Consider the following 144179-nt stretch of genomic DNA (forward strand, 5'->3'; position numbering starts at 1 on the left):
CGAAATCTCCATTATTTGCAAATATAAGGATTTTAGAAAAATCAAAATAGTGGGCGTAAATGTTGGCGTGGTCAATATTTTTTTTTTTTTTAAAACCCTAACTCGGTGTATGACGAACGTTTGTACAACAAATTATGCAAATCGGTCCAGCCGTTCTCAACTGATTCCATTACCAACGAACAACAATTGATTTTTATATATATGTAGATATAGATAAGATAGATATAGATTAACGAAGCAATTTCCCATTGCCAATTCTGTAATTTCCCATTGTATAGTGGAGCCTAAAACATATGACATAATCATGATAAAGATAATTGGATGAAAGCTGTGAATGAAGAGCTTGATTCTATTGAAGAAAATCGTCTTTGGGATTTGGTTACACGCCCTGTCAACCATAAAGTATCGAAGTCCAAATGGGTATTTCGCATCAAAGAGGATGCAAATGCTAATCCCGTCCGATACAAAGCCCGAATAGTAGCGAAAGGCCACGATGTTAGAACGAAAATTTTAACGATTTCTCGCTCCAGCTTCGGTTTAGTACTTGCTACTATATGTGGATGATGTATTTGATTGCGGTAAATGATTTGAAAGCAATAGAGAAGGTAAAATCGGATCTACGTGCATCATTCAAAATGTCAGATTGTGGACCGCTACAACATTATTGCGGGGAAGTCTAATGTATTTAATGTTAAGAATCCGAGCAGTCATTTGTTATCAAATATCGTACATGGGTAGAAAGAAAAAGAATTGTTCGCTACATTATAGGAACGGCATGGTTTACAAAGATAATTTTAGTGATGAAAAGCTTATTGGGTTCGTTGAAGCCGATTGGGGTTCAGAAAACACAGACCGCAAATCTGTAAGCGGGTTTATTTTCAAGATTTTTGGTTGCCCTGTATCATGGAGCAGTAAGAAACAGACTATAGTTGCAACCTCATCAAGCAACGGGGAATACATAGCCCTGAGTTATGCTGTTTCGGAAGCTCTTTGGATTAGAGAAATTCTTATAGATTGGAACGTATATATACATATATATTATAGAGAGTTACCAAATTCATTTCAAATGGCGGGTGTCTTTTAGTCAGAAACAGATTTGCAGGGACTTCTATTTATAAGATATGTTTCTGTTATAAGCATAGACCTTACTTTTTCAACGAAAGTGCGGTTAAATCTTTCAGCAACCCCGTTTTGCTGTGGGCTATAAGAAACTGTGTGCTGAAGCTGAATTCCTTTTCTTTTAAAATATTCCTTTGCTTTGTTTGAAAGATATTCTGCACCTTGGTCTACAGTGCATTGCCCTAGTCATTGCTTCGGATTCGACAAATTTGTCGAATGCGTCTGATTTTCTTTTGAATTGGAATATGAATGCGAAGTGGCTATAATCATCTATGAAGCTTACAAAATACTTGTTCGCGGATCAATTGGTCCACATATATCACTGTGGATTCTTTCGAGAATGCGACTGAACTTTGAACGACTATCCTTAAAAGAACAACGACACATACATTGGATATGGCTACAGGCTTAACATTTTAAACATGAACCACTTTATGTCGAACCATTTCTTCCAGACAATTGCCACAAGGGTGACGCATTCTTGAGTGTCATAATTTCCCCAATTCAGTTGCACTTGAACTTGCTTTTGCCCTATCTTAATTTCTTATTTGAAATACGTACAAACTTCCTTTCTTGGGAGCTGTCATAACGACCTTTCTTTCATCCCTTTTCAAAAAAATTAAATTAAACTCATATTCCAATCTCTGTTAGCTTTGGCACAGACAGCAACTTATCCCGAAGTCCTTTAACATGTGTATCTTTGCTATATCCTTTGATTGTACCCTTATTGTAAGTTAAAAGATTTTTAGTGACTTCCGCAAAGATAATGGTAATGAATTCATTCAAATTTTGGAGATTTTTGAAACACCAGTCATGTTTACATATATGATCCGTCGCCTCAGAATTTATTTTAAATACTAAATCTTCAGACTTATCTTTAATAAACTTACCATCAGGGAACCGCTGACATGAAACAAAGTGGCTAACGTTGTATTAGCTTTTTCATTTTACAAACGAACGCGGCAGTTCTTTTGTTTATAGACCTTTTTTTACAGCGGAAACAGCATCTCTTTCATCCACAGTGGCTAGTTCGGTATAGCTGTGAGCCCTTCATATATATATATATATATATATATATATATATATATATATATATATATATATATATATATATATATATATATATATATATATATATATATATATATATATATATATATATATATATATATATATATATATATATATATATATTATTTGTGAGTTAAAGCAGATATACACAAAACTTGAATTGTGTAACCTTGGTATGTTTACAATTTCTTGTAATCTACCAAGAATCTTTATTTTTGCTTGGTATTTATACATTTTGGATATCAATAAAACTGGCATAAAATGCACAGTAAGCTATAAAATACTTCAGCCAATAACCCATGCAATTGTGAAACCAATCGAGTTGTTTCTTTATTTGGGTTATTGACTTGCATAAAATAAACAATGAAACCAAAATTATATTAGGTCAGTTATATGCTGACATAGAAAAAAAACTATTAAATAACAAGACTAAAATATTATGTGGAAAAATTATGTTCTTTTGAACATTCTCCTCCACGTTGAACGAGGAACGTTCAAGAAACTGTCTGGTCAATGACGTATGATGATGAGACTGACTGCCGGGGGATAGGTGTTGGGTTGACGTTGTTGTTGGAAGTTGTGTGGTGACAAAACTTGACAGTGACGTATATGGCTACTCCAATTCCAATGCAAAGAGCTAGATAGCTGATGATATGATGGTGAATGGCCGTCGATTTCATTAGTTGTAGAAGGTGTCCGATTTCAATGGTTTTAAGCTGTTGGTGTAAGGTGACGAGTTCAGAAGCATGTGTTTCATAGGTGCTGTTTAATGTTGTGTTAAGCAAGACAAGCTTATTGCTTGAGATTATGGAATCCAGTGGCTTAAGTCTCAGATATGATGTGTGCACTGTTGTTTTGTTTTCGTAATGACCGTATATTGCAAATGTGTTGTCCTTGAGAATGCAGTCTGGTCCAATTTCTAAAGTTCCAGCTCCTTGCACCTCCAGGTGTGTCATTTTGGTACCACAAACAAAGGACAATTCTGTTGAATTGACTAGAGTAAACATCCATTTATTCTTTTGTTCCATTTGTCTCCAAGTTTGGTGGTGCATGGTGGATTCCAAGTCACACGCTTCTGACGATTTATTCAATATGAAATTCACCTCGCATAAATGTGACCGATCGCCTTTTCTAAACTTCGTCTGGTTGTCGCAAATGTAAACGTCATTTGTGGTAGGTATACAGCTCTTCATTTCTTCTGCTGTTAGCGATATGAACTCATCCCGATGGACGTTAGCTGCCAATAATGTTGATTTCAAAGCTATTGAAATAAATCGACCGGATCGCAGCATAGGTACGGGGACCATTTTGAATAAATCATACTGCTGGAGATCCACTAATGGAAGGCGAATCTCGAATATGATATGGTTTTTCATAACCCTTCCCTTACTCCTCATTAATTTGAAGAAATCCGGCACATTATCTTCACGAATGGGGAGAGCACGAGATGGCGGAATATGAGCCTTGATGGTTTGGAGCTCTAATAGCAATTAATGTGGAGTAAGTAGCAATGGTCTTATCCGACCATGATGAGCATCCGTTAAAACGTCGATTAGGTTATCTTCTATATGCTTCAACCTTGATGAGAGTAGCATGAGCTGCGCAGTGAGGAACATAATTGATTGTGTTGCCTTTTCAACATCTTCCTCTTTCTTCACTTTATTTGCCAAAAGGTTCATTTCTACTTGTATGTTGCCGAAGTTCCTTTGACTCGTATCTTCGTCCTTTCTGATTATGTTGATTGTTGAATCAATAATAGATGTCTGATTTTTTAGAAGATCCAATAGATGTTGCTTGTCTTCATTTGCCTTCTCAATTGTCACAGTCATTTGCTCAGCATATTCCGAGTCCAATACACCAAATAACGAGTGTGCGAAGTTCCCGACTATGTTTAGAGCTCCTCGCCTGCTGCACCTGGGGAATATGTTCAGTGAATTAGATTCCAACTGATTCTGTACTTGAAAGAGATTTTCTAATAGTATTTCACAGCTTCTGTTTTCAACTGCTATCTTATACATCTTCTGAAGGTTTTTTATCCCGGTAGAAAAGTCATCCATATCTGCCCAAAATGGGGAAAGATCATATTAAGTGATCAGTTTCCATTCTGCTGTTACTACTTTTGTGATTCCAATTCCTTCAAAATAGATTCCGGGCTTATTCTCAAACTTGTTTATGTTGAACGAATGACACAAGCATAGAGGTAAAAATAGTAAAGCCACAAGCATCATCGATACTAGCATGCTGCTTGACGCCTTCCATCGCTTTGGAGATGGTCATTCACTCCTACTCTTGGTCTCTATAGGCGGAAGCGATTCCTTTTCCTTTTTCCACAAAGGAGCTAATCTGGTTATGGGTCTTTTAATTTCTCCGTTTTGTGTCTTTACGTCAACTACACGAACGGCTCCATCGTTGCCCTTATATGTTCGGGTTATTCTGCCTACTGCCACTGCATTACGGGCATGTTATCTTCCAGCCTCATTGAATTCTTTGAGCTGATTTTTGGCTCCTACAAAGTTCGTCGCGTTGTCTGAATATAAGGTTTGACATTTCCCTCGCCGCGAGATAAATCTCTTCAATGCTCCAATGAATGCTTCCGTTGTTAGGTCTGTAACTACTTCCAAATGTACAGCCTTTGTTGCGAAGCAGACAAAGACAGCGATGTAAACCTTGTGTGGTCTCTTGCCTCGTATTTTGTAGTGGACCCATAGTGGTCCGCAATAGTCAACGCCGGAGACAATAAACGGCCTTGCAGGTGTGACCCTGCTCGGTGGGAGATTTCCCATGATTTGATTGTATAACTTTGGCTTCGCTCGAGTGCACCTTACGCAATTTTGCACAATGTTGCGAGACATAGCCTTCCCCTTGATTATCCAATATTTTTGTCTCGACGTTGCCAGCAATAGTTGGGAGCCACATTGGCTATTTTCTAAGTGGATCATGCTTAGAATGATTTTCACAATTGGATCGTTGTATGGTAACAACATCGGGTGTTTTGTGTCGTATGCTAAGGTTGCCTCTTCCAACCTGCCACCGACTCTAAGTATTCCGTTGTCATCAAGAAACGGAGTCAAACTATGTATGGAGCTTGATTTGTCCAATGCTCCATGTTTCTTTAACTGCTGAATTTCTTTCGCAAAATCTGCCACCTGTGTCGTCTTGACTATTAGTTGCATCGCCTGATTTAACTCCATAGGTGTCAGTGCATCTTCCGAACATCCATGCTTGCGTCCCTTTATCCTTTCGGCAAATTGCAGGACATAACCGACAATACGTTGCAATCGTCTAAATGAACCCTTGTGGTTGATTCCATAAATTATATCCTGTAACCCACTCTGTGACGCGATTGCTGACACTGTAGATTTTGTCTTGAATTCAAGATCAGACTGATTTCTATTATTAAGAAGGGTTCGGGCCAGAGAGATTCATTTCCATGTAGATACGTGGGTCCATAAAACCACATCAGACATCCCGACAGACGATCTGGTTTCATACCTCTGGATAATAAATCGGCAGGATTATTCTTTGACCCCACATGTCGCCATTGAGTGCTTAGCGACCTGCTTTGTATGTTTTTACCTTGTTGGCAACGAACGTCTTAAGTGCGATTGTTCCGAATTGATCCAGTACAACGTAATCTCTGAATCCGACCAATAAATAGTCCGATGATCGTCGTAACCCAATTCGGCCTTGACTTTAGCTGTAAGTTTTGCCCCCAATTCAGCGGCACTAAGCTCTAACCGTGGCAAAGTGATCTCCTTTATTGTTGCTATTTTTGATTTAGAACAAAGGAGTCTGACTATATGCCTGCCGTCGGGCAGCATAGCACGAAGATACACCACAGCACCATATGCCTTTTCAGACGCGTCCACAAAAGTATGTATCTCAATTTTTGTTGGTTTCTCTCCATCAAACATGTGTCTGGGTAACTTGAAATCATTTAACATCTTCAGGCTTTCTCTGAACGATAACCAACATGCTGTCCTTTCTGCTGGCAGTTCCATTCAAATCTTGCCAAATCAGACGTGACCTTCCTCTTGGTGACGATTGTGCATTCATTCACATCACTCTTCAAACAAAATCGGTCGGCTTGAGGAATCCATGTTAATCCATGCAGTAGTTTCAAGTGGTTAGCACACCATTTTCGTAGTCTAAATCCAGCATACTGTATTAACATATTAACCTGTTTCTGCATCTCAATTGCCGTTGTTAAACTGTCAGAAGAAATTCTTTTGAAGTACCAGCGCCCCCAATGGATATTTTTGCATGTTTGTATCTGCTAGCCTTTTTAGACATCTTGTAGCAAGATATGGAGCACACGTCGTACCATATGTTAGCGTATTTAACATGTAGTGTTCGAGTTCCTTGTCTGGAGTGTTTCTCCATAGGATTAGCTGATATTTGCGATATCTTTTGTCGACTAGCACGGTAATCGCACCACAAACCGACCATTCTCATTTACTGTTGTATTTTGGTTGAAGTGATTTTTACACTGTTCTTCTGCTATTGTCAACTTCTGGTCTTCACAAACATCGTCTTGTTCCCAGAACTTCTTTAATAAATCTTCTAAAACACGTTCATCTTCTCCGAAGACGGTGCATGTCACAATTTCTGATTCAGCCTGAACTCTTCCACTAGCAATCCACCCTAGTTTTGAGTTCTTCAATATAGGAAGCTCCTTAGACATTCGAATTTCTTGTGAGAGAATCAGGTTGAAGTAGAACTCTGCTCCAAGTAGTACGTCAATCCTGGCCGTTTGATAAAAATAGGGATCTGCCAGCTTTATGTTTTCTGGAATAGGCCATGCTGTGATATCGATGTCAGTACTTGGTTGCGGTGGCACTATATTCGGTAACACGAAAGCTTTTAGGCGCGTTCTGAATTTGCTGGTCAGTGACTGAAGCTCCACGTTGACCCTGTGGTTTGCGCTTCTCGATCTTCCGCCAACACCTTCGATACAGAGAGATGCTTGAATGGATCTGGGATCTGCCAGCTTTATGTTTTCTGGAATAGGCCATGCTGTGATATCGATGTCAGTACTTGGTTGCGGTGGCACTATATTCGGTAACACGAAAGCTTCTAGGCGCGTTCTGAATTTGCTGGTCAGTGACTGAAGCTCCACGTTGACCCTGTGGTTTGCGCTTCTTGATCTTCCGCCAACACCTTCGATACAGAGAGATGCTTGAATGGGTTTGATACCCAACCTCTGCACTAGTCGCTCTGACACCAGATTAATCTGTGAACCGGAATCGCCCAGAATCGCCTTAAACTCATAGCTTCTTCCATTATTTGCATTGATCGCAACCCGTGCGGTTGCAAGGAGTACGTATGATTGAGATCTATTCGCTGATGCTACCGTTGTTGGCTGCTGAACTGACAAATCTGCTGACTTGTTCTCTACTTGTGGCCTCGATGAAAAATGCAAAAGTGTATTGTGTTTTTGTTGACACTTCCTGCACTTCCCACTTGTACACATTTTTGCCTGATGGTCATCCTTGAAGCAATTTAGACAAATCTTGTGTCTAGCAACCCATTTTTGTCTTTCGGGTACTGTCATTGCCAAAAACTGTTTGCAGTAATATAGGGGGTGGTCACCTTTGCACATGTGACATCTACGGATCGTGGTGGAAGCAGTCGTTGCTGACGGTTTGCTTATCTGAATACCATTAACAGCTTCTAATGATTCGAAGCGACTCCTCAAACATTTCATGAAATGCTCCATCGTTTGGAGCTCTTTGGAATCCACAATCGACTGTTCATACAACACATGAATAGTCTTGTCCATCTTTGAAGACTGTCATGAAAGCCCTTCACTGATCTGCTATCGCCAGACATGTTGGGCAGGTTTAGCATTCTCTCAAGTATAGTTGACACTTGAGCTCTCTGTCTTGGAGTGTCTTCCAGGCAATGGTGGGAAAGTCAACAGTATCTCGTGTTATAATTTTTAAATCGAAATCTCCATTATTTGCAAATATAAGGATTTTAGAAAAATCAAAATAGTGGGCGTAAATGTTGGCGTGGTCAATATTTTTTTTTAAAAAACCTAACTCGGTGTATGACGAACGTTTGTACAACAAATTATGCAAATCGGTCCAGCCGTTCTCAACTGATTCCATTACCAACGAACAACAATTGATTTTTATATATATGTAGATATAGATAAGATAGATATAGATTAACGAAGCAATTTCCCATTGCCAATTCTGTAATTTCCCATTGTATAGTGGAGCCTAAAACATATGACATAATCATGATAAAGATAATTGGATGAAAGCTGTGAATGAAGAGCTTGATTCTATTGAAGAAAATCGTCTTTGGGATTTGGTTACACGCCCTGTCAACCATAAAGTATCGAAGTCCAAATGGGTATTTCGCATCAAAGAGGATGCAAATGCTAATCCCGTCCGATACAAAGCCCGAATAGTAGCGAAAGGCCACGATGTTAGAACGAAAATTTTAACGATTTCTCGCTCCAGCTTCGGTTTAGTACTTGCTACTATATGTGGATGATGTATTTGATTGCGGTAAATGATTTGAAAGCTATAGAGAAGGTAAAATCGGATCTACGTGCATCATTCAAAATGTCAGATTGTGGACCGCTACAACATTATTGCGGGGAAGTCTAATGTATTTAATGTTAAGAATCCGAGCAGTCATTTGTTATCAAATATCGTACATGGGTAGAAAGAAAAAGAATTGTTCGCTACATTATAGGAACGGCATGGTTTACAAAGATAATTTTAGTGATGAAAAGCTTATTGGGTTCGTTGAAGCCGATTGGGGTTCAGAAAACACAGACCGCAAATCTGTAAGCGGGTTTATTTTCAAGATTTTTGGTTGCCCTGTATCATGGAGCAGTAAGAAACAGACTATAGTTGCAACCTCATCAAGCAACGGGGAATACATAGCCCTGAGTTATGCTGTTTCGGAAGCTCTTTGGATTAGAGAAATTCTTATAGATTGGAACGTATATATACATATATATTATAGAGAGTTACCAAATTCATTTCAAATGGCGGGTGTCTTTTAGTCAGAAACAGATTTGCAGGGACTTCTATTTATAAGATATGTTTCTGTTATAAGCATAGACCTTTCTTTTTCAGCGAAAGTGCGGTTAAATCTTTCAGCAACCCCGTTTTGCTGTGGGCTATAAGATACTGTGTGCTGAAGCTGAATTCCCTTTCTTTTAAAATATTCCTTTGCTTTGTTTGAAAGATATTCTGCACCTTGGTCTACAGTGCATTGCCCTAGTCATTGCTTCGAATTCGACAAATTTGTCGAATGCGTCTGATTTTCTTTTGAATTGGAATATGAATGCGAAGTGGCTATAATCATCTATGAAGCTTACAAAATACTTGTGACCATCCTATGTTCGCGGATCAATTGGTCCACATATATCACTGTGGATTCTTTCGAGAATGCGACTGAACTTTGAACGACTATCCTTAAAAGAACAACGACACATACATTGGATATGGCTAGAGGCTTAACATTTTAAACATGAACCACTTTATGTCGAACCATTTCTTCCAGACAATTGCCACAAGGGTGACGCATTCTTGAGTGTCATAATTTCCCCAATTCAGTTGCACTTGGACTTGCTTTTGCCCTATCTTAATTTCTTATTTGAAATACGTACAAGCTTCCTTTCTTGGGAGCTGCCATAACGACCTTTCTTTCATCCCTTTTCAAAAAAATTAAATTAAACTCATATTCCAATCTCTGTTAGCTTTGGCACAGACAGCAAGTTATCCCGAAGTCCTTTAACATGTGTATCGTTGCTATATCCTTTGATCCTTAGACATTCGAATTTCTTGTGAGAGAATCAGGTTGAAGTAGAACTCTGCTCCAAGTAGTACGTCAATCCTGGCCGTTTGATAAAAATAGGGATCTGCCAGCTTTATGTTTTCTGGAATAGGCCATGCTGTGATATCGATGTCAGTACTTGGTTGCGGTGGCACTATATTCGGTAACACGAAAGCTTCTAGGCGCGTTCTGAATTTGCTGGTCAGTGACTGAAGCTCCACGTTGACCCTGTGGTTTGCGCTTCTTGATCTTCCGCCAACACCTTCGATACAGAGAGATGCTTGAATGGGTTTGATACCCAACCTCTGCACTAGTCGCTCTGACACCAGATTAATCTGTGAACCGGAATCGCCCAGAATCGCCTTAAACTCATAGCTTCTTCCATTATTTCCATTGATCGCAACCCGTGCGGTTGCAAGGAGTACGTATGATTGAGATCTATTCGCTGATGCTACCGTTGTTGGCTGCTGAACTGACAAATCTGCTAACTTGTTCTCTACTTGTGGCCTCGATGAAAAATGCAAAAGTGTATTGTGTTTTTGTTGACACTTCCTGCACTTCCCACTTGTACACATTTTTGCCTGATGGTCATCCTTGAAGCAATTTAGACAAATCTTGTGTCTAGCAACCCATTTTTTGTCTTTCGGGTACTGTCATTGCCAAAAACTGTTTGCAGTAATATAGGGGGTGGTGCCCTTTGCACATGTGACATCTACGGATCGTGGTGGAAGCAGTCGTTGCTGACGGTTTGCTTATCTGAATACCATTAACAGCTTCTAATGATTCGAAGCGACTCCTCAAACATTTCATGAAATGCTCCATCGTTTGGAGCTCTTTGGAATCCACAATCGACTGTTCATACAACACATGAATAGTCTTGTCCATCTTTGAAGACTGTCATGAAAGCCCTTCACTGATCTGCTATCGCCAGACATGTTGGGCAGGTTTAGCATTCTCTCAAGTATAGTTGACACTTGAGCTCTCTGTCTTGGAGTGTCTTCCAGGCAATGGGGGGAAAGTCAACAGTATCTCGTGTTATAATTTTTAAATCGAAATCTCCATTATTTGCAAATATAAGGATTTTAGAAAAATCAAAATAGTGGGCGTAAATGTTGGCGTGGTCAATATTTTTTTTTTTTTAAAAACCCTAACTCGGTGTATGACGAACGTTTGTACAACAAATTATTCAAATCGGTCCAGCCGTTCTCAACTGATTCCATTACCAACGAACAACAATTGATTTTTATATATATGTAGATATAGATAAGATAGATATAGATTAACGAAGCAATTTCCCATTGCCAATTCTGTAATTTCCCATTGTATAGTGGAGCCTAAAACATATGACATAATCATGATAAAGATAATTGGATGAAAGCTGTGAATGAAGAGCTTGATTCTATTGAAGAAAATCGTCTTTGGGATTTGGTTACACGCCCTGTCAACCATAAAGTATCGAAGTCCAAATGGGTATTTCGCATCAAAGAGGATGCAAATGCTAATCCCGTCCGATACAAAGCCCGAATAGTAGCGAAAGGCCACGATGTTAGAACGAAAATTTTAACGATTTCTCGCTCCAGCTTCGGTTTAGTACTTGCTACTATATGTGGATGATGTATTTGATTGCGGTAAATGATTTGAAAGCAATAGAGAAGGTAAAATCGGATCTACGTGCATCATTCAAAATGTCAGATTGTGGACCGCTACAACATTATTGCGGGGAAGTCTAATGTATTTAATGTTAAGAATCCGAGCAGTCATTTGTTATCAAATATCGTACATGGGTAGAAAGAAAAAGAATTGTTCGCTACATTATAGGAACGGCATGGTTTACAAAGATAATTTTAGTGATGAAAAGCTTATTGGGTTCGTTGAAGCCGATTGGGGTTCAGAAAACACAGACCGCAAATCTGTAAGCGGGTTTATTTTCAAGATTTTTGGTTGCCCTGTATCATGGAGCAGTAAGAAACAGACTATAGTTGCAACCTCATCAAGCAACGGGGAATACATAGCCCTGAGTTATGCTGTTTCGGAAGCTCTTTGGATTAGAGAAATTCTTATAGATTGGAACGTATATATACATATATATTATAGAGAGTTACCAAATTCATTTCAAATGGCGGGTGTCTTTTAGTCAGAAACAGATTTGCAGGGACTTCTATTTATAAGATATGTTTCTGTTATAAGCATAGACCTTACTTTTTCAACGAAAGTGCGGTTAAATCTTTCAGCAACCCCGTTTTGCTGTGGGCTATAAGAAACTGTGTGCTGAAGCTGAATTCCTTTTCTTTTAAAATATTCCTTTGCTTTGTTTGAAAGATATTCTGCACCTTGGTCTACAGTGCATTGCCCTAGTCATTGCTTCGGATTCGACAAATTTGTCGAATGCGTCTGATTTTCTTTTGAATTGGAATATGAATGCGAAGTGGCTATAATCATCTATGAAGCTTACAAAATACTTGTTCGCGGATCAATTGGTCCACATATATCACTGTGGATTCTTTCGAGAATGCGACTGAACTTTGAACGACTATCCTTAAAAGAACAACGACACATACATTGGATATGGCTACAGGCTTAACATTTTAAACATGAACCACTTTATGTCGAACCATTTCTTCCAGACAATTGCCACAAGGGTGACGCATTCTTGAGTGTCATAATTTCCCCAATTCAGTTGCACTTGAACTTGCTTTTGCCCTATCTTAATTTCTTATTTGAAATACGTACAAGCTTCCTTTCTTGGGAGCTGTCATAACGACCTTTCTTTCATCCCTTTTCAAAAAAATTAAATTAAACTCATATTCCAATCTCTGTTAGCTTTGGCACAGACAGCAAGTTATCCCAAAGTCCTTTAACATGTGTATCTTTGCTATATCCTTTGATTGTACCCTTATTGTAAGTTAAAAGATTTTCAGTGTCTTCCGCAAGCATAATGGTAATGAATTCATTCAAATTTTGGAGATTTTTGAAACACCAGTCATGTTTACATTTATGATCCGTCGCCTCAGAATTTATTTTAAATACTAAATCTTAAGACTTATCTTTAATAAACTTACCATCAGGGACCGCTGACATGAAACAAATTGACTTGGAGGCTAACACTGTATTAGCTTTTTCATTTTACAAACGAACGCGGCAGTTCTTTTGTTTATGGACCTTTTTTACAGCGGAAACAGCATCTCTTTCATCCACATTGGCTCCAAACGTTTTTAATTTTCGTAAATGCTCATCAAACAGTAGTAAATGTTTTCGCAAATCATCACCAGGCTTCACTTGCAGAACCGCTAATTGTTTTTTTTAACAATGTCTGCCTCGTAATCGACTTCTTAGCAAATGTATTTTGAAGAGCAGACCCACAAAAAAATGCCAATGTATGTGATTGAAACAATATTTAAATTACTGAGTTATTTAAAAAATTGAAGTATTAAGGTGTCGCAACAGTATGAGAATTTGTTTGCTGGCTTTTCTAATTTTATTATAATATTTGAAGGTAGATTTATTGAGTATCGGCACTTTGGTGGAGCTGATTGGTTGTGGATTTAAATTTTTTATGTGATTTTTATTATTATTATTATCGCAGCGTCCAATGTGCAGTACCGCAAGTTTCTGCCTTGGGCCCGTTTTATATTTATTTTTTAATAACATCGAGCACTTAGTTGTTGATGGCAGGCGTTGTCTGTTTTTGTATGCAGATGATATCGATGTTTTTTCCATAGAAGCTGATATTGATGGATGAGTTGAAACGTCTTGGTATTGTAGTTCTCTTTATGTGTTTTTGGCTTGCGGGGTGAAATTAAAAAAACTGAAATGAATTAAATAAAATAAATTTCGTCTTTTGGAATGAATGTTTTTAAGATATTATAGAACAACAAATTCTATTTCACTACCGAAAATTTCAAAGTCCTACGTTGCTGAATTTTCTAATTACATAATGATAAAATTGAGAAATTTTCACGTTTTCGGAAGGAACAATTGTTTTTGGTTTTTCTAAGGGTAATAATTTAGTAGTTTTCTCATCGAAAGTAAACATTTTAAGAACGAAACATCGACTACATGTAGCTATCAGTATTTTAGAATAAAAAAGTGTTAAGAACAGTTTTTTAACATCAGTTATATATCATTTTTGTAAATATTAATTAATTATTTATTTATTTACACTTAAACTTATATTAAATATAAGTGAATAATAAAGATTCATGCTAAATTCCTTCTTTTACTGTTTATAATGCTGTGGAATTGAAATTGGGTTTCAATTTGCTCAAACCAAAGGAAATCCCATTGCTTTCAAAATTTGGAAACTTAAATTGTTATTGTTGGGTTTGCTTTTAATCCATTGCCTGCAGCAAAACTCGTCGAATCGCCTCCAAATGTAGAGCCTTTGAATTTTACAAAGGTTGCGGAATATCGGGGTCAATAATATGTTGGATCCAATCTGAAAATACATTTTTTTTAAACGACAAATAAATTAAAATTGTATGTTGAATAATAAATGAATTCCAAGTAGTTTGGAGTGCCACACATGTTTTTAATTGAACACAAAATGTTGTTTTTATTATGTTACTACATTGTCGTGTTCTTCCATGATTTTTGAGAAAACATAAAATTAATCAAGCTCGAAGTTATTCTCTTCCGCCATCACTAGCAGACATTTCAGGAGGGTGTTCCAATATTTGATCAATAAGTCCAAGTTGTTTTGCTTCCTCTGGAGACAAAAAATTGTCTCTTTCCATACGTTGATATAAAGCTTCGTAAGATTGACCAGAGTGTTTCACATAAATTTTCGTAAGTTGCTTTTTTAACTTGATAATTTCCTCAGCTTGTATTTGAATATCTGTCGCTTGACCCTAAAATGTAAAAAAGTGAAATTAGAATTTGAATAGCTCATAAGATCTGTATCAGAACCTGCAAGAAAGTGCAAAAAACACGTTTCAGTAAACAGCAACGGTAGAGAAACTCATAGGAAAGTTCTATTAAAACTTAATAGTCTATTGACTTAGAAAAGTTTTGAAAATCAATTATAACGTAAAATAACAACGACAACAAAAAAAAAACAGATTAAAATTGTAAGCAAATTATTACAAGTAGCAAGGTTCTCTAATATAATATACAGTTTAACCTCTTTCATCCGGGCGAATAACCTGTATGGGGGGTTTTGAATTTGGATGTCTATTAACCGTACAGAATAATAGCTTTGTTTTGTGGAAATGCTGCTGATACACTCTATTGCAAATCTATGCCTAGACACTATTGCGAAAGGAAAAGGTTCAATCTGAGAGAAATAACAAATACTACCAATCTCCCAGTGATTTATAAATCTAAAAAGATATCTAAATAAGAGGACATCTTAACAACGTTGGCTTCGGTGCAAAGTACTTTTGCTTCTAGATAATTGTCCAATACATCCATGCGCAATATCTTCTAACATATGAAAAAGAAACAGTAAAATTTCTTCCACCACTTGCTTAATTTAGCCTATGAATCAAGGGATATGAGTCATTATAAAAGTATTGAAATATATTCGGGACGTATTAGAATCCTCTTTTGCAACACACAATTGAAAGTGCAAATATTCCATTTATGTCTCCGCAATAATAAAGCCCTTTAAGGGAATTATCTAGATTTATATGCTTGCAATTATTTTAAACAATATGTTAAATCGAAATATTTTGGACAACACTGCATTTTTTCTTAAAAATTCATCTGGACCAACATTGGCAACATTGTTTGCGTGTCGTTTATTTACATTTTTAAATAGCTGTAAAGAGAAACATACAAATCAGACGCAAACGTTGAACGTGTGTTTGTCTGTTGTCGACACAGAACACATGTATTGTGCTTAGGACTGTTGGTATTGAAAATGAGGTATGTCGCTTTAGTTTTTCGTATAGCCTACATATAATGAAACTTCTGATATTCGGTATTTTGTAAGTTCGTAATGGGTTCTACCTCCGGTGGCAAAACATATGCAATTCCTATAACTATAAGTATATCCACATGTTCGAATTGGAATTTGCTTAAAATTCTCAATGGAATTATTCCAAATATGGTATTAGGACATGCAAATGGTGACAATCCATGCAGGCGATCTATATAGATTCTTCTTTTGGTATGACAACCATATAACGGTCCCACCCATTTTGTTGTATTTTGAACATTTTAACTGTGTTCCTGTTTTTATAATATAAATAAAAAATCGTGTATATATACGTCAACAAAGAGCAGCTGACTGACATTTTTTGTTTAATCAAGAGGGATGTAGAAATCGAGTCGATATAATGGAGTGGATTGCTTATTTGTATATTTTGTAAGTAGCGAGTTACGGCCATGTCAACAACAATTCTCACCTTATTTTATCTTCTAATATTACCTTGTATCCATTTATTCAAATTTAGAAGCTGAAGACTTAGAGGCTTAAGACAAACTGATGAAGGAGAAAATCAAGGAGAATTAGTCAACGAGGATAATGTGATTTATCTCCAACTTGATGGAATTGGACCGATATTGTCCACTTTCATGTGACATATGAGGATGTGTAAAGTTGGAGATAAATCACGTTATATATCCGACATATATATATATATATATATATATATATATATATATATATATATATATATATATATATATATATATATACATATATATATATATATATATATATATATATATATATATATATATATATATATATATATATATATATATATATATATATATATATATATATGCAAAATAAAATATATTTTTTGAAATTGTTGACCATTTGTGGAAGAATGAATGATGAATGAAATGAATGAATTATGAATTTTCACAGCTGAGATATATATATATATATATATATATATATCTCAGCTGTGAAAATTCATAATTCATTCATTTCATTCATCACTCATTCTTCCACAAATATTTTGCACAGATAGAGATAGTAGCGGGGCAACAACTGGTGAATTTTGCGATATTAAGTTATTACCAGAAATAATAAAGATTTTTTTTTTGGGCGAACTACAGGATACTCCAATTTATTATAAGTGTTTTCAAAATAGTTGAAGTGAGAGTAAACTTTTGACTTTAGACTCCTTAAATAGACGGTAAAAGTCAACCTCCAAGGACCTACAATTTATACACGCCCAGCGAAGTCCATTTTTTCTATCGGTTATTACATCAAATTGCCTACCAGTAAAATCACATATTTAAAGTGACCATGATTTTCACATAGCCAACAAGTAATAAAGCGTTCATTTTCATTGGTAATTTTACAATTTTTGTATAAATAGGCCATTGTGCAAAACTTGCAAAATCTCTTCGCATACAATTTAAAATTGATCTTGACCACATTATCAAGTGATTTGGCTAAAAAATTGTATTTAGGCTATCCTGGGGCAGATAATCATCTTGCAGTTAATTATCCACATAGGCATTTATTTAAGTAAAGTCCCCACATTGTTTGTACCCCCAAGTCGAATTTTCTAACCACTGTGTGATCAGAAAAGAAATTTTGTATTCTATTGAACTTGTAACCCTCAGGAGAATATTTGTTCGGAACGCAGATTAGGGATGTACGTCTATATGAAATAAACACCGAAATCAGCGCACAATTTAAATGAAAAAAATTCCATCTTATTTTTTCCATGAATATTTATTTCTGCATTAAAGGCAAACAGTACGGGCCATATATATATATATATATATATATATATATATATATATATATATATATATATATATATATATATATAGAGAGAGAGAGAGATTTCAGTCGGAAATTGAAAACCACGTCCAAATCTTCTTCATAACTTTTTTAATACTACTTTTTACTTGTTATATTATTAGAGTAACACCTGTCACTGTCAGATGTCAGAATATGTTGGACAATTATCTAGAAGCAAAAGCACTCCCACCCTTTATCGAAGGTTAATAATTATATTTTTTGTGTTTTACCATACGAGGAGTAGGTTTGTTTTATATTGTTTTCTATAATCGCTTTCAGATATCCGCTCATAAACTATGTAGTATGAAGTTCTTAACATAAACTTTCTTATGTGTTCCCTTTTTTCTGGTCTAGGGGCAAGGTTTATTGTAATTTCCTGCGGGTTGGTATACAGATCACTTTTTTATTTGTTTATTTATCTTTCGATACGATCTATATCGATCTTAAATTTGCAGTTAAAAGGATAGCCAAATAGATATCACACACTCACCATTGGTTAAGCTACTCATAAGGCATATTTGGTGTGTATGGTTTATAATGCTTTGGTATATTGCGATTATTTTGAAGTTATTGCGATTAAGCCTATTAGAATTAAACACCATCCAAGCTCGACTCAAGATCTAGTAGGCAACTTTTCACAGCAAAGCTTGTTTTCATAGCGATGGAATTTTTGTTCACAACAACTACATTGCTTCCAATGCATACACTTGTTATAGTGCTGCTGCAGAAAAACAGGTTAACGTTTCGACGTTATCTAAGCGGCACATTTGGTGTGGATGATGGCTTAGTGGGGCTTTTCTTTGAAATGCAGTAATTATTGCGAAGTTATGCGAAGTAGACACCCGAACCATCAAAGTTCGATCCGAGTTCTAGTAGCAAATCTTTTTCAACCCAAGGTGCACATTTTCAGCTGACCTCTTTGGCAAAGTAAACACTATCATTTTGTTTGTTTACAAACTGCTGGACAACGAATGTTTTCTCATCGGAGAAAACCCAATTCGGCAGTTCACCACTTCACTCTTTAGCTCTTTTGGGTCTATTTTCTTTCTGTTGCGGTGTAAATTTTTGCACTTTTTGGAATTTCAATGGCTATACCCCGAGCTCATTTTTCAATATTTGCCGAATGGAATATTGCGATATATTCAGCTCCCGACCCATTTTTCGGCGACGCTGCGACTCCGGTTTCGATCCATTCGCTTCTTTACTTTTCGAACCATTTACTGTTTCACTTCCTTGAAGTCGGACTACTCTACCAGTATCTCGGTAACGAGCGATGGTACGAGACAAAAGATTTATTCACATTAAATGCTGGAGTGCTCTAACGATAGACTCTTGTGGTTCTCCAGCCAAATATAAAGAAATCACTCTATCACGCTTGAATTCCATCACGAATAACTTTTTTTCTGCAAAATTCTCACAAAAATACTTTTGTACGCTTGTTAGCAATATAATGAGCTGTGACTGGAATAATTTGAACAGCTGTCGGACGAGTGTCTTAGAAATGACAGCAGTCTGAATTTGGTTGCAATTTTTTCATCTCACCCTGTGACTCCTAAAATCATGATATCTTGAAAATGGTAGTTATTAGAAAAAAAATCGATATGAACATTTTTATAGAAAGTTTTATGAGCAATCAATCGCTCGTATCTATATATATTAATTTTAATTTGGGTTTCTTCTGTCACCATGCCCACGTTTGCCTAATTTCTAAAGTTTCAATAAAAAAGTAATAGATGAAGCCTAAAATTCTAAATAAACCTACCAAGAACAACAAAAAAGATAAAATAAACAATATAAGAAACGGAGAAAACCATTCGAAATGCAATGCAAGACAAATGAAGTCTTGACTAATATATATCAATAAATTTAGCATTTTATATAAGACATTTTAAATACTGTCTAATACTATTAAAAATTTAAATAATTACAATAGTAGTTTTAAGGGATAGTTTAACTATTTTTGGTCTATTGAAATATCACTGTTGAGACTGGGAAGTAAACCCAAAGCCTTTAGATTGTTAGCGTAAAGTTAGATTCACTGTAATGGCCAATAACACGTTCGTAAATTGTTTATAATTGTCCATTTATATTTGTTTCTTTAAATGCATACGCGACATATCGATTGTTATTTAAAACAAGTAAAAAGGTATCGGTCGGTTTTGCCGACAGATGTATACCCTCAGCCAATGTTCGATTTCTTAAAAATATTTTGACTTCTGTTATTTATTTTGAAACTCCTTACCCCCTATGGAGTGGGTTTTGAAAGAATGGGTCATCCATGGATCATCCATTTATATAGGACCTAAATAAATATGATAAAAATACTATTATGAATATATAAGCAAATCGAACATTTATATCCAATTTATGGGAAATCTTAAATTCCATATTCATCTCAGGATTCTGGTTGAGAGACATATATTTGGATATAGCAAGTCATAAAGAATCGCTGTTGATGTTTTCGCAATTTATGACTGTTAAAAGTATTGAATCCCTTTGTGGGTAAGGTATGTGTGAAAATTGAAGATAGTTGGATCCTTATTTCGGTTTTTCAAAATCTTGAACCGTAGGTGGAGCAGGTAGCAAAAGAAAAAGTCCGATCTCTACCATCATTATAACAGATCTTGTGTTGATGTTTAGATGTACCTTTTGTGGAATGGAATCGGATGTTTGTGAGGGAGGGTACCAGAAGAAGCGGATATATATATATATATATATATATATATATATATATATATATATATATATATATATATATATATATATATATATATATATATATATATATATATATATACATACGCCTCCTTTTACGCCCACTATTACGATTTATCTAAAATCTTTATATTTGCCAAAATAGTGAAGATATCGGTTTGAGAATTATTACACGAGATGCTGTTGGCTTTCCATCCAACCATAAGTACTTATTTAGGGGCTGAGGAACGCGCCTACTTTTAAATCTATCTCTCTTTATGTAAAAGAAAGTTGTGTTAGTTACTACTCTTATAACATAAAGACCGCCGGTCTGATTTTAACGATTTAGACAAATTCGGAATTGCCTCTTGGCAGAAAAGAATAAAATCCAAAAAAATCGCGTCAAAATGTGAAATTTGAACATTTTTCATTTTGACTTTTAAAATGTACAATAGTAATGTTTTATATTGCATACTTTTTTCCATTTTGACTTACTATTTTCGAATGTACATTTGTAGTGTTTTTTTTTTTTGGAATTCTAATATGATGTGTAGGTTTTTTTTTTTTTTTGGGTAGTATAAAGCCACAACGGATAAAACTGTTATTTATAGATTTTATGTATTTATTCGTAATACCCAATAAATACATAAAATCTGGAACAATTTTATCCGTTGTCGCTTTATATGAAAATTCTAAGATCGGGCAAAATCGACAATTTTTCAATGGAATAGAATTTCAAAATAATAGTACATTCTACCGACAAACTTCGTAAGGACCTTTAAAAATTTGCCGCAAAAAAAATCAGCGAACCAGTTGAAGATTCTTTTCCTTTTTTCTATATTGAAGTGTACATTTTTTATTGGTTTGAATTCTGAATGAATAATATTAAAAATGAATTGAGGACGCAATACGATGTTAAATGCTTTCTGCTCCAGGACCTACATCGTGCTTCAGCTGGAAGATTCGAACACAATTAAACAAACAAAAATGACCAAAGAAGCGTTATGGGGCTAATTTCAAAAAGTGGACCTGCTTCTTTCAATAAATTGTCAAATGAGAACACAAAATGCAAAATACATTGGGACTGCAATCAGTCAAATACCGACTATAAAGAACGCAAAATAGAAATTCTACCTAAACATTCAAGATACCGTTAATCGCTTTGCCAGGTCATGATATGGATCATAACCCCTGATAACGGAACAACCCGATTTCAAGTATATTCTACATTTTAAACATATTTTTCGTACTAATTTTAGCTTATGTTGATAATTTAAGAAGAAACCATCTTTGCAAAGAATTATCACGTTTTGGTATGAAATAAACTCCGAAATGTCAATCTGGGACTCATTCAGTCGGAAATTGTGGCAGAAACATGAAAAAAATACGCCCACTATTACGATTTATCTAAAATCTTTATATTTGCCAAAATAGTGAAGATATCGGTTTGAGAATTATTACACGAGATGCTGTTGGCTTTCCATCCAACCATAAGTACTTATTTAGGGGCTGAGGAACGCGCCTACTTTTAAATCTATCTCTCTTTATGTAAATGAAAGTTGTGTTAGTTACTACTCTTATAACATAAAGACCGCCGGTCTGATTTTAACGATTTAGACAAATTCGGAATTGCCTCTTGGCAGAAAAGAATAAAATCCAAAAAAATCGCGTAAAAATGTGAAATTTGAACATTTTTCATTTTGACTTTTAAAATGTACAATAGTAATGTTTTATATTGCATATTTTTTTCCATTTTGACTTACTATTTTCGAATGTACATTTGTAGTGTTTTTTTTTTTTTTTTTTTTGGAATTCTAATATGATGTGTAGGTTTTTTTTTTTTGGGTAGTATAAAGCCACAACGGATAAAACTGTTATTTATAGATTTTATGTATTTATTCGTAATACCCAATAAATACATAAAATCTGGAACAATTTTATCCGTTGTCGCTTTATATGAAAATTCTAAGATCGGGCAAAATCGACAATTTTTCAATGGAATAGAATTTCAAAATAATAGTACATTCTACCGACAAACTTCGTAAGGACCTTTAAAAATTTGCCGCAAAAAAAAATCAGCGAACCAGTTGAAGATTCTTTTTCTTTTTTCTATATTGAAGTGTACATTTTTTATTGGTTTGAATTCTGAATGAATAATATTAAAAATGAATTGAGGACGCAATACGATGTTAAATGCTTTCTGCTCCAGGACCTACATCGTGCTTCAGCTGGAAGATGCGAACACAATTAAACAAACAAAAATGACCAAAGAAGCGTTATGGGGCTAATTTCAAAAAGTGGACCTTCTTCTTTCAATAAATTGTCAAATGAGAACACAAAATGCAAAATACATTGGGACTGCAATCAGTCAAATACCGACTATAAAGAACGCAAAATAGAAATTCTACCTAAACATTCAAGATACCTTTAATCGCTTTGCCAGGTCATGATATGGATCATAACCCCTGATAACGGAACAACCCGATTTCAAGTATATTCTACATTTTAAACATATTTTTCGTACTAATTTTAGCTTATGTTGATAATTTAAGAAGAAACCATCTTTGCAAAGAATTATCACGTTTTGGTATGAAATAAACTCCGAAATGTCAATCTGGGACTCATTCAGTCGGAAATTGTGGCAGAAACATGAAAAAAATACGAAATTATAAAGCAACTTTATTGGATCTCCACCGCAAACTTTAAATGACAAACAATTAATGTCCATCTTACGGTAATCGGAGCAAAAGAGTAATTTTTTGGCTATTCTGACAACATTCTGCCTTCAAGTATGAGGTGGACAAAACTGAATACCACGCAGTACGGGATTTTAAACGTTGGAAATGCAAATTTCAAATTATAGCTCATTTGAATGCTTTTTACAATATCAAAAATTGAGCTGAATTTTCACATGGGGCTATTATAGATGTTCTTTATCATATAGGTATTTAACACTCAAATTAAAGCCTATAGCTGAAAAATAAGATCAGGGCATTCAAAATATCTAAAACCGACGGTAATTATAATTTTTGCCATGAATATTAATTCATATTTAGTCATGGAGTCATTACTCATAATCAAGTCATTACTTATAATCAAAATTGGAGTAATTTTAATGGCGTCATTACTTATAATCAAAATTGTGCCGCCTACATAAGTCAGATCTGTGATTTATTATGCTTTAAAGACTAAAAGTACGGGCCGGCAACGCGGACCGGGCCAGCTAGTCTATATATATAAATCAATTGTTTTTCGTTGGTAATGGAATCAGTTGAGAACGGCTGGAGCGATTTGCATAATTTGTTGTACAAACGTTCGTCATACACCGAGTTAGGTTTTTAAAGAAAAATATATTTACCACGCCAACATCTACGCCCACTATTTTGATTTTTCTAAAATCCTTATTTATCCAAATAATGAAGATTTCGATTAAAAAATTATAACACGAGATACTGTTGACTTTTTCTTCAGTTCTAAGTATTTGTTTGGGCGCTGAGGAACTGACCACGCATACTCTATATATATATAAAAAATTGTTGTTCGTTGGTAATTTTTTTTTTCGAAATATTCGTTCTATCCCGAGTAAGGTTTTTATGCAAAGAAAAAGTGACCACGCCCAATTTTTTCGATTTATCTAAAATCCTAATATTTGCCAAAATCATAAAGATGTCTGTTCTACAGTTAGTATACGACGTAATCTTATCTCTCCCTCCAACCATAGGTATCTGTTTGGGGCCGGAAGAACTGGCCACACCGACTTCTTTAAATCTATATGAAAAAAAAAAATAAAAAAGCATAGTAACACGTCAGTTGAGAACGGCTGAGCCGATCTTTGATAAGGAGTATTGTGTAGAATTGTTTCAAAATGGCTTTTGCAAAACATTAAAAATCTCAACGTACTTTTAAATTGAGGCTATGCCTAATGGGGAATAGAAAATATATATATTAAAGAAAGTTGTGTTAGTTACTACGCTTATAACTTAAGAACCGCTGGACTGATTTTAACAATTCATACAAATTCGGAATTGTCTCCTGTCCGAAAAGAATAATATCCAATAAAATCGCGTAAAAATGTGATATATTAACATTTTTATTTTGACTTTTGAAATGTACTATAGTAATGTTTTATTTTGCATGATTTTTTGACTTACTTTTTTTTAATGTACATTTGTAGTGTTTTTTATATTTTATTTTTGAATTCGAATATTAATACCTATTTATTTTTCTTTCTTGAGAACTGAAATTGATGGCGGGTTAGTAACGAAATATGTGGTGGCGAAACGGAATAGATGATATCGAAATAATTTAACGCGGTCACACTTTTTTTTCAAAATCGCTAAAAATCGCGAAAAAGAGATCTCATTGCAAAAATTCTCAAATCGGGACAAAATCGAAAAAAAATTTCAATGGAATCGAATTTTAAAATAATAGTACATTTTATTGACAAACTTTGTGAGGATCTTTGAATCAGCGTACAAGTTAAAGATTTTATCAATTTGTTATTCTTCTTTTGTCAATTTTTTTCAATTTGTATCATCATATGGAAAAATGAAATAAGTGCGAAATACGATGTTAACTGACATCTACCTTTCAACTCCAGGGCCTACAATTTCTGACTGGCATCTTGGTGCAATATGATGTTAAATGGCGATCTTTCATGTCTAAAATTGGGATCTAGCTTTCAACTCCGGGACCTACATCGTGCTTCAGCTGGAAGATGCGAACACATTTAAACAAACAAAAATTACCTAAAAAGCCTAATGGCGCTCATTTCAAAGTGTGGACCTACTCCTTTCATGTGAAAATAATCCGTCCAATGAAAGCTCAAAATGCAAAATTCTTAGGGAGTACAATCAGTAAAATACCAAATATAAAGGGTGCAAAATAGAGCGAGTGGGACTTTTAGTAAGAAAAGGATTTCTATCCTTCCAGAAATTCTTCCCAAACATTCAAGCGAGTGGGACTTTCAGTAAGAAAATTAAAACATGAAAAAATTACAAATATAAAAAGTAGCACGGGACCGAATATTTGTTAAATCGTCATTGAATTATACTATGATGAAAAATATGGACTTTATGGGGTCTCCAACTTACAATTTAAATGGCAAATAAAATTAATTCGCATCTTACGGTAATGGGTGTAAAACAATAATTATATTTGACTGTTTTGAAATCATTCTGCCGTCAATTATGAGGTGGATAAAACTATTTTTACTTATTTAAATCACGCGAATTTTTTTCAGTTTGGCATGCTATGTTGTTCTGCTATATTTTTGATTTGGCCTCTATTTGTTATCTTGTATTATAAGGGGTAGAAGAAAGTTTTTTATGTAGGTCGATATTTCGGAGTAGTGCCCATATAAAGGCACCTCCTGATTTTACCATATTTCAAAGGATTTGGCTAAAAGTTTGTATTTGGGGGGGTGAAAATCTTACACAAAAATTTCAACATATCTATATATTTTAGAATTTTTTCCATGTAATAGTACCCCCTCAAGTCCACCTTTTGGCGGACAAACAGACCGACATGGTTAGTCGGACTTATGAGGACTCTAATGCACAATCTGAGGTGCTAATGGGCTTAAAAAAGTAATTAACTTTGGATATTTTTAAATCCGTCAGCCCTCAATTATGAGGTGTACAAAATACAGAAAATTCCAAATTACTGCTTATTTGACTGGAAAATTTTGCTCCGATTTTTACCATACTAAAAATTAATTTGATCCCTTACATGGGGATAAGATTGATATATACTTTTGTATAGATTTGTGTAGCACATCCACACATTTGGAGCCTACGGTTTAAATATTGAAGCCCACGGCTTAAATACGGGTACAGGTATTGTAAAACATTTTTAATCGACCAGTACGTGAACACTTATATCAGTCATATCTGTGAATTATTATGCTTTGACAAATATGCATAATAGACTAAAACTACGGGCCGGCAACGCGGACCGGGCCAGCTAGTTACTTATATTATTTATTGTAGTATTAGAATGTAATCTAGATATAAATACGCTTTTTTCTAGGAGGAACTACAATTAGATAATCACATTGCATTGGTGGGTGTGCTGTAGGATTTGACGTATTATCACTTACAAAAATAGGGGGGACGCTATGCAAATGATGTGGATTTTGCTGGACATTAGATGGAGCTTCAGAAGATAAGGTTTCGATCTGAGAACTTCGACTTTCACTTGCATTGGAAACAGCAGGTGATGACCTGCTGGATGGCGAAGATGAAAATTGCAACGGAGGCGCCCGATGGTTGTCTGAAGACACATTTTCAGTATTATTTTGTAGCGGGGCAACAACTGATGAATTTAGCGATATTAAGTTATTACCAGAAATAATAGTTAAAGTTTTTTTTTTGGGCGAACTACAGGATACTCCAATTTATTATACGTGTTTTCAAAATAGTTTAAGTGAGAGTAAACTTTTGACTTTAGACTCCTTAAATAGACGGTAAAAGTCAACCTCCAAGGACCTACAATTTATACACGCCCAGCGAAGTCCATTTTTTCCATCGGTTATTACATCAAATTGCCTACCAGTAAAATCACATATTTAAAGTGACCATGATTTTCACATAGCCAACAAGTAATAAAGCGTTCATTTTCATTGGTAATTTTACAATTTTTGTATAAATAGGCCATTGTGCAAAACTTGCAAAATCTCTTCGCATACAATTTAAAATTGATCTTGACCACATTATCAAGTGATTTGGCTAAAAAATTGTATTTAGGCTATCCTGGGGTAGATAATCATCTTGCAGTTAATTATCCGCACAGGCATTTATTAAAGTAAAGTCCCCACATTGTATGTACCACCAAGTCGAATTTTCTAACCAATGTGTGATCAGAAAAGAAATTTTGTATTCTATTGAACTTGCAACCCTCTATATCTATATATATATATATCTATATCTATTCTATATATATATATATAAAAATCAATTGTTGTTTGTTGGTAACGGAATCAGTTGGAAACGGTTGGACCGATTTGCATAATTTTTTGTACAAACGTTCGTCATACCCCGAGTTAGGTTTTTAAAGAAAAAAATATTGACCACGCCTCCTTTTGCGCCCACTATTACGATTTATCTAAAATCTTTATATTTGCCAAAATAGTGAAGATATCGGTTTGAGAATTATTACACGAGATGCTGTTGGCTTTCCATCCAACCATAAGTACTTATTTAGGGGCTGAGGAACGCGCCTACTTTTAAATCTATCTCTCTTTATGTAAAAGAAAGTTGTGTTAGTTACTACTCTTATAACATAAAGACCGCCGGTCTGATTTTAACGATTTAGACAAATTCGGAATTGCCTCTTGGCAGAAAAGAATAAAATCCAAAAAAATCGCGTAAAAATGTGAAATTTGAACATTTTTCATTTTGACTTTTAAAATGTACAATAGTAATGTTTTATATTGCATATTTTTTTCCATTTTGACTTACTATTTTCGAATGTACATTTGTAGTGTTTTTTTTTTTTTTTGGAATTCTAATATGATGTGTAGGTTTTTTTTGGGTAGTATAAAGCCACAACGGATAAAACTGTTATTTATAGATTTTATGTATTTATTCGTAATACCCAATAAATACATAAAATCTGGAACAATTTTATCCGTTGTCGCTTTATATGAAAATTCTAAGATCGGGCAAAATCGACAATTTTTCAATGGAATCGAATTTCAAAATAAGAGTACATTCTACCGACAAACTTCGTAAGGACCTTTAAAAATTTGCCGCAAAAAAAAAATCAGCGAACCAGTTGAAGATTCTTTTTCTTTTTTCTATATTGAAGTGTACATTTTTTATTGGTTTGAATTCTGAATGAATAATATTAAAAATGAATTGAGGGCGCAATACGATGTTAAATGCTTTCTGCTCCAGGACCTACATCGTGCTTCAGCTGGAAGATGCGAACACACTTAAACAAACAAAAATGACCAAAGAAGCGTTATGGGGCTAATTTCAAAAAGTGGACCTGCTTCTTTCAATAAATTGTCAAATGAGAACACAAAATGCAAAATACATTGGGACTGCAATGAGTCAAATACCGACTATAAAGAACGCAAAATAGAAATTCTACCTAAACATTCAAGATACCTTTAATCGCTTTGCCAGGTCATGATATGGATCATAACCCCTGATAACGGAACAACCCGATTTCAAGTATATTCTACATTTTAAACATATTTTTCGTACTAATTTTAGCTTATGTTGATAATTTAAGAAGAAACCATCTTTGCAAAAAATTATCACGTTTTGGTATGAAATAAACTCCGAAATGTCAATCTGGGACTCATTCAGTCGGAAATTGTGGCAGAAACATGAAAAAAATACGAAATTATAAAGCAACTTTATTGGATCTCCACCGCAAACTTTAAATGACAAACAATTAATGTCCATCTTACGGTAATCGGAGCAAAAGAGTAATTTGTTGGCTATTCTGACAACATTCTGCCTTCAAGTATTAGGTGGACAAAACTGAATACCACGCAGTACGGGATTTTAAACGTTGGAAATGCAAATTTCAAATTATAGCTCATTTGAATGCTTTTTACAATATCAAAAATTGAGCTGAATTTTCACATGGGGCTATTATAGATGTTCTTTATCATATAGGTATTTAACACTCAAATTAAAGCCTATAGCTGAAAAATAAGATCAGGGCATTCAAAATATCTAAAACCGACGGTAATTAGTCAGATCTGTGATTTATTATGCTTCAGATCTGTGATTTATTATGCTTTATGCATCTTCCAGCTGAAGCACGATGTAGGTCCTGGAGCAGAAAGCATTTAACATCGTATCAATTCATTTTTAATATTATTCATTCAGAATTCAAACCAATAAAAAATGTACACTTCAATATAGAAAAAAGAAAAAGAATCTTCAACTGGTTCGCTGATTTTTTTTTTTGCGGCAAATTTTTAAAGGTCCTTACGAAGTTTGTCGGTAGAATGTACTATTATTTTGAAATTCGATTCCATTGAAAAATTGTCGATTTTGCCCGATCTTAGAATTTTCATATAAAGCGACAACGGATAAAATTGTTCCAGATTTTATGTATTTATTGGGTATTACGAATAAATACATAAAATCTATAAATAACAGTTTTATCCGTTGTGGCTTTATACTACCCAAAAAAAAAAACCTACACATCATATTAGAATTCCAAAAAAAAAAAAAAAAAACACTACAAATGTACATTCGAAAATAGTAAGTCAAAATGGAAAAAAATATGCAATATAAAACATTACTATTGTACATTTTAAAAGTCAAAATGAAAAATGTTCAAATTTCACATTTTTACGCGATTTTTTTGGATTTTATTCTTTTCTGCCAAGAGGCAATTCCGAATTTGTCTAAATCGTTAAAATCAGACCGGCGGTCTTTATGTTATAAGACTAGTAACTAACACAACTTTCTTTTACATAAAGAGAGATAGATTTAAAAGTAGGCGCGTTCCTCAGCCCCTAAATAAGTACTTATGGTTGGATGGAAAGCCAACAGCATCTCGTGTAATAATTCTCAAACCGAGATCTTCACTATTTTGGCAAATATAAAGATTTTAGATAAATCGTAATAGTGGGCGTAAAAGGAGGCGTGGTCAATATTTTTTTCTTTAAAAACCTAACTCGGGGTATGACGAACGTTTGTACAAAAAATTATGCAAATCGGTCCAACCGTTTCCAACTGATTCCGTTACCAACAAACAACAATTGATTTTTATATATATAGATTATGTTAAATCTAAAATACATAATCTTGAAGAAAGTGATTTTAAATTGTTTAAGTTTAATTCCTTCTCCGCTCGTGAAATTTCATCGTTTGAGCCAAAAACATATGTGATACTATTATTAATAGTTCATTCTGGCCCGATGACATTTTAGTAAAAGAGTTTGTATTCGGAGAAAAGCGTAACGCACTTAATCCTGTCCGTACTTCCAACGCTATGTAAGCTTCAAAAAACTAATAGAATCGGATTCGTTACAAATGTTATACCAAAATGTCAGAGGTATTAACTCAAAACTTCGTCAAACTTATTTAAAATCTTTTGGTTCTGATTTTAAAGTCTTTATATTTACTGACACTTGGCTTAAACCTGAAACCTAAGACACGGAAAATTTTTCTGGGCGATTTGAAGTTTATAGAAATGATAGAGTAAATAGAAACGGCGGAGGTGCTCTAATAGCTGTACATAATTCCATTACGTCTGAAATAGTTGTCACTGAAGATCTTAATATATAATTTATATGTGTCAAACTATTATATCGTGGTAAATATATTGTTTTAACTTGATCCTACATTCCTCCAAATTCAGACTTTGAAATATACATTAAGCACGCAAAGCTTCTGAAAGATGTTTCATGTTTAAAGTCAGCAAATTTTGATCTTATTTGTCTTGGTGATTTCAACTTACCAGGTATGTCGTGGATCCCTAAAGAAAATTCCACAGACCATATTCCTGTATCGTCTGCAGGCTCAGCTAGTAGAATGGACGAATTCTGGGAATCTATATTTGACCAAGGACTTTTCCAAATAAATAATGTTTGTAATGTCAAGAATAGAATTTTAGATTTAGTGTTCTCACAACCGTTAACCTTTCATTATGTAGATGTGCACCGTTTGTCGAAAATTAACATAGATATGTTACATACTATTCTTTCCAACACAATCTGGCGTCTTGAAGGTGATATTGATTATTGCATTTTCGACTTTTATAATATTTTGAATGATGCCTTTAAACTAAATGTCCCTAGTTCAAATTACGCACCAAAAGTAAACTTTTTAAGAAATTTAAAAAATTTAACACATCTATAAAATACTCCAATTACTCCAAAGCTCGAAATAAGTATAATACTGACAATTTAAAATGTCATTCGGCATATCTACAATGAATTAGAAATAGTTTTCAGCGCAACCCAAAAAACTTCTATAATTTCGTAAATTCTAAAAGAAAAGTTCATGAATTCCCTAGCTGTATGAAATTCGGCAGCACAAAGGCTACCGATGATTCTGATATTGCACACATTTTATCAGATTTTTTTCAGAATAGCTATTCAACATTTGCAACTACTAGCAATTACAGCTTTAACATTAATAGACTGAATTTTTTGCCCCAAATTTTGCTTACGGAAGAAGATGTTTTAAATGGTTTAAAATTTTTAGAAGATCCAGAAGGAGTACCGGCAAACGTTTTTAAATTATGTTCAATTGAATTATACACACCACTTACGAAATTATTTCATTACTCCTTATCTTTAGGCTACTTTCCTTATTTTTGAAGATCTAGTTATATAATTCCTCTCCATAAAACTGGTAGCAATACCTAAACTGGCGCAATACCTAAACTTTTTGAATTTTTGGTTTCGCGTAGGTTAACACACTTTGTGGCACCAATTTTTTCACTTTGTCAACACGGTTTCATCAGAGGTAGGTAAACTTTGACTAATCTTATCGAATTAACGTGCTAAGTTAATAATGGTTTTGCTAATAAATTTCAAACTGATGTAATTTATACTGATTTTGTAATGGTCGTTTCAAACAACCCTATTTTTTTTAATTGCACAAAATCCAATTTTTTTCTTCAAGGTATAAAAACAATCAATATGCCAAAATATTTTAATATTTTGTTATATTAATTTATAATTTTTTTTAATAACGTGCATTTAAATGTAACGTCTATTGTTCGGTTTGCCAACTACGACTTTATACATGTAACTAGTTCACCGTGAGGTCACCTAGCCCAATCCCATGATTACGATGATTTAGTACAACTAACTTCACCTTAAAATTGCGCTCATAGAAAAATTCATCAAAACTTCCTTTTCTAATTCAGCTTTTCTTGAGGTTACATCGCTTAATAAAACAAAAATAACTTGCAAGTCCAAGTAAAATCTTTCTAGTTTTAAAACTACTTAAAAATTTTAAGAAATTCTTTCTGAATCTATATTATAAATTTTCATTGTCGAATCGCGCATAAAAATATTTTCGGGAAATAGATATTACTTTTGGTTCTAAGCTAACATGCTCATCATCCTCCGAACTTTAAATTCCAAAGTGATATCCCTTTGTGTCAGAATGTCGAATTGAACATTACCACAAGAATTACTTAAATTCCCCTTAGCAACAACGACACACAGTGGTCAATTATTACAATTATTGTTCTTGGGTACCCTAAAGACAACAACAATGACGATCGATTAAAAACAACAACTGTACTAAGTCTACCGACGCCAGACAGTCTTAATTCTGGGTACTGAAGCAGACGACAACAACAAAAGCCATATGTATGTTACGAATTCCCTAAATCAGTAAAGGGATCGCATAGCAACAACCAAAACCAGCTTTACAATTTACATATGCATACGTCATCAATATCAATGCAAAAATTATCATCCACCTGCTTATGCATATTCCAGTATACCAAAGCGCAGCAGCAGTTCAACATAATAGTCCAAGATTTTTATTGTCTACAACTCATTAGTTGATTTGATTCGAACAGAGTGATTAGACAAATCCCGTATAACATCTCATATCATAAATATTAAAATTTAATTTGTTTAAATAATATCTTCCTATTAATGCATAGTTTGTAAGTAATTATATTCCTCCATTGCCACATCATCAGTAAGGCAAAATACCATCTTATTACCAATTAACGTGCAGCAGAAAAGGGCCCTCTTCGGCAGCTGTGGACGTTACATAATAGAAGATGGCGCCCAATGTGGGGCAAAAAGAATTAAAAATGCACACTTACAGATTTAGAATTCTCTAATTTTTGTAAGAACAATATAAATTGCTGTGTATCGATTTAAATATAAGGGTTAATCTCTTTGTCTGATACAAAAAAATGCATTTAAAATGATCCAGCAGCAGCATGAAGCATGATGGTTTAAAATATTCTTTAGCTCTTTCCATAGGTAATATTTTAGAGATCAAAAAGAACATAACGTTCTTGATTGACAAAGTTTACTTTTAGACTGAAATAAATATATTTTGGTGTCATTCTGGAAATTAGTTTCTTGAACCAATTCCATCGGGGAACTAACCGAGGATTAGACGATTTATAGAGCTTTCGTTTTGGAGTTAAATTTTGGAACTTGACGACGTTTTGATTCGGTGCTCTACAACTCTACAGTCTAACTATTTAATTGGAAAATAAGATTTTGCAGTCCGGGATTTCTTATCCATTAATTGATTAGGAAATTATTGAGAAAGTAAATGCATATTTCCACTGGTTTGATCTGTAATGTAATAATAGTAATTGTACTGTACTCCCATATCCCAGTTTGTATTCCTATATATATCTTTGACACCAAGCTCAATATCATATGTTCCAGAACCTATGAAAATGAAACACCCACCTGAATACACACTTTTTGTTTACAATATCATGAAAAATCCGTTATTGTCAATCTTGAATTATTAATTGATTAGTTATTTACCCGCACATAGGTCCAGTACCAACAATGCACTAGGTGAAGCTTCCAATTTGGAATCCATGACTTTATTTGATCCCACAAATGAACCTATGATTTGCCATAGTTGCAACGAACCGTTGATAGGTCAAGATATTTTGTCCTTGAACAATTGCTCTCATACATTCCATAGTAATTGCATTGAAAGTCATATGTCATCATCGGCTGAATGTCCTTTTTGTAAATTGCCATGCTAGTTATTTGATCTGAGAACGATTTCCATAGGTCCTCGACCACAAACCAAATCAGCGCCTAGGGGAAAAGTACGTGGGGCTATGTCAAGCAAGCATTACAATACTAGGTATGCCAAAAAGAATGTTTTTCAAGAACAAAACAATTTACTAAATCTTAGCACAGATTTACATGGTGCTGTAGGGATAACTCCTACTCCCCAAATGAGGAATAATGAACCTATGCAGAAAACTCACCATTCTTTTATTCTCCAACTGGATTGACCGTCGATGAATTTTTATATCGAGTTCGCACATTAACAGAAGACAACTTTAACAGTGACTTCTCACTTCTTTGTAAAAATTTAAACATATTATTGTACGGTAAGGCCCGGGAACGGTAATGGAGGTATCGGAAAAATGCCAAACCCGTATTATGGGAAGATTTCTGTGATGCCATTAAATTCCAATATAGAAATTTTAAAACGTCCTTCGATATCCCGTATAACATATCATAAATATTAAAATCTACTTTGTTTAAATAATTTCTTCCTGTTAATGCATAGTTTATAAATAATTATATTCCTCCATTGCCACATCATCAGTAAGGCAAAATACCATCTTATTACCAACTAACGTGCAGCAGAAAAGGGCCCTCTTCGGCAGCTGTGGATATGAAAAATCCGAATTTGGTGAGTGTTTGATTGGTATTATTTTTTGCCTTAGTAATTTTTATACAAAAATAATAATCCAGCATTGAAGTGAATTTAAATATTTAGTGAATTTAGAACTGAGATTTTTGCTAGATTATGAAATTTTTGATAAGTTATAAATAAAACTAAATCTATTTACATATTTTTAATATTATAAAAACTAAGATTAAAGTAGAAAAGAAGTAAAAAGTACGAGAAAAATGTGAGTAATAGAGAGCTTTAAAGAGACTTTAGAAATATGTTTGCATTTTTTTAGCTTTTCGAATTGAATCCGTATTTCCATTTGGCTTTTTTTTCTTAAAATTGCAAATATAAACGGAATTAGTGATATTATCAGTTTTTAACTGCAACCAATTGTACCATGAATTTCTGAACTCTGGGTGAATTTTTTTTGTGTGTCCAGAAACAATTTTCTTTTTAATAAACCCATGTATATGTATACAATATAAAACAAAAAAATGCCGTGCGAGTGAATTAACTTACGAGTGTTTCAGTGAAAGGTAATGGTCAGATGATAAATTAGTTTCTTTGTTTCAACTTTGATTTAGGGGTTCTTTCAACTTGATTGCCGCTAGAACCAATGGTAGGGAGAGTTGAGGCAAGGGCCTCATTACATCTCGAGGACCCATTTAAGAGGCCAGGTTTTCAAAGGATATATATTTTCATTTTTTTCTGTAAAAGGGGGCAATTGTTGATTTTTTAGTCCATTCATTAAAATGTAGAGTTTAAAAACTGTTTTGCTAGCCCTATTAATGGCTCCTAATGTCCTATTCTTCTAGAATTCTGTGTAAAACTTTAACCTTGAAGTAGGAGAAGTTTGACTTCTCGATTGGTACGTTACAATTTTAGTAAAGTTTTTGACACTGTCATACATAGTTTATTACTCCACAAGCTCGATATAATGATCTCAATGATCTTCCGTCAGTTGTAAGGTTTTCCAAAATTCTAATGTTTGCAGATGATGTTAAGCTGTTTATTAATCTCGATTCTCTCAATAGCTCATTACACTTACAACATGATCTACATTCCATTGTAAATTGGTGTGGTATAAATGGCATGTCGTTACTTCGTAGGTTCATACAAATTGGAGAATGTAGACTCATTTATTGATCTTGGTGTTATTTTGGACAGTAAACTTGGTTTTAACTTACACATTGAATCTAGCGTTAATAAAGCAAAGTCTCTTCTAGGTTTCATTAAGCGATGATCTAAAGAGTTTGAAGGCCCCTTCGTAACTAAACGTTTGTTTACTAGTCTAGTGCGATCTACATTAGAGTATAATCTGTGCTGTGGAATCCATTTTGTAAATGTTACTCTAATTCAATAGAAATAGTTCAAAAACAATTCATTATATTCGCTCTCAAGGGTCTGCTCTGGAGTCCTGCTAAAGCAATCCCCCCCCCATGAAAATCGATTAAAACTTATAGATCTTCCATCGTTAGAAAGAAGGCGTTTAATGCTTATTTTTAATAATAGTAATAAGAGCTGCCAGATTTGTATTTTTGCTCGTTGTTTGGTGCTTTGTAATACTAATCCTTTTCCTAATACAGGCTAATGTTTTACTGTAGCTAGTGTTTCCCTTCAATACTAACCCTCCATGGTGCGGACTATGGGGTGTACGCGCTCCCTACGTACGAGTGGCGTTGAGACCGAACGAAAAAAAATGAAAATAGAGGCCAAGACCCCAAAAATAGTTTAAATCATATGATGGTTATACCAAAACGTGATTACTTTTTGCAAGGATGGTTTGGCGAAATTAGTATGAACCAGTAAAGAAAGTCCTAAAGTCGGGCGGGGCCGACTTTATGATAACCTACACCACTTTGCTAATTTAGTAGAGCTACACATAACAATTAAAAGTTTTTATTGGAGAAATCAATCATACACGCTATGATTATAATTTAAAGTTCAAAAGACTAAATATGCAGAAGCATTTGTATCTTTTAAATTCGGAGTTGTATTGGCCATTTGGTGCACAATTAATTTGAAATCGGCAAAGTATATATATGGGAGCTATATCCAAATCTGAACCGATCTCGATAAAATTTGGCAAAGATATTTCTGAGCTGTATTTGATATATTTCCCTGAATATCGTTGTTATGGAGTGCATATTACGGCTGTGGGTAACAAATACAACAAATCGAATGAACAATATATATGGGAGCTATAGCTATATCTGAACCGATCTTCAGCAAATTTGGCATACTACCTTCTAGGCTCAATTCGGTCGTATTTGCCAAATTCAATCCCATTTTGGCAAATATTAGACGTTTGGTGCACAATAAAAGGTAAATCGGACGAAGTTATATATGGGAGCTATATCCAAATCTGAACCGGTCTCGATAAAATTTAGCAAATGTATTTCTGAGCTGTATTTGATATATTTCCCCAAATACTGTTGTTACAGAATGCATATTACGGCTGCGGAGGAAAAAAAATAACAAATCGGATGAACAATATATATGGGAGCTATAGCTATATCTGAACCTATTTCGATCAAATTTGGCATACTTATTTTCAGGCTTAATTTGGTTGTATATGCAAAATTCCATACTATTCATATTGATATTACACGTTTGGTGCACAATTAAAGGCAAATCGGATGAAGATATATATGGGAGCTATATCTAAATTTTCACCGATTATCTCCAATTTCAATAGGGTTTGTCCTTGGGTCAAACAAATGCATAAATTAACTCATAAAGTGATTCTATGGAGATCCTCAAAAGTGACTATATCGCTTCCTTCTCCATGTTACAAACAAATGTACAAAGACATAATACCCTGACCACCTTGTGGTGTAGGGTATAAAAATAGGGTTAAAATGTAAAATATACTTGAAATCGGGTAGTACCTTTATCCGGGGGTTATGACCCATATTGTAACCTGCAAAAGCGATTTAAAAGTAACTTGAAAATTAAAGAAGGTATCCATTTCTTAATGTTCAATTCGCTGTACTATTTTGCAACCTTTATATTCTGTATTTTACTATATATACACGGAGGCACATTCCTATAAACGCACATAATATTCTTCTGTATTTTTGTTATATCTTTGTTGTTCTCATCCAAAAGCAAAATTGAACTTTTTTAATAGGAGGCAACATAACGGTGCTTTTTGAAAGTAAACATTTTTTATTTCTTATTCTTGTTGTTTAGTTTAATTATGCGGTCCAATGTTCTTCGTGCTATTTGAAGTGGAAGATTCCTATAAAAGCAGACGTGAAATTTCTTTTTAAAAAAGATACTATAAATTAAATATTATCCATTTTAGTTTTTTTTTTTTTTTCATCCAAAGGTGCGTTTCAAGTAATATCGTCTTAATTTTCTGGAATTATTTATATATAAAGACTAATTTTAATGATTTTTAGATAAGTGGTTGTCCCACTTCTCTGACGAAAAGAAATTTAATCTAGGCGGTCCTGACTCATACTCATGTTATTGGCACGATTTGAGATCAAACGATGTTCGAATGTCGAAACGTAATTTCGGTGGCGGCAGTGTTATGTTGTGGGCAGCATTTTCTTCACTAAGTAAATCGAAAATATGTTTTGTTCCTACAAAAATGCATAGCTCAACTAATACCGAACTATTGGGAGATGCTCTTCTCTCATTTATGGATGAAAAAATGGATGAAGATAGCATATTCCAACAAGATGCAATCCATGTTTCAAAACAATCCAAATCTTGGTTTAATAAACATTGCATTCCTCTTTTGGACTAGCCAGCTTGTAGTCCGGACTTAAATCCAATAGAAAACTTGTGGGGATACATGGCCCGTAAAGTTTACGGAAATAATGCCCAGAATGTCAGCATAATGACTGTAACGGAGCTAAAACTACGATTAAAACAAGTATGGGAAGAAATCGATTCGGATATCCTCAAAAAATTAGTAGAATCAATGCCAGACCGTATTTTTGAGACAATCCATAACAAAGGATCATCCACACATTATTAATACTGTCTGAACTCTGGGTGAATTTTTTTTTGTGTCCAGAAACAATTTTCTTTTTAATAAACCCATGTATATGTATACTTTAGAAATATGTTTGCATTTTTTTAGCTTTTCGAATTGAATCCGTATTTCCTTTTGGCTTTATAAAATTGTTTTTTGTTTTCTAAAAATTGCAAATATAAACGGAATTAGTGATATTATCAGTTTTTAACTGCAACCAATTGTACCATGAATTTCTGAACTCTGGGTGAATTTTTTTTTTGTGTCCAGAAACAATTTTCTTTTTAATAAACCCATGTATATGTATACGATATAAAACAAAAAAATGCCGTGCGAGTGAATTAACTTACGAGTGTTTCAGTGAAAGGTAATGGTCAGATGATAAATTAGTTTCTTTGTTTCAACTTTGATTGATTGCCGCTAGAACCAATGGTAGGGAGGGTTGAGGCAAGGGCCTCATTACATCTCGAGGATCCATTTAAGAGGCCAGGTTTTCAAAGGATATATATTTTCATTTTTTTCTGTAAAAGGGGGCAATTGTTGATTTTTTAGTCCATTCATTAAAATGTAGAGTTTAAAAACTGTTTTGCTAGCCCTATTAATGGCTCCTAAAGTCCTATTCTTTTAGAATTCTGTGTAAAACTTTAACCTTGAAGTAGGAGAAGTTTGACTTCTCGATTGGTACGTTACAATTTTAGTAAAGTTTTTGACACTGTCATACATAGTTTATTACTCCACAAGCTCGATATAATGATCTCAATGATCTTCCGTCAGTTGTAAGGTTTTCCAAAATTCTAATGTTTGCAGATGATGTTAAGCTGTTTATTAATCTCAATTCTCTCAATAGCTCATTACACTTACAACATGATCTACATTCCATTGTAAATTGGTGTGGTATAAATGGCATGTCATTACTTCGTAGGTTCATACAAATTGGAGAATGTAGACTCATTTATTGATCTTGGTGTTATTTTGGACAGTAAACTTGGTTTTAACTTACACATTGAATCCAGCGTTAATAAAGCAAAGTCTCTTCTAGGTTTCATTAAGCGATGATCTAAAGAGTTTGAAGGCCCCTTCGTAACTAAACGTTTGTTTACTAGTCTAGTGCGATCTACATTAGAGTATAATCTGTGCTGTGGAATCCATTTTGTAAATGTTACTCTAATTCAATAGAAATAGTTCAAAAACAATTCATTATATTCGCTCTCAAGGGTCTGCTCTGGAGTCCTGCTAAAGCAATCACCCCCCCCCCCCCCATGAACATCGATTAAAACTTATAGATCTTCCATCGTTAGAACTAAGGCGTTTAATGCTTATTTTTAATAATAGTAATAAGACCTGCCAGATTTGTATTTTTGCTCGTTGTTTGGTGCTTTGTAATACTAATCCTTTTCCTAATACAGGCTAATGTTTTACTGTAGCTAGTGTTTCCCTTCAATACTAACCCTCCATGGTGCGGACTATGGGGTGTACGCGCTCCCTACGTACGAGTGGCGTTGAGACCGAACGAAAAAAAATGAAAATAGAGGCCAAGACCCCAAAAATAGTTTAAATCCTATGATGGTTATACCAAAACGTGATTACTTTTTGCAAGGATGGTTTGGCGAAATTAGTATGAACCAGTAAAGAAAGTCCTAAAGTCGGGCGGGGCCGACTTTATGATAACCTACACCACTTTGCTAATTTAGTAGAGCTACACATAACAATTAAAAGTTTTTATGGGAGAAATCAATCATACACGCTATGATTATAATTTAAAGTTCAAAAGACTAAATATGCAGAAGCATTTGTATCTTTTAAATTCGGAGTTGTATTGGCCATTTGGTGCACAATTAATTTGAAATCGGCAAAGTATATATATGGGAGCTATATCCAAATCTGAACCGATCTCGATAAAATTTGGCAAAGATATTTCTGAGCTGTATTTGATATATTTCCCTGAATATCGTTGTTATGGAGTGCATATTACGGCTGTGGGTAACAAATACAACAAATCGAATGAACAATATATATGGGAGCTATAGCTATATCTGAACCGATCTTCAGCAAATTTGGCATACTACCTTCTAGGCTCAATTCGGTCGTATTTGCCAAATTCCATCCCATTTTGGCAAATATTAGACGTTTGGTGCACAATAAAAGGTAAATCGGACGAAGTTATATATGGGAGCTATATCCAAATCTGAACCGGTCTCGATAAAATTTAGCAAATGTATTTCTGAGCTGTATTTGATATATTTCCCCAAATACTGTTGTTACAGAATGCATATTACGGCTGCGGAGGAAAAAAAATAACAAATCGGATGAACAATATATATGGGAGCTATAGCTATATCTGAACCTATTTCGATCAAATTTGGCATACTTATTTTCAGGCTTAATTTGGTTGTATATGCAAAATTCCATACTATTCATATTGATATTACACGTTTGGTGCACAATTAAAGGCAAATCGGATGAAGATATATATGGGAGCTATATCTAAATTTTCACCGATTATCTCCAATTTCAATAGGGTTTGTCCTTGGGTCAAACAAATGCATAAATTAACTCATAAAGTGATTCTATGGAGATCCTCAAAAGTGACTATATCGCTTCCTTCTCCATGTTACAAACAAATGTACAAAGACATAATACCCTGACCACCTTGTGGTGTAGGGTATAAAAATAGGGTTAAAATGTAAAATATACTTGAAATCGGGTAGTACCTTTATCCGGGGGTTATGACCCATATTGTAACCTGCAAAAGCGATTTAAAAGTAACTTGAAAATTAAAGAAGGTATCCATTTCTTAATGTTCAATTCGCTGTACTATTTTGCAACCTTTATATTCTGTATTTTACGATATATACACGGAGGCACATTCCTATAAACGCACATAATATTCTTCTGTATTTTTGTTATATCTTTGTTGTTCTCATCCAAAAGCAAAATTGAACTTTTTTAATAGGAGGCAACATAACGGTGCTTTTTGAAAGTAAACATTTTTTATTTCTTATTCTTGTTGTTTAGTTTAATTATGCGGTCCAATGTTCTTCGTGCTATTTGAAGTGGAAGATTCCTATAAAAGCAGACGTGAAATTTCTTTTTAAAAAAGATACTATAAATTAAATATTATCCATTTTAGTTTTTTTTTTTTTTTTTTTCATCCAAAGGTGCGTTTCAAGTAATATCGTCTTAATTTTTTTGGAATTATTTATATATAAAGACTAATTTTAATGATTTTTAGATAAGTGGTTGTCCCACTTCTCTGACGAAAAGAAATTTAATCTAGGCGGTCCTGACTCATACTCATGTTATTGGCACGATTTGAGATCAAACGATGTTCGAATGTCGAAACGTAATTTCGGTGGCGGCAGTGTTATGTTGTGGGCAGCATTTTCTTCACTAAGTAAATCGAAAATATGTTTTGTTCCTACAAAAATGCATAGCTCAACTAATACCGAACTATTGGGAGATGCTCTTCTCTCATTTATGGATGAAAAAATGGATGAAGATAGCATATTCCAACAAGATGCAATCCATGTTTCAAAACAATCCAAATCTTGGTTTAATAAACATTGCATTCCTCTTTTGGACTAGCTAGCTTGTAGTCCGGACTTAAATCCAATAGAAAACTTGTGGGGATACATGGCCCGTAAAGTTTACGGAAATAATGCCCAGAATGTCAGCATAATGACTGTAACGGAGCTAAAACTACGATTAAAACAAGTATGGGAAGAAATCGATTCGGATATCCTCAAAAAATTAGTAGAATCAATGCCAGACCGTATTTTTGAGACAATCCATAACAAAGGATCATCCACACATTATTAATACTGTCTGAACTCTGGGTGAATTTTTTTTTGTGTCCAGAAACAATTTTCTTTTTAATAAACCCATGTATATGTATACTTTAGAAATATGTTTGCATTTTTTTAGCTTTTCGAATTGAATCCGTATTTCCTTTTGGCTTTATAAAATTGTTTTTTGTTTTCTAAAAATTGCAAATATAAACGGAATTAGTGATATTATCAGTTTTTAACTGCAACCAATTGTACCATGAATTTCTGAACTCTGGGTGAATTTTTTTTTTGTGTCCAGAAACAATTTTCTTTTTAATAAACCCATGTATATGTATACGATATAAAACAAAAAAATGCCGTGCGAGTGAATTAACTTACGAGTGTTTCAGTGAAAGGTAATGGTCAGATGATAAATTAGTTTCTTTGTTTCAACTTTGATTTAGGGGTTCTTTCAACTTGATTGCCGCTAGAACCAATGGTAGGGAGGGTTGAGGCAAGGGCCTCATTACATCTCGAGGATCCATTTAAGAGGCCAGGTTTTCAAAGGATATATATTTTCATTTTTTTCTGTAAAAGGGGGCAATTGTTGATTTTTTAGTCCATTCATTAAAATGTAGAGTTTAAAAACTGTTTTGCTAGCCCTATTAATGGCTCCTAAAGTCCTATTCTTTTAGAATTCTGTGTAAAACTTTAACCTTGAAGTAGGAGAAGTTTGACTTCTCGATTGGTACGTTACAATTTTAGTAAAGTTTTTGACACTGTCATACATAGTTTATTACTCCACAAGCTCGATATAATGATCTCAATGATCTTCCGTCAGTTGTAAGGTTTTCCAAAATTCTAATGTTTGCAGATGATGTTAAGCTGTTTATTAATCTCAATTCTCTCAATAGCTCATTACACTTACAACATGATCTACATTCCATTGTAAATTGGTGTGGTATAAATGGCATGTCATTACTTCGTAGGTTCATACAAATTGGAGAATGTAGACTCATTTATTGATCTTGGTGTTATTTTGGACAGTAAACTTGGTTTTAACTTACACATTCAATCCAGCGTTAATAAAGCAAAGTCTCTTCTAGGTTTCATTAAGCGATGATCTAAAGAGTTTGAAGGCCCCTTCGTAACTAAACGTTTGTTTACTAGTCTAGTGCGATCTACATTAGAGTATAATCTGTGCTGTGGAATCCATTTTGTAAATGTTACTCTAATTCAATAGAAATAGTTCAAAAACAATTCATTATATTCGCTCTCAAGGGTCTGCTCTGGAGTCCTGCTAAAGCAATCCCCCCCCCCCCCCCATGAACATCGATTAAAACTTATAGATCTTCCATCGTTAGAAAGAAGGCGTTTAATGCTTATTTTTAATAATAGTAATAAGACCTGCCAGATTTGTATTTTTGCTCGTTGTTTGGTGCTTTGTAATACTAATCCTTTTCCTAATACAGGCTAATGTTTTACTGTAGCTAGTGTTTCCCTTCAATACTAACCCTCCATGGTGCGGACTATGGGGTGTACGCGCTCCCTACGTAAGAGTGGCGATGAGACCGAACGAAAAAAAAAATGAAAATAGAGGCCAAGACCCCAAAAATAGTTTAAATCATATGATGGTTATACCAAAACGTGATTACTTTTTGCAAGGATGGTTTGGCGAAATTAGTATGAACCAGTAAAGAAAGTCCTAAAGTCGGGCAGGGCCGACTTTATGATAACCTACACCACTTTGCTAATTTAGTAGAGCTACACATAACAATTAAAAGTTTTTATGGGAGAAATCAATCATACACGCTATGATTATAATTTAAAGTTCAAAGGACTAAATATGCAGAAGCATTTGTATCTTTTAAATTCGGAGTTGTATTGGCCATTTGGTGCACAATTAATTTGAAATCGGCAAAGTATATATATGGGAGCTATATCCAAATCTGAACCGATCTCGATAAAATTTGGCAAAGATATTTCTGAGCTGTATTTGATATATTTCCCTGAATATCGTTGTTATGGAGTGCATATTACGGCTGTGGGTAACAAATACAACAAATCGAATGAACAATATATATGGGAGCTATAGCTATATCTGAACCGATCTTCAGCAAATTTGGCATACTACCTTCTAGGCTCAATTCGTTCGTATTTGCCAAATTCAATCCCATTTTGGCAAATATTAGACGTTTGGTGCACAATAAAAGGTAAATCGGACGAAGTTATATATGGGAGCTATATCCAAATCTGAACCGGTCTCGATAAAATTTAGCAAATGTATTTCTGAGCTGTATTTGATATATTTTCCCAAATACTGTTGTTACAGAGTGCATATTACGGCTGCGGAGGAAAAAAATAACAAATCGGATGAACAATATATATGGGAGCTATAGCTATATCTGAACCTATTTCGATCAAATTTGGCATACTTATTTTCAGGCTTAATTTGGTTGTATATGCAAAATTCCATACTATTCATATTGATATTACACGTTTGGTGCACAATAAAAAGCAAATCGGATGAAGATATATATGGGAGCTATATCTAAATTTTCACCGATTATCTCCAATTTCAATAGGGTTTGTCCTTGGGTCAAACAAATGCATAAATTAACTCAGAAAGTGATTCTATGGAGATCCTCAAAAGTGACTATCTCGCTTCCTTCTCCATGTTACAAACAAATGTACAAAGACATAATACCCTGACCACCTTGTGGTGTAGGGTATAAAAATAGGGTTAAAATGTAAAATATACTTGAAATCGGGTAGTACCTTTATCCGGGGGTTATGACCCATATTGTAACCTGCAAAAGCGATTTAAAAGTAACTTAAAAATTAAAGAAGGTATCCATTTCTTAATGTTCAATTCGCTGTACTATTTTGCAACCTTTATATTCTGTATTTTACTATATATACACGGAGGCACATTCCTATAAACGCACATAATATTCTTCTGTATTTTTGTTATATCTTTGTTGTTCTCATCCAAAAGCAAAATTGAACTTTTTTAATAGGAGGCAACATAACGGTGCTTTTTGAAAGTAAACATTTTTTATTTCTTATTCTTGTTGTTTAGTTTGATTATTCGGTCCAATGTTCTTGGTGCTATTTGAAGTGGAAGATTCCTATAAAAGCAGACGTGAAATTTCTTTTTAAAAAAGATACTATAAATTAAATATTATGGATGAAAAAATGGATGAAGATAGCATATTCCAACAAGATGCAATCCATGTTTCAGAACAATCCAAATCTTGGTTTAATAAACATTGCATTCCACTGTTGGACTGGCCAGCTTGTAGTCCGGACTTAAACCCAATAGAAAACTTGTGGGGATACATGGCCCGTAAAGTTTATGGAAATAATGCCCAGAATGTCAGCATAATGACTGTAACGGAGCTAAGACTACGATTAAAACAAGTATGGGAAGAAATCGATTCGGATATCCTCAAAAAATTAGTGGAATCAATGCCAGACCGTATTTTTGAGACAATCCATAACAAAGGATCATCCACACATTATTAATACTGTCAAAGGGGCTCGCAAATTAGAGTGCGTTTATAGGAAAGCGTCCTGAAAAATGGATGATAAGTCAAAAATAAATAAAAACAAATAAATAAAGTACAAATGTTTTTTTTTTTTTTGGTTAACAATATTTTAAGTGAAATATTAACTAATATAATAAAAAATATGGAGTCCTCAAAATGGTTTTTTTTTTATTTTTTGCAATTTGTTTCAAAAAATGTATAGTGCGTGTATAGGAATATGCACCAGTGTATATGGTGAATGTTTCCACACCAAATATATATAGAACGTGGTCCGTTCTAAGGTACGCCTTCTATATCCGTCAACTCTGTTTTCCTGCTTTGGGCATGACTATATCTTCATTTAAGTTCCAGTCCTCACTTTCAAACCCTGCTGACCGAGTGGGGTGATCTCCGTTTTGTAGAAATTGCGTACCCACAAAGAATTTATTGAGTGAAGAAATTTCAGTCGGAAATTGAAAACCACGTCCGAATCCTCTACACCTGAAACTGCGTACGCGAAAACAAAGACTGCTGCCGAAAGAAATTTTACTTTTACATTTTCAGATGTCAGAACATGTTGGAAAATTATCTAGAGGCAAAAGCACTCCCACCGCTTATCGAAGGTTAATAATTATATTTTTTGTGTTTTACCATACGGTAAAATAATAGTTTCAAATATCCACTCAGAAACTATGGACTATAAATTTCTTAACATAAACTTTCTTATGTGTTTCCTTTTTTCTAGTCTAGGGGCAAGGTTTATTGTAATTTCCTGCGGGTTGGTTTAGACAGATATCACACTCACCACTATGCGACAAATATATATATATTTTTTGCATTTTTATATTTTAGGGTCAAGCGACAGACATTCAAATACAAGATCACGGAATTGTTAATTTAAAAATCAACTAATCAGTGTCTATCTGACTTTCCTTTCAACTGTAACTGAGATGAAGATGACAGTCTCTAAAGTAAGAAGTACGATATGATTGCTCGCCGGGAGTCGAGTACCTAACGAAAGTTCTCAATTTGTCATAGAGCCTGGGACCTGGAAAATGGGCCCGCTACTGAAGCCAGGCAAGGATGCCAGTAAAGGCGAATCGTACAGGCCGACTTCGCTTTAGTCGCCAGCAGCCAAGACTCTTGAGGCTGTACTCCTACCCAGCATTAGAGGAAGCTATCCAGTTGCCAACCATCAGCACGAATTCAGTCCACAACATAGTACAGTAACAGCATTACACTCCATTTCCACACTTATTAGTAGAAGACTGGACCAGAACAAGCCGTGTGACAAAACAGTTTTGGTAGCCCTTGACCTATCAAAGGCATTTGATACGGTCAATCATGCCATACTGTTTGAGGACGTGCAGAGAACCACCCTCCGGCCAAGTTTGAAACGTTGGATAATCAACTATATGTGTGGACGCCAGTCGTACGTGGAATTCCGGAACAAGAAGTCCAAAGCTCCTAGAGTGAAACAGGGAGTTCCCCAAGGTGGGGTGATATCTCCGGGACTGTTTAACCTCTAACTTTCCGGAATTCCTCGCCCTCCAGACGGCATAGAGATCCTAACGTATGCGGATTATTGTACGATCATGGCGTCGGGCCCAGTGGTCGATGACATATGTGAAAGGCTGAACTCCTATCTCGCGGAGCTTGCCGCATACTTCCACGCGAGGAATATGAAAATATCCGCCACGAAATCAACGGCCACACTCTTTCCTACATGGTCTGCGGAGATGAGAACACAGCCGAAGGTGCAGGTCGAGGGGAATTTAAGACCGATCACGAACTACTCCAAGATTCTACGGGTCACATTCCACAGCATGTTCAAGTCGTCCGCGCAAGCCACAGCTATCTGCGACAAGATGAAAGGTAGGAACAAGGTCCTCAAGGCGCAAGGTGTAATCGTGATAGTCATCCCAACCATCATTTGGTGGTGTATGTCCTTCCCCACCCAGGCGTGTCGGGATCTAGAGAGGGAGGTCCAACGCTACAAGAGAGAAGCTCTAGATCAAGCCTATCAGGCAGGTCTGAGTGGCATTCATACCGATGCAGTCGCGGATGCTATTAACAGCTATAAAATGAATGCCGTCCTCGGAGTTCACCCCCCATACATTGCAGCTGAAGAACGTCAGCTGCCTAGACAAACCAGGGTACTTTTGGCGCAGTTACGTTCAGGATGGTGTAATCGTCTCAACTCGTATTGGGCACGAATTGATGAAGATGTGCGTGACGCCTGCCCGGCGTGTGAGTTGCAACTATCTCATGAAGACATGCTTAATTGCTTTAACTAGTCTTTGATACATATTTTTATTTCAATTTCAATTTGTTTATTGCGTATAATGTACAATGTTATTGTACCTTGTATTGTATGATTACTTTGTATAATTTTCTGAAAACAGTCAAGAGTTAAGGTCGATTGTTGAAGTCGACTTTCATGAGTATTATAATTCAGGAGGCAATACAATATAGTTAACCCAATACCAGCTTGATTTACCCTGTTCTGTTAAATTACGTTAAAATTGTCAAAACAATTGGTGAATTATGTCTGTAAGTGAAACCAGGTTAAAAACGTGGCAAATGATTACGTCACAGATGGCTGGGATATATGTGCATATTATATAGTGTGACTCTTTGAATCAGGATATCTTGGGAATGGTAATAATTAGAAAAAAGTCGATATTTTTATAGAAAGTTTTAAGATATACAATTTTTGTTCGAAACAACATTTTCACAAAAATATTCCGAAAAAAAAATGGTGATCTTTGATCTCGAATAACTATTATTGGGATTTTCAAGCTCCATACCAAAATTCAGCTGTGTGCGAATATTTGTAATTTCACATCTATTATGATCAATCACTCGCTCTTATCGATATATTAGTTTTAATTTGGGTTTCTTCTGATCAATATGCCCACGATTGGATAATTTCTAAAGTTTTCATAAAAATGTGATCGATGAACCCTAAATATCTAAATAAATCTCCCAAGAACAACAAAAAAAAAATATGTAAAAAAACAATGTGATAAACGAACAAAATCATTCAAAACGCAATGCAAGACAAATGAAGTCTAGACCAATATATATCAATAAATTTATAATATGGTCTAATACTATTAACAAATTAAACAATTACAGTAGTAGTTTTAAGAGACAGTAACTATTTTTGGTCCATTGAAATATCACTGTTAAGACTGGGAATTAAACGTAGGTAGTTAGAGTAAAGTTAGATTCACTGTATGAGCCAATAACTCGTTCGTAAATTGTTTATAATTGTTCATTTATATTTGTTTCTTTAAATGCATACGCAACATATGTGTGGGTTACGCCTTTTAGCAATTCAGAAGAAAACAATATAAGAGAGAGGGGTTTTCTAGAGGCTTATTTGGTTTTAGTAATGGGATTATTTTTGAAATTTTGCAAATCGTGGGAAAGTAAAAAATCCCCAAGCATAAATTAAATATAGCTGTTAATACATTGTTAGGTAAATTTTTAAAGCATTTGTTTTTAATATCGTCTAATCAAGGTCACTCAATACACCTTAAAATTTTTAAGAGCCCTTATATATAATAGATGGTTCTCATCAATGTTTCTATTTATAGATCACATTTGGGTAACAAAACTACTAACTTCAGCTATAGTACCAGGATCACTAAGATTATTTGTATGTTTATTGTTTCTTTAAAAATGATTAGCTATTATTTCACAGTTATCCTTTCTAGAATAATAGGAGGTATGGTTGATGGATAAAGAAGGAATGCGTTTAGGTATTTGCTTTAATACTTTAGAAATTAGACCGTATCTAATTCGAACAACGTTGTGTTTCATAATTTGTTTCGGAGTAAAAATAGTTCGTATTGAATTCGTTTGTTCAAATGGTTCGTATAATAATGATCATCTACGCTTCTAAACCTTTTAAAATTCCATTTCTAAACACTCTTCCTTTAATGTTTCTTATATTCCAACGATCTTTTAAACGATTTATCGAATTATAGTTTTGACGGAGCTCTTTTGACGTTGTTGACTTCCTGCCGAGATGAACAACATATATTATTTTCCCGTGGTTACCTTCCATAGATTTCTAAGTTACCAATTTTACATTCAAACATTTTAGACCAATTTCAGTGAGGAATATTTGAACAAATTTTTGATATGTTTTATCCATTTATTATAATAGTATTGTGTAAAGTTTTTTTTAGGGACGTAGGAAAAGTATATCATCTTGTTAGCACATGGCGTCCATATCTTCTTTTTTAGTTAGGAAATGTTTTAAGCTAAAACTTTCCTTATAGAGTAAGAAGATATTTGTATTGGCACATCGATTTTGCTAGAAGTGGTTGTATACTAATGGTAACTTCCATCCTCTCTATGATGTGCATGAGAGTTTGTTTGATTGCTTTTTTAATGTTATTACAATATTTTAAGCGAGATTTATTGAGCATCAGCACTTTGGCGTAGCTGATTGGTTGTGTATTTCAAATTTTTATGTGATTTTTATTTCAACCACTATACCATATTATATTATATACAACTATATTCCACTTCTGATGTGGATTTTCAACTTTCACTTTCCATTCGTTTTTTTTTAACGTGCTGTTGTCTTTTGTTTGGGAAGTGGTAATGATATTTCGCCTATTCCTCGATGATAGTAGACTCTTGAGCAGTTCTCAGTTTGGTTTTCGGGGGTGATGCTGTACGACTACACATTTATTATATCTTACTATTATGATTAGGGATTCCTTAATTCATCTCATATTGGGTTATTATCAGGCCTTGACTTCAAAGGCTTTCGATTCGATCAACAATGCTCCAAAGGCTTCACATTTCTCAGTATGTTGTTCATTTAGGTTACTCGTCTGACGTTCGAAGCGTCCAATGTGGAGTACCGCAAGCTTTCCTTTCAACTGTAATTGAGATGACAGTCTCTAAAGTAAGAAATACGATATGACTGCTCGCCGGGAGTCGAGTACCTAACGAAAGATCTCAATTTGTCGGTAGCCACCCACATAGAGCCTGGGAACTGGAAAATGGGCCCGCTACTGAAGCCAGACAAGGATGCCAGTTAATGCCAGAATCGTACAGGCCGATTTCGCTTTAGTCGCCAGTAGCCAAGACTCTTGAGGCTGTACTCCTCCAGTTACCAACCATCAGCACGAATTACGTCGACAACATAGTACAACAACAGCATTACACGCCATTTCCACACATATTAGTAGAGGACTGAACCAGAACAAGCCGTGTGACAGAACCGTGTTGGTAAAACTTGACCTGTCAAAGGCATTTGATACGATCAATCATGTCGTGTTGTTTGAGGACGTGCAGAGAACCACCCTCCGGCCAAGTTTGAAACGTTGGATAATCAACTATATGTGCGGACGCCAGTCGTACGTGGAATTCCGGAACAAGAAGTCCAAAGCTCGTAGAGTGAAACAGGGAGTTCCCCAAGGTGGGGTGATATTTCCGGAACTGTTTAAACTCTATCTTTCCGGAATTCCTCGCCCTCCAGACGGCATAGAGATCCTATCGTATGCGGATGATTGTACGATCATGGCGTCGGGCCCAGTGGTCGATGACATATGTGAAAGGCTGAACTCCTATCTCGCGGAGCTTGCCGCATACTTCCACGCGAGGAATATGAAAATATACGCCACGAAATCAACGGCCACACTCTTTTCCACATGGTCTGCGGAAATGAAAACACAGCTGAATGTGCAGGTCTAGGGGAATTTACTACTCCAAGATTCTAGGGGTCACATTCCACAGCATGTTCAAGTCGTCCGCGCATGCCACAGTTATCTGCGACAAGATGAAAGGTAGGAACAAGGTCCTCAAGGCGCAAGGTGTAATCGTGATAGTCATCCCAACCATCATTTGGTGGTGTATGTCCTTCCCCACCCTGGCATGTCGAGATCTAGAGAGGGAGGTCCAACGCTACAAAAGAACCTCTAGGACGAGCCTATCAGGCAGGTCTGAGTGGCATCCGTGCCGATGCAGTCGCGGATGCTATTAACAGCTATAAAATGAATGCTGTCCTCGGAGTCCACCCCCATACATTGCAGCTGAAGAAAGTCAGCTGCCTAGACAAACCAGGGCATTTCTGTCAAAACAATTGGTGAATTATGTCTGTAAGGGAAACCAGGTTAAAAACGTAGCAAATGATTACATCACAGATGGCTGGGATATATGTGCATATTATATAGTGTGACTCTTTGAATCAGGATATCTTGGGAATGGTAATAATTAGAAAAAAGTCGATATTTTTATAGAAAGTTTTAAGATATACAATTTTAGTTCGAAACAACATTTTCACAAAAATATTCCGAAAAACTAAAAAAAAGGTGATCTTTGATCTCGAATAACTATTATTGGGATTTTCAAGCTCCATACCAAAATTCAGCTGTGTGCGAATATTTGTAATTTCACATCTATTATGATCAATCAATCCTTTATCGATATATGTATATTAGTTTTAATTTGGATTTCTTCTGATCGATATGCCCACGATTGGATAATTTCTAAAGTTTTTATAAAAATGTGATTAATGAACCCTAAATATCTAAATAAATCTCCCAAGAACAATAAAAAAATATAAAAAACAATGTGATAAACGGACAAAACCATTCGAAACGCAATGCAAGACAAATGAAGTCTAGACCAATATATATCAATAAATTTATAATATGGTCTAATACTATTAACAAATTAAACAATTACAGTAGTAGTTTTAAGAGACAGTAACTATTTTTGGTCCATTGAAATATCACTGTTAAGACTGGGAATTAAACGTAGGTAGTTAGAGTAAAGTTAGATTCACTGTATGAGCCAATAACTCGTTCGTAAATTGTTTATAATTGTTCATTTATATTTGTTTCTTTAAATGCATACGCAACATATATGTGGGTTACGCCTTTTGGCAATTCAGAAGAAAACAATATAAGAGAGAGGGGTTTTCTAGAGGCTTATTTGGTTTATTATTTTTGAAATTTTGCAAATCGTGGGAAAGTAAAAAATCCCCTAGCATAAATTAAATTCGTATTGAATTCGTTTGTTCAAATGGTTCGTATGATAGTGATCACCTACGCTTCTAAATCTTTTAAAATTCCATTTCTAAACACTCTTCCTTTAATGTTTTCTTATATTCCAACGATCTTTTAAACGATTTATCGAATTATAGTTTTGACGGAGCTCTTTTAACGTTGTTGACTTCCTGCCGAGATGAACAACATATATTATTTTCCCATGGTTACCTTCCATAGATTTCTTATTTGAACAAGTTTTTGATATATTTTATCCATTTATTATAATAGTATTGTGTAAAGTTTTTTTTGGGAATGTAGGAAAAGGATACCATCTTGTTAGTACATGGCGTCCATATCTTCTTTTTTAGTTAGGAAATTTTTTAAGCTAAAACTTTCCTTATAGAGTAAGAAGATATTTGTATTGGCACATCGATTTTGTTGTTGTATACTAATGGTAACTTCCATCCTCTCTATGATGTGCATGAGAGTTTGTTTGATCGCTTTTTTAATGTTATTACAATATTTGAAGCGAGATTTATTGAGCATCAGCACTTTGGCGGAGCTAATTGGTTGTGTATTTCAAATTTTTATGTGATTTTTATTTCAACGACTATACCATATTATATTACATTATATTACATTACATTACATTACATTACATTATATTATACTATACTATATTATATTATATTATATTATTTATATTATATTATATTATATTATATTATTATATTATATTATATTATATATTATATTATATTATATTATATTATTTATATTATATTATTATATTATATTATATTATATTATATTATATTATATTATATTATTATATTATATTATATTATATTATATTATATTATATTATATTATATTATATTATATTATATTATATTATATTATATTATATTATATTATATTATATTATATTATATTATATTATATTATATTATATTATATTATATTATATTATATTTATATTATATTATATTATATATATTATATTATTATATATTATATTATATTATATTATATATATATTATATTATATTATATTATATTATATTATATTATATTATATTATATTATATTAATATATTATATTATATTATATTATTTAATTATATTATATTATATTATTATATTATATTATATTATATTTATATTATATTATATTATATATTATATATATTATATTATATTATATATATATTATATTATATTATTATATTATATATAATATAATTAATAATATATTATTATATTATATATTATATTATATTATATTATTATATATATTATATTATATTATATATTATATTATATTATATATTATATATATTGGCAACCCTGTTGTGATTAGTTCAAAAAATTGTGGTGCTCCGTGCTTTTGAAAAAAATTAAATAAATATATTATATTATATTATATTATATTATATATATATTATATTATATTATATTATATTATATTATATTATATTATATTATATTATATTATATTATATATATTATATTATATTATATTATATTATATTATATTATATTATATTATATTATATTATATTATATTATATTATATTATATATATATATTATATTATATTATATTATATTATATTATATTATATTATATTATATTATATTATATTATATTATATTATATTATATTATATTATATTATATTATATTATATTATATTATATTATATTATATTATATTATATTATATTATATTATATTATATTATATTATATTATTATTATATTATTGGCAACCCTGTTGTGATTAGTTCAAAAAATTGTGGTGCTCCGTGCTTTTGAAAAAAAATTAATAGTTATTGTGTTATTAAATTAATTAATCTGGTAAAAAAGTGTTTAAAAGTGTTCAATAGTGATTTGTAACTCAAAGTGATAATTGGTGTAGTGTTTTAAAATCTTGTTTTGTGTTTTAAAGTTATATCAATTTTAAAATTGTGTAGTTTTACATTTTCCTTTTATCCTCTTTCTTTTGTTACATTAGCTAATTAGTTGTTGTAACATTATCGTCTTGTTTTGTTTGTCATCTCAAAAGAGTTGCCAACATTTAAAAAAAAATAAATAAAAAAGAATAAATATAAATAACAAAAATTCCAGCTACAGATCTAATCTTAAATAAAATATTTGGAACTTGTGTATTAAAAAAGAAATAGTTATAATTAAAATAAAGAAAATGTCGTGCCCTTTTGAATTGTGTAATATTGTTGCTGAGGATGAATTGTGTGTTACCTGTTGGTTTTGTCTTAATCAATGGCATGCAAAATGTGCTAGGATTAATGCAAAAGTAGTAGACACAATTAGAAATAATGTTGGTGTTCGTTGGTGTTGTGTGCAATGCAGGAAACTCTCTGCAGACTTTTATAATTTTGTAAAGGATTTGCAGTCGGAATTGACATCGATGAAAAAAGATTTTTCCTCATTATCACTCCGATTTGAGAATTTCTCTACATTGTTTGAGAAATACCAAGAGTTAGATGAGTTTGTGTCGTCACCGTCAGTTTCTGGACAGAAACGCAAAAGGGCTGCGAAAAAGGCACCAACTAAGGGAATGCCTAGTCGCAAGTCCATATCAGCATGGTTTTTGTAGTGGTCTTTCAACTACAACAAATCTTATAGAATTTACGTCAACAGTAATAAAAGATTTCTTAGTTACCAATTTTACATTCAAACATTTTAGACCAATTTCAGTGAGGAATATTTGAACAAGTTTTTGATATGTTTTATCCATTTATTATAATAGTATTGTGGAAAGTTTTTTTTGGGAATGTAGGAAAAGGATACCATCTTGTTAGTACATGGCGTCCATATCTTCTTTTTAGTTAGGAAATTTTTAAGCTAAAACTTTCCTTATAGAGTAAGAAGATATTTGTATTGGCACATCGATTTTGTTGTTGTATACTAATGGTAACTTCCATCCTCTCTATGATGTGCATGAGAGTTTGTTTGATCGCTTTTTTAATGTTATTACAATATTTGAAGCGAGATTTATTGAGCATCAGCACTTTGGCGGAGCTAATTGGTTGTGTATTTCAAATTTTTATGTGATTTTTATTTCAACGACTATACCATATTATATTACATTATATTACATTACATTACATTACATTACATTACATTACATTACATTACATTACATTACATTACATTACATTATATTATACTATACTATACTATACAATACTATATTATATTATATTATATTATATTATATTATATTATTTTATATTATATTATATTATATTAGATTATATTATATTATATATTATATTATATAAGTATATGATATTACATTATATTATATTATATTATATTATATTATATTATATTATATTATATTATATATATTATATTATATATATTATATTATATATATTATATATATTATTATATATATTATATTATATTATATTATATTATATATATATAATTATATTATATTATATTATATTATATTATATTATATTATATTATATTATATTATATTATATTATATTATATTATATTATATTATATTATATTATATTATATTATATTATATTATATTATATTATATTATATTATATTAATTATATTATATTATATTATATTAATTATAATTATATTATATTATATTATATTATATTAATATTATATTATATTATATATATTATATTATATTATATTATATTATATATATAATATATATATTATATTATATTATATTATATTATATTATATTATATATATATATTATATTAATTATATTATATTATATTATATTATATTATATTATATTATATTATATTATATTATATTATATTATATTATATTATATTATATTATATTATATTATATTATATTATATTATATTATATTATATTATATTATATTATATTATATATATTATATTATCTATATTATATTATATTATATTATATTATATTATATTATATTATATTATATTATATTATATTATATATTTATAATTATATTATATTATATTATATTATATTATATTATTATATTTATATTATATTATATTATATATATATATTAATATATTAATTATATTATATATATTATATTATATTATATTATATTATATATATATATATTATATTATATTATATTATATTATATTATATTATATTATTATATTATATTATATATATTATATTATATATATTATATTATATATTATATTATATTATATTATATTATATTATATTATATTATATTTATTATATATATTATATTTATATTATATATATTATATTATATTATATTATATTATATTATATTATATTATATTATATTATCTTATATTATATTATATATATATTATATGATGTATATTATAGTATTTATATTATATTATATTATATTATATATATTATATTATATTATATTATATTATATTATATATATTATATTATTATTATATTATTGGCAACCCTGTTGTGATTAGTTCAAAAAATTGTGGTGCTCCGTGCTTTTGAAAAAAATTAATAGTTATTGTGTTATTAAATTAATTAATCTGGTAAAAAAGTGTTTAAAAGTGTTCAATAGTGATTTGTAACTCAAAGTGATAATTGGTGTAGTGTTTTAAAATCTTGTTTTGTGTTTTAAAGTTATATCAATTTTAAAATTGTGTAGTTTTACATTTTCCTTTTATCCTCTTTCTTTTGTTACATTAGCTAATTAGTTGTTGTAACATTATCGTCTTGTTTTGTTTGTCATCTCAAAAGAGTTGCCAACATTTAAAAAAAAAAAATAAATAAAAAAGAATAAATATAAATAACAAAAATTCCAGCTACAGATCTAATCTTAAATAAAATATTTGGAACTTGTGTATTAAAAAAGAAATAGTTATAATAAAAATAAAGAAAATGTCGTGCCCTTTTGAATTGTGTAATATTGTTGCTGAGGATGAATTGTGTGTTACCTGTTGGTTTTGTCTTAATCAATGGCATGCAAAATGTGCTAGGATTAATGCAAAAGTAGTAGACACAATTAGAAATAATGTTGGTGTTCGTTGGTGTTGTGTGCAATGCAGGAAACTCTCTGCAGACTTTTATAATTTTGTAAAGGATTTGCAGTCGGAATTGACATCGATGAAAAAAGATTTTTCCTCATTATCACTCCGATTTGAGAATTTCTCTACATTGTTTGAGAAATACCAAGAGTTAGATGAGTTTGTGTCGTCACCGTCAGTTTCTGGACAGAAACGCAAAAGGGCTGCGAAAAAGGCACCAACTAAGGGAATGCCTAGTCGCAAGTCCATATCAGCATGGTTTTCGTAGTGGTCTTTCAACTACAACAAATCTTATAGAATTTACGTCAACAGTAATAAAAGATTTCTTAGTTACCAATTTTACATTCAAACATTTTAGACCAATTTCAGTGAGGAATATTTGAACAAGTTTTTGATATGTTTTATCCATTTATTATAATAGTATTGTGGAAAGTTTTTTTTGGGAATGTAGGAAAAGGATACCATCTTGTTAGTACATGGCGTCCATATCTTCTTTTTTAGTTAGGAAATTTTTTAAGCTAAAACTTTCCTTATAGAGTAAGAAGATATTTGTATTGGCACATCGATTTTGTTGTTGTATACTAATGGTAACTTCCATCCTCTCTATGATGTGCATGAGAGTTTGTTTGATCGCTTTTTTAATGTTATTACAATATTTGAAGCGAGATTTATTGAGCATCAGCACTTTGGCGGAGCTAATTGGTTGTGTATTTCAAATTTTTATGTGATTTTTATTTCAACGACTATACCATATTATATTACATTATATTACATTACATTACATTACATTACATTACATTACATTATACTATACTATACTATATTATATTATATTATATTATATTATATTATATTATATTATATTATATTATATTATATTATATTATATTATATTATATTATATTATATTATATTATATTATATTATATTATATTATATTATATTATATTATATTATATTATATTATATTATATTATATTATATTATATTATATTATATTATATTATATTATATTATTTTATATTATTTTATATTATATTATATTATATTATATTATATTATATTATATTATATTATATTATATTATATTATATTATATTATATTATATTATATTATATTATATTATATTATATTATATTATATTATATTATATTATATTATATTATATTATATTATATTATATTATATATATTATATTATATTATATTATATTATATTATATTATATTATATTATATTATATTATATTATATTATATTATATTATATTATATTATATTATATTATATTATATATATTATATTATATTATATTATATTATATTATATTATATTATATATATTATATTATATTATATTATATTATATTATATTATATTATATTATATTATATTATATTATATTATATTATATTATATTATATTATATTATATTATATATATTATATTATATTATATTATATTATATTATATTATATTATATTATATTATATTATATTATATTATATTATTATATTATTGGCAACCCTGTTGTGATTAGTTCAAAAAATTGTGGTGCTCCGTGCTTTTGAAAAAAAATTAATAGTTATTGTGTTATTAAATTAATTAATCTGGTAAAAAAGTGTTTAAAAGTGTTCAATAGTGATTTGTAACTCAAAGTGATAATTGGTGTAGTGTTTTAAAATCTTGTTTTGTGTTTTAAAGTTATATCAATTTTAAAATTGTGTAGTTTTACATTTTCCTTTTATCCTCTTTCTTTTGTTACATTAGCTAATTAGTTGTTGTAACATTATCGTCTTGTTTTGTTTGTCATCTCAAAAGAGTTGCCAACATTTAAAAAAAAAATAAATAAAAAAGAATAAATATAAATAACAAAAATTCCAGCTACAGATCTAATCTTAAATAAAATATTTGGAACTTGTGTATTAATTATAACTTGTGTTATAATTAAAATAAAGAAAATGTCGTGCCCTTTTGAATTGTGTAATATTGTTGCTGAGGATGAATTGTGTGTTACCTGTTGGTTTTGTCTTAATCAATGGCATGCAAAATGTGCTAGGATTAATGCAAAAGTAGTAGACACAATTAGAAATAATGTTGGTGTTCGTTGGTGTTGTGTGCAATGCAGGAAACTCTCTGCAGACTTTTATAATTTTGTAAAGGATTTGCAGTCGGAATTGACATCGATGAAAAAAGATTTTTCCTCATTATCACTCCGATTTGAGAATTTCTCTACATTGTTTGAGAAATACCAAGAGTTAGATGAGTTTGTGTCGTCACCGTCAGTTTCTGGACAGAAACGCAAAAGGGCTGCGAAAAAGGCACCAACTAAGGGAATGCCTAGTCGCAAGTCCATATCAGCATGGTTTTCGTAGTGGTCTTTCAACTACAACAAATCTTATAGAATTTACGTCAACAGTAATAAAAGGATTTGTTCAGCGTAAACAAACTGATACAATTTATACCGATTTTAGTAAAGCTTTTGATAGGGTTAACCATGAACTCCTAATATATAAATTAAATTATATGGGTTTCAACACAAACTTAGTCAAATGGATATCATCTTACTTACAAAATAGATCACAACTAGTTTTGTTTGAAGGGTATCTATCCAAAACGATTAACGTTCCATCGGGTGTTCCGCAAGGAAGTCACCTTGGACCGGTCCTCTTTCTTTTATTTATCAACGATTTACCTAATTCCATAAATTACTCGAAATTGTTAATGTACGCAGATGATGTTAAATTATTCATTTCCCATAATTGTGATAAACGAGCGAGTTTACTTCAAAACGATTTAGATAGCCTTTTTAAATGGTGCACGTTAAATTGTATGGAGTTAAATTTAAGCAAATGTAAGCATATGTGCTTCTCCAGATCTTCTTCTCTGATATTAAAATATAATATTGACGGTCATTCATTATCAACTGTAGATTCATTTGTTGATCTTGGCCTCTTGATGGATCCAAAATTAAATTTTAATAGCCATGTAATAACAATGGTAAATAAAGCAAATGGTGTTTTAGGTTTTGTTAAACGGTGGGCCAAAGAATTTTCTGATCCATATATAACAAAACAGTTATTTACGTTTCTTGTTAGACCTATATTGGAATACGGTTCTGTTGTATGGGATCCTCAATATGCAATATACTCAGATAAAATAGAATCCGTGCAAAAACAATTTCTGCTATTTGCCTTACGAGGTTTACATTGGAATAGTGATTTTGTTTTGCCTTCTTATGCTAGCAGGCTAAAATTAATTAGATTGCCTACACTTAAAAGCAGACGTATTATGTTGATTTAAATGGTAATATACCCTCAGATTTTCTGATTTCATCTATTAGAATTAATGTTCCGTTTAGATCTAGTAGATACTACCAATTATTATATACTGATTTTCACCGCACGAATTATTCAATGGGCGAACCTCTTAGTAAAATGTGTGTTGACTTTAATTCTGTGTACTGTAATGTAGATTTTGGTATGAGTTTAGAAGTTATTAAATCTAGAATAATTTTATTTTTAAACAATTAACATACATGTTTTATTATTTGACAAACTAGCTGATGAATTAAATTCTGTAGCTGGTTTTAAATTTCCTACTGAATTCCCATTATGATGCGGATCATGATGTGTACGCGATCCCTCCGTAAAGGGAGGTCGCCCCCTCGGTCGGCAGGGGTGGGAATGTGAGGCGTGGGAACGTTCGAAAAAAAAAAATATTATATTATATTATATTATATTATATTATAGTATATTATATTATATTATATTATATTATATTATATTATATTATATTATATTATATTATATTATATTATATTATATTATACTATATTATATTATATTATATTATATTATATTATATTATATTATATTATATTATATTATATTATATTATATTATATTATATTATATTATATTATATTATATTATATTATATTATATTATATTATATTATATTATATTATATTATATTATATTATATTATATTATATTATATTATATTATATTATATTATATTATATTATATTATATTATTGTTGTAAATTTAAATTTGTTTCCACTAACGTCCACTAACACTTAACACCAGGTAGACAAATAAAACACTCGCGGACACTTTCGGTTTTTTATTTAGCACTTTATTTCACACTTGTTCACTTTTAGGCAGACACTTTACAAACTGAGATAACTTTCTTTCTCTTCTCCTGCTTATATATATATAAAAGTTTTTCTAGATTGTTCTAAACTAGAATATTCTTAATCTAGACTATTCTGTAACGGACAATATTATCTTAGTAATCTACACATACTAAATACTAGATAATCGATGTTATTATGTAACCGGTATTTACATGATCATATTTACATCATCACATGTAGGGGGAGCTGTACAAATATATGTGTGTTGTATTTAATTCACAATAACTGACACCCCTCCTCAACACATATATTTCCTATTTCCTTATTTTTAATTTATACATACTATTTACATTACAACACTTATTCATTCTTTATAGACATACTATAAAAATCCAGTCATGTCAATCCAAGTTCTTTAACTAGTTTTAAATGAGACACCTTTGATAAATTCTTCGTTAAAATATCTGCTATGTTCTCAGAACTAGAAACGTAATGTAAATCTATATGTCCTTCCATGTACACATTTCTTATATGGTGAAACTTTATATCTATATGTTTTGTTCTATTATGATATACTGGATTTCTAACTAAATGTAACGCCCCTACATTACCTCCATTTATCATTATTTTATCAGGACAATCTATTTTAAGTTCAGACAACAACTTTCTTAAATAATCAGATTCTTTGATGCTGCTGATGAAAAAGCCATATACTCGGCTTCAGTGCTACTTAACGCAACTGTATCCCGCTTCTTTGATTCCCATGAAAAAGCACTTCCAGCGAGCTTAAACACGTAGCCAGTATACGATTTTCTTGTTTCTATATCACCACCCCAGTCAGCGTCAACATAAGCTATTACCTGTTGTTCAGTCTTTTGATACTGTAATCTATAATCTATCGTTTTATTTAGATACTTCAAAATTCTTTTCGCTGCTGTCATATGCTCATAATGAGGATCCGTATTTTTCTGTGAGAGTTTACACACTGAGTGTAGTATATCAGGACGCGAACATATCGCCATACTATGGAGGGTATATTGATTTTGTCATTCCGCTTGTAACTCCTCGAAATACTCATGTCAGACCCAAAAAAGTATATATATTCTTGATCAGCGTAAAACTCTAAACGATTTAGCCATGTCCGTCTGTCTGTCTTTTGTAATCACGCTATCTTAACAAATTGAGATGGAAGGCTAAATTTTTGCAGACGTGTATATTTTGCCAGTAGGCAGGTTAAGTTCGTAAATGGACCATGTAGGTCCACGTCTTCATATAGCCCCATATAACGGTACCCCCCTATATTCGGTATTTTGATGATTTTAGCGACATTATTTAACGGAATCATTATTGAAGTTTGTAATAGATACTGCAGCATTAAACAGAAAATGGGCCATGTAGGTCCACGTCTTCGTACAGCCCCCATATAAAGGTACCCCCTATATTCGGTATTTTGATGCTTTTAGATACATTTGTAACTTCGAATTCAGCCCTTTTACCGTTTTTAACATACATTATAAACAGATTTTTCTTCAAGTTTCGCATTTAAATATTGTGATAACTTATGACAAAAGTTGCCTATGCAGGTCCACGTCGTCGTATAGGCATTCGGTATTTTTAATATTTTAACAGAATTTTTAACGGATTTTATTATTATTATTTTATTTTATTTATTTTTTTTTTTTGGAAATTGCCAAATTTGTACCAAATGGTGGAGGGAATTTAAAGTTCGGCCCGGCCGAACTTACAGCTTTTTTACTTGTTTTAACTTCCTCCTTATTTTTTTTCCTCCAAACAAACATGTATTGCCATCAAGGCAATGATTGTGTCGCGGTCGCTGTCTGATAACATGTTTACTCGATGAAAATTGTTTACAAATGATGTTCGCGAGCATGTTCGCACTCGTTGGTTGGCAAATGAAAGATTCGCCTGTGGATGGCCTGCTTTAGGGTTCCTTTTGTCAACAAAACACTGAGGCTGTTTGATATATATGTCTTCTGTTAAGTCGCTATTTAAATATGATGCAAAAGTAAATTATACTCTGCTGCAAGAGCTATAACCATTCTAATTGTTTCATATCTGACTACAGGTGAAAATGTCTCCATATAATTTATTCCATATTCCTGATCAAACCCTCTTGCAACCAATCTAGCTTTAAATCGCTCAACTTGACCGTTAGAATTTTTATTTAAGGTAAAAACCCACTTGCAGCCAATCACTCTTTGAACTGCTAGCAAATTACTCAATTCCCATGTTTCGTTTTTATTAGCGAATTATATTCATCTTCCATTGCCTGTTGCCAATATTGGGAATGCTCACTTGACATAGCCTCTTCAACAGTATTTGGCACAACAATATCCTCAACCTTCATTAAATTCAAAACATTATACTGTTTCTTTGGTCTACCTGCTTTACCAGGGTGATGCAGTACGACTACACACTTATTATATCTTAATGTTATGATGGATGCCTTAATTCATCTCATATTGGGTTATCATCAGGCCTTGACTTCAAAGACGTGTACCGCAAGCTTCTGCCTCGGGACCGTTTTTTATTTATTTTTTAATAACATCGTGCACTCAGTTGTTGTTTACAGGCATTGTCTGTTTTTGTATGCATATTATATATCCATGAATTGGTTAAATAAAATAACTAAAAAGTTATAAGAACCGTGTTTTAACATCAGTTTTATATCCTTTTTTAAATATTAATCAATTATTTATTTATACTTAAACTTATATTAAATAGTAGCTGACCCGGACCGCGTTGCTGGCCCACTGTATTATTAATGCACATGTTTGGCATTTTAGAGGCTATAAATCCTTTGTCGAAAAAATTGCAACAAAAGCTCACTTTATGATTTATTTTCTAACCACCGCACAGTGGTCGCTGCCATTGGCCAAAATTCAAAAAATGAAAATCAGATATTTATTGTCAAATGTGTACACATGAAGTCTTAAGAGGTTAAGCTTTTTAGAAAACATAATAATCTTGGTTTCATTCTAACTGGACACTTCGAAAATAGCATCAAAAAATAGACAATGTAGTTAGTTGCTTTTTTCGGTGGGATCAGTACAAAATAAGAGTAAAAATAGATCTGTATTACAAAATTAAATACATTTTAAAATGACAATTCTTGGCATAATTATTGAAAAGCAAGGTATTGACTTATTTTTAGTGCAGTAATTTGTGTGTTTAGTAGTAGTTGTTGTTGTAGCAGTTTTACACGTTCTGTTGTCTTTTTTCCGACTAATCCGGTTCTTCCTCAATGTCCAGGTTTAGGAATTCTGCTACCTTTATGGGCTGTAGCCATAAATCCTCTGGACGGAGTTGGGTAGGCTTGGCAGGACAATTAAACAAATGCAGCGTGTTGTGCGGGCCTGTATCGCACGCTGGGCAGGCGTTCCGCACATCCTCATCAATTCGTGCCCAATACGAATTGAGACGGCTGCACCATCCTGAACGTAGTTGGGCCAAAACTACCCTGGTTTGCCTAGGCAGCCGACGTTCTTCAGCTGCAATGGATGGGGGGTGGACTCCGAGTATGGCATTCATACTGTAATTATTGACTACCTCTGCGACTGCATCAGTATGAATGCTATTCAGACCTGCTTGATAGGCTTCATGATCTAGAGGCTCTCTCTTATATCGCTGGACCTCTCTCTCTAGATCGTGCAGGTCCTTCCTGACACGCCTGGGTGGGGGAGTTCTATCCACCATATGGTGGTTAGGGTGACTCCCGCGATAACACCCAAGCAGGTACTGCAACGAAAGCATATGATTATGCTGACGTAAGGGAAGAACCTTCGTCTCCTCATGTAAGTGGTCCACAGGCGTCATGAGGAGGCACCCTATTGCAGTTCTCAGGGCGGCATTCTGGCAGGTCTGAATACATTTCCACTGCGTTGCACTTGTATTCGCCGACCACACTGGAGCCGCATAGCTAACCACAGACCGACCTATCGCTTTATAAGAGGTCAACAAGGTTTCCTTATCCGCACCCCAAGTGCTGCCGGCTAGCGCCTTGAGGACCTTGTTCCTACTTTTCATTTTATCGCAAATAGCTGTGGCTTGCGCGGAAGACTTGATCATGCTATCGAATGTGACCCCAAGAATTTTGGGGTAGTTGATGGTCGGAATTATATGCCCCTCGACCTGCACATTCAGCTGTGTTCTCATCTCCGCAGTCCATGTGGTAAATAGTGTGGCCGTCGATTTAGTGGCGGATATTTTCATATTCCTCGCGTGGAAGAAGGCGGCAAGCTCCGCGAGATAATTATTCACCCTGACACATATGTCATCAACTACAGGACCCGACGCCATGATCGTACAATCATCCGCATAAGTTACGATCTCGATGCCGTCTGGAGGGCGCGGAATTCCGGAAAGGTAGAGGTTAAACAGTTCCGGAGATATCACCCCACCTTGGGGAACTCCCTGTTTCACTCTACGAGGCTTGGACTTCTTATTCCGGAATTCCACGTACGACTGGCGTCCACACATATAGTTGACTATCCAACGTTTCAAACTTGGCCGGAGGGTAGTGTTCTCAACGTCCTCGAACAGCGTGGCATGGTTGACCGTATCAATGGCCTTTGATAGGTCGAGAGCCACCACTACTGTTCTGTGGCACGGCCTGTTCTGGTTGAGTCCTCGACTGATATGTGTGGATATGGAGTGCAATGCTGTTGTAGTGCTATGCAGTGGACGGAAACCGTGTTGATGGTTAGCAACTGAATAGCTTCCTCTGATACTGGGGAGGAGTAAGGCCTCGAGAGTCTTTGCTACTGGCGACAAAAGCGAAATTGGCCTGTATGATTCGCCTTTGCTGGCATCCTTGCCAGGCTTCAGTAGCGGGACCACCCTGCCCATTTTCCAGGCTTCGGGAACTATGTGGGTGGCTAACGACAAGTTAAGGACTTTGGTTAAATACTCAACTCCCGGCGTATCCAGTTGCTTCAACATTACCATTGATATTCCGTCCGGGCCCAACGCTTTAGATGACTTAGCGTTTCGGATGACATTCGCAACATCACCCATCGTAAACTGTGGAGGTACATCCTCGGCGGGAAGAGCTTTTATACGACGTAGTACTCTTCGCCTCGCCCTATCACTCTCGGGGTGCTCGACAAATTGGCGGTTAAAACAGCCAGCGCACCTCTTCGGATCAGTCACAGTTACGTCGTTAAATGTGACTGCTGTCCTATCATCCTTTTTCCCAGGGTTCGAGAGTGACTTTACCGTTACCCACAGTTTACTCAAATCGGTTCCGATGTTGCAACACTTCAGATGGTCTAGCCACTTTTTCCGCTTATGCTCCTGTACCAACCGGTTGACTTCCACTGTCAGTTCACTGACTCTGGGATCAGTAGGGTTGGTACGTCGGAGCTCATCACGCTCATTCGCTAATCCCGCTGCCTCTGCTGGGAAATTTGGTCTTACTTCGGGTATTCGACCAGCAGGTATATAGCGAGCGGCTGCAGCTTTGATGATGTCCCGGAAAATCCTTTCAGCTACCCGAACATCAGAAGGATTGGGCAGTTCTCTGAAGCGAAGGTTGGTGAACTCTCTGAACTCGGGCCAGTGGGCTTTCCCATGGTTAAGGAAAGTGCGGCGTTCAGAGGTTATGAAATCGGGCGATCTGCTGATGGAGACGATTATCGGGAGATGGTCTGAGCCAAGAGAAATGACGGGTTGCCAAGTCACGTCATTTATCAGACCGGGTGACACGATGGTTAAGTCTGGCGAACTGTGACACTATCCTCTTATTCGGGTGGGGGCATCCTCGTTTACCGTGCAAAATGTGGAGCAGTCAATCTGCTCTGCCAACGCTGATCCCCTCTGACGGAATGCCACAACTCATGGTGGACATTGAAGTCCCCTAGTACCAGGCGGTTATTGCCTTCCAAAAGTGGGCTTATATTAGGCAAGTAACGCGGTTCACAGCTATTAACCGGCGGGATATACACATTAATCACCTCTACTTCGGCAGTACCACACTTGACTGCTACCCCCATACACTCCATGTACGGGTCACTAGAGACTAGCTCAAGCGAGATAGGTCTGTATTGAACAGAATGGTGTATCAGGAACGCTAATCCCCCACCTCCACTTCTGGTGCGATCTTTCCTCAATACGTTGTAACCATTGCAACGTTGTAAGCTACAATTTTCATTGAGCTTGGTTTCCTGCACCGCTGCGATCTTGATATTCCTCCGATTCATAAAATCCACTATCTCATCAATTTTACCTCGGAGTCCGTTGCAATTGAACTGCAAGAACGATGCATTGTCCGGAATTGGAACAGCAACATGTGGCGTTAAGTGCTGCGGTAAAGGTTGTTGTTCTGGAGACTGCGGGGGAGTTCCATACTCCGACGACCGGGTTAAACCGGAACAATTTCTAAAATGCACCCATCCTCAGCATCTATTACATCGCACCGAGACTGATCTATGGTGGATGGTGTTTTGGCAAACCGTACAGAACCATGGTCCGGGGTTTTCCTCAAGCCCGGCACGGACCAAAAGAATCCGGAGCAAGCATTCCGGGATGTGCTGCTCCCAAAACAGAAAAATAAACAAACACGAACATGTATACACTGGGTTGGCAGCCGCTGGCCGAAACTGGAGTGTTGTTGTTTCGGGTCAATCCGGTGTCGTAGAACCCGCTGCCGTGGGATTGTTTAGTAGTTGTGTATATGTTATGCCCAATATACTGAAGTGACTTCGCTCCAATTTTGTCAGTTCTATGGTGCTAGTGACATAGAATATGTTTTTGTTGTTTGGGATTGATAAGGATATAATTGAGGGATGTTCCATAATGTTGCCTGCATTGTCTTCTGGGTATAATATTGATGTCCAAAAATATAAGGCCTTTGCACTGGAAACGGCTAAAGAGTTAACAAATGGCACTATCTTCCACCCGCAGCTAATAAAATTTTAATACATATACATTTGTCATTGTATCGATTGGAGAATTATAGTAGGTGGCCGTGGGGTCTAGAAACAAAGATATAAACAAGTTTCGACTAAATTATACCCGAAAAAAATATTAATCGTCTTCTTCTGAGCTCTGACCCTTTTATAACGGGCAGCGAACGCTACCAATCAATAAAAAATCTATATTATTAAAATCTGCATTTGATTTACTTGAATAACACTGAAATTTATAAATATCCATTAGTATCTTTCATTTAATTTAATATTTAATTGTTTATTTTGTTTACAAATAGACAATATTTTGTTTACAAAAAAATAATCAAATTTGCAGGGGGACTCTACCTGAAGGCGGGCCGTTCCAAATAATTTTCAGTAAGACAATTTTTTAGCTCTTTAGAACGTAAAATGTCAAATAACAGAACAATCTAGTGTAGAAATGTGACAAAAATTGGGCAAATAACCCTTATTCGGGAGGTACGTTGTAAGGGGACCATGCCAAAACATGCATCGACCATATCCATTTTGTCACATTTTTTATTTTTATCCCATCAAGGTACCATAACCAAAGAATCATATTGATATCTGCACTGAAAGTATTTTTGGCCGCTGTTCCCATACGACCTCGACCACTGTGCACCGGTACCTCTTTATATCATTGTATTTAATTAAATTTTGAAACCTCAAATAATCGAAAAAAAATTAGTAAAATCGGCCCATCCGTTTTTAATTGATGTGTTGCTATACTTTTTTTTAAACTTTTTTATACATACAGATTTATAGAAGTAGGCTAGTTCCTCTGGCCCCAATTAGATACTTAGGTTTGGAGGGAGAGTCAGCAATACCTCGTATACTAACTTTCAGGCAGATATTTTCATTGTTTTGGTATATATAAACTTTTTAAGTAAATAGAAAAAATGGCAGTAAGGGTTGGCGTGGTCAATTTTTCTTTGCATACAAAAATAATTCGGGACAGAACGAATATTTGTAAAAAAAAAATGTCCCAATCGGTCTAGACATTTTGAACTGACTCAATTACCAACGAACGGCATTTGATTTTTCAGTTCTATATTAGAAAGCAGATGTGTCCAGTTCCTGAGCCCCAAAATAAATACTTAGGGTTGGAGGGAAAGGCAACAGCATCCCGTTTAATAATTTTCAAACCGATATCTTCATTATTTTGGCAAATATAAGGATTTAAAGTGGGCGTAGTAAATATTTCTTTCCATTAAAACCTAACTCGAGGTACGACGAACGTTTGTCAAAAAAATTATGCCAATCGGTCCAGCCGTAATTAACTGATTCAATTACCAACAAACATTACCAACGATTGACCAATAGTTTTTGTTTTTCCATTGGATAGTAGTCTTCATAAGCTTTCTCTTGATGTATATGGAACATGAAGAATTGTCCTAGAAGGCATATTGACCAATGGAATTATCCTGTTCAATAGATTTCTCCAGAAATGACCAAATACCTCCACTGATTTATTCTTTATTGTCTGTTCCCATAAAGTTACTGTATTTTTCGCAACCTTTAGATGAAAAATAAATACCAATATAGGATCCCAGTCTTTTGTGGAAACCCCATATATATCCATTGGGGAAATACACCCATTAACTACTTGTCGTCTCATTATCTAGAACTGGAATATAAGAAAATTAGGAGAAAATCTCAAGGGGACGTTGGACATTCCAACAGGACTCAGCTCCACCGCACTCCGTTGGTCTATTTTGTCTCGAGTATTTTGGAAAGCAAAATTAGGAAAAGTAAAAGTTATGGCGTTTGACTTTGCTGAAGTTTTTTTTTTATCTCACCCTGTAAAGATATATATGAAAGTTTGAAAAAAAATAAATAAATATATATATATAAATATATATATATAAATATATATATATATATATATATATATATATATATATATATATATATATATATATATATATATATATATATATATATATATATATATATATATATATATATATATATATATATATACTAGCTGGACCGGTCCGCGTTGCCGCCCCGTAATTTTAGTCTTTAATGCTTATTATATCCTCCACCTTGGAAAGAAGGGTATATTAACTTTTTCATTACGTTTGTAACATCCCTAAATGTTCGTCATAGACCCCATACATATATATATTCACAATCAGCATAAAATTCTAAGTCGATTGTATGCCTGTTTGTTTAAATTACGATACAGCCCACATTATTTGACGTATAGCATCAAAATTTAGCAGAACAATTTGTATTCTGTATAGGATGGTTGGTATTGAAAATGAGATCTATCGGTCCACGTTTTTGGTATAGTCCCCATATAACGGGGAAATTCGAAATTCGGTATTTTGATGATTTTTGCCACATTTCTTCTCGGATTTGTCTAACACATATAACGATACCTACCAATATTGGGTATATTGATAATTCTAGTCACATTTACGCACATAACTGTTTTAAATTTGGTATTTTAGAAGGTTTGATAGATTACAATCCTTGAAGTATAAAATTGTCCACAGAGGTTCCCGTTTTCGTATGGCCATATAACGGCCGCATTCACTTTATGGTTTTTTGATAAGTTAACTGCATTATCCAAACAGTCTTACTGGTATATGAAGTTTAAAGTGAAACACGCTTGAATTCTGATACTTTTATATAAAAATATTTTCTTTACCCTAAGGCGGATGATAATAATAGTTCTGCCCGGCCGAACTTATTTTTTTACTTGTTTTTAAAGTTAAACAAATTTCCGGTTCCTTAAATAATATCATGGTTATACAAAACGTGATCAGTTTTTGCAAGGATGGTTTCTTCCCAAATTACCAACATTTGCCGAAATTAGTAAGAAAATATGGTTAAAATGTAAGATATACTTGAAATCGGGTTGAATCCTCATCCGGGGGTTACGACCCATATTTTGAACTGCAAAAGCGATTTAAGGTATCGTGAAAGTTTAGGAAGAATTTCTGAAAGAGTAGAAACCCTTTTCCCTCTCCTTTTTTGCGCTTTTATATTCGGCATTTCACCGATTGCAGTCCAAATGAATTTTGCATATTGAGTTCTCATTGGACGGATTATTGTCATGTGAAAGAAGTAGTTAGGTGCACGTTTTGAAATCAGCCCCATAACGTTTTGTCGTTTATTTTTGTATGTTTAAATGTGTTCGCATCTTCCAGCTGAAACACGATGTAGATCCTGGAGTTGAAAGCTAAATGCCAATTTCAGACATGAAAGATCGCCATTTAACATCGTATGGCGTACTATTTCTTTTTGATATTATTTATTCAGAATTCAAAACAATAAACACTTCTGTATAGTTTTTAAATTGAAAAAATTTCACGCCAAAAAGATTTTTTCTTTTTTATTTTTATTGGCATATTTTACAATTTTTTTTTGCCAAGATTCCATTCCAAAATTGTATGAATTGTGAAAATCCTTCAAAACGTTCTTGAGTTATAAGCATAGTAACTAATAAAAAAAAATATTCAACTTGTTCGCTGGTTTTTTACAGCGAATGTTTAAAGGTCCTTACGAAGTTTGGTCTTTACTATTATTTTTCCCCGATTTTAGAAATTTTGAAATGCAGGTTTTTTTTTTTTTTTTGATTTTTTAGCAGCTTGGAAAAATTAATTATCTTTTAACTTTGGTTTGACCACGTTAAATTATTTTGACAGCATCTATTCAGGTCCGCAACTTCATAATTGTCGTCGCTTTATACTACCCAAAAAGACTACACATCATATTAAAGTTAAAAAAAAACACTACAAATGTACATTCCAAAATAGTAAGTCAAAATGGAAAAAATCATGCAAAATAAAACATTACTAATGTACACTTCAAAAGTCAAAATGAAAATTTTCAAAATTCACAATTTTACGCGATTTTTTTTTATTTTATCCTTTTCTGCCAAGAGACAATTTCGAATTTGTGTGAATCGTTAAAATCAGATCAGCGGTTCTTGAGTTATAAGCGTAGCAACTAACACAATCTTATTTTATATATTTAGATAGATTAGAAGTATGCGTTGTCAGTTCTTCAGACCCCAAATAGATCCCTAGGGTTGGAGGGAAAGTCAACAGTATCTCGTGTAATAATTTTCAAACCGATATCTTCATTATCTGGCATATATAAAGATTTTAGATACATCAAGAGAGTGGGCGTAAAAGTATGCGTGGTCAATATTTTTTCTTTAAAAACCTAGCTCAGGGTATGACGAACGTTTGTGCAAACAATTATGCAAATCGGTTCAGCCGTTTTCAACTGATTCCGTTACCAACAAACAACAATTGATTTCTATATATATATATATATATATATATATATATATATATATATATATATATATATATATATATATATATATATATATATATATATCCAGCACAAACCTCCAGCGAGTGTCATTTAAAGGTAAAAATATTGTTTCTCCAAATATATTATATAAAGATTTGTGCAGTTGCACAAAATGTGACAGGACATTGGCATTAGATAAACTATGTTTTAAAACAATTCTTCCAAAAAGCATATCAATGGAAAGCTTATGCAGAGTACGAGTTTTGGTTCAATCGGAGATCCATTATGATAAATACCGTATTTATCTAGCGGAGACACGAACCACTATGTTAACAATGTTAAAGTTAACAACACATATGAAACTGTTATTTTCTTAAAAATACTATTTTTTGCTGTTTAGTCATCAAAGAATATATCTTTTTATAATAAATAATACGATATAACTTTAATTATAAAATTTACTAAAAGGTTGCAAATTTGACATATTTCTCTATGCCCTGTTTGATTAAGCGTATAACAGTACGTGACACCCAACCAAATGCTCGATGTCTCGTCATGTCGGTCAGACTCAAACCCATCGTCATAACATGTAATGACCAATAAATAGTGTGAATAGTGTATCATAGAAAATTGTTCTACCAGCAAATAACAAAAAATAATGAAACAATTACCAACGAAAAAGTACACGCTCGTAATGAAGGCAAAGCGCAATCGCTATCTGTTTATCCGATATATGAAAAAATATTTCTTGGCAAATGCTAACATATTTCAGGTACTTCTAATTGGTCCTCACAAAATTTTCGCATTTCTTAGTTATTGACGAAACAATCTAAAATGTCAGTCGTTATTAAAAAACAATAATGTCATTACAAATTTTCTTAATAAGAACACGGTTTGGTTTTCTTAATTTGTTTTTATTATTTTGTTTATAATCTCATGCATTTTTATACCCTCCACCTTGGAAAGGAGGGTATATTAACTTTGTCATTCCGTTTGTAGCATCCTAAATATTTGTCGTATATCTTATAAAGTATATATTTTCATAATCAGCATAAAATTCTAAGTCGATATAACGATGTCCGTCTGTGTCTGTCCGTTTGTCTGTCTGTTGAAATCATGATACAGCCCACATTATTTGACGTAGAGCGTCACAATTTAGGAGAACAATTTGTATTGTATTGTCTAGGATGGTTGATATTGAATATGGGATATATTGGTCCACGTTTTGGTATAGCTCCCATATAACGGTACCTCCAGATATTCGTTATTTTGATGATTTTTGCAACATTTCTTCACGTATTTGTCTAAAAATTGGCATTTGTGGGTCATAATGGGTTCTAATGCTTCCTTTACCCTAAGGTGGAGGGTATTTAAAGTTCGGCCCGTCCGAACTTAATTTTTTTACTTGTTGATAGTAAATAACGTGCTCGTTGAAAAATCCTTTCTGTTGCAGCCGAACTCGCAGGGTCGCAAATGTGAACAGACTCAGCTTACAAAAGTATGTTTATGATACAGGACTGTTTGTGCCTTATACATCGATATTTCACTAGATTTTTTCTCTCCTGTTACGGATCGTGATGAACTCTGAACTAAAGAGCTGAATATATCTTCATCCATATCAATGGCTTCGGCATCGAACATGAAACTCTTAGGTATAATGTTTTCGTAGAACTAGGACTAAAACCCTAACAAGACACACCTTTTTCGAATGGGAAACATTTAGGTAGAAAATGGGTAAACAATTCCTATGTTTAAGGACCAGTAACTATCCGGGGAAAATCGGTAACAGCATTGTTTTATGAACAAAAATTTACGATATGCACTAAAAGCCAGCACAAGACGAATTTTATTGATTATGCTTTTTTCGACACACTGACTTTGTCTTCTCAGTCATGCGCTATGTATTTGATAGACAATGACAACCAACAACATCCCCCATTTTGATTCATGTGTGCCATTGTCTAAGGTTCGATCGTGGCATGGCTGACTCGAATATTTGCATGGTGTCCTCCATAAATACAGGGTGTCGACGATGACATCATTTGTGTACATGTGCTTAAATTGAGTGTGTGTGTGTGTTACTTTCGCCGGTGAGAATGTGTTTTTGTGTGTGCTGTAATTTTGAAGTAACAAACACCGCGTAAACATAAAATTGAATACCAAACTAATAATTAAAAAATATTCTTATTATTATTAGATGATGGCAGATATGACTCTCCTTCAATAACAAATACAAAGCACATGATTAACAAAATATGCATAAACATCAACAAATGAATAGAAAAAATGGAAAATGTACTGGACAATCCTGGACAATTAAAGTAGGACTCATTTTCATTTACACCTCATTACTAGAGGCAAAAATGTAAGAAATTATAATCAAAATAAGAAAAAAAAAAAACGCGTTTTTATTAAGAAAAATTGTCAGGGGATTATTGTTTTTTAATAAAGATTGACATTTTGGATTGTTTCGTCAATAACCACGAAATGTGAAAATTTTGGGTGAACCAATTATAAGTACCTGAAATATGTTAGTAATCCCAAGAAATAGTTTATTACAAAACATTTATTTTGTCTTATATCGGAACACAGGTAGCGATTGCGCTTTGCCTTCATCACGTGTGTGTATTTTTCGTTGGAAATTGTTTCATAATTGTTGTTGTTTTTTTTTTATAGAACATTTTTGTATGACACACTATTCAACATCCCTTTTTATTGACATGAACATGAATCAGAATGGGGGGATGTTATTGGTTGTCATTGGCTATCAAATACATAGCACATGATTGAGTAGGCAAAGTCAGTGTGTCGAAAAAAGTATAATTCAAACAATTTGTCTTGTGCTAGCCTTACAGAGTTTTAAAACAATTCTTCTAGTCCAATATGCATATCAATGTAAAACTTATGAAGAATCCATTGGCAATACCGCCAATATTCTTCATAAGCTTTCCCTTGATATATATGGAACCGAATAAATTATCTTGGAAGGCATATTGACCAATGGAATTATCCTGTTCAATATATTTCTAAAGAAATGACCAAATACCTCCGCTGATTTATTCTTTAATGTCTGTTCCCATAAAGTTACTGTATTTTTTAACAACCTTTGAATGCAAAATAAGGACTAATATGGGATCCCAGTCTTTTGTCGAAACCCGATAGATATCAATTGGGGAAATACACCCATTTACTACTCGTTGAATATTTTTTAAACCAGAACACGCCTCATTGTCTAGAACTGGAATATAAGAAATTAAGTCCCGGAACGTTGGCCATGACAGAAAATCTCAAGTAGTTAAATTCATGTTATGAAATCCACTTTCATTACTAAGAACGGAAACATCGACTGCCGCTTCAGTTGTAAACGAAAATTGTGAAGTGGAAAGAATTTCGTTTGCACTTTGGCTTTCTCCGTGGGGAGAACTAGAAACATTTTGAACAATAGTGGCGGTTGATGTCTTTGGAACCGTTCGTAAATCATCGAGTTTCCTATTTATTGAAGGTAGGCATTTATTATATACCTTGAAAGCTGCTGAAGCAGAAGTAATATCTCAAAAACCAGCGCCATCGGATGTTTGCAAATTGTTGAGACATTTATCAAAAATTTCTTTCGCCCTATTCCACATTTTCCTTGCATAAGTATCAAAGTCTTCATCTTGATAAGTGAATCTGCCGATCTGATAAAAAATCTAATGGAGTTAGTTATATGATGATAACAAGTAAATAAAAGGGCTAAAAAATTCGAAATGCCAACACTTAATTTATGTATTGTAGAAAAATCAAAAAACTCCAGGCTAATAATAATAAATAATAGCGGAAACATATCGTTAAAGATCAAAAAACGCTTATTATTTAAAAATTATTAAAGAATTTATATTAGTCCTTATTTTGCATTCAAAGGTTGTTAAAAAAACAGTAACTTTATGGGAACAGACATTAAAGAATAAATCAGCGGAGGTATTTGGTCATTTCTTTAGAAATATATTAAACAGGATAATTCCATTGGTCAATATGCCTTCCAAGATAATTTATTCGGTTCCATATATATCAAGGGAAAGCTTACGAAGAATATTGGCGGTATTGCCAATGGATTCTTCATAAGTTTTACATTGATATGCATATTGGACTAGAAGAATTGTTTTAAAACTCTGTAAGGCTAGCACAAGACAAATTGTTTGAATTATACTTTTTTCGACACACTGACTTTGTCTACTCAAACATGTGCTATGTATTTGATAGCCAATGACAACCAATAACATCCCCCATTCTGATTCATGTTCATGTCAATAAAAGGGGATGTTGAATAGTGTGTCATGCAAAAATGTTCTATAAAAAACAACAACAATTATGAAACAATTTCCAACGAAAAATACACACACGTGATGAAGGCAAAGCGCAATCGCTACCTGTTTTTCCGATATAAGACAAAATAAATTTTTTGTAATAAACTATTTCTTGGGATTACTAACATATTTCAGGTACTTCTAATTGGTTCACCCAAAATTTTCACATTTCGTGGTTATTGACGAAACAATCCAAAATGTCAATCTTTATTAAAAAACAATAATCCCCTGACAATTTTTCTTAATAAAAACGCGTTTTTTTTTTTCTTATTTTGATTATAATTTCTTACATTTTTGCCTCTAGTAATGAGGTGTAAATGAAAATGAGTCCTACTTTAATTGTCCAGGATTGTCCAGTACATTTTCCATTTTTTCTATTCATTTGTTGATGTTTATGCATATTTTGTTAATCATGTGCTTTGTATTTGTTATTGAAGGAGAGTCATATCTGCCATCATCTAATAATAATAAGAATATTTTTTAATTATTAGTTTGGTATTCAATTTTATGTTTAAGCGGTGTTTGTTACTTCAAAATTACAGCACACACAAAAACACATTCTCACCGGCGAAAGTAACACACACACTCTCAATTTAAGCACATGTACACAAATGACACACAATTTGACGATGACACGGTTTGATGTCATCGTCGACACCCTGTATTTATGGAGGACACCATGCAAATATTCGAGTCAGCCATGCCACGATCGAACCTTAGACAATGGCACACATGAATCAAAATGGGGGATGTTGTTGGTTGTCATTGTCTATCAAATACATAGCGCATGACTGAGTAGACAAAGTCAGTGTGTCGAAAAAAGCATAATCAATAAAATTCGTCTTGTGCTGGCCTTTAGTGCATATCGTAAATTTTTGATCATAAAACAATGCTATTACCGATTTTCCCCGGATAGTTACTGTTTACCCATTTTCTACCTAAATGTTTCCCATTCGAAAAAAGTGTGTCTTGTTAGGGTTTTAGTCCTAGTTCTACGAAAACGTTATACCTAAGAGTTTCATGTTCGATGCCGAAGCCATTGATATGGATGAATATATATTTAGCTCTTTAGTTCAGAGTTCATCACGATCCGTAACAGGAGAGGAAAAATCTAGTGAAATATCGATGTATAAGGCACAAACAGTCCTGTATCATAAACATACTTTTGTAAGCTGAGTCTGTTCACATTTGCGACCCTGCGAGTTCGGCTGCAACAGAAAGGATTTTTCAACGAGCACGTTATTTACTATCAACAAGTAAAAAAATTAAGTTCGGACGGGCCGAACTTTAAATACCCTCCACCTTAGGGTAAAGGAAGCATTAGAACCCATTATGACCCACAAATGCCAATTTTTAGACATATTCGTGGCAAAAATAGTTAAAATATCGAATATCGGGTGGTACCGCTATACGGGGCTATGCAAACACGTGAACCTATACATACAATGTTTCCCCAACGGAGCTAGAACCCATTAGGACACACAAATACCAATTTTTAGACAAATACGTGAAGAAATATGGCAAAAATCATCAAAATAACGAATATCTGGAGGTACCGTTATATGGGAGCTATACCAAAACGTGGACCAATATATCCCATATTCAATATCAACCATCCTAGACAATACAATACAAATTGTTCTCCTAAATTGTGACGCTCTACGTCAAATAATGTGGGCTGTATCATGATTTCAACAGACAGACAAACGGACAGACACAGACGGACATTGTTATATCGACTTAGAATTTTATGCTGATTATGAAAATATATACTTTATAAGATATACGACAAATATTTAGGATGCTACAAACGGAATGACAAAGTTAATATACCCTCTTTCCAAGGTGGAGGGTATAAAAATGCATGAGATTATAAACAAAATAAGAAAAACAAATTAAGAAAACCAAACCGTGTTCTTATTAAGAAAATTTGTAATGACATTATTGTTTTTTAATAACGACTGACATTTTTGATTGTTTCGTCAATAACTAAGAAATGCGAAAATTTTGTGAGGACCAATTAGAAGTACCTGAAATATGTTAGTATTTGCTAAGAAATATTTTTTCATATATCGGATAAACAGATAGCGATTGCGCTTTGCCTTCATTACGAGCGTGTACTTTTTCGTTGGTAATTGTTTCATTATTTTTTGTTGTTTGCTGGTAGAACAATTTTCTATGATACACTATTCAACATCCCCTTTTATTGGTCATTACATGTTATGACGATGGGTTTGAGTCTGACCGACATGACGAGACATCGAGCATTTGGTTGGATGTCACGTACTGTTATACGCTTAATCAAACAGGGCATAGAGAAATATGTCAAATTTGCAACCTTTTAGTAAATTTTATAATTAAAGTTATATCGTATTATTTATTATAAAAAGATATATTCTTTGATGACTAAACAGCAAAAAATAGTATTTTTAAGAAAATAACAGTTTCATATGTGTTGTTAACTTTAACATTGTTAACATAGTGGTTCGTGTCTCCGCTAGATAAATACGGTATTTATCATAATGGATCTCCGATTGACCCACAATTTTTATCATCCCAATGGATAGTACTCTTCATAAGCTTTCCATTGATATGCTTTTTGGAAGAATTGTTTTAAAACATAGTTTATCTAATGCCAATGTCCTGTCACATTTTGTGCAACTGCAAGTTAGTGGGTACCCGCAAGACAGCTTTTCATAAATTTTATAATTTGTAGTTATAGTTATTGTTTATCATAAAAAAATAAATTCTTTGATGACTAAACATTAGAAAATAGAAATTAAAAAAATAACAATTTTCTATATGTTTCGTTAAGTTTAACAATGCTTTGTTAATGGCTCTGTTAACAGAATGGATCTTAATGGATCTTTCAAAGACGCATATCTGATTTCAGGGAACAACTCGGGTTTTTAAAAGCTCTTCGATTTTTTTCGAAATTTTTTCCAGAGGTAGTTATTTTTACCCTGATTCCGTGTAACTATTTTTCTTGGAGGACGGACTCGGAACCCCAGATTTTTGACCCGAAAGTTCGGGTTCAACACCCGGAGTGGACCCGGATCCACTTACCCGATATAGACAATATAGGTATCTTTTTAAGGGGTTCGGAAGTTATAGTCAAATTATTGATTTTTTGGGTCCTGATTTTTTATAAAAACCCCAAAAAGTCGAAAAAGGACCCATTATGGGGGTAAACCAAATTGACGCCAAATTATTGCTGACACTCTTACCTTTCCAAAATGCTACAATTTCTGCTAATACCTTTTTCGGGTCCAGAGATATTCTCTTCCTGGTACGTCCAACCAGCTACGCGAACAGTTGTTTGAAGTAGCAGGCCTTCGGCCGGGGCTTTAGGATTTCTCCTCTGGGTATGTCCTCCACCGGCTTACGCGAACCAAAATTTTCTAAATTTGATACTTATTGTAAGAAACCGGCCTTTGGCCGGGGCTTGAAATTTACTCCTCTTGGTATGTTCCAATCGGGCTAACACGACCCAAAGTTTTCTAAATTTGATATTTTTATAAGTGACCGGGGCTTCAGATTTTCTCCCCTGTGTATATCCCATACGGGCTAACGTTATGTGTTATGAACAGTTCGAGTACAATATCGAATATCGGCAACCTTGTTGTGATTAGTGTCAAAAATTGTAGTGCTCCGTGCTTTTGAAAAAATTATTAGTTATATGTTTTATTAAATTAATTAATCTGGTAAAAAAGTGTTCAATATTGATTTTGTAATTCAAAGTGATAATTGGTGTAGTGTTTTAAAACCTTGTTGTGATTAGTGTCAAAAAATTGTAGTGCTCCGTGCTTTTGAAAAAATTATTAGTTATATGTTTTATCAAATTAATTAATATGGTAAAAAAGTGTTTAAAACTGTTCAATATTGATTTTGTAATTCAAAGTGATAATTGGTGTAGTGTTTTAAAATCTTGTTTTGTGTTTTAAAGTAATATCAATTTTCAAATTGTGAAGTTTTACATTCTCCTTTTATCCTCTTTCTTTTGTTACATTAGCTAATTAGTTGCTGTAACATATCTTCTTGTTTTGTTTGTCATCTCATACGAGTTACCAACATTTAAAACAAAAAAAAAATAAATAAATAAAAAAATTCCAACTACAGATCTAATCTTGAAAAATATAGTTGTAACTTGTGTATTGAAAAAAAAAAAAAATAATTATAATTAAAATAAATAAAATGTCGTGCCCATTTGAATTGTGTAATATTGTTGCAGAGGATGAATTGTGTGTTACCTGTTGGTTTTGTCTTAATTGACATCGATTGTCAGAATTGACATCGATGAAAAAAGATTTTTCCTCACTATCACTCCGATTTGAGAATTTCTCTGCATTGTTTGAGAAATACCAAGAATTAGATGAGTGAATCAAAAGCCTTTGACAAGTCAAGGTCCAATAATAACCCAACATCAGATGAATTAAATACATCTCTAATCATATCAGTAAGATATAATAAGTGTGTGGTCGTACTACATCGTCGCCGAAAACCAAACTGAGAACTACTCAATAGCCTGCGATCATCAAGGAAGTCAACAATCGCTTCTTTAATAATATGCTCAACGACTTTTGACATAGCAGGTAGAATGCTAATGGGACGCAGATTTGACAAATCAAATGATTCACCAGTTTTCGGCACAGGAACAACTCGTGCAACCTTCCACGCCCGAGGAAAAGTAGATGTCATAAAAATCGAGTTAACAAAATGCAGGAAATGACAGAAAATGTATGGAAATATAAGTTTAAAAAACTTTACTGGCACGCCATCAACCCCCACAGCTCCCGACTTAACTTTGTTTAATGACCTTACAACATCAGAATAAAATATGCAATAAAACCGAAAAACATCATCTCCCACATAACCCTCACTATGAAGAGACTGACCACGCTCACCCGCAAAACCAGAATTCCCACTGCAAAAATAATGATTATTAGTGTTAAACAACGAATCAAATAGTAAAAACCCCAAAAAGTCGAAAAAGGACCCATTATGGGGGTAAACCAAATTGACGCCAAATTATTGCTGACACTCTTACCTTTCCAAAATGCTACAATTTCTGCTAATACCTTTTTCGGGTCCAGAGATATTCTCTTCCTGGTACGTCCAACCAGCTACGCGAACAGTTGTTTGAAGTAGCAGGCCTTCGGCCGGGGCTTTAGGATTTCTCCTCTGGGTATGTCCTCCACCGGCTTACGCGAACCAAAATTTTCTAAATTTGATACTTATTGTAAGAAACCGGCCTTTGGCCGGGGCTTGAAATTTACTCCTCTTGGTATGTTCCAATCGGGCTAACACGACCCAAAGTTTTCTAAATTTGATATTTTTATAAGTGACCGGGGCTTCAGATTTTCTCCCCTGTGTATATCCCATACGGGCTAACGTTATGTGTTATGAACAGTTCGAGTACAATATCGAATATCGGCAACCTTGTTGTGATTAGTGTCAAAAATTGTAGTGCTCCGTGCTTTTGAAAAAATTATTAGTTATATGTTTTATTAAATTAATTAATCTGGTAAAAAAGTGTTCAATATTGATTTTGTAATTCAAAGTGATAATTGGTGTAGTGTTTTAAAACCTTGTTGTGATTAGTGTCAAAAAATTGTAGTGCTCCGTGCTTTTGAAAAAATTATTAGTTATATGTTTTATCAAATTAATTAATATGGTAAAAAAGTGTTTAAAACTGTTCAATATTGATTTTGTAATTCAAAGTGATAATTGGTGTAGTGTTTTAAAATCTTGTTTTGTGTTTTAAAGTAATATCAATTTTCAAATTGTGAAGTTTTACATTCTCCTTTTATCCTCTTTCTTTTGTTACATTAGCTAATTAGTTGCTGTAACATATCTTCTTGTTTTGTTTGTCATCTCATACGAGTTACCAACATTTAAAACAAAAAAAAAATAAATAAATAAAAAAATTCCAACTACAGATCTAATCTTGAAAAATATAGTTGTAACTTGTGTATTGAAAAAAAAAAAAAATAATTATAATTAAAATAAATAAAATGTCGTGCCCATTTGAATTGTGTAATATTGTTGCAGAGGATGAATTGTGTGTTACCTGTTGGTTTTGTCTTAATTGACATCGATTGTCAGAATTGACATCGATGAAAAAAGATTTTTCCTCACTATCACTCCGATTTGAGAATTTCTCTGCATTGTTTGAGAAATACCAAGAATTAGATGAGTGAATCAAAAGCCTTTGACAAGTCAAGGTCCAATAATAACCCAACATCAGATGAATTAAATACATCTCTAATCATATCAGTAAGATATAATAAGTGTGTGGTCGTACTACATCGTCGCCGAAAACCAAACTGAGAACTACTCAATAGCCTGCGATCATCAAGGAAGTCAACAATCGCTTCTTTAATAATATGCTCAACGACTTTTGACATAGCAGGTAGAATGCTAATGGGACGCAGATTTGACAAATCAAATGATTCACCAGTTTTCGGCACAGGAACAACTCGTGCAACCTTCCACGCCCGAGGAAAAGTAGATGTCATAAAAATCGAGTTAACAAAATGCAGGAAATGACAGAAAATGTATGGAAATATAAGTTTAAAAAACTTTACTGGCACGCCATCAACCCCCACAGCTCCCGACTTAACTTTGTTTAATGACCTTACAACATCAGAATAAAATATGCAATAAAACCGAAAAACATCATCTCCCACATAACCCTCACTATGAAGAGACTGACCACGCTCACCCGCAAAACCAGAATTCCCACTGCAAAAATAATGATTATTAGTGTTAAACAACGAATCAAATAGTAAAAGTTGACAATTCACATCAGAAGTGGAATATAAGGGGTTGAAGTCAAAATCGGATATGAAATTTAAAATGCCCAAACAATCCGCTCGACCAAAGTTTCGATACTCAATAAATCTCTCCTCTGAAAATACAGGCAGGTTAAGTAAACCAAAAACAAAGGCATGGTGTGATATACCAGGACATCGACCCCTGAGACGAGAAACCCAACGACAGGTAGAGTTATTTGCCAAATCATAATGGGTAGATTTCATGTTATGCACAATAGTTAGCCCCAATGATCTGCATAATCATCTCATCGAAACAGAGTTCGAAGACACAAATAAATTACAGTTAAAATCACCAAGGACAATGATATTAGAGAATCAATCAAACAAACTCTCATGTACATCACAGAAAGACTGGACATCGCCATGGGGAATATATACTACCGCCACAAGCAAAACCAATGCCTCAATATTCAACTCAACACACACAAAAACTCACTCACAAACACCAAAATTATTTGAACGAAAAACTAGCTTATAAGGAATGCCACTACCAATATAGAGATATACCCCACCACCAACACGATCACTTCGCACCAGCTTATATCCTGGAACAACCAACGATTTCGATGAGACTGCAGAATTAAGCCAAGTTCAAGTGGCCTCACGTTAGTTTACCAGACAAACTCTCAAATAAGGGTTTAAAAAGTGAGGGTCATTAATTATGGGTCCCAGATTATCATCAAGTGAGATCAAACCAAATAAAGGGGCTGGGGAGCAAAATTATGTAAATTCGATTTAGCATCTTATACTAAAAATTGAAAAATATAAATATATAAATAATAATAAAAAATAAATATATGAAAGATTATTTAGAACAATTAAGCAAGAATTTACATCAAGAAAACAATTAAATTGCTAATGAGATCAAAACAAAATTAATAATTACATTACATGACTACACTACCAAGGCAGGACCCAGCAGCATATCACCAACCAACAGAGCACCATCCGGCTGCAGAGGACAACTACGAGCAAATTCAAGAAGCTCTTGTCGCTCAAAAATTGTTTTACTTCCATCAGCAAGTATCACCTCAACTTGAGGTTCATCACTATTTAACAACCTGAATTTCTTAATCTTCTTCTTCTTGAGCAGGCCTCTGCAGGCAAAGACAAGACAAGATGCCAGTTTAATCATTTATGATCATTACCTTCCCTCTTTTAACAAATCGGCGGATAAGGGAATCTCTTGTCTGAATAGAATTAAACTTCACCAAAACCGCTCTACGTTCAGATATGTAACATGTCAGATATGTAACATGTCAGATATGTAACAGGCATATTTTCAAACGGCATGTCGCCATGAGATAGTTGCAACCCACACAAATTAGCAACCTTAACAACCAAGCTCCTGAGGTCTTTAATATTTTCCGGCAAACCTCTTATATATATCAGCTCTGTTAAGCCTTCGCTGGAGCACATTGTTAAAAGACTCAAGCTCAGAAATCCTATCAGCAAGTTTCTTTTCTGCTACAAAGCCGTACTTTTAACTTCAGAGACTGTCATCTTCAACTCAACTTCGGTCTTTTTAAGCTCAACCACATCACGCTTTACTTCAGATATATATGCATTATAAAGATCAAACAGAGCATCAGTTTTGGTGCGGAATTCAGACAGACATCTAGCCATATACGTGTCCATTTGTTGTTTCATAGACAAAATCAAGTTATCCTGCAGCTCTCGCAGAGCACCAGAATTCTCAACAACATCACACGCAGCAACACCAACTGTCCCATCACCACCATTCAAAGAAGCATCAGCTGTGGCATCAACCCTATATCCATCAACTGCAGGGTTCACTTTTGTTCCGCGATTAACCACACCAGCATCACCACTACCACCAACAGCCCGAACACAGCACACACAAGTGTATCTGAGTTGCTTATTAATTTTAGCCTCAGCCTCAGAAATGTCAACGCAATCCAAAGAAAAAAATTTACACAGCCTTTGCAACCAATTTTATATTTGGATTTGGCAATATAATCCTTACAAACATTACAGGTCAATAGCGACGGCATTTTCAGGATTACCTTGGCAGATGCAAATGAATAAAAAAAGAGCGCCAAACGAAAATGCACAGCAACAGGTTAAAAAGGCGAGAAGAAAAACCAACTCCACCAAAAGCCACAGCTTCAGACCTTCAAACAACAATATCCACAAGTAATAGTCCAGTCAATTTGTAAATATCTCCAATTTAAATATTAAATTATTTTCTTGACAGAGCTCAAATTTAATGCTTGTTTCATTGCATTCTTGAAATAGAGTTTGTTGGTGTTTCCATTGAATTGAGCAAATCTAAATTGTTTGTAACTTGCTCTTATATTCCCCCTTCATCTCCACTTGACATTTATAATCAACATTTATCAGCAATATATTTAATCACTGAAAAAATGAAAGATTCCGATCGCATCCTGATCCTTGGTGATTTTAATTGCCTTCCATTAGGTGGCTTCCAATGTCAGATTCTGAAGCTTTGATTCCTTTGCCATCCGAAATGAACAGTACCCAGTATACATTTGATGTTATAAATAGTTTGTGACTTAAATCTTTATAAAATGAACAGTGTGTAAAATTCCCACGGCAAAATTCTTGATTTGGCGTTTGTAAATATAATACAGCATTTTGATATATTCCGAATTCCTCCAATATGCACTCCATCCAACTTTATATATCTCCATGACTCACAGTTATGTAATTGAAGAAAGTCTGTCCGACTCATTTAAAACTGTCCTTAATTACAAAAAAACTAATTTTCGAAAACAAAAAAAAAATAATAAGGGAACTGATGAGGCTTGGTGGCTCTTTCCGAAACCTAAGTATTCCCTGCCTTACCCAATGGTAAACATTACCATCGTTCTTCACTTATAAACAAACGTTGTTTTTATAAAAACAACAATAAAGGGATAAAGCCTGACAATTTTGCAACAACAAAATACTACGGTATCCCGAACAAACAAGCCAACACTGTTCTATTAATAGACAAGGCACGGTCGACGAAGGGGTTTTTGTTGTAACAGACAAAACCAAATTACATGGTTATGCTACTTCGTTCAGGTTGAACAAAAGCATAACAAGTGTAGAAAGATGTAAATGTTTATAAGTGCGGTTGTAAGATTTAGAAGAATTTCCAAAAGAATTTTAGTTTTATTTAATTCTTTGGTTCCTCTTCTATTGAGCTTACGATCTCGTCGCTTGGGTAAACAAATGTTTTTTGTCATAGAAGTTATTTTTAAAATAAATTCTGGGGAGAATATTCCAAACAAAAACAAGGGAACTGATGAGGATTGGGGGTTCTTTCCGAAACCTAAGTATTCCCTGCCTTACCCCCTGGCAAACATTATCATCGTTCTCCACTAATGAACAAACGTTGTTTTTATAAAAACAACAATAAAGGGATAAAGCCTGACAATTTTGCAGCAGCAAAATACTATGGTATCCCGAACAAACAAACCAACACTGTTCTATTAATAGACAAGGCACGGTCGACGAAGGGGTTTTTGTTGTAACAGACAAAACCAACTTACATAGTGTAGCATATAACCAATAATAGGATTTCTTTGACAATATTAATAAGCTAGCGCACGTATCTAAACCGGCCTACTAGCTCGTCGGTGGGTAGGTTCGGTGCTTCTCTAGCTCTATATATGGCTACATTAAATTACTTTAGTTTATACGTGCAAAAAGAGATGTTAGAAAAAAGGAAAGTAACTATATGGTTCATTGGTACAATATCACTGTATAGACGTGTCGGTCTCATTCCGTCTTTGCTGCCCTCCCAACCTAGCCATATAGAGATGAACCAGAATCAACTTTGTTCATATGACCCAAGATAAAACGAATCAGTGGCCCACCTACTTACCCATCAGGCAATCAAACAGGAATATTGAAGTATTATGCCATATCCATTATAAATTTATTGTCTAAATATTAAAGGCTACTTTATAACTAGGTTCAATAACTAACATGATTATTTCAATGAATCTGTGTAATTAATTTAAATTTAAGAACTTAAAATTTGCTAAAAATACAAATTTTAAAGAGAAACACTAAAATAATAAATCGATATCTCTGCATAATTCTAATTTAGAGGTATTTACCCACTCTATTGTATTTACACGCTTTACACAAAAAATATCACCCAAAGCAGAATGTAATAATACAAAGAGAAACAAATAATACTCACGATTTACATACCATCCACAATAATGCTCCAACGTTGAAAGGCCTTTCTACGATTGCTTGCAGTGGTTGCTGTAATTTCTAACAGGATAGCAATAATTTATGATCATCATTATTGACTGCAGAGAGATCGATGTTAAATTGTTACAAGCAAAATAAGGTAACCACACAACTGCTAGCATGAGATGATCAATGCAGAGCCACGATGTGTATCAGAGGGCTGCAACGAGTATGTAAAAATTCAAGCACACTCGGTTTCTTACATGATTTTTGTTGACGCTGTCGTTTAGTTTGATCTGAATGAAATGACCGTTTTCGCTTCGGATCGAATCGAACGCTCAGTTTGAATCACTTCACTCACAATCAAAAATGAGCGTTCGAGACGGTTTGATGTGTTCAGCAACATGAGTTGATCGAACACATGAATGTAAATGAGCAATCACAACCGTGATTCTCTTCTTTGAATCGAGTTCGCTCAGCGTCGTTGTTTATTCAACCAGTCAATCAAGTTGGGGCAGTTTATTTTGATTTTTTTAATACTTGAAGTGGAAGAATATTGACTTAGTTATAATTAGTTTTAAGTTATTATTTTCTACTTGGAGCATAATTACGTTATTAATACTATTCATTGGTCTTGGAGGCTTTAGTATTATGGTATGAAATAAATAAATAAATAAAATAAATAAATATTGTGGTAGTGTGACCGAAATTGATGCAAGTAGAAACAACACACGTGTAGGTAAACGAAATGGTCGAAGTTTGTGAAAAATCTTGACCAATATTGTAACAAAAAAAATATTTAAACATTTTTAGTTTACTAAATACCAATGAGGTGTTTCTTTATTAAAAATATTAATTTTGTTTTTTTTTTTTTTTTAATAAGTTACTGGAGTCTAACATACCAAAAACCCAAGTAAAATGAAAAAATTGTATGTTTATTAAATATAATTTGCACCAATTTCTTTAATGGAAACAGCTTTTAGTTATGAAATCCTTAGTAAAATTACAATCATGATTTCGCTCAGTCTCGAACATTTGTGTTTTAATCAAATCAAATCACTCACTTAACTAGGATAAATAAAACCGATCAGACTCATCATACATGATCGACCCGTTATGAACAATTCAACATAAGTTCGTAAACAAATAACTCATGTGAGCTGTTTGATTGTGAACACAAAACTTCGATCAATACATGTTTGATCACAACTTTATCGTATGACTTGAGCAACTCGAATAAACATGTTACATCTGACCGACTGATTGAGTTTGATTGTATTTCCACTGTGTGTGATCAAGCCTACTCAATCATACTCATTGCAGCCCTCTGATGTGTATGTTTGTCACCCGAATTTATGTTGTGTTGTGTGTTTATCGAGCTTTGCTTGAATATGTGAAACTCGTTTGTAATCACTGATGATAGTACACTAGTGGTTAAAATTGAAGTTTTAGAAACAAAATAGAAAAGTTAATAAAGTATTAATTGAATGAAATAATTAAGAGATAGCTTTTCTAGTATACTTCGGACTGCGCCTTTGCTGTTAGGTCCTGGGTTTTTTAGATTTTCCGGATTTAACACACAATTCGGTATCTTGTTGGATACTGCAAGAGTAGTTTATTCTCTAGTTTCAACCAAACAATCCAAAGGCAATAATGATGGTTTTGAATCACTATTTGTCACTATTTGTGATACTGCACCGGGTTTGGTTGGTTAAATTATGATGTAATTATGCCTTGCTTCCACTTGTTGCCGACCAATGTGACTGACTAGATCAACGTGTTCACTGACAGAGTTTCTGCTCTACACTTTGCTCTTAGATTGTGAGCAAAGAACAGACGGTACTCGTTGGTTTTGTTGGATTACTTATTCCTCGTTCAACAATTACAATGATGGTTTGGTACTCAGTGCCAATCGCCTATGCGAGATGGCACTCAGTTTAATGTTTAATTATCATTAAAAGCAAGTCAAGATAATGATAATTTGGATTTTTAAATGAATTTAAACCATTTAACTATTTAAAAATTAGCAATGGCTAACTTGCCAAGAGTATATTACAGAACAGAAATCTGTAATTACATTTGGCTGTAATATATTATCAACAGACTTATATTAATCGTTTGATATTTGATAAAATCAACTGTCTTGGGCGAACTTATCAACGGTACGTGGAACAGCAAAATGGCCGAGTAAAGCACCTCTCAAGATAAAGAAAATTTTGCTTTAGCTAGAGCAGACAGCGATTCCAGCCTACTAGCAATAAGCGGCGGGTTAGCAGGGATATACTAATCGATTTACGTAGAAACACTTCAACAATAGATGTCGCTGTCAGTCTATTATTTCTAATTCGGTATAATTTTATGCAACCCTAGTTATCATGAATTAAGTTCAAGGTACCCCTTACAATCCCCCCGTCAAGATCAGACTTCGGGGATGCCAGCATACCGGAGGATGATAGCACATGTCCAAGGAAAATTAAAACTATTGGCGGATATCTCTGGCATGATAACTTCCTACCGAATTGCCATTGACATCCTCCAATTCGTAATAGGAGTTGCCCAACTTGTTCCTAACCCGCGCTTTAATGAAGGTTGGTGCAAGCTTTGCTCGAAATTACTCTGCTTAAAGTTGCGGCGGTACACCTCCTGGCCTACTTTATATGAAATTTCTCTAGAACGGGTGTTGTAGGACCTTTCATTCCTCAAAAATTGTTTCTGTACCATTTCAGCTGCTCTTTTCGCCATTATGTCCCTCGAATCGTTGAGACCAAACTGAACTGACCGATCTTCCAACATTTCAAGCTGACGGAGAAGTGGGTATATAGCACCATTGGTGACCATATTCTGGCCTAAGGCCAAATAATAAGGAGAGGTGCCAATAGAATGTTTTGAAGAACGTAGTGAACAGCAAATGCTGCTAAGTAATTCGTCCCAATTTTTTTGGTTGGGCTTAATGTATGACTTAATGGCTGCTAGCACTGATCGATTAACCCTCCCCGAAGCATTAGCTTGCGGAGAATATATGGCCGTGTAAATATGACTTACACCATATCTTTGTAACAGCTGATTAAATATAACTGATTTGAATTGGGATCCATTATCAGATACAATTGATTCTGGAACACCAAATGTGTGAAAAAGTTCCCCCTCCAGGTAGTTCACCACTACATCTGCTGTAAATTTGTTAATGGGCTTTAAAAATGGAAATTTAGAAAAATTATCTAGAGCAACAAAAATACCTGTATGGCCAGATTTTGACCGTGGATAGGGACCTAAGAAATCCACGTACAGTTTTTGGAAAAATCGGCAAGATTCCGTTGTTTTGCCCATTGGAGGACATAAAACTGTATTTGGGTGCTTGACAGACTTACAGATCTCACAATCATTTACATATGTCTTAACATCTACCGCTAAGTTTGGCCAAAAGAAAAATTGTCGTATTCTGGCCAAAGTCTTATTAATCCCGCAATGTCATGACAGAGGGCTATCGTGTGCTTTTTTGAGTATGACCGGTATTAGCTCCCGCGGTAACCACAACTTCCATACCAGGTCATCATGAATACGCTCGCCATTAGCATGTTCTGTTCGTCTGTATATAAATCCATCCACTATCCTTAAGTCGGGCATTTGATCAATATTCTCCCCAATTTTAGCGCGAAGTCGTCGGTATTCATCCAATTGGAAGTGTGCAGAACTTAGATCTACGAAAAACCCTGACTCACTCTCCATAACTGATAAATTTGCTATTCGCAGGGCGGACAGGTCCTCAGTATTGACTCTAGAAAGAGTATCAGGGACTATGTTTAGACTACCACGTCTATGTTGAATCTGAAATTTGTACCCCTGAAGTTTTAAGGCCCACCGAGCCAGCCTTGTACTTAGATCAGTCTGGGACATGAGCCACTTCAATGACGCATGGTCAGTGATGATGGTGAACTCATGTCCTTCGACGAATGGTCTAAACTTTTTAATACTCAGCATTGCTGCCAAGCATTCCTGTTCGGTAACTGAATAATTGCGTTGGGCTTTGTTGAGTTTCTTCAACATAAAGGCGATAGGAACTGTACCAATGTACCAATACGCTTCCGATACCTGTTTTACTCGCATCGCAGTGTATGTAAAAGGGCTGCGAGAAATCGGGGCTATGTAAAACAGGAGCTGAGCTCAAGTGTGACTTCAAAACCTCAAAAGCTTTTTGGGCTTCATCGGTCCATACAAACTTTTTTTCCCTTTCAAAAGGTCCGTTATAGGCGTGGTAATCGACGCATAGTCCCGAATAAACTTTCTGTACCACCCCGTCATACCTAGGAACCTGCGAACTTGTTTAATAGATCTTGGAACAGGAAACTCCGTAATAGCGGATACTTTTTCTGGGTCGGTCCTGATGACACCGTTACCCACTGCATGACCTAAATACTTTACCTCCGAGACACAAAAGTGGCTTTTTTCAACGTTGATGGTTAACCCAGATTCACGGATTCTTTTAGCCACTGCATTAAGAACTTCCAGATGCCTTTTGAATGATTCCGAAATTACCAAAAGGTCATCGAGATATACGAACACTTCCGCCCTGAGTTCCGGAGGTACCACTTTATCCATAAGGCGACACATGGTCTGTGGGGCATTGCAAAGCCCGAAAGGCATAACCTTAAAGTGGTACAAAGGCCTCCCAGGGACGGTAAATGCCGTCTTTTCTCGAGAACTTTGGTCTAAGGGAATCTGCCAAAAGGCATCCTTCAGATCCAAGCTAGAAATATATTGGGCCTTGGGCAATCTGCTCAGAATCTTATCAATCTGCGGCAAAGGGTAAGCGTCACCTACTGTAACAGAATTTAATTTTCTGCTGTCAAGGCATAGTCTATTTTTACCAGGCTTTCGGTGCAAAACAACCGGAGAAGACCATGCACTATTTGACTCCTCTATTACGTCTAAGGCGATCATACGGTATAGTTCCTGGAAAATTAACCATTCAATGGCCGGGGATACGTGAAAGTGGCGTTGTTTAATAGGTTCGGCCATGCCAGTATCAATGGTATGACACAAAACGTTCGTTCTTCCCAAGCCCACTTTAGAATAGGATGGAAATATGGAGATTACATGGTTCAATCTAAGCCTTTCAGCATCGGATAGAGGCACTTGGTCAGAAATTTCACTCAAATTCGAGGAAGGAAATGGATCAAATTGTTGTAACTCTGCGGGTAGCAAATCAAACATTTGCCAGAAATCAATTCCTAGAAAAAGGTCTCTATCCAAATTCGGAATGATGAAAATCGTTATAGGCAATTCGCTCCCTTTAAACGTAATAACCGTCTCCACATATCCAACAACTGTTTGACCCTTCCCGTCAGCAGTTCGGACAGTAGAGTTTAAGCGTTTGAAAAGGGGAGTTGGATTCTAGAAACTCTTTAGCAGCGTTTGAACCTATACACGAAATAGAAGCTCCAGTGTCCAAGAGGCCTAGGAAGTGCTTCCCAAAGAGGGTTACCTCGGCGTAAGGTCTGACGTCCGAAGGACGGTCCAAAATGGAACAGACAAGTTTTTTCTTTAAATTTCGTATTCTAGCCCAATAGGATTTTATTCGGAGAGAGGATCTCTTTTCCTTACTACCATCGTTGAAAATTCTATGACGAGCCTCATTATATTCTTTAATCCGAATATGAAGAGGTTTAAAGGGGAAATAATGTTTGTCCGCCGACCCATCACGGGATGAAATCTTAGGTGAACAGTATTCTGTAGGGTTTAGTCTTTGCAAAATTGATATGTCTGGTTTGTGTGGAACTGAAGAGTTTCTTTGTATTATTTTAGATCCTGCTGCTGGGGTTTTGTTGATAAGAGTGCACACTTTTGTGCACCCTGTCGGCCGTTTTTTGAAGAACATCTGGAACAATTGGGTTTATATATGTTGGGTGCTCCACACCTATAGCAGAACACGGTTCTGTTTTCAAGGCCGTCTTGGTAACGATGACCAACTTTGCCGCAATTCCAACAAATCAAATTAATGGCCGATACTTCTGCGGAAAGACTCACATCTGACGTGATCACAACTTCGTCCACCTCTAATTCAGAGACTCTTTTTGACATTTGGACGGGTCTTGAGATAGCAATGCCATGTCGGCGATTGAGATAGCAATGCCATGTTTGCGTCTTCTGTTCTGACACAATACGCATGCTGCACACTGGACAATAGGGTCTGGTTTTTACGCATCTATCTAGACAAGTTTTATGGAAAATATAACCACACGAAATCTTTTGTGCAGATACAGTCGAAACAATAATTTCTTCACAAGCATTACACAAAATATTATTATCTGCCCCCAGTGGGACAGAAGTTTTTTCCCCAGTATTGGTTGCCATATCTAAAATAAAATGAAAAAAGTTTGTACGCCCTTGGGAGAGAGATAAATAATAAATAGTCGGTGAAAATTTTAATAACTGCAGAGCAATTAATTATACAACTCAAGGGATGAAGACTTCCCAAAATAGTTGATCTCATTAGAACTCTCTGAAGCGTATGTATCACCAGGCAAAGATTTATTGCATTATATAGATTTGCTCAACTGATTTTTCGTTTTTTTTTTCCCAAATAAAGAATATATTCCGAAATGGTTGAAATAAAATTCAGTTGCAATAAATTTACAATTAATATGTATATGATTTAAACAAGAGCAAGATCCCGTTAATTTTTAAAGGTACTACCTTAAAGTTTTCTTTTTTTATCTTCAAGTTTTGCATAAAATCGCAATAACTTGTGCACAAAAAAATTTAAAAACAAATAATTTTCCTGTTTTATTATCCAGAGGTTCATAAGTATGCCAAGTGATTCGAAAAAATACTAATTTAATACTGACCAAGAACAAATACATAAATAGAAAAGAAAGATCATAATTAAGGACCATACCGGATGGAATCACAATTGTTCCAAAATCCAGGCGATGGCATTTAGAAAATGTTAATACCTTCGTTATAACTGTGGTCAGATCCAGCACAAGTGACCAGAAACTGTTTTCCTTCCAATTACTTAGAAAGTTATTAAGACAAACTTGAAGGGAGATCAAATACAAAGTAGGCTGCAAAAAAATTAAGATTGCATTCTTGATTCTTAGCAACATCCTTACAATGTTAAGATCTCAAAAGTTGCGAGCACGAGGATAATAGGAAAGAGAAAAAGAAGAAAATAAACAACATAAGTGAGCCGAATCAAAAACTGAGTTAAAAACTGAATAGGTGGTACAGAAATAGTGACTTAATTCGGGCCTCACGTCTGGGCGCCAAAAATAATTTATATGTAGCATATAACCAACAATAGGATTTCTTTGACAGTATTAAGAAGCTAGCGCACGTATCTAAGACCGGCCTACTAGCTCGTCGTGCAGAAAGAGATTTTAGAAAAAAGGAAAGTAACTATATGGTTCATTGGTACAATCTCACTGTATAGACGTGTCGGTCTCATTCCGTCTTTGCTGCCCTCCCAACCTAGCCATATAGAGATGAACCAGAATCAACTTTGTTCTACTTAACCATCAGGCAATCAAACAGGAATATTGAAGTATTATGCCATATCCATTATAAATTTAATGTCTGAATATTAAAGGCTACTTTATAACTAAGTTCAATAACTAACATGATTATTTCATTAATTTAAATTTAAGAACTTAAAATTTGTTAAAAATACAAATTTTAAAGAGAAACATTGTAGTATTATCGATATCTCTGCATAATTCTAATTCAGGGGTATTTACCCACTCTATTGTATTTACACGCTTTACACAAAAAATATCACCCAAAGCAGAATGTAATATTATGGATACAAAGAGAAACAAATAATACTCACGATTTACATACCATCCACAATAATGCTCCAACGTTGAAAGGCCTTTCTACGATTGCTTGCAGTGGTTGCTGTAATTTCTAACAGGATAGCAATAATTTATGTTAACAGAGTTACGTGCTTCTCTTTTGCTCTGCTGTAGAAAATGATGATATCAAATATGCAAGGCAATGATCATCATTATTGACTGCAGAGAGATCGATGTTAAATTGTTACAAGCAAAATAAGGTAACCACACAACTGCTAGCATGAGATGCTCAATGCAGTGCCACGATGTGTATGTTTGTCACCCGAATTTATGTTGTGTTGTGTGTTTATCGAGCTTTGCTTGAATATGTGAAACTCGTTTGTAATCACTGATGATAGTACACTAGTGGTTATAATTGAAGTTTTAGAAACAAAATAGAAAAGTTAATTAAGAATTAATTGAATGAAATAATTAAGAGATAGCTTTTCTAGTATGCTTCGGACTGCGCCTTTGCTGTTAGGTCCTGGGTTTTTTAGATTTCCCGGATTTAACACACAATTCGGTATCTTGTTGGATACTGCAAGAGTAGTTTATTCTCTAGTTTCAACCAAACAATCCAAAGGCAATAATGATGGTTTTGAATCACTATTTGTCACTATTTGTGATACTGCACCGGGTTTGGTTGGTTAAATTATGATGTAATTATGCCTTGCTTCCACTTGTTGCCGACCAATGTGACTGACTAGATCAACGTGTTCACTGACAGAGTTTCTGCTCTACACTTTGATCTTAGATTGTGAGCAAAGAACAGACGGTACTCGTTGGTTTTGTTGGATTACTTATTCCTCGTTCAACAATTACAATGATGGTTTGGTACTCAGTGCCAATCGCCTATGCGAGATGGCACTCAGTTTAATGTTTAATTATCATTAAACGCAAGTCAAGATAATGATAATTTGGATTTTTAAATGAATTTAAACCATTTAACTATTTAAAAATTAGCAATGGATAACTTGCCAAGAGTATATTACAGAACAGAAATCTGTAATTACATTTGGCTGTAATATATTATCAACAGACTTATATTAATCGTTTGATATTTGATAAAATCAACTGTCTTGGGCGAACTTATCAACGGTACGTGGAACAGCAAAATGGCCGAGTAAAGCACCTCTCAAGATAAAGAAAATTTTGCTTTAGCTAGAGCAGACAGCGATTCCAGTCTACTAGCAATAAGCGGCGGGTTTTTTTAATATATGTCGCTGTCAGTTTATTATTTCTAATTCGGTATAATTTTATGCAACCCTAGTTATCATGAATTAAGTTCAAGGTACCCCTTACAATGGTTATGCTACTTCGTTCAGGTTGAACGAAAGCATAACAAGTGGAGAAAGATGTAAATGTTTATAAGTGTGGTTGTAAGATTTAGAAGACATTCCAAAATAATTTTAGTTTTATTTAATTCTTTGGTTCCTCTTCTATTGAGCTTACAATCTCGTCACTTGGTTAAAAAATGTTTTTTTTTTTTTTTTGTCATAGAAGTTATTTTGAAGTTATTCTAGGGAGAATATCCCAGACAAAAAACAAGGGAACTGATGAGGATTGGTGGCTCTTTCCGAAACCTAGGTATTCCCTGCCTTACCCCCTGGTAAACATTACCATCATTCTCCACTAATAAACAAACGTTGTTTTTATAAAAACAACAATAAAGGGATAAAGCCTGACAATTTTGCAACAACAAAAAACTTAATACTCTCATTTCCTCCGTAAATTGGGCTTCTGTGTGCCTGTGTAACAGCCATAAAGATCTAGAATATGTAATTGACAAATTTTATGATATTTTAAATAGTTTTAAACTGGAATGTGTTACAACTACTAGAGTTAAAAATTCAAATAAATATCCATGGATAACCCCTGAGTTATCAAGTTTAAAAAATTCTAAAAATTACCTTTTTCGTAAATATAAAAAATCAGGCTTAACAATAGACTACACTAATTACTCTGTTGCTAGATCTAAATATACTTTAGAGTCTCGTATATTGTATAATATTTTCCTAGACAAGATTAAAAATAATTTTAAATCCATCCTAAATCTTTTTATGATTCTGTTAATCTAAAGCGAAAAGTTTCCTCAAATTCCTCAGTATTGAAATATAATAATAAAGAATTAGTCACAGGCACAGATATTGCTGAATGTTTCGCAGATTTTTTTGCCACAACCTATTCCAGTACATCTTGCCAAGATAAAGATTCGTATCCTTGTAAGTTATCACTGGCTGATTAAATTGTTATGCCTTTTCTACAACGACAAGGGGTGGCCAATAGTCTGCGTAGTTTAAAATCGATTAAATGTCCAGGACCGGATGGCATATATAATAATAATAATATAATTCTTAAATATTGTTTAGAAACATTAGCACTTCCTTTAACTATATTGTTTAATTATTCACTTAAATTTGGTCACATTCCTACTTTCTGGAAAAATGTGTCAAATTATAGAGGAATTGCAAAATTGATTGCCATTCCAAAATTGTTTGATAAATTAATTACTGCAGTAATTTCACTGAAAATTCAATCTATATTGAGTCCATATCAGCATGGTTTTCGTAGTGGTCTTTCAACTACAACAAATCTTATACAATTTACGTCAACAGTAATAAAAGGATTTGTTCAGCGTAAACAAACTGATACAATTTATAGCGATTTTAGTAAAGCTTTTGATTGGGTTAACCATGAACTCCTAATATATAAATTAAATTATATGGGTTTCAACACAAACTTAGTCAAATGGACCGGTCCTCTTTCTTTTATTTACCAACGATTTACATAATTCCATAAATTACTCTAAATTGTTAAAGTACGCAGATGATGTTAAATTATTCATTTCCCATAATTGTAATAAACAAGCTAGTTTACTTCAAAACGATTTAAATAGCCTTTTTCAATGGTGCAGGTTAAATTGTATGGAGTTAAATTTAAGCAAATGTAAGCATATGTGCTTCACCAGATCTTCTTCTCTGATATTACAATATAATATTGACGGAATTTCATTACCAACTGTAGATTTATATGTAGATCTAGGCCTCTTGATGGATCCAAAATTAAAATTTAATAGCCATGTAATAACAATGATAAATAAAGCAAATGGTGTTTTAGGTTTTGTTAAACGGTGGGCCAAAGAATTTTTTGATCCATATGTAACAAAACAGTTAATTACGTCTCTTGTTAGACCTATATTAGAATACGGTTATGTTGTATGGGATCCTCAATATGCAATATACTCAGATGAAATAGAATCCGTGCAAAATCAATTTCAGCTATTTGCTTTACGAGGTTTACATTGGAATAATGATTTTGTTTTGCCTTCCTATGCTAGCAGGCTAAAATTAATTAGATTGCCTACACTTAAAATATTAAATGGTAATGTAGATTTCCTAATCTCATCTATTAGAATTAATTTTCCGTTTAGGTATAGTAGATACTACCAATTATTATATACTGATTTTCACCGCACGAATTATACAATGGGTTAACCTCTTAGCAAAATGTGTGATACCTATAGTTGTTCCAAAAACCCTTACAAATGTTCCAAATCCTGTCTGGCCATACCTTTCCTAGAACTTGTAAATATGTATATCTATATTCATATACAAATAAAAAGTGATAAAAAATTTAAGCATTATGGGCACATGCAATTGTCAGCGAGGGTTCTAACCCTACTTGGCCAAATAATTGTTAAAAATTCAAATTTTTACTAGTAAATAATAAATAAGAGAAAAACAATTACCTGCGCGCCCCCAGATGGTTGATGTATCATTATTCTTGCGTTTGGAAGAGAATAACGCATGCCTGGGGCACCCGCCGTAAGAAGCAATGAACCCATGGACGATGCTTGTCCAACACACCATGTTGCAATTGGTGGTTTTACGTATTGCATTGTGTCGTATATAGCCAAACCGGCTGTGACAACGCCACCTGGAGAATTTATATACATGTGGATAGGCTTATTTGAATGTTCCGCTTGAAGAAACAATAGCTGGGCTACCACTAATGAACTTAAGTCATCATGTATTGGTCCCATTAAACATATTATGCGTTCTTTGAGCAATCGAGAAAATATATCATATGCCCGTTCACCGCGCCCTGTCTGCTCCACAACAATTGGCACCAAATGTAAGTCTCGGCGAAAATGCAATCCGCTGTTCTAATAACACCAAACATATTTAACTAGTTTAAAAACAATGAAAATAATAAAGCTTACTATTAACTTATTAATTGTTCTCGCAATCATCATTGCGTACTTCCCAAATGACCAAGTTCAATTGAAGTTCATCATTAGAATCTACTAGTTTTACAATTTGTTTCGATATAATCGAAAATCGGTTTATTTCGATATAATCGAAAATCGTAGTTAATCGCGTAAAAATGTGAAATTTAAACACCTGCGCAAGGTAGATCTAACAGGTAACCGCATCGGTGAATTGCTACAACAAAGCAACTTTTGTGGTACTCTTAAATGTCAAAATTGGCATCTAAGGCGAAAAATATATATTCGCCATGACATTTAAAGTTTGCGGCAAATTTGTTTCAACCAATCAGAAACGAGATGATTGTTTACATTTTATGTTGTGTGTGGAAATTAATCTAAGTAATTATGACTCTCGGGGACCATTGCAAAAGTCCCAAGTTGATAGTCAGCCCTCGACATGTTTATACAAACCCACAACTGTAATGCTAGAAACACAATTGGAGCGAACGACGAATTTTTTCGCGGCGTATGTTCGTCGTCAAAAATAAAAAACATATGTGTATATGGAAGTGCACACAATCACGGCGCCGGCGAAAATTTCGTCGGTCGCCGCGAACTCAATTAGCTTTATTTCTATTTCATACGCCGGCGAACGGCGACAAAACAGTACAAGGTGGCCATACTTGTACGAATTTTATGTGTTTTAGTAAATAAAGTTACTTTTTACTTTAGAATTTGTTATGGTCACTCTACTATCTGTTATTCGTATAAAAAACATAAATAATTTGTTTATTTATTTGTGCACTTGCGCCTGAGTGAAGATGGATATCAGTGAATTTATAATAGAGAAGATGGACATAACTGAAATAATAAAGAATTATGAGTTCTTGTATAATTTTCATTGTAGTCAACAAATGAGCAAAAAGTAAACAACTTGATCAGCTGTTTTATAATTTCGTCGGTATTGTGTTCCATACGACGAATTTTCGTGGCTCATTTTGTCGCCGCGTAGGGCGAAATTCGTCGTTCGCTCCAATTGTGTTCCTAGCATAATATCTTCTACGTCTGGGCCGCCTGGAAATGTCCAAGCTAAATTACATTTTAAGGCCAGTGCTGAACATAATCTAAACACCTAGGATTTGAATTAAATTGCACCACAAGATATGGATTTACCCGCCAACATCTCCAGCGACATTGCCCAAAATGTATCGCATGTTAACAGTGTACATATGTAGCAGCAGTAACAACAAATCTCGAATTGTTCCATGCAAAATCAGGGCACCAACACTCCAATGCATATGGCCATACATACACCACAACAGCAGAATATGAATATCAGTAATCAAAATCTCAATAATTTGGCCAATAGCCAACAACATAATACCAAACAACAAAATCTTTTCCTTTTTCATTTTTTTAATTTTTTTAGAGGTAATCAGGTCAGAAAAAAATACTTTTAGTGAAGAAGACATAAACAAACTTTGTTTTTGTGTTGCATTTATTTAGGGCGAATTCAGCATTACAACAACTTGTTTTGACATTTAAAGGTGCCGTCAGCTGGGCTGATGCGACTACCTTGTAGATCTACCTTACACCTGCGCGAAGTTAGCAAAGTTGCTAACTATCGATAACATCGAATTTCACCAAAATTACAGGGTGACTCAGAACATCGAAATTTCACATTTATACTTTTTTTCAACTGTGCATCAGAGAAAAAACCTGAAACCGATTTGAAAACAAAATTAATTTATAAAATTATGAATGAAAAAGTCCATAAAACAAACAAATTTTGTTTCATAATGAATTCTCATACCCCAGTTATTAATTCCATACATAACATCGCAAATCAGTTTATGATACAACAACATTTTCAAATTCTGATATTTCACTGGTGGTAAATGAAAAACAATTCTCGAATTGTTCCATGCAAAATCAGGGCACCAACACTCCAATGCATATGGCCATACATGCACCACAACAGCAGAATATGAATATCAGTAATCAAAATCTCAATAATTTGGCCAATAGCCAACAACATAATACCAAACAACAAAATCTTTTCCTTTTTCATTTTTTTAATTTTTTTAGAGGTAATCAGGTCAGAAAAAAATACTTTTAGTGAAGAAGACATAAACAAACTTTGTTTTTGTGTTGCATTTATTTAGGGCGAATTCAGCATTACAACAACTTGTTTTGACATTTAAAGGTGCCGTCAGCTGGGCTGATGCGACTACCTTGTAGATCTACCTTACACCTGCGCGAAGTTAGCAAAGTTGCTAACTATCGATAACATCGAATTTCACCAAAATTACAGGGTGACTCAGAACATCGAAATTTCACATTTATACTTTTTTTCAACTGTGCATCAGAGAAAAAACCTGAAACCGATTTGAAAACAAAATTAATTTATAAAATTATGAATGAAAAAGTCCATAAAACAAACAAATTTTGTTTCATAATGAATTCTCATACCCCAGTTATTAATTCCATACATAACATCGCAAATCAGTTTATGATACAACAACATTTTCAAATTCTGATATTTCACTGGTGGTAAATGAAAAACAATTCTCGAATTGTTCCATGCAAAATCAGGGCACCAACACTCCAATGCATATGGCCATACATGCACCACAACAGCAGAATATGAATATCAGTAATCAAAATCTCAATAATTTGGCCAATAGCCAACAACATAATACCAAACAACAACAACGTTTCCTTTTTCATTTAAAAAAAAAAAATTTTACTGGTTATCAGGTCAGAAAAGAATACTTTTAGTGTTCACGGATAAGTGAACATGTTTTTATAATAAAAGAGAATAGCGGGGTCTACCTAGTGTAGAAGAGAAAGGTTAGTTAAACAGGGATCTTTTTAATACAGTCCACATTAAATACGATAAGAACATGTGGCGAGCAGACCTTTGAGTTAGAAATAAATAATTCAATTGCTGCATGTGGTATGTTTGAGTTAGATTACGGAATGAGATCTTAACTCATACTGATAAACAAGTGTAGCATGTTTGCTTGCCACAAGTGAGATAGCTACGCATGTTTTATGACCTCCCCTAGGGTTAATGGCGGCATGGTGCACAGGCATGTGTACATTTGTATCTCTCTATTTCTCTCTCTCTCTCTTACACTTTATGCTAGACTATGTTAAGGAAAATGATCATAAGTAGAACTTAAGAATTATTTTAAATGAATAAATCAGTGTAGTAAAAATAGTCAAACGGTGCACACATTATTCCGCGTACATCTGGTCCATCGAGCCTTAACATAAAATAATAATAATAAAAGAATCAGCAAAATAAATGAAACGTATAACAAAATGGACAAAACTGAAACCCTGATAAAAAGAACCAAAGAGACATAGTCGACAGTCTGGTGAAAATTAAGCACCAGCTGAAAGATCCAATGCGCACTCGTAGAGTGTCCGTAATGGAAAGAACTGCTAGAGGAATATGGGACATTTTCCTAAAAAATCACGAGATATTGATGTCGAAACCGTTTAAATATGGTGACTATTACAAAAAAGATGAATACGGCTACACCCGAGAATTGATGCAGGAAATTGAGAAAACAATTGATGAAATTAAAACAGGAGAATTAAGATCTCAAAAATTGCTTTCGGAAGACTCAACAGAAGCTGAATAAACTGGAGCAGACAATAAATTGATGGCGACAGACAATAAGGATGATAAAGGAATGGAGACTCAAAACCTACGACCCGAAATAGAGGAAAGGGAAGAATTGGGTGCAAGGAGCATTCAATGAAATTTCCCTAGTATGCGGAGTCAAAAGGAGATTACGGCAAGAGAAACGGCGGTGACGGCGAGCAAACACGAAGAGGGGGCCTCACATCTGGGCAAAAAGGCGTCAGACATAAGGGATGTGACTGTGGGGTCATACTCCCGGGAGGACGATTCGTTGGAAAGCTCGGCATCGACCAAGATGGAGTTAGAGGCAAGAGGGATCATCCGAGATATGGAAGAAACGGCGGTGTTGGCGAGCAAAAGCGACGAGGGGGCTTCAAATCTGAACATAAGGGAGTCAGGCAAAAGGGATGTGGCTGTGGGGTCATACTCACGGGAGTACGATTCGTTGGAAAGCTCGGCACCGACCAAGATCGAGTTAGAGGCTAGAGGGATCATACGAGAGGTGGAATGTACTATGATACTGATGGATAGCCTAGAGACAGAAAAGGATATAGAGACAGCATTTAATTTTATCGGAAATATTGTGAAGACCGCGGAAAGAGAGATACTAACCGATCCAGAAATTCAGGAACAATGGAGACGACTGTTAATGAAGAAATCAAAAATGTTAGCAGCGATCAGAGAAGCTCAGTCAAAAATAGCAGAAAGGGTGGAGCAGCCGTACACCATCATCTATAAAAGGGAAATTGGAGTTCCCACATTCAGTGGTGATATAAGTGAATGGGAATCGTTTCATGATCTTTTCAAGAGCCTAGTGCACGATGCACCGTACTACACCAACGTGGAAAAAATGCATAGGCTAAAGGCGGCGGTAAAAGGAGAGGCGAGTCATATAATACAACATCTAAGGACGCAGGACAACTTTTATGACGAGGCGCTACAGTTGTTGAAATTAACATACGAGAATCGGAGGGTGCTATTCAATAAGATGGTGGATGACATTTTGGATCAGCCAACAATGGATAGTGAGTCCACTAAGAGCGTGAAGTAGATGCTGAACACAACAAAGAATAGCATTCAATGCCTTAAATCCGTCAATATACAATTGGAAAACACCGAAGTATTTTTCGCAAGGGTTATTTTAAGGAAACAGCAAACAAGAAAGCCAAGAGAAACACAAAAGTTAAGTGACGTTATTCAGTTTTTGGAACAACAATATTTGGCGTTGGAATCAGAGGTCGAAGATAAGCTGTTTACAATCGAGATGAAGAAGAATAAGGATATCTATCTGTGTCGCTGGGGCCATAAGGTGCTCAAGGAAGCGAAAGTTGCCATGAAGATGCCTTGTGGAAATCATGCAGCTAGAAAAAGGCAGGCTGGAGAGACAAGAAATTATGAACTCTGGGGCGATAAACTGTTTAAGGACTGTAAGATGGCGTTGCGAGAGAACGATGACATTTTTCGCAACAGAAAGAGGACGACGCATAAAACGGATTCAGCCTGGAAATTAAAGCCGGCAGACAAAGGAGGTGGGACGTTCAAGATAGACCGGCTGGAAAGATGGAGGAGTTTCCTGGGTGCCATAACATAATTTCTTTTCTCTTAAAATGTCAGTTCCCTTAGATTTATTTAACTTTTGATCATTTTTATATTTTATATGTACTTTTGCCCCTGCCAAGAATGTTCACGGATAAGTGAACATGTTTTTATAATAAAAGAGGATAGCGGGGTCTACCTAGTGTAGAAGAGAAGGGTTAGTTAAACAGGGATCTTTTTAATACAGTCCACATTAAATACGATAAGAACATGTGGCGAGCAGACCTTTGAGTTAGAAATAAATAATTCAATTGCTGCATGTGGTATGTTTGAGTTAGATTACGGAATGAGATCTTAACTCATACTGATAAGCAAGTGTAGCATGTTTGCTTACCACAAGTGAGATAGCTACGCATGTTTTATGACCTCCCTTAGGGTTTATGGCGGCATGGTGCACAGGGATGTGTACATTTGTATCTCTCTATTTCTCTCTCTCTCTCTTACACTTTATGCTAGACTAGGTTAAGGAAAATTATCTTAAGTAGAACTTAAGAATTATTTTAAATGAATAAATCAGTGTAGTAAAAAAAGTCAAACGGTGCACACATTATTCCGCGTACATTTACAAACTTTGTTTTTGTGTTGCATTCATTTAGGGCGAATTCAGCATTACAACAACTTGTTTTGACATTTAAAGGTGCCGTCAGCTGGGCTGTTGCGACTACATTGTAGATCTACCTTGCACTTGCGTGACCACCAGTTAAATATCAGAATTTGAAAATGTTGTTGTATCATTAACTGATTTGCGATGTTATGTATGGAATTAATAACTGGGGTATGAGAATTCACTATCGAACAAAATTTGTTTATTTCATCGACTTTTTCATTCATAATTTCATAAATTAATTTTTTTTTCAAATCGGTTTCAGGTTTTTTCTCTGACCCACAGTTGAAAAAAAAGTATTAAATGTAAAATTTCGATGTTCTGAGTCACCCTGTAGTTTGATGAAATTCGATGTTATCGATAGTTAGCAACGTTGCTAACTTCACGCAGGTTTCGTCATTCTCCTCTTTTCCAGTGAGTTTGTTCAGTTATAATTATGTAAACTAGATGGCATTATCTAGTAATTGAAAAATAGATGGCAATATTTGTTTTTTTTTTCAGTAAAGCGGAGTGATTTCAATAGAAATTGCAATATTTTAACAAATCGTTAAATTGCAATATTTATTTAATCAACCACCATTTCACTTATCCGATATTTTCAGTTATACGGAGTTTCAGTAATGAGAAGTAAATAATAAGAAAGTGACCTAAAATTGTAATGGTGCAGGAACTCAATTTCAATTATCCGATATTTTCCAGTAAAGCGGAGTCGACTGCAGTGTAATTAATCTTAGGAAATATAGTTTTCCTCTTCTTATTATCGGAAAGATTTCCCCGTATATATTTGGATTTTAAGCGGAACACACAACGATATTAGGTTTCATAGAATATTTTTTAAGTAACGAATTGTTGTTAACAAATTGAAATTCAGAACAAGACTGTTATGCTACAAAATTGTTTGACATTTTCAAACTAGAAGTCACAAAATTTTCCAAAGAAGAATATGTTTGTTGAAATATTTAAGTATATTGAAACAAAGTGTTTTTCCAATACTCCACCACAACATGCATATTGATCATGTTTTGATTTAATTAAAATTGATTAAACTGACAAATTTTTGATGTTTCAACTTTGCTAGGTTTTTCGTAAATATGTCGGCAACCGTATCATTTGTTGGACAATAAACCAATTTTATTGTATTTGGTATTTGACGTCCACATGTTTTGTCCGTTTATGATGAACCAGGTTATATGAAAATTGCAAACCATCTTGATTGTCGACATTTATAGGAACAGACTTTTCTTGGAGAAATCCTAGTTCGCGAAGTAATCGGCTTATATATACTGCTTCCTTCGATGCTTTAGAAGTTGGCACATACTCTGCTTCCGTACTACTCAAAGCGACAATATCTTGCTTCTTGGATTCCCAAGAAATCACACAACATCCAATAACAAATATTGATCCAGAACATGACTTTCTATCTGTAGTACATCCTCCCCAATCAGCATCTGTGTAACCAATGAGTTTGCCATTTCCACAACTAAAGTGAAGTTTTATAACTTTAGTACCTTTTAAATATCTTAGAATGTGTTTGGCTGCTGTCCTATGTTCTACGTGGGGATCCACATTTCTTTGCGAAAGCTTGGTAACTGAATGGAGTACATCAGGGCAAGTTGTCAGGGCCAAGTAAAGCAGGGAGCTGATCAAAGATTGATATTCGGTGGGATCTATTTTTTTGCATTCACCTTCACAATTGCTCTGAAAACCAGGAGTCAGGGGCACTAAAACTGCTCTACATTTCTCCATACCGTACTCCTTTAAAATTTCATTTATAAAATTGGTTTGAGATATTTTAATTTCACTGGTTTTTTCATCCCGACGAAACTCCATTCCCAGGAAGGGCTCTAACAGTCCTTTATCAGTCACTTCAAAATTGGTTGCAACTTCTTCCTTAAGTTTCAAAATTTCGTTTTCATTTCCACATCCAATTATTAAATCATCCACGTAGACAGCTATTAACATCGAATGACCGCTTCGATTTGATTTATACATACAAGGTTCGTTGTGACATCTTTGAAATCCTATCTTGCACAGAAAGTTATTTAGCGTTGAGTTCCATTCCCGACCCGCTTGTTCAAGGCCACAAAGGGATTCGTTTATGCGCAAGACTTTTTTCTCATCGATAAATCCTTCTGGCTGACGAATATAGATTTCTTCGTGCAATTCTCCTTTTAAATACTCCGTGACTACATCTAGTTGATGTAAATGCATTTTGTTTTCTACCTAACGTGACCATACGTCCCGCTTTGGGCGGGACAGTCCCGCTTTGAGGTTATCTGTCCCGCTGTCCCCAGCGAGAGCAAAAATGTCCCGCTTTCGAAAATACTGGATATTGATGAAAAATACATGAGTTATTTTTTTCCCCGTGAACATATAATTTATTTGCATAGTTTTTTTCAAGCAACATTAACATTAAAATTAACTCGAAAGATTTTGTAATGCTAATGCTGGAGTTAATGTCGACGTCGTCGACGGCGTCAAATGTCAAAAAAATTGAATCGTATGAAATTTTATGAGAGCAGTTAATCTTAACGCCGTAAGAAATTCGACGCCGAAAAAGTTCAATCTGTTTCAACTTTTTCGGCGTCGTCGACGGCGTTGACATTAACTCCAGCATAACGAGGGAAATCACCAAATTAAAAATGCTTATAAAAACAGAAAAAGTTTCTGTCACTCTGTCAGTACCCTAAGCATAGACGCTCTAAATTGTTCTGGTATCTTTTCATCGCGGAGTCGGAGAAGGCGAGCAAAGTCAAACAATTTATTTTCAATGTTTGTGATTGTAACATTACAATAATGCCTAAACGCAAGTGTACTTTTAACATTTCTTTGCAAAATAAGTATCCATTTATAAAACAAAGAAGTGGTGAATCAGACGTTACGTGTGAAAAATGTCGTACTGATTTTAGTGTTGGACATGGTGGTGCCAGTGATATTGAGAAGCATTTAAAATCGGAAAAACACAAGCTTTCTGATCAAGCTACCGCTTCAAGCTCGTCAATGCTTTCTTCTTTTAAAAGAACAAATTTGGCGACTTCCAAAGACTTGGATATAGCTGCAGCGGAGGGTGCGTGGGCGTACCACACAGTGCAAGGAAACCACAGTTTTCGTTCGAATGACTGTGCTTCAAATCTAATACAAACATGTTTTGAGCAAAAATTTAGATGTGCCCGTACAAAATCACAAGCTATAGTTGTAAATGTGCTGGCACCTATGGCGATGGACGAATTGAAAGAACACCTTCACGAAGCCCACTGCATATCTTTAATCATCTGATATAATTGTGGATTATTTGAAAGAAGTATTATCTTGCAATGATTTGAATAAGAAAATTGTGGCATTTTGTGCAGACAATACAAGCTGCAATTTCGGAGGAAAGAATAGAAAAGGGATAAATAATGTTTACGCGAAATTGAACCTATTCGTCGGAAGGCAGCTCATTGGGATTGGGTGTGGAGCCCATATAATTCATAATGCTATCAAAACAGCCGCAGATTGTCTCCCTGTTGACTTCGAATGCATCATTGTGACATTTTTTTCATTCTTCTACATCTACAGCATTCGGGTAGAAGTTCTGAAAGAGTTCTGTGATTCCACCGACACAGTGTATCAGAAACTGTTGGGCTACAGTAAAACAAGGTGGCTTGCTTTAATGCCGGCGCTTGAGAGAATTTTAAAAATATTTCAGCCTTTGAAAACCTATATTCTGAGCATAGATAAATGCCCTACTGTTTTAAAAACGTTTTTCGAAAATCCCAGCTCTGAATTGTGGGTAAATTTTTTGCACGCACAGACAGCGATTTTTCATCAAGCCGTGTTGAAAATCGAGGGACAAAACGTGTCCGCAATAGAGTCTACGAATGAAATAATTCGTCTCCGAGATAACTTAGAATTTAAAGAGAATTCGATTTTCCTTCCTCATTCCGTCCGCAATCTACTGGTAAAATTACAAAAAACTGACGTTGCTGTTGATGAGCAGAATGTGAAAACTGCGGCAGCGGATTTTTATAAGACAAGTAAAGAATACTTGGAACAGTGGTGCCAGTTCAATGCACAACTAGCAGTATTTGAATGATCAAATTTGAGAAAAGTCCCTACTTGGGAAGACGTACAGAATGTGACGGATTTGCTGATCACACAAAGATTTCTTAGCAGTAGCCAAGATACTGAGGTGTTCGATGAGTTTTCGCTTATTTCCAGTTACGTCACAGTTGAAAAAATCAAGAGCTGGAACGATGAGAATGTTGCTACTGAAGACCGTTGGGTGGAGCTGTTTAAACACTTCCGTGCTAATAATCTCAACTGCACAAACTTTCGCACAATTATTGAGTATGTTTTATGTATGCCTGGAAGTAACGCACCTGTCGAAAGAGTTTTTTCCCTAATGAATAAAATATGGACAAGTGAAAAAACGCAGTTAAGTGTGACAGTTTTAAAAGCTATTTTAATTACTAAGACTAACATGAACAAACAATGTAATCAGCTCCATTCCTACTTGAAAACTAGACCCGATATTTTAAAACTAATTTGCTCTGCTGACAAATATAAAACAAATACTTAGACATAAGATTAATTTCATAAATTAGATTTATACGTATTCTCTCTTTTTGAATAAAATTTGTTTTTAAATGCATATTTTTTTATACAAAATTCCGCAGGCGTCTGACGAAAAATATAAATGGTCACATTATTTCTACCGCTAATGCAAGTAGCATTCGAATAGTGGAATATCTTACCACTGGCGAAAATGTTTCATTGTAGTCTATGCCGAATTTCCGACTACAACCTTTAGCGACTAGCAGTGCTCCACCTGTCCGTTCTTATTTTTCTTGATTGTATAAACCCATTTGCAATTGATTGCCTTACACCCAAGCGGAAGATCTTGCATTGTCCACGTATTATGTTGATGATGTAATAACATTTAATTTCCCATGGCTTGTTTCCATTTAGCAGATAATTTACTGGATATTGCTTCTTTATACGTTTTAGGAATACTATCCTCCACCACATTATTCAGTAAGTTATGTTCTTTTCGGGGTCAACCAGGTTTACCAGTTGTAATAATTTTTGGTCTACCTCTTCCTCTTTGGACAGTTGCAGGTTCAGGATTTTCTTGCTCATCTGAAGAAGTAAATCCGAAAAAATCTTCTGTTTCTTGTTGGACAATAAACCAATTTTATTGTATTTGGTATTTGACGTCCACATGTTTTGTCCGTTTATGATGAACCAGGTTATATGAAAATTGCAAACCATCTTGATTGTCGACATTTATAGGAACAGACTTTTCTTGGAGAAATCCTAGTTCGCGAAGTAATCGGCTTATATATACTGCTTCCTTCGATGCTTTAGAAGTTGGCACATACTCTGCTTCCGTACTACTCAAAGCGACAATATCTTGCTTCTTGGATTCCCAAGAAATCACACAACATCCAATAACAAATATTGATCCAGAACATGACTTTCTATCTGTAGTACATCCTCCCCAATCAGCATCTGTGTAACCAATGAGTTTGCCATTTCCACAACTAAAGTGAAGTTTTATAACTTTAGTACCTTTTAAATATCTTAGAATGTGTTTGGCTGCTGTCCTATGTTCTACGTGGGGATCCACATTTCTTTGCGAAAGCTTGGTAACTGAATGGAGTACATCAGGGCAAGTTGTCAGGGCCAAGTAAAGCAGGGAGCTGATCAAAGATTGATATTCGGTGGGATCTATTTTTTTGCATTCACCTTCACAATTGCTCTGAAAACCAGGAGTCAGGGGCACTAAAACTGCTCTACATTTCTCCATACCGTACTCCTTTAAAATTTCATTTATAAAATTGGTTTGAGATATTTTAATTTCACTGGTTTTTTCATCCCGACGAAACTCCATTCCCAGGAAGGGCTCTAACAGTCCTTTATCAGTCACTTCAAAATTGGTTGCAACTTCTTCCTTAAGTTTCAAAATTTCGTTTTCATTTCCACATCCAATTATTAAATCATCCACGTAGACAGCTATTAACATCGAATGACCGCTTCGATTTGATTTATACATACAAGGTTCGTTGTGACATCTTTGAAATCCTATCTTGCACAGAAAGTTATTTAGCGTTGAGTTCCATTCCCGACCCGCTTGTTCAAGGCCACAAAGGGATTCGTTTATGCGCAAGACTTTTTTCTCATCGATAAATCCTTCTGGCTGACGAATATAGATTTCTTCGTGCAATTCTCCTTTTAAATACTCCGTGACTACATCTAGTTGATGTAAATGCATTTTGTTTTCTACCTAACGTGACCATACGTCCCGCTTTGGGCGGGACAGTCCCGCTTTGAGGTTATCTGTCCCGCTGTCCCCAGCGAGAGCAAAAATGTCCCGCTTTCGAAAATACTGGATATTGATGAAAAATACATGAGTTATTTTTTTCCCCGTGAACATATAATTTATTTGCATAGTTTTTTTCAAGCAACATTAACATTAAAATTAACTCGAAAGATTTTGTAATGCTAATGCTGGAGTTAATGTCGACGTCGTCGACGGCGTCAAATGTCAAAAAAATTGAATCGTATGAAATTTTATGAGAGCAGTTAATCTTAACGCCGTAAGAAATTCGACGCCGAAAAAGTTCAATCTGTTTCAACTTTTTCGGCGTCGTCGACGGCGTTGACATTAACTCCAGCATAACGAGGGAAATCACCAAATTAAAAATGCTTATAAAAACAGAAAAAGTTTCTGTCACTCTGTCAGTACCCTAAGCATAGACGCTCTAAATTGTTCTGGTATCTTTTCATCGCGGAGTCGGAGAAGGCGAGCAAAGTCAAACAATTTATTTTCAATGTTTGTGATTGTAACATTACAATAATGCCTAAACGCAAGTGTACTTTTAACATTTCTTTGCAAAATAAGTATCCATTTATAAAACAAAGAAGTGGTGAATCAGACGTTACGTGTGAAAAATGTCGTACTGATTTTAGTGTTGGACATGGTGGTGCCAGTGATATTGAGAAGCATTTAAAATCGGAAAAACACAAGCTTTCTGATCAAGCTGCCGCTTCAAGCTCGTCAATGCTTTCTTCTTTTAAAAGAACAAATTTGGCGACTTCCAAAGACTTGGATATAGCTGCAGCGGAGGGTGCGTGGGCGTACCACACAGTGCAAGGAAACCACAGTTTTCGTTCGAATGACTGTGCTTCAAATCTAATACAAACATGTTTTGAGCAAAAATGTAGATGTGCCCGTACAAAATCACAAGCTATAGTTGTAAATGTGCTGGCACCTATGGCGATGGACGAATTGAAAGAACACCTTCACGAAGCCCACTGCATATCTTTAATCATCTGATATAATTGTGGATTATTTGAAAGAAGTATTATCTTGCAATGATTTGAATAAGAAAATTGTGGCATTTTGTGCAGACAATACAAGCTGCAATTTCGGAGGAAAGAATAGAAAAGGGATAAATAATGTTTACGCGAAATTGAACCTATTCGTCGGAAGGCAGCTCATTGGGATTGGGTGTGGAGCCCATATAATTCATAATGCTATCAAAACAGCCGCAGATTGTCTCCCTGTTGACTTCGAATGCATCATTGTGACATTTTTTTCATTCTTCTACATCTACAGCATTCGGGTAGAAGTTCTGAAAGAGTTCTGTGATTCCACCGACACAGTGTATCAGAAACTGTTGGGCTACAGTAAAACAAGGTGGCTTGCTTTAATGCCGGCGCTTGAGAGAATTTTAAAAATATTTCAGCCTTTGAAAACCTATATTCTGAGCATAGATAAATGCCCTACTGTTTTAAAAACGTTTTTCGAAAATCCCAGCTCTGAATTGTGGGTAAATTTTTTGCACGCACAGACAGCGATTTTTCATCAAGCCGTGTTGAAAATCGAGGGACAAAACGTGTCCGCAATAGAGTCTACGAATGAAATAATTCGTCTCCGAGATAACTTAGAATTTAAAGAGAATTCGATTTTCCTTCCTCATTCCGTCCGCAATCTACTGGTAAAATTACAAAAAACTGACGTTGCTGTTGATGAGCAGAATGTGAAAACTGCGGCAGCGGATTTTTATAAGACAAGTAAAGAATACTTGGAACAGTGGTGCCAGTTCAATGCACAACTAGCAGTATTTGAATGATCAAATTTGAGAAAAGTCCCTACTTGGGAAGACGTACAGAATGTGACGGATTTGCTGATCACACAAAGATTTCTTAGCAGTAGCCAAGATACTGAGGTGTTCGATGAGTTTTCGCTTATTTCCAGTTACGTCACAGTTGAAAAAATCAAGAGCTGGAACGATGAGAATGTTGCTACTGAAGACCGTTGGGTGGAGCTGTTTAAACACTTCCGTGCTAATAATCTCAACTGCACAAACTTTCGCACAATTATTGAGTATGTTTTATGTATGCCTGGAAGTAACGCACCTGTCGAAAGAGTTTTTTCCCTAATGAATAAAATATGGACAAGTGAAAAAACGCAGTTAAGTGTGACAGTTTTAAAAGCTATTTTAATTACTAAGACTAACATGAACAAACAATGTAATCAGCTCCATTCCTACTTGAAAACTAGACCCGATATTTTAAAACTAATTTGCTCTGCTGACAAATATAAAACAAATACTTAGACATAAGATTAATTTCATAAATTAGATTTATACGTATTCTCTCTTTTTGAATAAAATTTGTTTTTAAATGCATATTTTTTTTATACAAAATTCCGCAGGCGTCTGACGAAAAATATAAATGGTCACATTATTTCTACCGCTAATGCAAGTAGCATTCGAATAGTGGAATATCTTACCACTGGCGAAAATGTTTCATTGTAGTCTATGCCGAATTTCCGACTACAACCTTTAGCGACTAGCAGTGCTCCACCTGTCCGTTCTTATTTTTCTTGATTGTATAAACCCATTTGCAATTGATTGCCTTACACCCAAGCGGAAGATCTTGCATTGTCCACGTATTATGTTGATGATGTAATAACATTTAATTTCCCATGGCTTGTTTCCATTTAGCAGATAATTTACTGGATATTGCTTCTTTATACGTTTTAGGAATACTATCCTCCACCACATTATTCAGTAAGTTATGTTCTTTTCGGGGTCAACCAGGTTTACCAGTTCTAATAATTTTTGGTCTACCTCTTCCTCTTTGGACAGTTGCAGGTTCAGGATTTTCTTGCTCATCTGAAGAAGTAAATCCGAAAAAATCTTCTGTTTCTTGAAAATTGTCATCCGAAATTGAATGTTCCTCATTGAGTTCTCTATTCATTTCCTGTGTTTCTCCCACATCGTCAGATTCCAGGGATTCAAATTTTTCAGGTGGCACTTAAAAATACATTTCTGGTTTTTGTTCTTGTGATCTTTCTACTGTTTTGTCTTCGTCAAAAATGACGTCCCGTCTTTCCACAACTTTTTTTGATTTATGATCGTAGAGCCTGTAGGCTTTAGACAATAATGAATATCCAACCATGACCATTTTCTCGCCTTTTTCTTGAAACTTTCCTCTTGCGTTTTTGTTCAGCGCAACAGCTTTAAAACCAAAAACTCTTAAACATTCAACATTTGGTTTCCGCCCAGACCAGTAGCAACCGCTTCGGCCTGCAATCTTTGATCAAGCCCTGATTCAATAAGAAGACAACGTCCATTTCAACTAAAGTGCGATTTGCTCTCTCCGCTACACCATTTTGTTGTGGGGTGTAGGGAACAGTTAATTGTCGTTTAATTCCATTAGTTTCAAGGTACTTGTTTAATACGTTGCAAAGGTATTCTCCACCATTATCGCTTCTTTCCTTTGTTCCTTTGATTTTTTCTCCGATTGTTTGGGAAAGGATGCAGCATGGATTTTTCAAATCATGCACACATCACATTTGTCGCTACTGTATGAATTGAATGTCATGCCATTGACCAAATTCTTAGAAGATAACTCTTTCAGGCTCTGATAATTTAGGTGGCCAAATCTTCTATGCCATAGACTAATGGAAGTGCTAATTTGGTTACTTACAAGTTGAGCATCGAAGACGAACAACTCATTTTTCCTGGCAGCTCTTAAAAGTGTACGGCCTTCATCCGAACTCACAGCACTATTTTTGAAAGAATTCACCGAATATCCATTTTCAACCATTTTGTTTACGGAAATAAAGTTTCCATTCAAATCAGGACAATAAATTACATTCTTCAGTGTAATCTTTGATCCGTTCACCTTTTCCCTTGGCTTGGATGACTTTCTTGTCGGCTAACATAATGGTTTCTTCTGAATCTTCTAGACTTGTAAAATAATTCTTCATGGAACACATATGGCTTGTCGCTCCACTGTCAACACACCATTGCATTAAATCGTTGTCTGTTTGCGTTCCGGCAGCAACAGCGATCACTGTGAATGATTTATATTCACCATCTTTGAACTTGCATTTGTTAGTGAAGTGACCTTTTTTGCCATAAACAAAACATACACCCTTTTCATTCCTTCGATCACTTTTTTTACCACCATTTCTTTTTGCCTTGACACCAACAGCTCCGAATGCTTGCTGATTTGTTGGTACGCTTCCATTTGTACTTTATTCTCGCCGATCCCATTCTTCCAGCGATTTCTGTTTTAGAACCAGCGTAGGAAGACTGTCCCTTGTTTCCATGGCAATTACAAAATTGTCAAAATCCTTTTTCAAACTTGAAAATAAGATTATTACCAAAAGTTCCTCCTGGATTTATATACCAGCTTCTGCCAATTGATCTGAAATACTAGAGAATTTGTTCAAATATTCGGACATAATTGAGCTTTCCTTCATGTTGAGATTTAATAGCTTCATATAGAATGACACTTTTTGCATAGGACCACTAGGTTTATACACATCTTTTAGCTTTTCCCAGGCATCATTTGACGTACTGCAATTCTTGATGTAGTTCAGCTGCGAAGGCTTCACACAAAGAGTCAAGGAAGCAAGAGCCTTTTCATCAACATCATCCCATTGCTGTTGTTATTCTGCAGTCAAGTTCGAAACTTTCTTCACATCACCTTTTACATGTCTCCAGCATCCTGTGTGAATTAGGACACTGCGCATTTGCACGGACCATGTCTTATAATTATGTTCATCTAGCTTCTCAATCTGGAACATTGGAGCCGTTGCCATGACAATTATTTTCTAAAATAACTCCGCTTAAAACAGACCACAACGCCCTAGGCCCATAACCTCTTAGGAAATATAGTTTTCCTCTTCTTATTATCGGAAAGATTTCCCGGTATATATTTGCCTTTTAAGCGGAACACACAACGAATTGTTGTTAACAAATTGAAATTCAGAACAAGACTATTATGCTACAAAATTTTTTGACATTTTTAAACTAGAAGTCACAAAATTTTCCAAGGAAGAATATGTTTGTTGAAATATTTTAAAACAAAGTATTTTGAAACAAAGTGTTTTTCCAACAATTAATGCCTAAAAATGTAATATACTTTAGAAAAATATATTGTGTCAAAAAAGTTAGATACAAAGTAAGGAATTAGATAAAGCGCATTTTTTGAATTAATATTAAGGGATTTAATGCCACCCTAACGTATTTATGAGGTAGTAAATAATTATGAATGGGATGAATACATGGTGACTGGAAGAAAAAAAAAACACAAAAGCAAAAAGAAATTGACTCAAATTATAATTACTTGTAAGATGTAAATGGACAAATTCAAAGTCACTCGCAAACTGGTTTTACGCTGAACTTGTTGGAGGTCTCGAAGAAGTTCGTCATTTTTGTTGTGATCACTATCTTGGATGATTTATAAGATGATGAGATATTGGGTGATACGGCTTATAGTATTTATACTTTGTTTCATTCATAAATTCTTTTGCTTTACTCCATTCCGAAATATTATGTGCGTACGTAGGTGATTTATGAAATGATGAGATATTGGGTGATACGGGTTATAGTAATTATACTTTGTTTCATTCATAAATTCTTTTGCTTTACTCCATACCGAAATATTATGTGCGTACGTAGGTGCATTAAAGGGTGAACCTTAATTATGTCACAAATTTTTACTAAATGATTATGCACTGAAATAGCAAAATTTTTAGGTATTATGGAAAATTGGAAATACACTAGAGCCCCGACTTGCGTCGCTTTTCAAAACCCAGAAAATTCGATTTGCGTCGTTGCAATTTCATTGCGTCGATCCGAGCTACATTGTGGATTTCTACGTTTTTTGCATTTGCAGTGCCTGATATAACATCTTTTCTGTCGTTTAGCGTTTTTACAACTTCTGGCAACACTGATTGTCACCTGTACGTTAACAAATTTTCAAATTGCGTGAAATAAGGGAATTGTATTTTCTTTTATTTTTGTTATGTTTTCTCTTAATTTATTGTTTTGTTATTTCTCTATATTAATTATAAAAATTTCTTGAAGTAAATGGATTAAATTAAAATGTATTCATACTTGTTTTTTTTTTATCAAAAATATAAAAGTTTTTGCTTTCCTCAGTAAATTAAATTTCAGCATCGTTTCGAGTTGCGTCGCGATTCTCCGGTCCCCATTAACGACGCAAGTCGGGGCTCTAGTTTAAATTGATTATTGTACTATACTTATCTAATTTGAATTAGTTTTTTTCCTTTTTTAACAAATTCAAATAAAATTGGAATCCTCTTCATTTTTTTACCCTCCACCATAGTATGGAGGGTATATTAAGTTGGTCATTCCGTTTGTAAGGCCTCGAAATATACATTTTAGACCCCACAAAGTATATTCTTGATCAGCATAAAATTCTATGTCTATTTAACAATGTCCGTCCATCTGTCCGTCTGTCCGCCTGACCGTCTGTGGAAATCACTCCAGCTTCCGAATGAATTGAAGTAAGTTGATCAAAATTTACTCAAATGTGTATTATGTCTGCAGGACTTTTGGTATTGAACATGGGCCATGTAGGTCCACGTCTCCGTATAGCCCTCATATAACGGTACCCCCGATTTTCGGTATCTTGATGATTTTAGCGGCATTATTTACCGGAATTGTTTCAAATTTGGTATTCGAAGTTCGTAATGGATACTACAATATAAGACAGAAAATTGTCTGTGCAGGTCCACGACTTCGTATAGCCCCCATATAACGGTACCCCTCGATTTTCGCTATTTTGATGATTTTTGTTGTATAAATTGAATATGAAACAACTCAACTACTTTCTACTATGTTTTATATCATTAAATTATGGCATAGTAGGCCTTGAAAATATTTTATGTCATGTTAATATTTTCAAGAAGAATTTTTTTCATTCTGTTTCAATCATTCATTCAAATTCTCAAATAAGGAAAAGTTTTCTGGTCAAATTGGTGAATTTTGCACAATAGTGGATAAGTTGAAAGGAATCAATGTTACGATGCCGGAAGATTTCTTGTGCGTTTTACTTCTAGCAGTTTACCTCAAGAAATGGAAAATTTTTTCGTATCTGTTGAAAGCAGGGAGAAATTACCAACGTTGGAAACATTAATATCAAAGATATTAGAAAGTGAGCATCGTCAAGTCGATAAAAATGAGTCAAGTTATAAAGAAAACATTTTCATGCTAAAATCAAAATCAGAAATTGCATCTGGAAAGAATGCTAAATCAAAAGTTGGAGACTTCAAAAGGTGATTCCCAGAAAAAACGTAACAACGTGAGCCTAATATGCTATAAATGCGGAAAGAAGGGCCATATTCGGTCAAAATGCAACTCGAATGCAAGATATGGTGCGAAATCATTAAGTGGTCTTGGTATTATCAACCAAACAACAACAATGTGTGGATATTGGATAGTGGAGCAAGTTCACACATGTGCCGGGATTCTTCATATTTTTTGAACATTACGCCTAAATCGCAAGACATTGTTATAGCCTCAGGGGAGGTAATACAGGCTGAAGGTATTGGAACAGTGCTAGCCAAATCTGCCCATAATGATGACATTACAATCAACGACGTCTGGTATGCGCCTAAAATACACCGAATTTTCTTTCAGTAGGAAAAATTGTGCAAGCTGGACACATAGTAGTTCAATTCAAGAAATGTGAAACCATTCGGGAGCTATCAAAAGGTATATTAGACCTAATACACACTGATATCTGTGGTCCTATGCGTATAAAATCGCAAGGAGGTGCTTTGTATATCATATCGTTTATAGACGATTTTTCATGATATACAGATGTTCAGTTTTTAAAGCACAAATCAGAAGCATTTGAATCATTTCGAAATTTTATGGCACGAGCGGAAAAACAAAGTGGACGGAAATTGAAAGCAATACTGAGGGACAACGGATTAGAGTATATCAACTGTAAATTCAAGAGTTTCATGGCAGAAAATGGTATTGTCCATCAGACAACCGTAGCGTATAATCCTCAGCAAAATGGCATTGCGGAGAAAGCGAACAGAACTCTTGTAGAAATAGCTCGCTGCATGCTGGAGAAAGCCAATCTCCCACAAAATTTATGGGCATAAGCGGTAAAGACAGCAGTATATATACGCAATCGATCACCAAAAAAAGTATTGGATAACAGAACACCATATGAGGTACGTAATGGTCGTAAACCGTCAGTCGGTCACTTCAGAATATTTGGTTGTGAGGCAATTACTCTTCAAAAGGAACCAGGAAGAGGAAAATTTGAACCAAAAGGTATGAAACTAATCTTCATTGGATATGAAGAATTTTCTAAAGCATATAGGTTGTATAATCCGAATACGAAATCTTTAATTAAAGCAAGAGATGTGATATTTTCTGAAGACGTTTTCTATAGAAATAATACTTTCAAATGCACAGAAGAGACCGATGAATTATTCTGGTTACCTATCGCTGCATGTCCTGGAAATGATGAAGCAGGAAATGGAAATGTTGAAACCCAAACTGGAGATTCAAAACGTGACATCAAATACTTTGGGTTATGAACCGGCAACCACGTCAGATATGCAACAATCAAACGAAACGGAAATAGAGGCAAGAGGTCAATCAGAACAAGTAATACAAACCGCAAGCGAAAAAAGGCCAAGAATTTTGAGAACAGGAAACCCTGGCAGACCTTGAAAGGTACAAATCACACAACGGACCTGAAATGGTAAATTCTATTATTGAAAATCTTGAAAGTGTGGCTGAAGCATTGAGGTCAGAATATTGTGAGCTTTGGAAAGAGGCAATGCAAGTAGAATTCAATTTCTTGTTGAAAAACAAAACGTGGGAATTGGTGGACAATCCAAAAGGTAAAAATATTATTGGCTGCAAATGGGTTTTTGCTATCAAACGTAATCCCGATGATACCGTTGAAAAATACAAGGCAAGATTGGTAGCTCGTGGATGTTCCCAAAAATATAATATTGACTATAAAGAAACGCACGCTCTTGTTGTACGTGATTCAACAATAAGACTTGTTTTGTCATTTGCGGTAGAGTATCAGTTATTAGTGAACCATGTCGATATTGTGGCGGCTTATTTGAACGTAGACTTGGAATCAGGAGTATATACACGGCAGCCCCCTTTATTTGAAGACAAGCAATAACCAGAGAAGGTTTGCAAGCTTAAGCGTGGCCTATGGCCTAAAGCAAGCTGGCAGAGAATGGAATAAAAAGGTAAATGATATAATTATTGCAACTGGATTTACTAGATGCCATACGTTGCCATTTACGTGATGAATATGAACATAATTGCCCTCTGTGTTAACGATTTGCTGATAGCAAGTTCACTGGAAGAAGATATGAAATATATATTGTTTAATTTAAATCAGCACGTTGAGGCAATTGATAAAGCTTCTATATCACTTGAAGGTGATAGAGGAGCAATATCCATTCATCAAAAGAGATATGTGGAACAACTATTAATACAATGGCACATGGAATACTGCAAATCTGCATTAACACCAGAGGAATGTGAACTGGTGGACTAATGTATTTGGCAGTCATTAGTAGGCCAGATATTACGCATGTTGTGTCGAAACTATCGCAATTTAATTCACACCCACATCAAGAACATTTCACAGCAGCGAAACACGTCCTAAGATATTTAAAGAAAACATCAAATGAATCAATAAAGTATTCAAAAAGTTATGACGAATTAATATGCTTCAAAGATTCAGATTGGGCAGCAGCGTATTTACCTATATCGTGGGAATCAAAAAATCAGCATTCTGTATCTTTGAGTTCATTGGAAGCGGAATATGTCGCCTTGTGCCAAGGAACTAAAGAAGTTTCATTCCAAAGAAGACTTGTTAATGAAATTGGACTAAATGAAAATACAAAGAAAGCAACCATCATTTTCTGTGACAATCAAGGTGCTCAATTTCTAGTCGAGAATCCCAATGTACAAAAACGCAGTAAGCACATTGACATACGCTATCACTACGTGAGGGAGAAATATCAATCAAATGAAGTGGACGTTCAAAATGTAGCAAGCTCTGAAAACGTAGCAGATATTTTAACCAAGCCACTCACTAAAGAAAAGCAGATAGCAGCATGTAAACTTTTTAAATTAAATATTGAATTTTAATTTTTTTTAAAGTATTTCAGTTGAGGTAGAGTTTGTTGTATAAATTGAATACGAAACAACTCAACTACTTTCTACTATGTCGTGTCATATCATTAAATTATGACATAGGCCTTGGAAATATTTTATGTCATGTTTATATTTTCAAGAAGAAATTTTTTCATTCTGTTTCAATCATTCATTCCATTGAGTTCTAATTATTTGTTTTTTAATAAATATTTTAAATTTTTATTACAGAACTGAATCATCGGAATTTTCTATAACAATTTTAGGGGTATTATTTACCGGAGCTATTTTAAATTTAGTATTCGAAGTTCGTAACGGATACTACAGCAAAAGACAGAAAATTGTCTGTGCAGTTCCACGTCTTCGCATATAACGGTACCCCCGATATTCGGTATTTTGATGATTTTAGCGGCATTATTTACCGGCACTATTTTAAATTTAGTATTTAAAGCTCGTAATGAATACTACAGTACAAGAGAAAAATTGTCTATGCAGGTCCACGTCTTCGTATAGCCCCCATATAGCGGTACCTACCGATTTTCGGTATTTTGATGATTTTAGCGGCACTAGTTACCGGAACTATTTTAAATTTAGTATTCGAATTTCGTAATGGATACTAAAGCATAAGACAGAAAATTGTCTGTGCAAGTTCACGTCTCCGTATAGCCCCCATATAACGGTACCCCTCGATTTTCGCTATTTTGATGATTTTAGCGGCACTAGTTACCGGAACTATTTTAAATTTAGTATTTGAAGCTCGTAATGAATACTACAGCATAAGAGAGAAAATTGTCTGTGCAGGTCCACGTCTTCGTAAAGCCCCCTATAACGGTACCACCCGATATTCGGTATCTTGATGATTTTAGCGGCATTATTTACCGGAATTGTTTAAAAATTGGTATTCGAAGTTCGTAATGGATACTACAGCATAAGAGGGGAAATTGTCTGTGCAGGTCCACGTCTTCGTATAGCCCCCATATAACGGTACCCCTCGATTTTCGGTATTTTGATGATTTTAGCGGCATTATTTAACGGAACTATTTTAAATTTAGTATTCGATATTCGGTATTTCGCTGATTTTAGCGACATTATTTACCGGAACTATTTTAAATTTATTATTCGAAGTTCGTAATGAATACTACAGCCTTTGACAGAAAATTGTCTGTGCAGGTCCACGTCCTCGTTTAGCCCCCATATATATAACGGTACCCTCTGATATTCGGTATTTTGATGATTTTAGCGACATTATTTGTCTTTGACAGAAAATAATCTGTGCAGGTCCACGTCCTTGTTTGGCCCCATATAACTGTACCACCTGATATTTGGTATTTTGATGATTTTAGCGACATTCTTTACCGGAATTGTTTCAAATTTGGTATTCGAAGTTCGTAATGGATACTACTGCATAAGAGAGAAAATGGTCTGTGTAGGTCCACGTGTTCGTATAGCCCCTATGTAACGGTACCCACCGATTTTCGATATTTTGACGATTTTAGCTACATTATTTACCGGAACTATTTTAAATTTTAGTATTCGAAGTTCGTAATGGATACTATAGCTCAAAACAGAAAATGGACCATGTAGGTCCACGTCTTCGCATAGCCCCCATATAGCGGTACCTCCCGATTTTCGGCATTTTGATGATTTTAGCGGCATTATGTACCGGAACTATTTTAAATTTGGTATTTGTAGTTCGTAATGGATACTACAGCATAAGACAGAAAATTGTCTGTGCAGGTCCACGTCTTCGTATAGCCCCCATATAACGGTACACCCCCCGTACATATAGCCTATGACATAAAATTGTCTGTGCAGGTCCACGTCTTCGTATAGCCCCCATATAACGGTACCTCCCGATATTCGGTATTTTGATGATTTTAGCTACATTATTTACCGGAAGTGTTTCAAATTTAGTATTTGAAGTTCGTAATGGATGCTACATCCTATGCTAAAATTGTCTGTGCATGCTTATGACAAAAGTTGCGTATGCAGGTCCACGTCGTAGTATAGACCCTAATATACGGCTATATTCGGGATACAGTTTTAAGATAGGCTGGAATGCAATATTTTCGTGGCTGGAGAAAAATTATTTAAGGTTAAGACCAATCAGTCCTTCAGGTAAAGTGGATGTTAGCATTTCCAGGTACGATAGTTTTATTGCTTGAAATTTAGCTAGTTTGTATTAAATCGGGAATTTGTTAAGCTTGTGTATAAAATGTGGTCTAAAGAGATTTCGTCTGCGTGACTTTAGAATCGCGTTTGTGTTCTAGGCAGTACAAAGTTCGCCAAGTTACATTGAAATAAATTGAGGTCTGGGTACAGCTCCTATATACATTGTCGGCCGATTTCACAATGAAATTCGGGGCGAAGGACGGAATTTGGCACAATTAAAAATGTGGCAAATAATATTGAAATCCGTTGATATTTGGATATAGCTTTAATATATATTTCGGCTGACTTCCTGGAATTTGGTATAAAAATTAATTTTTCCAATTATATTGATATCGGTTGAGGTTTGGATATACTTCTCATATATATTTTCGGGAAGTAGGTTGCTACCTCGAATTCTCTTACAGCAACAGAAATGCCACTCAACTTCAAAAGATTGCCGTTTCCTGCTCGCTTGACCACTCTATTTTCGGTATTTTGATGATTTAAGAGGCATTATTTACCTGTATTCGAAGTTCGTAATGGATGCTACAGCATAAGACAGAAAATTTTCTGTGCAAGTCCACGTCTTCTTATAGCCCCATATAACGGTTGTTTGTTGTTGTTGTTGTTTCAGTACCCTAATTTAGCCTTACCACTTCATGAAAACACTTTAGAGTTCCTAGTAATTCATTTTAATATGCACCAATAATTTTAATCCAAGATAAAATTAACAGAAACATACTTACGTATATATGAATGGATTACAAATAGTGTAATTAATGCATAAAAATGTAATATACTTTAGAAAAATATATTGTGTCAAAAAAGTTAGATACAAATAAAGGAATTAGATATAGCGCAATTTTTTGAATTAATATTAAGGGACTTAATGCCACCCTAACGTATTTATGAGGTAGTAAATAATTATGAATGGAATGAATACATGGTGAATGGAAGAACACAAAAGCAAAAAGAAATTGATTCAATTTATAATTATTTGTAAGATGTAAATGGACAAATTCAAAATCACTCGCAATTGATATAAGTACTCACCAAACTGGTTTTACGCTGAACTTGTTGGAGGCCTCGAAGAAGTTCGTTGTTTTTGTCGTGATCCCTATTTTTGATGATAATGATTTATGAGATGTCGAGATATTGGGTGATACGGCTTATAGTAATTATACTTTGTTTCATTCATATATTCTTTTGCTTTACTCCATTCCGTTTTTACAACTTCTGGCAACACTGATTGCCACCTGTACGTTAACAAATTTTCAAATTGCGTGAAATAGGGGGAATTGTATTTTCTTTTATTTTTGTAATGTTTTTTCTTAATTTATTGTTTTGTTATTTCTCTATATTAATTATAAATCTTTTTTGAAGTAAATGGAATAAATAAAGATGTATTTATACTTTTTTATATCAAAAATATAATTTTTTTTGCTTTGTTTTGAATATTTTCCTCAGTAAATTAAATTTCAGCATCGTTTTGAGTTGCGTCGCGATTCTCCTGTCCCCATTAATGACGCAAGTCGGGCCTCTAGTTTAAATTGATTATTGTACTATACTTATCCAATTTGAATTATTTTTTTTTAACAAATTCAAATAAAATTGGAGTCCTCTTCATTTTTATACACTCCACCATCGAATGGAGGATATATTAAGTTTGTCATTCCGTTTGTAACACCTCGAAATATATATTTTATACCCCACAAAGTATATATATTCCTGATAAGCATAAAATTCTATGTCGATTTCACGATACCTCCCGATATGCGGTATTTTGATGATTTTAGCGGCATTATTTATCGGAACTATTTCAAATTTAGTATTTGAAGTTTGTAATGGATACTACAGCCTAAAATAGAAAATGGGTCATGTAGGTCCACGTCTTCGTATAGCCCCCATATAACGGTACCCCCCGATTTTCGGTATTTTGATGATTTTAGCGGCATTATTTACCGGAATTGTTTCAAATTTCGCATTTGAAGTTTGTAATAGATATTACAGCCTATGACTATACTTCCCGAAAATATAAATGAGAAGTATATCCAAACCTCAACCAATTTCAATATAATTTGAAAAATTAATTTTTGTACCAAATTCCAGGAAGTCAGCCAAAATATATATTGAAGCTGTTTCCAAATATCAACGGATTTCAATATTATTTGCCACATTTTTAATTGTGCCAAGTTCCGTCACTCACTCCGAATTTCATTGGGAAATCGGCCGACAATATATATAGGAGCTATACCCAGATCTCAACATATTTCAATTAACTTGGCGAACTTATTTTTGTACTGCCTAGAACACAAACTCGATTCTAAAGTGGGTATCACACCCGCTAATAAAGGATTAGAAATCAACCAATTTGGACCACATTTTATACACCAGCTCAACAAATTCCCGATTTAATATAAACTAGTTAAATTTCAAGCACTAAAACATCGTACCTGGAAATGCTAACATCCACTTTGCCTAAAGGATTGATTGGTCTTAACCTTAAATAATTTTTCTCCCGACAATTTAAGCAAAATAAAAAAAGAAAAAAAGTTGTAAGTTCAGCCGGACCGAACTTTGAATACCCTCCACCATTTGGTACAAATTTGGCAATTTAAAAAAAATTAAACTCCCTTAAAAATTCTGTTAAAATCTTAGAAATACCGAATGTAGCCGTATATTAGAACTATACGACGACGTGAACCTACGTACGCAACTTTTGCAATAAGCATGCACACGCAATTTTGGCATAGGATGTAGTATCCATTACGAACTTCAAATGCAAAATTTGAAATAATTCCGGTAAATAATGTCGCTAAAATCATCAAAATACCGAATATCAGGGGGTACCGTTATATTGGGGCTTTAAGAAGACGTGGACCAGCACAGACAATTTTCTGTCATAGGCTGTAGTATTCATTACGAACTTCAAATAATAAATTTAAAATAGGCCCGGTAAATAATGCTGCAAAATCATCAAAATACCGAAAATCGGGGGTTCCATTATAAGGGGCTATACGAAGACGCGGACCTGCACAGACAATTTTCTCTCTTATGCTGTAGCATCCATTACGAACTTCGAATACTACATTTTAAATAGTTCCAGTAAATAATGCCGCTAAAATCATCAAAATACCGAAAATCGGGGGTACTGTTATATGGGGGCTATACGAAGACGTGGACCTGCACTGACGATTTTCTGTCAGAGACTGTAATGTCCATTACAAATGCGAAATTTGAAACAATTCCGGTAAATAATGCCGCTAAAATCATCAAAATAGCGAATATCGGGAGGTACAGCTATATAGGGGCTATACGAAGACGTGGACCTGCTGAGACAATTTTCTGAAACGAACGCTTCTTTGCTACAATTTATTTTTATTTTAGCCTTTTTTAATAATAAAATGATATTTGACTTGTTTCGAATGTGCGATAATCCTTATTTTCCGTATGCAACACAATGGAATATTATACCTCCTCGAGAAAAATATCGTTTGTTTATTATTAATTCTTAATTCACTTTGTAAAGAAGTCACAGTTTTATTATTATTAATATATTTTTTTGTGGTAAGTATGGCCTCTTTTGTCTCGCAAGTCTCGGGGGCGACTTCCCTTTACGTAGAGTTCGCGTAAAAATCATAATGGGAATTTAGTAGGAAATTGAAAACCAGCAGCAGGATCTAATTCATCAGCTACTTTGTCAAATAATAGAACATATATATATATATATAAACGGTTGGACCGATTTGCATAATTTTTTGTACAAACGTTCGTCTTACCCCGAGTTAGGTTTTTAAAGAAAAAAAATATTGACCACGCCTCCTTTTACGCCCACTATTACCATTTATCTAAAATCTTTATATTTGCCAAAATAGTGAAGATATCGGTTTCGGTTATTACACGAGATGCTTTTGGCTTTCCATCCAACCCTAAGTACTTATTTATGGGCTGAGGAACGCGCCTACTTTTAAATCTATCTCTCTATATGTTAAAGAAAGTTGTGTTAGTTACTACTCTTATAACATAAAGACCGCCGGTGTGATTTTAACGATTTAGACAATCTCGGAATTGCCTCTTGGCAGAAAAGAATAAAATCCAAAAAAATCGCGTAAAAATGTGAAATTTGAACATTTTCATTTTGACTTTTAAAATGTACAATAGTGATGTTTTATATTGCATATTTTTTTCCATTTTGACTTACTATTTTCGAATGTACATTTGTAGTGTTTTTTTTTTGGAATTCTAATATGATGTGTAGGTTTTTTTTTTGGTAGTATAAAGCCACAACAGATAAAAATGTTATTTATAGATTTTATATATTTATTCGTAATACCCAATAGATACATAAAATCTATAAATAACAATTTTATCCGTTGTCGCTTTATATGAAAATTCTAAGATCGGGAAAAATCGACAATTTTTTAATGGAATCGAATTTCAAAATAATAGTACATTCTACCGACAAACTTCGTAAGGACCTTTAAAAATTTGCCGCAAGAAAAAATCAGCGAGCCAGTTGAAGATTCTTTTTCTTTTTTCTATATTGAAGTGTACATTTTTTTATTGGTTTGAATTCTGAATGAATAATATTAAAAATGAAATGAGGGTGCAATACGATGTTAAATGCTTTCTACTCCAGGACCTACATCGTGCTTCAGCTGGAAGATGTAAACACATTTAAACAAACAAAAATGACCATAGAAGCGTTATGGGGCTAATTTCAAAAGTGGACCTGCTTCTTTCAATAAATTGTCAAATGAGAACACAAAATGCAAAATACATTGGGACTGCAATCAGTCAAATACCGACTATAAAGAACGCAAAATAGAAATTCTACCTAAACATTCAAGATACCTTTAATCGTTTTGCCAGGTCATGATATGCATCATAACCTCTGATAACGGAACAACCCGATTTGAAGTATATTCTACATTTTAACCATATTTTTCGTACTAATTTTAGCTTATGTTGATAATTTAAGAAGAAACCATCTTTGCAAAAAATTATCACGTTTTGGTATGAAATAAACTCCGAAATGTCAATCTGGGACTCATTCAGTCGGAAATTGTGGCAGAAACATGAAAAAAAAAAAAATACGAAATTATAAAGCAACTTTATTGGATCTCCACCGCAAAATTTAAATGACAAACAATTAATGTCCGTCTTATGGTAATCGGAGCAAAAGAGTAATTTTTTTGGCTATTCTGACAACATTCTGCCATCAAGTATGAGGTGGACAAAACTGAATACCACGCAGTACGGGATTTTCAACGTTGGAAATACAAATTTCAAATTATAATAATTATGAATGCTTTTTACAATATCAAAAATTGAGCTGAATTTTCACATGGGGCTATTATAGATGTTCTTTATCATATAGGTATTTAACACTCAAATTAAAGCAAATATATATATATATATATATATATATATATATATATATATATATATATATATATATATATATATATATATATATATATATATATATATATATATATATATATATTCAGCCAGAGCTTTTAATTTGAGTTTAAGACCTAAATAATAGACCACATGTATTAAAAAGTATACATTAACTGTTTTTTAATAGCCCTCTACCCCCAAATTAACCTAAACACACAATTTAAGCCAAATCGATTCGAAAATATAATCATAAAAATTTCCGCGAAGAGTTCTTCTGCCCCCTTAGAAATAAGGGTAAAATCAATTGAAAAATGGGACAAAGACGCTGGAAATAGCCGAATTCAGCAGATACCTTCATATAAGGGTTATACCAAAGCATGGTCCTATTCTTATAACTATTTGAAAGAACAATTTGAGGAATTTGAAAGGGGCTACATCATTTGAGGGACAACAGGATACATACTTTGTACAACTGATTCTTCATGAAACCCCTAGGAATCAAATTTAAAACTCTATCGTAAGTTTTGCGAAGTATAGAGCAAAATATTTGAGGCCCTTTGGGTTTGGTTAATCTACATATAATGGACCCTAAAAACGTTTGACCCGAAACCCCTTTTTGGGATTTTTATCTACCAACCAAACAATTTTCCAAGTGTACTTTCCCGCAGTGTAATTACTGAAGATAGCGCATAGTCACCGTATAACGTTACATGTGAGTTAAGGTAACTTTTAAGGTTTCGGAAGAATTTTCCGAGGATATGAATTCTTTTCTTTCTAAATTTTCAATTTGCTCCACTATTTTGAATAGTCCGCATATAACAATGCTCTTCATATTTTCTGTTTTTCACTGATTGCAGTGTCAATGAATTTTGCATTTTAAGTTCTCATTGGATGGATTATTTCCATATCTAGTCAATTTCTTGCAGTTTTGGACTTTAGAATCGATAGTAATTCCTAAATTGAAATCCTGGCAATATGACTTTAATTTAACTATCATAAATAAAGTCTCATCGATATATAAAAGTTAGGGACCCCATAAAGGATTGTAAAAAGTTGAAATCTTTGTTGATTAAATTATGTCCGTGAGCCTCTTCATTCACCATCTGCAATTACGATAGAAGTCACTAAATTTAATATGCGTCTTTCAAACTATGCACAGGTTTTTATATTATTCTTAGGATGATTGATGTTACAAAAGGTATATATTTGTTCTCATTTAAATTCTCATATAATATTATCTCCCAATATTCGTTGATCAAGTGTGCTTTAAATTTTAGGTATTTTGAAGGGCTCAGAAGCATTTTTGATGTTATAAATCATTTGTCAGAAAATTACAACAAAAGTCCACTTTATGATTTATTTTGTATTCTCCAGTACCTTTTTATATTCGTTATATCATCGTATTTAATTAAATTTTCAATTCTCAATTATCAGTATTATAAAGGTCTTAGCAATATCCAAATCAAAAGTAATTTTAGAATTCGTAACTTTTAGAAGATCATGTTATAAGGTATTTAGTTTTTACCAGTCGATTAAACTATATTTGTCTGTGTATGTTCGTTGAAATCGCAAGAAAAGCGAAATATTAAGGTAAATATTTTAACTACAATATTCCTAGGAAGTTAATATAATACATCAGTTTCGTTTAGGTATAATAATACCACTAAAAATTCGTCCTTTTGCATGTTTTTGTTACAATTTCTACCGAATTATCTGTAACTTGACATTTAAAGTTTTCGGTATTGTGAAATCAATACCGGAAATAACTGGCTACTATTGGTTAGCCTCAATTTAAAAGTACGTTGAGATTTTTAATGTTTTAATGCTTAGAAAAGTATTTTTTTTTTGTCAAAATTTAAAAATTTTGGTTTGGCAACCATATAACTGCATGTATAGAAAATATGCAAAATATGCAAATCGGTCCAGCCGTTCTCAACTAATGTGTTACTATAATTTTTTAATTTTTTTTACATACAGATTTAAAGAAATAGGTGTGGGCAAACAGATACCTATGGTTGGCGGGAGAGTCAAGATTACGTCATATACTAACTGTGGAACAGATATCTTCATGATTTTGGCAAATATTAGGATATTAGGTAAATCAAAAAAAAAAAAAAAAATGGCGTAAAATTGGGCGTGGTCACGTTTTCTTTGAATTAATTTAAAAAAAAAAAAACAAGTTAAAAAGTATCGGTCGGTATTGCCGACAGATGTATACCCTCAGCCTGTGTTCGATTATTTAAATATAATTTGACTAGTGTTACAATTATTCAAACGTTTTACCCTCTATGAAGCAGGTTCCGAAGGAATGGGTCAATATTGTCTATTTCGTATCGGACCCCAATATATGATATGAATATTCCGACGTTCCTGGTATGGATTATATCGACTAACTCCTTCACTATATATGAGATATGTAATAATTTTTAGAAAATGTTAAAATGTGAGTGATGTACAAGATAGAGTCTACCGATATATTCCACTTTTATACTGCATCTGATACAAATAAAAAATATTGAGCGAAATATTTGGCAACAATAAAAGAAAGGATATTTATGTCCAATTTCATGCGAAATCATAAATTCCGATAAATTTCATATTCATATCATTAGAGAAATATTTGAGCATAGCAAGTAGTAAAGAATTGCTAAATTGTTTCGAAAGTTATGACAGATAAAATTATTGAAAATTGTGACCCCAGAAGGGGTTGGCAGGTATACCACCTTTATAACAGATCTTGTGTTGATAGAAATGTTGAGATGTGCCAAGTCTAAATGGAATCGGATGTTAATTTGGTGTTTTATTACTTTATGGGTATTCAAAATTTCGACACTTTGTGGGGGAGGTACCAGAAGGAGTGTGCCGATACATTCCATTTTCGCACCAGACTAACAAAATTATTGGGATGTGTGAAATTTAAAGACTATCAAACTCTTACATCACATTTTATAAGAGTTTTAATTATCCAAAATGTTGACCCTTTGTGGGGGAGGTCCCTGATGGAGTGGACCGATATTGTCCATTTTCGCACATGACCTAACACTGATGAAAATATTAGGATTCGCAAAGTTCCGGCAAAATCGGATTATCCTTTCTCTTTTTGTGCAAAAAATATTTTTTGAAAAGTTCGACCTTTTGTGGGGGAGGTACAAGAAGGAGTGGACCGATACATTCCATTTTCGCACCAGACCTTGGACCAATAAAGGTTTTGGGATGTGTGAAATTTGAAGACTATCGGACTCTTACATCACATTTTATAAGAGTTGTAATTATTCAAAATTTTGACCATTTGTGGGGGAGGTACTTGATGGAGTGGACCGAAATCGTCCATTTTCACACCTGGTCTAGCACTGATGAAAATATTAGCATTCGCAAAGTTCGAGCAAAATCGGATCATCCTTTCTCTTTCTGTGCAATAAATTCGTTTCTTTGAAAATTTTGACATTTTGTGTGGGAGGTACCAGAAGGAGTGGACCGATATCGCCCATCTCCGAACTCGATCTAAGTTTGACAAAATTATTACGATGTACCAAGTTTGGATCAAATCGGATACTTCCTTTGAGAGTTATCGTGCGCACTAGCCAGCCAGATAGACAGACAGACAGACAGACAGACGGACGGACGGACATCGGTAGATCGACTCCAAATGTTCTGAAACGGATTTGGTCCAAAGAGACCTAGGGTCTAAAACCGTTATTTCGACTAGGCACGTTTTGACCGTATCAAATGATATATACCCTCTGTAGCCATATGGCTGAGGGTATATATATATATATATATATATACATATATATATGCATAGATTAAAAAGTAGACGTGGTCAGTTCCCCGCCGGCAAATAAATACCTAGGACTGGGTGGTAGGTCAGCAGTATCTCGTATAATAATCAAGCCGATATCTTTATAATTTGGCAAATATAAGGATTTTAGATGAATCGAAATAGTGGGCGTAAAAGTAGGCGTGGTCCTTAATTTGGCGCCCAACAACCACAATACTACGGCTATAAAGTGACTCCAACTGCGTAGCCGTAAACAAATTGTTATAAACTGACGCCCAACTGAGTGGCCCGAATAACGACCTGGTGTATTTTTGGCAATTTTTTGGAAGTTCTCGGAATTGATGTACCGACTCTAGTGGACAATCCGTGGCCCTATTAGTTTGGAAATAACCAGAACAACTGTTGTGATTGCTGATTTTTTTTTTGTTTTCTGTTTTTGGCGAAAACGTGGCTGAAGGTATTGAGGACGAGTTACTGCGTCGAAGTCAACGTATTGCTGCAAAAACAAATATGGTGTCTCTTACGACGGAACAATTTAAGGAATTGCTAGGTGCTGTTAATAAGCAAAGCGAGAAATGTGGCTCTTTTAGTAGCTGCAGCTCGAGGTACAATGGAGAGCGGAATCCGGTAAAAGTGGAGGAATTCATCTCTAGCATTTCAACGTACAAAACGGTTGAATCAATATCTGATGCAAATGCGGTAAATGGCATGCCGATGTTGCTGGAAGGTGATGCTGCGGAATGGTGGCGTGGAGTTAAGTCAAAGGCCACAACTTTTGCCGATGTTGTAAAGATGATTCGTGACGCTTTCTCACCCCCCAAACCAGCTTGGCGCATTTATGCTGAAATAAATGAAACCAAACAACAGAGAACTGAGCCTACAGACACTTTTATTCGTAAGAAGAGAACCCTTTTTGCCCAGTTGGAATCAATACCGAACGAGGCTGATCAAATTGATATGGTGTTTGGAATGTTGCACGCTCAGATCAGAGAAAGAGTTTTCCGGCATAAAATTAAAAGTTTTGAAGAGTTGCTAGCTGATGCAAGAGAAGCAGAACAGGTAATACGTGAACGCGAGGTGAATTTTGGCTCTAAAGAAAGTGCTCCCCAAGGTGGTACGAAGCGTTGTTTACATTGTCGCAAAAAGGGGCACACGGAGGAAAACTGTTTCAAGAAACAAAATGAGATAGCAAAAGCTAAAGCTGAGGCAGAGGCAGCATTGGTCAAATCAAAGCTCGCTTGTTATGGATGCAATGCTCCTGGTTATGTTCGCTCTAATTGCCCTAATTGCAGCAAGAAATCGAATACTAAATCGCCAATGACGGTTGGATTTAATTCTCTTGGTATGTGTGTTGGTCGAGACATCCCTATAGTAAATGTCGCTTTTTTTGGTATACCCGGTCAGGCTTATTTTGACACTGGTGCAAAAACAAGCGTCGCAAGTTCCAATTTAAAGCGCCTAATGAAATTTAGAGGCTGCAAGTTTGAAACGATAGATTGTCAAACAGTTCTTGCCGATGGTACGACAAATATGCGAAAGTTCCTAACGACAACATGTAAAATTGGCATAGGTGGCAGAAGCCTGGATATAAAGTTTTTGATATTCCCAGATGACAAGAATAATCGCACTTTACTAGGCACAGATTTTCTAGAGCATGCACAAATTGTTTTGAATATGGGACAAAGACATTGGCACTTCGAAGGTAATCCAACCCAAGTTTTTGATTTTGCTGAGGAATGGCCATTGGAATTGAATTTGGTTGAAACGATAAAAGTGGTAGAGACACATCCCAAGCGTAAGGCGACGGAAGTTGCAGCTGAACATGTTGAGCCCAAATTTATCACCCCCAAAAGAACTTGCCAAAACTTCGTTTCTGAGTTTGAATCGTATGGTCCAGATTATCATCAAAATGATTATTCTCCTCATTCTATCCAGTCAATTTTTAGAGATGCTATACCACCTGATATGGTCACACCCGAAAGAGCAAAGCAAAGTGATTTGTCCCCAAGTACATCAAGAAAGAACCAAGAGGATACCGATTCGATGTTTGTCCCACTTAACCTATTTTTGTACAAGATTCTCAAAAACTCCGATGGTATAAATCTCAGCGAAGATGAAAAACAGGACATGGAAGTTCTATTAATAAAATTTGAAAAAGTTTTTGCTGCTTCTGGTAAACCCACACTATATGCTGTACATAAAATAGATACAGGTAATCATGCGCCTATTTTTTCACCACCGTACCGGCTGTCTTTTGTTAAAACAGGTGAATTAAAGCGAGAAATTGAGGTCATGTTAGAAAATGACATAATTGAGGAATGTGACTCCGCCTGGGCATCCCCAGTTGTGATGGTCACCAAACGAGATGGTTCTGTTCGAGTTTGCGTGGATTATAGGAAACTTAACGCCATCACTTTACCTGATAAATATCCACTGCCTCGCATGGATGATTTGTTACACGCCGCAAAAAGCACCAAATATATGACGACTTTGGATTTGCAGAGTGGCTATTACCAAGTTGAAGTGGCACTGGAAGACCGTGATAAGACTTGCCTAATAACACCCTTTGGAACATTCCGGTTCAAGCGAATGCCATTTGGTTTAAGAAATGCACCCGCAACCTTCCAGCGGCTGATTAATCAATTTAAAGTTGGACTTCCGAATATATGCATCCTAGCTTATTTGGATGATATCATCATCTGCTCTGAATCGTTCAAGCAACACTTGTATGACCTCCAACTGGTCTTGGAAAGACTGATTTTATTTAATCTTCGACTGAATAACCAGAAATGTAAATTTTGCTGTTCAAGTGTAAAGTTCCTTGGGCATATTTTAACGCCTGACGGGATAGGTGTCGATCCCGGAAAGATACAGGCGATTGTTGAGCGTAAAGAACCCAGAAATACCAAAGAATTAAAATCCTTCATTCAAACGTGTTCCTGGTATAGACGTTTCATTAACGGATACGCTGAGATTGCGAGACCGTTAACCAATTTAACCAAGAAAGCGGCTGTATGGAAGTGGGGAGAAATGGAGCAGTGTGCTTTTGATTCATTAAAGATGGCCTTGACTACCCCACCTATTTTAAAACAAGCGATAGACAGTATGCCATTTGCTATTCATACAGATGCTAGTGCATATGCTTTGGGGGCAGTTTTGCTCCAGGGGGAGGGTCAAGAGGAACACCCGATAGAATATGGTAGCCTACTATTAAATAGTGCCGAGCGTAATTACTCTACCACTGAAAGGGAGGCCTTAGCCATAGTTTGGGCTTGTAATAAATTTCGAGGATACATTGAAGGCGGAGAAGTAAGGCTCCTGACGGATCACCAACCATTGAAATGGCTTTTAAGCATTAAATCGCCAACGGGACGACTTGCGAGATGGGGACTACAGATCCAACAATACAATTTTTCCATTGAATATCTCCCAGGGAAAAGAAATGCTCTTGCTGACATGTTGTCCAGACCACCATGTACAGAAGATGATCATAAAGAAAATTGTATTTGTGCTTTCATTGTGGATATTCCAAATAAAAGTGCGACACAGATTAGAGAAGAACAAATGAAAGATACGTACCTAAAGGATATTATAACATCTCTGGAAAATCACGATGAAAATTCCCTAAAGTGGATGAATAGATGTTATATTCTTAATGATGGAATACTTTATTGCTATTGGTTATACCGGAACATGAACGGTCGGAAATTTTGAAAAGTTATCACGATGACAGCACTGCAGGTCATTATGGAACAGAGAGAACGATTGCTCGTAGATATTTTTGGCCTGGGATGAGAAGCGAAATAGCTAAATATGTAAAAAGCTGTATTCATTGCCAACGTTTTAAAGCAACGAACTTAAAACCTGCTGGACTTCTGCAAACGACAAGCAGCAAGCAGCGATTTGAGGTGGTAGCGGTAGATTTGTTTGGTCCGCTTCCTCAAACTGAAAATGGATACAAGTGGATTTTAATTGTTGAAGACGTTGCCAGCCGATGGACGGAACTATTCAAAATAAAGGAAGCTACAGCAGAAGCATGTGCGAAAATCCTTATAGAAGAAGTATTTCTGCGTTTTGGAATGCCTCGACGTGTTAAATCAGACAATGGTGTGCAGTTTGTCTCAGCTATAATGCAGAAAGTAACCTATTGTCTAGGAATTCAACAACAGTTCACTCCCGTTTACCATCCGGAAGCAAATCCTGTGGAACGTAAAAATCGAGATCTAAAATGTCAGTTAGCAATAATTGTTCAAGAGCACCATGATGAGTGGCATCAGTGCTTGCGAGCCATTCGTTTTGCCATAAATTCATCGTAATGCCAAAGCACCGGTTACACACCATCCTTTTTAACTTTTGGTAGAGAGATGCGAACTCTTGATGATGTACAACATGACGTGAGATCTATCGTCGAATCAGAAAACTTTATCCCAGAGATATCTTCCTATTTGAAAACAATAATAAACATTCTTAAAGATGTTGGTATGGAAGTCTTAGTTAACACTCACGTTTTGAGCAACACCTCCAAGAGCATTACCTCCAAGTTTGTGCCCAAACGTGATGGTCCATATGTAATCACCCGCAAAATTGGTTCTTCTACGTATGAAGTTTCCTCGCCCAGTAATCTCAACATACCACTTGGTACATATCATGCATCAGCGTTGACTGTATATAAGGGTACCAACTCCGCTGATTCTCCAAAGCCAGTTCATCCAATGAGAAAGAGAGGCAGGCCTAAGAAGTCCCAATAATTCCGAAGCTTAAGATGTTGACGCGCTACTCGAGGAGAATCCCGCACGTCAAAGGGGGAGTATGTAGCGGAACATTAGTTTTAAGTATAATTTGTATTTGAATATATTCATTGTAACGTATATTTTAACGTAACGTAACTATTATTAGATGTTTTCATGTTTGCGATACCTAAATGAATAACTTCATAATGATTTTAACGAACCGACAATTCTTCGTTGTGTTGTGCTTTCATAATATTCGTTCAGTTTTGTGTTCGAAAAGCTCTCTGTTGAAGGTATAAAAGAAGCAACATCAGCGAGGATTTTTCATTCTTGGTTTGCAGTTTCCAGAATTGTTCATTCTTGGTTTGCAGTTTCCAGAATTATACATTCTTTGTTTTCCAGAATTATTATTGAATAAAGAGTACCATTTGTAACGTTTTAAAATAATTAAGAAGTTATCATTTCGGAAGGAAAATAGATTCCCTTAATTTGGCGCCCAACAACCACAATACTACGGCTATATATATACTACGGATATATATATATATATATATATATATATATATATATATATATATATATATATATATATATATATATATATACTAGCTGGCCCGGTCCGCTTTGCCGGCCCGTACTTTTAGTCTTTAAGGCATAATAAATCACAGATCTGACTTATGTAGGCGGCACAATTTTGATTATAAGTAATGACTTGATTATGAGTAATGACTCCATGACTAAATATAAATTAATATTTATGCCAAAAATTATAATTACCGTCGGTTTTAGATATTTTGAATAGCCTGATCTAATTTTTCAGCTATAGGTTATAATTTGAGTGTTGAATACCTATATGATAAAGAACATCTATAATAGCCCCATGTGAAAATTCAGCACAATTTTTGATATTGTAAAAAGCATTCAAATGAGCTATACTTTGAAATTTGTATTTCCAAAGTTTAAAATCCCGTAGTGCGTATAAATGATTATTAGGATAATTATCTGTAAGATGATTTTCTACCAGAGGTAGCCTCAAGACTAAGATGAGCCCTTTTCCAAAAAATAAAAATTTTATAAGAAGAGGTTTTCTTCCCCCTTAGAAACAAAAATGTCAAATAAGGGCCAACAAATGAAAAAAGTGGCCAAGACCCCGAATATACCTTAAATCATATGATGGTGATACCAATACGTGATAATTTTTTGCAAAGATGGTTTCTTCTTAAATTATCAACATAAGCTTAAATTAGTACGAAAAATATTTGAAATTTGTATTTCCAACGTTTAAAATCCCGTACTGCGTGGTATTCAGTTTTGTCCACCTCATACTTGAAGGCAGAATGTTGTCAGAATAGCCAAAAAAATTACTCTTTTGCTCCGATTACCGTAAGATGGGCATTAATTGTTTGTCATTTATATTGTGCGGTGGAGATCCAATAAAGTTACTTTATAATTTCGTATTTTTTTCATGTTTCTGCCACAATTTCCGACTGAATGATTCCCAGATTGACATCTCGGAGTTTATTTCATATAGACGTACATCCCAAATCTACGTTCCCAACCAATATTCTCTTGGGGGTTACAAATTCAATAGACCAAATTTTCTTTTCTGACCACACATTGGTTGGGAATGTGGACTTGGGGGTAAACTAATGTGGGGACTATACTTAAATAAATTCCTATGAGGATAATTATCTGTAAGATGATGTTCTACCCCAGGGTTTTTTACCCCAGGTAGCCTCAAGACTAAGATGCGCACTTTTCCGAAAAATAAAAATTTTATAAGAAGAAGTTATCTTCCCCCTTAGAAACAAAGATGTCAAATAAGGACCAAAAATGAAAAAAGTGTCTAATACCCCGAAAATACCTTAAATCATATGATGGTGATACCAAAACGTGATAATTTTTTTGCAAAGATGGTTTCTTCTTAAATTATCAACATAAGCTAAAATTAGTACGAAAAATATGGTTAAAATGTAAAATATACTTGAAATCGGGTTGTTCCGTTATCAGGGGTTATGACCCATATCATGACCTGCCAAAGCGATTAAAGGTATCATGAATGTTTAGGTAGAATTTCTATTTTGCGTTCTTTATAATCGGTATTTGACTGATTGCAGTCCCAATGTATTTTGCATTTTGTGTTCTCATTTGACAATTTATTGAAAGAAGCAGGTACACTTTTTAAAATTAACCCCATAACGCTCCTTCGGTCATTTTTGTTTGTTTAAATGTGTTCGCATCTTTCAGCTGAAGCACGATGTAGGTCCTGGAGTAGAAAGCATTTAACATCGTATTGCGCCCTCATTTCATTTTTAATATTATTCATTCAGAATTCAAACCAATATAGAAAAAAGAAAAAGAATCTTCAACTGGTTTGCTGATTTTTTTGCGGCAAATTTTTAAAGGTCCTTACGAAGTTTGTCGGTAGAATGTACTATTATTTTGAAATTCAATTCCATTGAAAAATTGTCGATTTTTCCTGATTTTAGAATTTTCATATAAAGCGACAACGGATAAAATTGTTATTTATAGATTTTATGTATTTATAAATAACAGTTTTATCCGTTGTGGCTTTATATTACCCAAAAAAACCTACACATCATATTAGAATAAAAAAAAAACACTACAAATGTACATTCGAAAATAGTAAGTCAAAATGGAAAAAATATGCAATATAAAACATCACTATTGTACATTTTAAAAGTCAAAATGAAAATGTTCAAATTTCACATTTTTACGCTATTTTTTTGGATTTTATTCTTTTCTGCCAAGAGTCAATTCCGAATTTGTCTAAATCGTTAAAATCAGATCGGTGGTCTTTATGTTATAAGAGTAGTAACTAACACAACTTTCTTTTACTAAAGAGAGAGAGAGATTTAAAAGTAGGCGCGTTTCTCAGCCTCTAAATAAGTACTTAGGGTTGGATGGAAAGCCAACAGCATCTCGTGTAATAATTCTCAAACCGATATCTTCACTATTGATTTATATATATATATATATATATATATATATATATATATGTATACATCAATTATATATATATATATATATATATATATATATATATATATATATATATATAAATATATATATATATATATATATATATATATATATATATAAATCAATTGTTGTTTGTTGGTAACGGAATCAGTTGAAAGCGGTTTCCATAATTTTTTGTACAAACGTTCGTCATACCCCGAGTTAGGTTTTTAAGGAAAAAAATATTGACCACGCCTCCTTTTACGCCCACTATTACGATTTATCTAAAATCTTTATATTTGCCGGTTTGAGAATTATTACACGAGATGCTGTTGGCTTTCCATCCAACCCTAAGTACTTATTTAGGGGCTGAGGAACGCGCCTACTTTTAAATCTATCTCTCTATATGTAAAAGAAAGTTGTGTTAGTTACTATTCTTATAACATAAAGACCGCCGGTCTGATTTTAACGATTTAGACAAATTCGGAATTGCCTCTTGGCAGAAAAGAATAAAATCCAAAAAAATCGCGTAAAAATGTGAAATTTGAACATTTTCATTTTGACTTTTAAAATGTACAATAGTAATGTTTTATATTGCATTATTTTTAAATTTTGACTTACTATTTTCGAATGTACATTTGTAGTGTTTTTTTGTTTTTTGGAATTCTAATATGATGTGAAGTTTTTTTTTTTTGTAGTATAAAGCCACAACAGATAAAAATGTTATTTATAGATTTTATATATTTATTCGTAATACCCAATAGATACATAAAATCTATAAATAACAATTTTATCCGTTGTCGCTTTATATGAAAATTCTAAGATCGGGAAAAATCGACAATTTTTTAATGGAATCGAATTTCAAAATAATAGTACATTCTACCGACAAACTTCGTAAGGACCTTTAAAAATTTGCTGCAAAAAAAAAAATCAGCGAACCAGTTGAAGATTCTTTTTCTTTTTTCTATATTGAAGTGTACATTTTTTATTGGTTTAAATTCTAAATGAATAATATTAAAAATGAAATGAGGGTGCAATACGATGTTAAATGCTTTCTACTCCAGGACCTACATCGTGCTTCAGCTGGAAGATGCGAACACATTTTAACAAACAAAAATGACTAAAGAAGCGTTATGGGGCTAATTTCAAAAAGTGGACCTGCTTCTTTCAATAAATTGTCAAATGGGAACACAAAATGCAAAATACATTGGGACTGCAATCAGTCAAATACCGACTATAAAGAACGCAAAATAGAAATTCTACCTAAACATTCAAGATACCAGGTCATGTTGTGGATCATAACCTCTGATAACGGAACAACCCGATTGCAAGTATATTTTACATTTTAACCATATTTTTCGTACTAATTTTAGCTTATGTTGATAATTTAAGAAGAAACCATCTTTGCAAAGAATTATCACGTTTTGGTATGAAATAAACTCCGAAATGTCAATCTGGGACTTATTCAGTCGGAAATTGTGGCAGAAACATGAAAAAAAAATACGAAATTATAAAGCAACTTTATTGGATCTCCACCGCAAAATTTAAATGACAAACAATTAATGTCCGTCTTACGGTAATCGGAGCAAAAGAGTAATTTTTTGGCTATTCTGACAACATTCTGCCATCAAGTATGAGGTGGACAAAACTGAATACCACGCAGTACGGGATTTTAAACGTTGGAAATACAAATTTCAAATTATAGCTCATTTGAATGCTTTTTACAATATCAAAAATTGAGCTGAATTTTCACATGGGGCTATTATAGATGTTCTTTATCATATAGGTATTTAACACTCAAATTAAAGCAAAGAAAAATAAGATCAGGCTATTCAATATATCTAAAACCGACGGTAATTATAATTTTTGCCATGAATATTAATTTATATTTAGTCATGGAGTCATTACTCATAATCAAGTCATTACTTATAATCAAAATAGTGTATA

General features: G+C 34.2%; 1 protein-coding gene across 2 annotated transcripts; it reads right to left on the reverse strand.

Moving 5' to 3' along the window:
• Positions 1 to 14497: 14497 nt before the first annotated feature.
• On the reverse strand, positions 14498 to 101020 carry LOC101895505 (ATP-dependent Clp protease proteolytic subunit). 2 transcript variants are annotated; one of them, XM_059130005.1, is made up of 3 exons: positions 100874 to 101020; positions 100400 to 100816; positions 14498 to 14840 (listed from the first exon to the last, which is right to left on the reverse strand). In XM_059130005.1, exons 1-3 carry the CDS (start codon positions 100904 to 100906, stop codon positions 14616 to 14618), a joined length of 675 nt encoding a protein of 224 aa, XP_058985988.1. In that variant the 5' UTR covers positions 100907 to 101020; the 3' UTR covers positions 14498 to 14615. The 2 variants fall into 2 exon arrangements, with proteins under 2 accessions (XP_058985988.1, XP_058985986.1); XM_059130003.1 differs by lacking the exons at positions 14498 to 14840; positions 100874 to 101020 and adding an exon at positions 64738 to 69231 and having other exon boundaries at positions 100400 to 100540.
• Between the last annotated feature and the right edge of the window lie 43159 nt (positions 101021 to 144179).

Source organism: Musca domestica, unplaced genomic scaffold, assembly GCF_030504385.1.
Source record: "Musca domestica strain aabys unplaced genomic scaffold, Musca_domestica.polishedcontigs.V.1.1 11, whole genome shotgun sequence".
In the NCBI taxonomy this organism is placed as follows: Eukaryota; Metazoa; Arthropoda; class Insecta; order Diptera; family Muscidae; genus Musca; species Musca domestica.

What these genes read in the sequence shown, in the direction of transcription:
- LOC101895505 (XM_059130003.1), bottom strand. Translation starts at nt 67,273, where the DNA reads ATGGGTGATGTTGCGAATGTCATCCGAAACGCTAAGTCATCTAAAGCG.